The following is a 126,581-nucleotide window of genomic DNA, read 5'->3' on the forward strand; positions in this document are numbered from 1 at the left end:
TTGAGTAGATATACTCTATATTTTGGTAAAGACCATTGGACTATTTTTCATCGTTTGAATTACTGTTTGAACCTTAATAAGTGTTATCCTGTGTTAGAAGGTTATTGTGATGCAAATAGTGTTATAGATAACGATGAGGTTTCCACTAGATAATATGTGTTTCTTTTAAGTGGAGAAACTATATTTCGTAGAAATGAGCAAACTGTCATTGGGATTATTCTACCATACTTATGCATAGAAGTGTATGAATAATTTTTATTTCATGGAATATAGTATGATTGTTGGAGGAATCTAATTCCTTATATTGTGATTCATAAGCTGCCATAGAGATTGTAAAAAATAATGTGCACAGTGGCAAGAGAAGGCATATATGAGACATTAACCTGTAAAACAATTACTAAAAGGTGAAGTTATCTCCTTGGAGCATGTGAGGTCCAAGAGGAACTTACTGGATCCTCTCACCAAAAGCCTAATGAGGAAGATATTTCTTGAGTCTTTTGTATGTGTGGGACTAAAACCCTAAGGTTTGTGATATATTATGAGAATCCATAACCCTTTATTTGGATGGTTTGTATGGACATGATGGATAATATACTTATGTTATGAATGTAATGTGAGAATCAATAGTCTTTTATTTGAGTGGCTTGTATGGACTTAATGGATAATGTATAAAGTTTTCATAGCAAAATTTTGAGTCGTTTATCCGTGATAGGCTTGATGAAAAAATAACGTGATTGTGAAGGTGGGGTTGTCTTCTATGAAATAGTTAAAAGTCTCATTCTAGAGCTTTCACAATGACCCGAAGTTTTATGTGCATGACCATGAAGAGATCGAATCCAGCAGCGGAAGCACGTGAATGCTTGTGCTTTGATTTTGTTTTAGAAATACAACAAAGAAAATGACAAAAGCGTTGTAAAAAAAGAAGAAATAGAGAAACCTACCTTTGAAGGTCGTTCTTCACCGTAGTTCAACGACACCACCAAAAATTCTTACCTGCTATTCTCTTGGCAATGATCGGTTTGTGGGAACCATCTTTTGAAAGTGAGGGAGTTTTCGAGAGAGAGCTTTTTGAGGGAGATTGTTCAACCCCGCCAAAATGCAACATTTTGAATTTTATAGAGAGGGAGAGGACTGGGGAGGAAGCAACCTCCCCACCCACCATCTTCCAACACAAAATGCAAGAAAGTGGATTGTTACTTTAATTAAATTAAAACTATTTTAATTTTAATTTTAATTAATTAATTAATCAATTATAAAACTAATTAATTAATAATAATTAAATATCATATCTTTAATTAAAGCTTTATTTGAATGATATTCAAATGTATATCTCTCTTATAACCTATAGTTTTAATGTGAATCTCATACACATTAAGTTTAACCTATAGTTTTAATATGAATTCAATTCATATTAATCGCTATTTGAATCTTATTCAAATATAACTCTCATAATATATAGTTTAATTATGAATGTCATTCATAATTTACTTTATATTATAATGTATCTATATACATTATATTAATTACATCTTATATAATTAACCTACATTCCCCTAATTTTCAAAAAAAAAAAAAAGGCCCTACACTCCCTTAAATAAGTTGAACAATTCAAATTCTTTAAAAAACAACTCTTGATCCTTGTTTTACCCGTTGTGAGCTAGCGAGGGACCTAATAGACCTACACATTAGAAGCTCTAACGATACTCATTAACCAAAATAACCAACATTTGTTAACTGTGTGTCACTCCAATAAAGACCAACATTTGCACTATTCAGACAATAGAATATTTTGTGTCGATGGATATTGACCATTAACAGTAAGTCAATCATTCATAAGTGTTCGTAACTACAACTGGATCAAATTACTACTTTACTCCTAAGTTACATCTTTCACCTTAAGTACCACTGATCCTCTAATGAACAACCCGGTTATGGTCCAACCAATAACCAGAAGTTCCTCTCGGGCTAGTGAGAGGGTGTGGCCTCTTGTTCAAGTCTCGAAGTCGGCACTAAAGAGAACATTCATCTACTCTCCTAAAGTCGGGGAGGAGTGAATTTCATCTTGTGAAGTTATGTTCCTAGCTCCACACTCAGTGTTGTCCCCAAAATGATAGGAATGTTGAGTCAGCGACTCGGGCCACTCTCACTCATATAAATCAAAGGACGAGCTTTAACAAGCAGGAGTCCATAACTCACTCAAGATTGAGATCGAGTTTCCTGGTCATCCTATTGAAATATTAATCTATTAGCTAATGGTGTTACAGCTAAAGAATAATTATTTCTCAATACAGTCTTATATAAACTCATTGTATAGGATACCCCACTCGCATGTCTCCATAAGAACGACCTGGATCAAGTCGTTTGTAACTATTACAAAGTGAGTCATATCCATAATATTACCAAGATAAGGTACCCAACCTTATCCATATACTATAGACCCTTTAGATTATTACCGGACATTATCCACTTGTATATGATGCTTGAGAAACAAAGATAATTGTGTTTGGTTGTATATATGTCTGAGATTAAGATGCCTGATGTTGGGGGAATTACAAATAACAGAGGTAAATGGAGTAAACATTGATAAACAAACACATAATCAATTAGGTTGAGGTCTGGGTATCTCGCTCTCTTTAAGGAGATTCAAGCCCTCTGCAGTGTATATTTCTTTATCAACCACCGGCTCAGCAGGTATTCTCTGGCCTGTCCCCTCTAGGATACAATAACCCAACTGAAACGTTGTGTAGCTCAAACCACTCTGCAACTAGAGGTTGAGCTCAAAGCTCCACAACAAACAACACTCATCTTTTGGCCAATTGCTCTTAAAAGAGTAAAATGGGAGAAAGTACAGAAAGTAGAGAAGATACAAGATGTACTGTATTGTAAGTAAGTTGTGGAATGAAAATGAGGTTAGAGAGGTATTTATAGGATTTGTACATCTAGTAACTTAAAGAAAAATAAATAAGTTTTTTTAAACCTTTCTTGGAATACGTTTTCTTCTTTAGAAAGCTCAAGTTTAATTTTCTCATTTAAAAGTTAAAACTCCTACAAATAGTAAATATTAAAATGTTGCAACGTTCCTCCACTCGTTTTAATATTTAAAATACTCAAAACCAATTGGCCAAAAGAAAGACAATTATGCATCATAAAGGTGTGACTATGCATTGAACATTTACTAGTGAAATAATAATCTTTACTCAAGCGTTAGTAGTGGTCTCTAACTTGAACTATAACACTAAAGGGTAATTAAAGAGTTACTATCCACACATAATCATCCAAGTGTTAGACATGAGCTTTAATAGTTAGCACTTTAAGGCATTGTGCTAATCTCAGTATTTCGTGAGTGTATTTTGAGGATAGTCCTATATCTACTCACTCTCACACTCATATAGGTAAAATCCTTCAATGGTGCTCCTATAACAATGACACCTCACTCATAAGAGCTACAGACTTTATTAAGAGTTTATTGAAAAACTCAACCCCAAAACGTTACAGGATTAATGCATTCACATCATAAGGATTGATCAAATATATAAATAGTGCATTTTTACGACCACCTTATAATTCGTTTTTCTCGTTGAACCTAGTTCTCAGGATCTCTAATCACTAGGTGGTATCCTTATATATAGCTCATGACAATGATAAGGGATTGAACCCCATCCCCCTCGATGTGTTCCAAACATTTTCTCTAGTCAAGGCCTTTGTCAATAGATCTACAAGATGATCACAAGATTTAATGTAATTTACATTAATAATTCCATTGCTCAAATAAGATCTCACAGTACTGTGTTTTCTTCTTATAGGTCGGGATTTATCGTTATGAAAACGGTTTTTTACTCTACCAATTGTAGTAGTGCTATCACAATTAATTAAAATTGGAGGTATTGGTTTCTCCCACGTTGGAATCTCATATAACAGATCTCTTAGCCAACTTGCTTCCTCACTAGCTGAAGCTAAAGCAATCAGCTCTGCTTCCATAGTACAGTTGGCCATAATTGTTTGTTTTTTTATTTCCAACAAATAGCACCACCTCCCAAGGTAAATACATACCTAGTAGTAGATAGAGAATCACATGACAAAGTATTCTAGTCAGCATAAAAAATCTTTCAACAATAGCAGGATATTTTTTATACAATAAGCCATAATCTTTTGTGCCCAGTAAATATTTCATAATACGTTCGATGGCATGTCAATGCTCTTTACCTAGCTTACTTGTAAATCTGCTAAGAACTCCTACTGCATATGCTATGTCAGGTCTCGTAATCAGTTGCATACCGTAGGCTACCAATCACACTAGCATACTCCTTTTGATTTATTATATCACTTTCACTTTCAATGGGAAACAAGTGAACACTTGAATCAAAAGGAGTGGACACATGTTTACAATCAAAATAATTGTACTTTCTAAGTATTTTCTCAATATAATGTGATTGGTCAAGAAAAAACTCATCAGAGGTTTTAGTTATTTTCATACCCAGAATAAAATTAGCCTCACCAATATCTTTCATGTCAAAATGGCTTCTCAATAAATTTTTTGTTTTCATTTATGACAATAATATTTGACCCAAAAATTAGTAGATCATCAACATAGAGGCTAATAATAACATGTGAATCTTCCCATGATTTGCAATATATGCATTTATTATATTCATTTGGTTTATAACCATTATTTAGCATGCATGAATCAAATTTCTCATGCCACTGCTTTGGGGCTTGTTTTAAGCCATATAGAGATTTAGTAAGCTTACACACTTTGTTCTCATTCCCAGGTTCTATAAAACCTTCAGGTTGGTCCATAAAAATTTATTCTTCTAAATCACAATTTAGAAAAATTGTTTTCACAACCATTTCATGGATGCTCAAATTAAAAATTGAAGCAAATGCTATTAGCAATCTAATAGATGTGATTCTAGTAACCGGGGAAAAGGTATCAAAAAAGTCTATATCTTCTTTTTTTAAAAAAAAAAAAACTTTTGCAACAAGTCTTGCTTTATACTTGCCTATATTACCATCCGGTTTCAGCTTTTTTCTCAGTACTCATTTACACCCTATGGTTTTACAACTGAGTGTCAAATCAAATAATTTCCAAGTTTTATTAGAGATTAGTGACTCCATCTCCTTATTCACAGCCTCTTCCCAGAAAATTGCATCTGGAGATGATAAAGCTTCTTGCAAAAAAATCAGTGTTTCTTGTACATTATAAATATAAAAATCAGGACCAAAATCTTTTACAATTCTATCTCTTTTACTCCTTCTCAATTTAACTGGAGAATTGTTTTCCTTATTATCACTTGGAGTAGAAGATCCAAAATTAGTAGAAGTTTGTCCATGATTTTGACCCCCACTATTTCTTGACTTAAAAGGAAATTTTTCTTCATGAAAAATTGCATCACTGGATTCAAAAATCACATTATTTTCAATATCAAGAAATCTATATAGGCTGTGATATTAACTACATATCCAAGAAAAACAGAAGTGGTTGCTTTATACCCCAATTTAGGTCTTTTTGGATCTGTTAGCCTTACAAAAGCTAAGCATCCCCAAACCCTTAAATATACCAAATTTTGCTTATACCATTTCCACATTAGAAAAATGAGGTTTATTCTTCTTTTTCATATAACTCTTCTTTGGCTTTAAATGACTATTTTTAGAAATTTGACCATTAGGTAAATTATCATTAGTAGAGACTAGATTTACCTCGATGGAATTTTCATTACCTTCTTGAATTAAAACATCTTGCCCTCTTACTTCTTTAGTATCATATTTATTCTGCAAAAATTTGTACTCATCTTTCTCATACTTGTCAGTTTTCTCCTGGTGTTCCATGAACTCTTCAACGCTCATGTTTTCAGTACCAATTTTCTTTGGGTTCTTGTTAGTGAGGACATAAGCCACTGAGAAGATTAAGGTAGAACAACATTTTTCCATTCCATCTCTTAAAGTGTGTTCCCTTAAATCTATAGGATTTGTTAAGATCTCCAACATTCTCATTAGCTTTCTCAATAGTAGACTTCATATCACTTGTTCTTAAATTGATGTTGGAATCTCCTTAAAATTGTTGGGGGAATTTACAAATAACAGAGGTAAATGGAGTGAACATTGAGAAACAAATACGTAATCAATTAAGTTCAGGCGCGGGTATCTCTCTCTCTTTAAGGAGATTCAAGCCCTTTGTGGTCTATATTTCTTTACCAACCACCGGTGCAGTAGGTATTCTCTGGCCCCCTCTAGGATACAACAATCCAACTGAAACGTTGTGTAGCTCAAACCATTCTGCAACTAGAGGTTGAGCTCAAAGCTCCACAACAAAGAACACCCCTCTTTTGGCCAATTGCTCTTAAAAGAGCAAAATGAGAGAAAGTAGAGAAAGTAGAGAAGATACAAGATGTATTGTATTGTAAGTAAGTTGTGAAATGAAAATGAGGTTAGAGAGGTATTTATAGGATTTGTACATCTAGTAACTTAAAGAAAAATAAATAAGTTTTTTTTTTTAAACCTTTCTTGGAATACATTTTCTTCTTTAGAAAGCTCAAGTTTAACTTTCTCATTTCAAAGTTAAAACTCCTACAAATAATAAATATTAAAATGTTACAACACCTCAGATTAAGATGTCTAAAAATAAATTTTATATGTTTATTTTGTGTGATTACTCTAAAAATATGCATTTTATGTGATTGAATAAAAAATTATAAAAAATTAAATTAAATTATTTGCATTCTAAATTTTAAATTAACAATTTAGCTATATTGACAATTTAACAATAATCAATTGAATAATTAATATTAAATGTTATTTAATATATATATATATATTTAACAAAATGATAGATTTTTATAAAACTTTAAAATCAATCAAAATTAACTATTAATAATTAATTTACATTAATTAATTTATCTTTATTGAGTTAAAATAATTATTATTTTAAGCAATTATGTTTTAATTTAAGTTTCACTTGTTATGAAATATATTATAAATAATATATCTAAATTTATGTTGTTGATTTTATTTAACAATTAATTTTAATAATTGTTGATGTCTGGATCATGCTCTCCCGGTTCCTCCCGAAGTTCGCACCAAGCTTGATTATAAAGGACTCGAAGACCTGCAAAACCGAACAAGGCTAAACCGGTGTGAAACTTGTCACACGGGCTCCAATGGCTAAGTTAGCAAGGGGGAGCAGTAGAGTAATTGAATTCAAAGGTGGAATTCAGCTTACCTTAGGGTTAGGTTGCATAGTCTATTTATAGTCGTTTGGAGAGTCCTAGAGCCTTCTAGTGAGCCCTAGATAATCATCGTAAGGCCCAAAGCATCGTGGGCAACAGAAGAGGGAGGATACCAAACTCGACAATGGGTCGAGCTCAGCTCGGCTCGGCTCAACTCGGTTTGGCCGGTCATCTCGTCGATCCTCTTCTATTCCCTTATTTGGTTTGTTTGTGGCTTTCCTTTGTATAACAATAGCTTCAATAGCCTCCACTCTTAAAGTAGAAGGCATAAAGCATGTCAGGGCTTCTATATTGAGAGTATATGTCGTTGTCAGTTGTCATCTTTATAGGCTGGCTATCTTATCCCATATTCTCTTTTGTTGTAGTTGGCTGTAATCAAGTCTCTTAGGCACTGTTATACGATTAGTTTAACCGTGCTAGGTCAAGTGGCCCGCTTCTGGTTTGGCCATGCTGGAGATCATTCATCGTTCTTTCTAGTTTCCGTCGATTGATGTAGATTGATGAGACCTTCTAGACGTGCCCTAGTTGTAGGCCCATCGCACCGTAGGCAACAGAAGATCGGGAAGTCTTGCTCGGCAATGGGTCGAGCCCGGGTTGGCGTCGATCAGGGGTCGACATCGAGCCCTACTTGGCTTGGGTTTGTTTTGCCACTGATTTTGTACCTTGAGCTTGTCGATATTACTTCATAAATTGGAAGTTTTCTCCAATTTTCGTTGGTCCCAATCAAGTCTCCTGAGCCTGGTTTTACCATTCACTTTTGGCTCTGGGATCTAACTTTAGCAGAACTAGCATTGATATTTTTGGATTTCTAACTTGTTTGGCTTTTCGTGTCAAATAGTTTTATATCCTGTATTTTCCTGCTTTAGTTTTGACCATGCTAGCCGTTATTGGCTTTTTGCCTATTTGACTTGCTTCTAGGTTCGTCCCAACTTTGAGAGTCTTAACTGGTCGTAGATATTCACACAATATATGCCCCCTGTTTGAGAAATTTGTTTCAGAATGAACATAAAAACTCAAGTATTGCACCAAATGTCGAAGACTTTTATTAGTAGAAAAATATTCCTGCTGGAGAGTGAATTACAACAAAATAACTTTGTTGACCAAGATAACAGAGTTTCAAAACCATAGAGTGCCTAAATGTGTCGAACTAGTGGTAGTATCTTCTCAGGTGTTGAGCATGTCATGGATGTGGTAAGGCCTTCCCATGTTGGTTTTCCAAGGCGTAAGTGCATGTTCGAACCACTTTAGTAACTTTGTACCGACCTTTCCATGTTTGGTCCGAACGCCCCACTAGTGGAATCTTTGGTATTAGGCATGATCTTTCTTAAAACTAGATCACCTCCTTTAAAGTCTCGTTCTTAACCTTCGAGTTGTAGTATCGAGCTATTCGATTTTTATACCCGGTCGTTCGTAGTCGTGCTGTTTCTCGATGTTCTTCTAACAGGTCGAGGTTGAGCCGCATGGATTCATTGTTGTCAAGTAGACTGAACTGCTTTACCCTTGAGGAGAGAAGACCGATTTCCACGGGCACTACCGCCTCAGAACCAAATGACAGCGAGAACGACGTCTCTCTCGTTGATGTACATGGTGTTGTTCTGTAGGCTCATAATGCATTGGGAATTTCTTCTGCCCATATTCCCGTAAGCTTCCCTAATCTGGTTTTTAGAGTTTTTTTTATGATTTTGTTGACTGCTTCAACTTGCCCATTAGCTTGTGGGTGCGCTGGCGAAGAACAGATATGCTTAATGCCCAGCTCCCTACAAAATTCTCGAAAGGCAGCATTGTCGAACTGCTTCTCATTATCACTGATAATAGTGTAGGGTATTCCGAAGCGACAAATTATGTTTTTCCAGATAAAGTCGGTGATTTTCTTTTCAGTAATTGTAGCTAGGGCTTTGGCTTCGACCCACTTGGTGAAATAGTCTACTGCCACTACCGTAAATTTGGTCTTACCCTTTCCTAGTGGGAGAGGTCCTATGAGGTCTATTCCTCATTGGGCAAAGAGCCAAGGACTCATTATGTTCATTAGAGGCTCTGTCGGTTGCTTAGGCACTATTGCAAACCGTTGGCATTTATCGCATCTTCTGGTGAATTGCCTCGCGTCATTTAACATGGTCGGCCAGTAATACCCTTGTCGAACTATTTTGTGACTTAAGGATCGTGCTTCAGAATGGTTCCCACAAACGCCCTCATGTATCTCTCTCATGACTTAGTCGGCTTCACTAGGCGTTAAGCATTTCAAGAGTGGCAACGAGTAGCCTCTTTTATACAGATTTTCGTCTTTAAGCACATATCTGGCTACTCGTCGTTGTAGTTGTTGAGCCTCTATCTTTTCTTTAGGTAGGATCCCGTCTCTTAAATACTTGATCAAATGGCTCGTCCAGTTTTCTTCTGGTTGCCCTTGTTCATCGATATCCATTACTTCCTGAGCTTCTATGCTCGGCTCAGGCAAAATCTCGACCGACGCAGTTCTTCCCAAGTCGGTTTGCGTCTGCATTGACATTTTGAGTACGAGAAATTTGTCGAATCTCATATTTTGAGAATTGGCCGAGCTGGTCTTTTACTTGAGAAAGGTATTTTACCATTCATGGTTCCCTAGCCTGGAACTCCTCTTTCACCTGACTTACAATCAGTTGCGAATCACTGAGTATCAGTATGTTTCTGACCCCAATGTACCTGGCCACCCTTAATCCTGCTAGTAAAGCCTTATACTCTGCTTCGTTGTTGGATGCATAGAAACTGGATCGCAGTACATATTCGAATCTCACCTTATCTGAAGAGACTAGTAGAAGTCCTGTCCCACGCCCTCTAAAGTTTGAGGACCCATCTACATAGAGTGTTCAGGGCTGCTCTTCTTCAACTAACTGTGAGTCGATGCTACATACTTGAGGCTCTGCAGGTGTTAGTTCTACTATGAAGACTGCTAAGCCTGCCTTTCCATAGCAACTCTTGGATTATAGTGGATATCGTACTTACTAAGCCCCACGGCCCACTTTACCAGTCACCCTGAAGTGTCTGGCCTTTACAAAATCTGTCGCAGGGGAAAATTGGTGAGGACAGTTATTCTGTGGGCTTGGAAATACGAACGTAGCCTCCGAGTCCAGGTGACCAACACCAATGCTAATTTTTCCACCTGTGGGTATCTGAGCTTTGGGTCTACCATCGCTTTACTTGTGTAGTAAACTGGAGATTATCGTCCACCTTCTTCTTTTATCAACGCGGAACTCACTGCAGTGTCGGATACAGCTAAGTACAAGTAGAGTTCATCACCCTCGCGGTTTTGAAAGGAGCGAGACTGCCCCTAGATACTGCTTTAGCTCTTTAAAGGCAGCCTCACACTCTTCTGTCCATTCAAATTGCCCTTTCTTCCTTAGGATTTTGAAGAACAGCAGACACTTGTCAGTTGAGCGGTTACAAAACCTGTTGAGCGCTACTATCCTTCCATTGAGTCCCTGTAGTTGCTTTAGATTTCTAGGTGGATCCATCTCCAAAACAGCTTTGATCTTATTTGGATTGGCTTTGATTCCTCTTTAATGTACCAGGAATCCCATGAACTTGCCTGAGGTTACTCCAAACGTGCATTTAGTAGGATTTAGCTTCATCTTGCACTTCCTTAAAATGTCAAATGCTTCTACCAAATCTTCCTCGGTGTTGTTTGTCTTTCCGACTCTTTACCAGCATGTTGTCCACGTAGACTTCCATATTTTTACCAATTAAACCTGTAAACATTCGATTTACCATCCGCTGGTAGGTTGCGCCTGCATTCTCCAACCTGAACGGCATTACTGTGTAGCAATATAAACCTCGGCTCGTGATAAAAGAGGTCTTCTCCTGATCTGGTAAATGCATCTTGATTTGATTATACCCGAAGTAGGCATCCATAAAACTCAACCTTTCATATCCAGCAGTAGGGTCAACCAATTGATCTATTCAGGGTAAGGGAAAAGAATCCTTTGGACAGGCCTTGTTTAGGTCTGTGAAGTCGATGCACATTCTCCATTTGTCATTTGGCTTCTTCACCAGTACCACATTCGATATCCACTGGGGATAATGCACTCGAATGAAGCCTGCTTTCAGTAGCTCCTCTACCTGTCCAGCCACAATCTCGTTCCTTTCTTGGTTGAATACTCGGCGCTTCTATTCACTGGTTTACAGCTCTCGTCGATGTTGAGTCGGTGTACCATGGCTCCTTTGTCAATTCCTGGCATGTCCTCATGTGACCATGCGAACACGTCAGCATTGCTTCTAAGAAAATTTAAAAGGTTCTTTCTTTCCTCATTCCCCAACCTGGTTCTGATGTTGACTCAACGATCCTTAGCTGTCAGAGGGATAGATTCTACCTCCTCATCCAATTCTCCTCTATTGGGGGTGGTCGGATTTAGTCGATGACCAGGGCTCAGACTTGCTTCCTCCGAGTGGTCAGCAGCCTCGTTCAGGCTCTTCTTTTCAAAACGTTGATGGCCTTCACCAGGGCTCATGTCGATTCGCTCCATTCTACCCGCCTCGGATCTACCTCCACTAGGACTCGCGTCGATTCGCTCCATTCTACCCGCCTCGGATCTGGGCTTCGTCTCAGCCAAGCTTGCTCGGACTGTATCGTCCCCACAGATGGCGCCAATTGTTGATGCGTGGATTATGCTCTCCCGATTCTTCTCAAGGTTCGCACCAAGCTTGATTATCAAGGACTCGAAGACCTGCAAAACCGAACAAGGCTAGACCGGTGTGACACTTGTCACACGGTCTCTGATGCCTAAGTTAGCAAGGGGGAGCATTATTGTGATTGAATTCAATGGTCGAATTCAACTTACCTTAGGGTTAGGTTGCATAGCCTATTTATAGTCGTTTGGAGAGTTCTAGAGCCTTTTAGGTGAGCCCTAGATATTCGTTGTAAGGCCCAATGCATCATGGGCAACAGAAGAGGGAGGATGCCGGACTCGACAATGGGTCGAGCTTGAGTCGGCTCGGCTCGGTTTGGCTGGCCATCTCGTCGATCCTTTTTTGTTCCCTTGGTTGGTTTGTTTGTGGTTTTCCTTTGTATAACAATAATTATCATTTCATGTGTGTAACAAAATTAATCATTTTCATCTTATTAGTTGCATCAATTAATTACATTTTTTATAGAAAATTAAGTAGAAATTTTAATAAATTTATTTATTAGAATAGAATAATTAATTTAGTACGTTATTGGTAAACTTTTAATATTGTTTTATTACTTGTAAATTTAATTTAAGTATTTTAACTAATTTTAGTTAATTAATTTGAATAAAATAAATTAAATAATTACATAAAAAATAATTTATTTAAAAGGAGAGAGATAAGAGTATATCACAAAACTCATGGACAAACGCATGAAACTGTGAGAGGAAAAAAAATTCTTGTCCATGGGAATAAGGGATGCTTGAGAATAAGCTATTTCACGAAAAGTTTTTAAATGTGTAACAAACAATGACTTTACTTGTTCATGCCTATTCCCACCTAGAAAACCTCGACCCTTGGAAGAAGTTGAAATAATAGAAGAAAATTGACACTTTCCTCCAACCATGAGGTTGTGAGTTCGAACCACATCCGACATGTTTTACTAAAAAGAGAGAAAAGAAATTAAAACAAAATGTTTTAAAACAAAATATTAAGGAGAACTTGGATGTAATCAAATGGTGGGACCTATCTCAAAGTTTGTAATCTCATTACAACCCCACATTCATATTATAATTAATGTAACACTTTTACACTTTCTGTCTCATCTATGGATTAGATCCATATAATTTTTAATTAGTTTTTTTTTATACCTTTATAATTTCTTTCTCATTTATACTCCAATATTTTTATTTGATGTGATTTTATTATATAATATGATTAATTAATATTAATTAATATCAATAAATTTTTTAAATAGATATTATTACTTTTAAATATTATAATAATACTTTATATTAAAGTTTGGTTGTTCTAATATTATATTTGATGTAATTTTATTTTAATTATTTATGTATTAGTATTAGATAAATTGTGATAATAAAAATATTTACTATCAATAATATAGAAATAAATTAAATTAAAATTTATTATTATTGTAGTTTAAAAAAGATTAACACAATAATATATTTGTAATTAGTTAAGAGGGAGAAAGGAGTATATTAATAATTGTTATATATCTAATTCTGATTCTGATTTCGACTGTAGATAGTTTTAATAAACGTCAAACGAATTTTGATTAGAGAAAATTTCTAGTAAACAAATAATATTACGATTCCAATTGATTTCGTTACGACTGGGTATAAATAAACGTAGCCTAAGAGAACTCTAAACACACATCTTATTGGGAAATTGACTCAAATGACCTTGAAAAGTTTTTCAAATGCTCAAATGACCCACCCCTCAAAATGTGCCCAACTGACCCACTTTTAGCATTGATGATGTGTCATAAGCAGGTGAAATGACCATAATGCCATTAAATGTAACAGATGATCGTTGTAATAATTCCCGCCTGAGGTAGAAACATTCCCGCCCGAAGTAGCTTCAATGCACCACAAAACCAATTTAATGCACACCAAGTTGTACCTAACCAATGAGTACATGTCATTACTAACCTCAGAGAACATATGTCCTTATTGTGAATATTCTCTCTGCACAATCCTAAAAAATTTGAAAAACTTTGTCAATATTCTCTTTGGAAGTTTCAAGACTTTGGAAGAGGTAGTTATTTATTTTTTATGCTTTCTTTATTTATTTTTTATGCTTTCTCATTTTGCTCAATAATCTTGCTTGATGTCTACATTTTAACATATGTGTTTTTATTTGGTCATCGTTTGGTTTATTTTTGTTACAGTCGGAGTAACAATAACGTTCATTATTTTGTGTTAAACTCATTTGTCAATTCCTCATGCATTGTTCGGTTTAAATTTCAGGCCATTCTCGAGCGAGGTGATATGATTCTCGATCAAGAATCATGTTATTGATGAACCTCGGCCGAGGTACTAAACTCACCTCAGGCGTGGCTGCATATTGAACTCCACCTCAGGCGGGAAAATATATTTCCTGAAGGGATGTGAATCCCAGAGCGGAACGGACCGTTGTTTGTGATATTTGGGAAACAAAATAAAAACCGTTAAGAAGAAAATACAGTGGAAAACCATTACCTTTGAAGAACGTTTCATCAACGATTACCCAACGAACACCACCAAACGACCTTCCTTGCTATCCTTTTGGGTTTTGAGAACACGCTTGTGAGAGCGTTTCTTTGGAACGAGAGGGAGAGTTTGATTGAGAGCGCTTGATCGAGAGAGAAAATGGTAGATCTTTCTTTTGTTCTTCACCTCTGTTTTTGCAGAACTGCAAAAAGAAAAACAAAAGCAGTGACGTGGAGAGTTACCCCACGTCACTTAGCTGTCCACTCCCCTACAATTTTGCAGGGGAGTTAAATATTAATAATAATAATATTATTATATTAATAATATTATTATTATTATATTAAATAATAGTAATAATATTATTATTATTATTTATATTATTTATATATATAAATATATATATATATCAAATAATTAACACTTAATTATTTATCTCATAAATAGAATCATATTCTATAACATTTCTCTCGTATAACCTATAGTTCTAATGTACATCTTATGCACGTTATTTTTAACCTATAGTTTTAATATGAATCTTATTTATATTAATTTTATTTGAATCTCACTCAAATAATTTCTCTCATAATATAAGTTTTAATTTATAATTAACTATATATTATAATGTATCAATATACATATAATTCCTTAAGTAATTTGAACCATTCAAATTCTTCCAAAAACTTCATCCTCGTTTTACCCGTTATGAGCTAGCAAGGAGACCTAATGGACCTACAGATCAGAAGCTCCAACGATGCAAGATTAATCGGTCAAACTCATTGACCGAGTTAATCAAGATTCGTTAACTACGGGTCATTCCACTAAAGACCCGCAGTTGCACTCTTCTCACTGTAGAATGTTTTCGTGTCCATGGATATACGACCATTAATGATGAGTCAATCCTTCACGAGTGCTCATAACTCAAGTTGGGTAAAATTACCGTTTTACCCTTGAGTTACATCTTACTCCTTAAATACCACTACTCCTCTAATGAACAACCCGGTTACGGTTCGACCAATAACCGGAAGTCCCTCTCGGGCCAATAAGAGAGTGGGGCCCCTTGTTCAAGTCCCGGAGTCAGCATTTAAGGGAACACTCATCTACTCCCCTAAAGTCGGGGAGGAATGAATTTCATCTTGTGAAGTTATGTTCCCAGCTCCCCACTCGGTCTCGTCCCCAAAATGGTAGGAATGTTGAGTCGGCAACTTGGGCCACTCTCACCCATACAGATCAAAGGACGAGTGCTCACGGGCAGGAGTCCATAACTCACTCAGAATTGAGAATGAGTTGCCTGGTCATCCTAAGAAATAGCAATCTATTAGTTAACGGTGTTACATCTAAAGATTGCCTATTTCGCGGTCCGGTCTTATACAAACTCATTGTATAGGATACCCCCACTCGCATGTCTCCACACGAACAACCTGGATCGAGTCGTCTGTAACCTTTACAGAGTGGGCTGGATTCATAGTGTTGCCAAGATAAGGTACCCAGCCTTATCCATATACTATAGGCCCTTTAGGTTATTCACGGGACATAATCCACTTGTATATCAGGGTATATCAAACATATACCTTGTATATCAGGGGTATATCAATTATATACCCAATATATCAAATATATACCCAGTACATATACTGTCCCGGTTACACTAAAATAACCTCGGATGTTTAGTTTATTGGATTTTATACAATGCAATGCTATGAATTCAACAACAAATTTATTGAATAAAACTTTATTAAATATACATTTGTTTTTACACAACATACAAACTACGAGTTTAGGGCAACACACCCAACATTTCCCGCCCGAGGTTGAAGTTTATTTTATATATATATATCATAATCTATCTCTAATTGTCTTTCAATTGTGCTTTGTAATGCAGAACAAAATGGTTCACCTTTTTGTGATCTATGGGGGTCAGTGGAGCAGATAGGCACTGTATACGAAGGTGGAGTTATGGGTGGGTTTAATGTTGACGAAGGAATAACATATAGAGACCTTGTAAGTGCAATCTTTAGGATGACTAGAATAAATCCTGACCTTTTCAATATTGTTTTACAATGTATCTACAAATTTGAGTACCAAGTATCAAACTTTTATATATTTGATGATACTAGCCTTGGTTTTTACCTTATGGGCCCTCCACATCCTTTTCAAGTGCCCTTGTATGTCTCTGTTGTTCCAAAGGAAAGACAAGGTAGTGGAAGTAACTCACGTGATGGTACATTATATCCCCAAACCGAAACATTCGCTTCATTTCCATGCCAAGTAGAACAAAATGTTCCTTCTCCTGTCCCACTAAATCACATGCACTGACCTATACATACTGTCAACCCGCCATCTTCTGTAGAATTTATGACTCCATTGACGGACAACATTGTCTCATGCAATTTAGGCGACGATGAACAAGAACACTTCGGTCAGTGGGATGATGTTGGAGGTGATGAGGATCATGAGTATGAGAATGAGGATGAGAATGAGGATGATGGTTACATAGGAACTGAGAATGAGGATGATGATTACATTGAAATTGAGAATGAGGATGATGATGAAGCTGAGGATCCAGTTTGTGGCGGTGATCCATCCTCAAGAACACATGTTGTGGAAGTACAGTCTGTAAGTACGAATGCCCCTTGTGCAACTACTGATGGTCAACATGCATCCTTAGAACAGATGGATCTTTTTCAGGTTTTGTCAAATTTCTCGGGTAGATCTCGGGCTAGGTGAAGCCCAGGGTTGGATCTTTTTAGGTTCTGTCAAATTTCTCGGGCTAGGTGAAGCCCAGGGTTGGATCTTTTTCAGGTTCTGTCAAATTTCTCGGGCAAGGTCGAACCCGAGGTTGGCACATTTTTGTTGATTCTATTATTCTTGGCCGAGTTATACTTGACCCCGGCCCTAAAATTCAATGAGCTATAAAAATAAAGATTAAAATGATTAATATATTGAAAAATAGTTCGTACACTTCATCACCAAACTGCCTTATTAGACCATAGCTAGAAGGCAAATTGTCTCCTAAAGTACGACATATTGTTTTGCCTCAATGTTTCTAAAGAAGTTCATGTTACATCATATTCAAAATACTTAACACAAAAAAAAATGTTGCAGTCTCCGCTACCAAACTGCTGCGGTGCCAACGTAACCCTACGAATTCACCACGGTGTAAAATTACCGTAGTACCCTCATGTTTCATAATCAACATCTCCCTCCACAAATCTTTTTACAAATCTTTATTCCCTCTACAAATTTCTCACAATAATTAATTCCAACCTTAAAAAATCTAACTTTTAAAAAAAATATCTAACTCAAATAGTAAATTAAAAGTTTAATATGGAAAAAATAAAAAAAAACGTACATAATTACATAATTTGTGCGAATTTAATTACAAAAAAGTCAATATTACAAAAATCTCGGGACAATATTGCATTAAATGCTCAAGATTTAATTGATAACAATAGGGCCCAGACGGGAGAAAATGCAAAAAAAAAAAAATCTGGAATTTGGGATCCCGGACCGGGATTGGAGGATCCCGGTCCGGGTTAGAAGGATCCCGGTCTGGGATTGCAGAAACCCGAACGACGCAACCTAAAAAAAGATATCATTTTTGTCAAAAATCCATATTGAAAGTTATGATCAAATGATATTTAAACTAAAAAAAGAAATAAACAAAAAGAGTAGAGCTGTTTTGGGGTGAATGAGCGGCATGATGGAGGCAAGAGAAGTGGACGAAGCAGTGAAGGTGTTAGATTCTTCTCTTCGTCAAATCAAATGGCGTCTCAAATTCCCAGCGAAGCGTCGCCTTGAAATAGGTCAATATCTATTATCCTTCGTCTTCTCAGACTCACTCTTTCATTTCTGTTGTTTTCTAATATCTGCATCGGCTTCATTTTCCCCTTTTGTTTATATGTTTCAATTCTTTGGTACATTTGAAATTTTTGACCCAACATATTGAGGGTTTTGATTATTGCATATTCGAAAGCGTTGCCAGTATAGTTCTTATCATCACCTCCCCCTTGATCATGGCTTGTTTGTTTGGTGGTGCAGATGTCTTAGCTTTGTGTACAGGAAGAAGACCAGTTGTAATGATAGACTATGGCGGAAAGATGCCTGAACTGCAAGAGCGGCTTTGTGCTCTTCTAAAACTGATGCAAAAGGTTTATTACATACTTCTTGCTTGCATACTCTAGTTGATGGATTCTAAATTATGCTAATCAACGTCTTTGCATCCTTAACATTATTTCAATAGACCTTACAATCAATTTCTTTGTTGTATCATTGGGGGAATGAGACTACTGAAGCCTATAAAAATTGTCACTACATCTCTGATATCTAACGTCCCATGAGGGTTGCTTTGTGGTTCAATAGCAACAAAAAATGTAGAGTCTCTATTCTCTTTGAAGAAATTACCTTGGAGATTTTATCTCTATATAAGTGTAATAATAGCGAGGTTGCTACTATATAAAGTTGAGCTACTGCTTCATAACAATTATGAAAACAGGATACATGCACATGAACGCACAAAACAAATTAAAATCCCTATAAATTTCTTGTACTTTTTGTATAAGAACTCAAAGTTTGAGCTATAAATCTAGTTGGAGACTTAGTTTATTTCAAATATGAACTTATTAACTCTAAGTGAAGATTCAAAATTGGGAGGTTCCTTCACCTATTTCATAGCAAAAATGTCTTTCAAATTTATATTTTCATTTTCAGAAATCTTAAATTATGTGGGGGTTTCTTAGTAATTATATTGTACTTATTAGGTGAAAGTAGATGCTGTACTTTTAAATGCTATAAACATAGAAGAAAAGAAACGAATCTCAACCCATTTACTGGAGTAGGGGGCACATTTTCTCTTAGTAAAGTGGAATAATATCCCTTAATTCAAAAATGCAGGACTATTCCTAATTGTTTATGGTGATGATAGGCCTAAGCCTCAATTTTATTAACAAGCCAAGGGAGTTTAGAGAGCTCCCTGCCTCTCCCAAGTGCTCACAGAGAATACAATCACAATTATGTAATTACTCAGATAATCCCTCCCTCCCTATCTCTACTCTTAGATATATCCTCCTTACGTAACTAACCAATATTCCTTATACCTGTGTAATTAACAAGTATTCTCTAGGGCCCACCTATGAGTGCGTAATGCACTTGTTCAAACTGTCTCTCTCTTTCTCACTCGTTCACTTGTTCCTATGAGTGCGTAAGGCTGAATTGACTGTGAACGGCCGGATGGGTCCGCTTTCCACCATAAAATGTCTCTTCCATTTCCAATAGCTGCACCTTCTATTTTTTCAGTGAAGTTTGCCCATCTACTCGTTTCCCTTTCAAAGAGATTTCTTCTGAAACCGAGATTCCAAGTTGAAGCCTCTGCACACCAACAATCCGCAATGGACATACCTTTCTTGGAGGATAACGCAAAAAAATCCGGGAAAGTGGTGGAAAGAGGGGCAGAATCAATCCATGGGTCCTCCCAAAATCTGACTTGGACACCTTAGGAAACTTTGAAGTCTTGGGCTATTATTTTGTATGCCCATTTTTTGTTGGTCTCCTTGTTTGCTTGTTGGTTGGCCCTTTTGTGCTCTTTCATTTTTCTCGAAAGCTCAGTATTCTTGATCAAAATTTTTTGTTAGGGTCTGACATGACTACATTGACCAATAACACATGCGGGGATGGTCATTGAAGATATATGACCATTTTATCATCTTAAATGTCTTGTGCACCATTTTAATACAAAATGTTTTAATAAACCGATGCAGGAATTACATATATTTGAGCATCTTAAGGTAATGGTCATAGAGGATATGATATATCTGATACATGTGCAAGGACTCGCTGAGCACATTCAATCAAGTTTAAATTCCAAAACAGCACTGCTCCTGGTTGATATTGCAAAGGATCCCCCCGAGGTTCACAGTAATATTAATCTTCATCTTTTAAATTCTGAGTGCTACATTTACCCTCTTTGGTGATTACCTTTTTGTCTTATTTGCTCCAAATTATAATAGATCCTGAAAGAAGCCCACTGGGTTTGCAGCTTAAATCAGTTCAAAAGTTGTTCTCATCTTTATTTTCTCTAGATGAAATGGAAAATGATCCATCGCCGTCTATTGGGGGAAACTGCATAACGTGTACCAGATCTTCTTTTCACAAGATTAGTTCTCGGTCTTCTGTCATTGATCTTAGCAACTTTTTGGAACAAACTGAAATCATGCTGCCAACTTTAAATGGGTAAATTCTTTACTTCTTAAGTACCTCTTAATTATTCATTTCTTACATAAGACTCATAAACTACCTAGAGGCATTTTTTAGCTTTGTAGTTGCAATTGGGGTTGGTAGTACTAGAAGAATCTTAGTTTTAGTGGGATGCTTGAGTTCCACAGCCACTTAATGAGTCAAGGACCCATGAATTGGCATTGTTAGCGTAAACTGTTGGATATAGTAGTAATTGAACATGATATTAGTTGATATTGTATAAGGACTTTAATAGTGGAATGAATTGGATAGAGATGGAAAGTTACCCATAAGTAGTGTAGAGATCAAGCACCTTCTGACTAGAGAGACATTAGGAGGTGGAATTAAAATCCTTTAATGAACTTTTCTGGAAAAATCTCTCTTCTCATACAATTCTGTTGCGAAAAGGAAAGAGGAAGATCACAAAATAGTAAAGTTGCTAGCCTCTAATTGGTGTGCCCTTTGGAATGTCAAACTGTTTACTAATTATAGCCCTTTTGTAATTAGTTCTAGTAAGAACAGATTTTTCTTAGCTCTTCGAGTTCGGGGAAATTTTGTTATCTTTTGACTCTACCAATGAAAATTAATTTTCAAATTCAAATATAAATCATGGTAAGAATTTAATGACTATTCAATGTGATTTGTATAGCAGTTTAATTTTATTCTTTTGATAGGTTGAGTTTAATATGTGATTAGTTGATATTTTATTTGGCTCAGATGGCTTCTTGGCTATCCAATTGTGTACCTATTTGACAAGGAGCACATCTCTGAGGCTACTTACAATCTTTCTGCTAAGCCTCTTCACATCTTCAGTTTATCAGTAAGCAGGTACGCCGTTTCCAATTTCTTTCCTATCGTGGAAATAATAATGCTACTAAATGATAATCTTCCTTCATAGCTTCCTTCATAGCTGCATCATTACCATACTTTAAAATCTGAGATATCCGCTTCACATCTGGCATATCTCTTCCATAGAATCAAGAAACTGTTATCCAATTCAGATCTTGTAACAGTCCAAAATGTACGTGTTGTAGCAATAATCCAGTTGGTGACAAGCTTGTCACACTAAATCTAAAAACCCAGTCCATAATTTGCTTAGAAGACTAGATTGTTGGATACTATTTTTGTGCTGTGCTGTTTCTTCACTTCATACACAGAATCTTTTTCCCGCTCTAACATGGCTTGGTTTAATGGAGTTGTGAAAACCTGTTGCTTGCAACCAGATAATGAAAGAATACAATATGCAACTGGAAGATCATCCCATCCCATGATAGCTAGCTTTCTTAGGGTGAGTTTGGTATGATTTTTGGGACGCTGAATAGTGTCTTAACTAATTTTTGAAAGCTCTTGTCAAAATGTTCATATTGTTTAGTCCAATAATCAAATGCGATTTTGAAAACCTAAAAATACCATGCTCTCGGAAGAAGGCTGATTTCATTTATTGTGGAGCCCCGATCCCAGTGGTGTTTTCACAACCAGCTCCCTCATCAAGGACCTATCTTCCCACTTAACGAGCTCCCCTCCTGGACTTTACAAAGCAATTTGGAAGGGTCCCTACCCAAAAAAGGTCAAATTTTCCCTATGGGAATGCAGTCACCAAGCTATAAACTCCTGTGACAAGCTACAAAGGAGACAGCCATACAACTCTATTTCTCCCCATTGGTGCATCCTTTATAAACAGGCTTCAGAAACACAACAGCACCTTTTTATCACTTGTTCATTCGCATTGAGGTTCTGGAATTTTCTGTTAAAAACGTTTGGATGGACTACAGTCCCTCCACTTTTGGAAGCCACTCCCTTGGGCCACCCTTTCAAAAAAGAAAAGGAAGTTCTCTGGAAGCATTTTGTTAGAGCCTTCTTTTGGATTACTTGGAAGGAAAGAAACTACCGACAAAGTCCTCCCTTTAGATCGGCTTTTTGATTCAGTTGTCTTTGTAGTCATTTCTTGGTGCAAATGTTCTCCCTTATTTCTTTACTATAGTCACACTTCCTTAAGCTACAGTTGGAAGTGCTTCATGTAACCTCTTGGGGTCTTTTGTAATTTCATATCATCAATGAAATTGTTTCTTCCACTAAAATGCTCTTGAAAGAAGGCTAATGAAGCGGTGCTCCAGTTGTCAAAACAGTTGTTCTCAAAGGTTATTTCAACCTCTTATAAGTTTGATTCCTACAGGAAAGGTGCGTCCACAAAGGGATCTCAGCTTGAAGAACTGCTGAGGTAATTTTGTAGGTAAATTCTCAAATTGTGACCATTACTGTGTGTGTTGTTAAATAAATTTGCACAACAGTTTCACAGTGCCTTATGAAGTGAGCATGGGAGGGGCAAAGGAGGCTTGGGCAGAGGCTTTTTTGGGAAATATGCAGCGAAAATGGGAGAGATGCAGCCATGTATGGGGTTCGCTGAGGATTAACGTTACTGAATGTGATGCACAGGCCATTGTCCTGTAAATTCTAAATTCTAAATTCTAATCAATTTGTTGCTCACAACGTTTTAATGGGTCAATTTTCTGTAACAACCACCAATTTCAAGTCATATAAAATGAATAATCTATTGTTAAATGCAATATGAAAATTTAATGGTAAAATTAAAATCAATTCTTGTGAAATTTTTATAGGACCAAATTAAAACATTTCAAAATACATAGAGATAATTGTGAAATATAGTGATTGGAATAAGATTTAATTACTTTTTTTCCCCTTTCCCAACTCCTCAAGGTGGATAAAGGAGAGGAAACTCCTCAAGGTGGATAAAGGAGAGGAAACTGGTGTTGGAAAATAGTTTTTGTTTTTATTTCTAACTTTTTAGAATGGGAAAGAAAGACATTTGAGCCGACCTCAGTAGTTCAACCGGTTAAAACACCTATTTCCGATCAAAAGACACTAGAGAAGAATTCTTTTTCCAAAAAATTTAATCCAAAATGTATTCCTCATTGCACTTGATGCTCAATATTCAATCCCTCTTGCTTATTGATTTTTTCCATTTTTTGATTCATTTTCTAGTTTTGTCTACATCTCCTCCCTTTACGTATACTATACGTTTATTTATTTTAAGTTCTTGAAGGGGTGGACAACATGTCGTTTGTCGTTAAAATGTACCATAATCAAGAATTCGAATTACTATGAGTATTTTTATATATACATCTTTAGATTATTTTACAAAGTTATCTTGTATGGATGTCGATCTACTTCACGCTTTTAAAAGATTATACGTCCCATTTATTTTTAAATGAATACCTCTAAATTTTCATGACTTTTCATCAATAATTGTTTGAATCATGACTTTTATAGAACTTCTTTCCCGCTGGCCATAGGGTATGCGAAATTAGACTCAGATTGCACTCAGAGAAAAACAGCACATTAAATTTAATAGACTGAAGCGACAAATCAAATCGAGCTCAGTTCGGCTCAATCTCTTCCTCCATACGATTAGCAAGTTCGAAAAGATTTTTACGTTAAAATTAGTGAATGAATGTAATAGAAGAGCAAAGCAGGAAAGAAAATTGATGCAGCTTCCCAAAATTTCCTGTGTAGATAGTATACTTCCGAAAATATATTGCTATATATATACATAAATCAGCTCATGCTTTCATTGAATCATACATCTAATCGAAGCAGAACAAAAAAAACTAGATTACGGTCTCATGTCATCATCATTTATAATTCTTGGTTATGAAATCCAAATTTAGTCTCAAAAGCTGAACTACTCCCATTATCAGAATCATATAATTTGTCACTTTCAGAATCTGATTCACTTGTAGATAAGTTGGAATCTGCAGAGTCATCTTCAATGTCTGATGATTCGCTATCGGACAAATCGAGATTTCTCCTGTTCATAAGATCAGAAGCTAAGCATAGAGCAGTGGAATCAAAGTTTTCCATTTGACAAACTTGATGTTTCTGTGATTCCTTCAAGTTGTCAGATGGAATGTCCAAGATGGACAGTGGATTCCTATCATTTGGATCACCATAAAGTGCAATATGCCTGTAATATAGCTCCAGTTCCTTCTCAGCGATAGCGATAAATCGCTGTACAGACTCGAGTGATTGCTCATACTTGGATTTTTCTAGCGCCTGCAAGGAAGAAAAAACCATTTGCATGGGTTTATTTATAATCAATTTCCAGCAAACTGAACCCACATAAACACTCGCAGTGGAGTTGCTAATATGAAAATGGAAAATCTGCTCTAACTTTATTGATCATTCATCCACACAGACAGTTTGATAGCAACCAACAAGACTTGAAAATTGTATTGAAAGACTAAAGATAGGAAAATACATAGAAGATGCTTGCAAGTAATTCTAGGAACTCGGACCCTCCCCTTCTAAATGCAGTCAAGACTAAACAATCACAATCTTGCCTAACTTCCCTAATGTCAAGTCCCACCATCTATAACAAATAGCCTCCAACAAACCACAAATAGACTACCTTCTAATTACGATATTACCAGTGCGATCGAGTCCTATCATAGTATTTCTTAGCATGGTCATTCACTATTATACCTACAGAGTCACTATTATTGTTAGTCATATCATGCATAGTACTGATCTATTGCAAGACATCAATCAACACTTCTCTATTTTTTCTTTTGAATATCTGAGAATGTCTGAACCAGCTTACGCACACTTCGATTAATCTCATAGCATAGTAAACCCTACAACATTTGGTACCGAAAAATACATAGAAATTAATTCCTAAGATAGGTGGACATAATGAGGCGTGAACTCATTCCCTCTCAATTTACCCTAGCCCTCTGGACCAATGAACCACCAAGATGATTATTATAAACTTCTCTATTTATATAAATTTTTAAAAAAATTAAAAATAAAGGAATGTTGAACGATGCACTCAAAACATTATAGAAAAAGCAAAAGATGTAAAACTCACACGTTTCTTAGATAATGTATCGATTGGTGACATAACTTCTGGTTGCACGTAGTCCTTTCCTCGATAAAAAATAATCATATCATCACCAATTATCTGTATTGCGATCCCTCCACTCAATCTTGCAATTTCCTGTGCATAATCATGCACTTGGCCGGGTTTACAAGGCTTGCAAATAACTTTAACTGTTTCATGTTTCTTCCAATGCATGTGCATGTTTAGAATCACACCTCCAAAAATTCCTCTTCTTCCAATGGGTACATAATTAGACCTCTTTTGACCCATTTTCTTCATATAAAACCGTTCCTCAGCAGTTAGATTGTTTGGTTTCACCAAAGGGCCCTGAACCATTGGAACTTCATACCGCTTTAATCTCTCAATCAGCAATGCCTCCTTAATCCTGGCCTGCAAGTGAAACACATGAAAACTACCAACATCCATTAACTTGAAAACCATTTTGCTGCAGTTCAGCAGAAGAATGAAAAAATATCAAAATATCCAAATTCATTTCTCTACTTTGAATAGAGGATATAGCAATTTCTTTGGGATTTATCCGTCTAAGCAAGAGACTTTGATGTTATTGATCATTCTTTGATTTAAGGAATCATCCCATCTCAATTGAAAATGAAAAAAAAAAATACTTTTAGCAAGAAATCAAGCTCCGCCCCCGTGTTTTTCTTGAATTGCTTTTTATTTATATGTTTTTTCACATGTGCTCCCACGGAATCTTCTTGAACATATTTTTTCACATCTGCTTCTGGAATCTTCGGTATAAGAATGAAGAAATGCTTCTGAAATCATTCTTTTTCTTTTGAAAATAGCAAATTTTGCCAAGTACATTAGTAATAATACCATAAAATAAGCTAAACATTAACAATATAGACCTAAATAAGATCCTTGGTTCTAATTGCCTCACCTTTTTCAGCTTGTGCTTGATTCTCTCTTCTGCATTTGAAAACTTCTGCTTTTTCTTTCCCTTTACACGTAGTAGACGAGGGTCTTTCTTGTTTGCTGCTCTTCTTTTCTCCTTCTCTCTCTTTCGCTGAACCTTCAACCTTTTCTTAGTTTTCCACTTATACTTTTTCGGAGGATCCACTTCATGTGTTTCAAATTTCGGTTTCCCTTGAGATATGACAAGATCCACAGAACCGTGGCTCGAGTTTCTAAATCCCAAGAAAGGTTTTGAGATGTTGGGCAGAGGAAAGTGTTTGAATTGAGAGAAAACAGTGTCAGGTACTCCAAGAATAGGTCTGCAACAAAATATATGATGGAAACACAATAAAATTCTCAATGTTCAACTAGCAAATACATCAAAAGCTCAGACATGCTATAGTTTCTACACTATTTGTATCTTTGAAAGTCCAACACAAGCCGTTTACTTCCAATCTAAAAATTCTGAGGTTAGATTAAATTTTAAAAGAACCAAAAGGAGGGGAAACAGATCAACGAAGAAATTCACAAGCTTAGATAATCAAAAAACTAAAAGGTGTCGATCGACAAGAAAAATAATTCTTTCTTACTTTCAAAGAATGGATGCACGAGTAGGTAAATAGCAATTACTGGGAAGAACAAAAAATGATATCAAAACAATCAAGGAAACACCTAATCAATCAAGGAAACACTTACCTAAATACAAAAGGAAATAACAATACAATATAATTTAACAAACGGAGGAAAAAATGGCTGTTCAAAAGTAAAACACAAACATATTCTAATAATGAAGATGGAAGGAAAATAGCTGTAAAGTACCACCTGAAAGATGCTTGGTTCAGAGACAAAGATCTCAAAAGCAGGGAAGCCCTACGAAGATTATAAAACAGAGAGTTTGCCATATATCAACAATGTTTCTTATATCATAGCTCGTTGCCATGCCACCATACTTCCATGTGAATATTCTGCAAAGGAAAAGGGAACCAGCAAAGACAAATTTAAGAAACGAACCAAGCATACTCCTGGAAAGAATCTGAAACTCACTCTCACTCTCATCCTTAACTCAAAACAAATCCAATCAAAATCCTTAAACAAGCATTCTTAGCTCAAAATATACAACTTTATCTCCAAAACCTTCAACAAGGGAATAAATCTATTCTACAAATAATGAAACAACTTCATATATTAGTAGATGCAACGTAACTGTAACGTCCCCAAATTTCCAACAACTCAAATAGGAAACGTTATTAAACTCACTTATAAAGTTCAACTCAACACGAGAAAGAACTACTATTTTCACAAGAATCTTTAACAAAAATAATAACTCTTAACTTCAATAAGTCTCAATCCCACGATACAACAACTAAACAAAATTTTAACTCTAAAAAATAACAAAGCAATAACTAGCTAATTTCCAACTTGAAATAAGAATAAACTAACGACTTGCTACTAAAGAAAACTGCAACTATCCTATCTAAAAATAATAATTAGAAAACTAGATAACGCAACTATATGGTCCTTTCAGTTAAGTCTTCTCCACAACATCACCACATTCAAGAGTCACATTATTACCTACAAGGGGAAGGAGGTGAGTACAACCACTCAGTAAGTAGCCTTCACAAGAAGGGTCACGTACAAACATGTTTTTCACACAAAAACCAAACATCACGCTCATAAAAATATCATGCTTTGCATAAAATAAAATATTTTATATATAAGAACTAAACATGCAACCTATATTCCAAGCTCAAGTCTCACATCACAGATCTCACTAGCGTCCTTCCTATTTGTCCAAGGCTTACTCATTTGAGTTGTACCGACCCCTGACCATGTTTACCCATGGCCTCGACATTTTTCTATAACGCTTGACGTTCGACCTTTGGCTATTTATACCCAAGGCCTCATACTGTTATTTTATTATTATTATTATTACTTTTTATAAGAAACTAAAATTTCATTGGGGGGGGGGGGGGATGAGATATCCCCACAACCAAGGAATTATACAAAAAAGCTTCCCAATTGGCAAATATTTGAGAAATACCATAATTACAAAAAAACTTTGTTAGTAGAAGCCCAAGAAGACACAAAAATTATAACATTCTCCCAAAAGACTCTTCTTTCTGACTCTTGGTCCTGGAAACACCTCTTGTTGCGTTCAAACCACAATTTCCAAACCAAAACAACTACCCCAATGGACCAAAGGATGTTTGCTTGTCCTCTGAAGTGAGATCCTTGAAAAAGCTGTAGGAGGAAGTCAGAGGCTGTGTTTGGGAAGCACCAGCTTATATTAAAAATTTTGGACAGATCCGACCAACAAGCTAAGGCAAAGGGGCAATTAAAAAACAAGTGCGAAAGGCCTTCTTCACTGTTCTTGCACAAGACACACCAGCTGGGGGAGAGGCACGCACTAGGCATCACCTTTTGGAGTCTGTCACAAGTTCTTAATCCCTCATGCATCATCAGCCATTAACACAGTTTCACCTTTTTGGGGACCTTCAGATGCCAGTTAAGCCACATTTAACCAGCGTGAGTCTACCCTGGACAGATGCAAAGAATTCCACTTAGTCAATTTTCTTTCCACTTTCTCTTCTATAGGCTGCCAAAATGACTTCTTTGGATTTCCTCCCAACGGCATCCCCAGATAGAGGATAGGCCACTGCCCAACTTCACATCCCCAGCTAATGGCTCTAGAGGCAACTTTACCTTTAGGGATGTTGACACCCGCCACTTGTGACTTGGCCATATTGATCTTGAAGCCTGAAATGACTTCGAAATAGCGTACCATTTCTTCCAAGTTTGAGAGAAGAATGTCATCATCTTTGTAGAATATTAAAGTATGATAAAGTATGATAGTATCATCAGCAAACTGAAGATGATTCACCTGAATATCGTTCAGTCCCACCTTGAAACCTTCAAGACAATCTTCCTAAGCACCTTTGTCTAACATTATGCTTAGCTCATCACCAACAATAACAAACAAGAAAGGGGTACAATAGAGGACAAAGCGATGATGGCTCTCTCTAGCCCTCACACCTCCCGCCCCCTTCCTCCGTCCCCCCTCCCCACCCATGATTCCGACGTCCTCACCCCCCCACCCCCCTCACGCCTCCTCCTCAAAACAACCATGTCCCGGGTTAAGATAGAAAATAAAGTTTTTGGCTGCGACTTCGACCACAAAAAGAAAGGAAGATGGCTGCGAATCACAGAAAAGCATCTTACCAGGTTCTTTGTCCTTTCAGTAGAAGAAATAGTAGGTGTCTGGATCATAGACATGATAGATGATCTCCTTCTTACTCCGAACACTCAGAAATTCTTCCAGAAAACTGACTGCAACGAAGTTTTCATTTGGATCCAAAAAACCTTAAACAAAAAAGGAAGTTTCCTTGAAATCACTAGAGTTCAGATTGGAGGTGGCAAAAGGAACATTGTGGTCTCAGCTGACTCTGCTCACAAGGGCTGGAGAGCTTTCAAGGATCTCCTCCTAGACTTCCTAAACGGCAAGAAAGATAGTCCTCGGCCTGACTTTCACCAAGCTCCTCAACAGCCTAAACAGAGTCGTTCTTTTGTCGAAATCCTAAAGCAGAAAAAAGATAACTCACAGGAGGCAAGATTGTTAACCGCCGCCCCCACAAACCTTCCCAAAGACAGCCCGTCTCCAGCACAAAGACGGGAAGTAAGAGCTCTAATTTGGCGGGATACTCTAGTGCTCACCCGTCGCGATTTCCACGATGATTGGAAAGGATTCGTGGTTTTATACAAGAACAGACTGAAGAAACATTTCTCATAAACCCTTTCCAACTGAACAAAGCCCTCCTTAAATGCCCCACTGAGGAACTAGCAACTTTATTATCCAGTAATAGAGGGTGGGTTACGTTTGGTCCAATCACAGCGAAGTTAGAGAGATGGGACCCGTTGAAACATGGAAAAATAAATGCGATCCAATCCTATGGAGGGTGGATTCACTTTAGAAATATTCCTCTTCATTTATGGAGTCTTACAACCTTTAAAGCCATAGGAGACTGATTTGGAGGCTTCATTGACTATGCAGACCAAAACTCCAGCCTTATTGACTGTGCAGAGGTCGCCATCCAAGTTCAGATTTTGGACGGAGATAGAATCTTTATGGCCCAAGTCGCGACTTTTCAAGATAGCCGTCATCTGATCGGAAAGTCCGCCGATATCCATGGAAGCTTCAACCCAGAGGCAGCAAAACGATTCTACGAGGGAGGCAAAGAGGGACCAGGTCTTTATCCTCTGGATATTTGGCGCTTAGAAGGTGCTTTGCTTTGTCCAACGGTAACTATACACTACCCCTCACCTCTTTTTTGTCATGAGGAACAAAAAGCCCTTCAACTTTGGGAAGGGGGAAATACCTCTTTCGGTGAAAGAAATTGTCAGCCCTCGAGCCACGCGATTCCAACCTTAACGGAAGAGGGGCACACCCTTGGGTTTCGTAAAAAGGAAAAGAAAGCTGACAAAGTGGACAAAAAAGACAATAAAGAAGAAAGAAAAGGGGTCTCTTTTAAGAAGGATAATCAGATTAGACACTTTGACAAGAAAGGAAAGGTGTGTTCCACCTCCGGTAATCCTTCGAATAGCTCTCCTTGGAAACAGAAACAAAAATAGAAGCTAGAATCGGATAAAGATTTTGAAGTGGGATCGGTTTTCTCCTTTTCTAGCTTAGATATCCCCCTCTCCAAGGCAGAGATCGGAAAAAATCCAAAGGAGGACTTCTCCCTTTGCTTTAGAGAAGAAGAGCAAGACCTCGAAGAGATAGTCGTAGAGACAGCTTGCCCTAAGGAAACAAAGTCAAAAAGTCAGATGGTGGTCAGAAAACAGAGCCCTCCCCCTGGTCTCTCACCCCCACCTTTCTCAAAGAAGATGGTAAAAGATTTCAAGAAATGGCAAATGTGTATTCGGCCTATTTCCATGAAAAACTTAATAGGACAATCGGCAAAGAAGAAAAAAACAAGGGAGATTATAAATCTCCTCAAGTCTTGGGAAAACGAATCAGAGGCAGGGGATCAAGAGGAAGAAGAGGAGGTTTTAGAAATAGAGGATCAAGAGGAAGATGTAGAAGATTTAGCGCAGACCGCTTTGGGCACTAATGTGAACTCATGAAGGTTGTCTCATGGAACGTGAGAGGTTTATGAGCATCCTCCAAAAAAACTCTTGTTAAAGACTCTCTCATCAGAGCGGGTCCTGATTTAGTGATCCTACAAGAAACCAAACTGTCATCGATCGATAGGAAAGTCATTAAGGAGATCTGGAGCTCTAGAAGAACGGGGTGGGTTGCCCTAGATGCCGAAGGTTCCGCGGGGCAGTGTTTTCGAGGCGCAAGGCGCACCTCAAGGCGACAAGCCCTTAGATCGCCTTAAGGCGAGAGGCGATAAAAAGGCGACGCCTGAGTGAAGCAAGGCGCACCTTTATTTATATATATATATATATATATATATATAAAATTCCAAAGTTATAAAAGATTAAATAAGATTAAACAGTAAATATATCAAGTAAAATAAAGAAGCGTGTTTTAAAACATTAAAACATTAAAAAAATAATTTAATATTTAAATAAAAGTTCACTTAAATTAACAAATAAAAATTTTAATAATTTAATATTTAAATAAAAGTTCACTTAAATTAACAAATAAAAATTTTAAAAGTTTTTATATCGTAAAACGCAATAGCAATAACCCATTTAAGCTACCATCTGTCTATTAGTCACCATGCATGGCACTAGCACTAGATGTTCTTGAAAATAATACCATGCATGACCCTCATTTAATGCTTCTTGAAAATGTAATTATGGCTTTTGCTTTTCTCCCACTTTTCTTATTTTTCTTCTCTTTGCATCTGAATCTTCTTCTTCCTAATTTTGACACTTCTTTTTCCTTCCACTCTTCTACTTTTCATTCTTCTTTCTTCGACCTTTCATTCTTCTTCCATCCTAATGTTTTTCCTTTTAATTTTGACGATCGACAGAGGCAAATAGTTGCCGGCAAAGATAAAGAAGGTGAACCAAAGACAAAGAAGAAGCTGTCAAGGAGAATTTGGATAATTTTTAGGGTTTTTCATTTGAGGTGAGCTTGTTGTGCGCCTGCCTGCCTTCAACAAGGCGATCGCCTTGCCTCAGGCGAGAGGCGAGCAAAGGCGCGCCAAGGCGAGCGCCCGGTTGAAGGCGCTCGCCTAGGCACGTTGCAAGGCGCACCTGGGCGAAATCGCCTCACCTCTCGCCTGAGGCGAGCGCCCGGGTGCTCCTCGAAATCACTGCCACGGGGGGAATTCTCATTATGTGGAAAGAAGATGTGATCGAGGTACACGACTCTGTGCTAGGCTCTTTTTCTGTCTCTATTTTATTCTCCTTTAACAATCTTGTGCAAGGTTGGATTACGAGAGTATATGGGTCGTCCACCCCACGGGGTAGGAATCTCTTTTGGCAGGAAATTATGGATCTCTCAGGCCTCTGTTCAGGATGCTGGTGCTTAGGAGGTGACTTCAATGTAGTGCGGAATCCGAACGAAAAATCCAGGGGGAAAAAGGTGACTAAGAGTATGAAAGATTTCAATTCATTAATTGCAGAGCTGGGGTTGCTTGATATCCATATCAACAATGCTACCTTCACCTAGTCAGCTTTGAGGGAACAGCTCTCTGCCTCTCGTATTGACAGATTCTTGGTGTCTCAGGGCTGGTTAGATGCCTTCAAGGATGTGGTGCTACAAAGATTGACCCGTACGACTTCAGACCACTTCCCTCTTCAACTTAGTTCTGGTTCCCAGAAGTGGGGTCCCACACCTTTTCGTTTTGAGAATATGTGGCTTTCTCATCCGCAGTTCAAAGCCTCGTTAGAGTCGTGGTGGAAGAATCTGAACCCTACGGGGTGGGCAGGATATGCTTTCATGGAGAAACTTCGGGGACTCAAGACAATTTTAAAGGCTTGGAATGGGGATACCTTTGGAGCTATTGACCAGGAAAAAGCAGATCTACAAGCCAGAATAAACCTCCTTGACCAAGAAGAAGAAAGAGGGTCCTTGTCCCTTGTATCCTTTTCTGAGAGAATTAATCTTAAAGTTTCCCTGCAGGAAATTATCATTAAAGACCAGCGTAGATGGGCGCAAAAATGTAAATTGCAATGGCTTATTGAAGGAGATGAAAATACCAACTTTTTTCATAGGTGGGCCTCTCAAAGGAAATGGAGAAACATCATCTCGGTCTTGGAAGATAATGCAGGCAATCCTCTCACTTCAGAGAAAGAGATCGAGCAGGAAATTGTCAGTTTTTTTGAATCCTTGTATAAAGCAAAAGCCGGCCCCCGGTTTTGTTTTGATGGCATGGAATGGAGTTCTCTTAGTCATCAGGACAGTCTTGACCTGGAAGCTCCCTTTAGTGAAGAGGAAGTGCACAATGCTATCAGGAAACTTGGCACCCTCAAATCTCCGGGCCCTGATGGGATGACAAATGAGTTTTTTAAAAAGTCTTGGAACATTTTGAAGGCCGACTTAATTAGAGTGTTCCAAGACTTTTTTCAAAATGGGATCATCAATCGGAGAACAAATGAAACTTATATATGTCTTATCCCAAAGAAGAGAAGAGCTAACAAAGTTAGGGACTTTCGCCCCATTAGTTTGGTTACTTCTCTTTACAAAATTATAGCAGAGGTTCTGGCCGAAAGACTAAGAAAGTACCTCCCTTCTATTATTAGCGACACCCAAGCAGCGTTTGTTGAGGACAGAAATATCCTAGATGCGATCTTGATTGCCTCCGAAGGGGTTGGTGAGTGGCGAGCTTCCAAGAAAGTGGCTTCATCCTCAAGCTTGATTATGAGAAGGCTTACGATATGGTGGACTGGAATTTTCTGTTGGCTGTTCTAAAGAGGAAAGGCTTCGGTACGAAATGGTGCAGCTGGATCGAAGGGTGTATTGGATCGGTGAATTTCTCTGTTCTGATAAATGGGAGGCCCAGAGGCAAAATCTTTGCCCAGAGAGGGCTTAGACAGGGATGTCCTCTGTCTCCTTTCCTCTTCACCTTGATTGGAGATGCTTTTAGTCGTCTTGTGCACTTTTGCCATGAGAAAAGAATACTGAAGGGTTTTCTGGTGGGGTCTAAACAAGTCCCCCTCACACACCTCCAATATGCGGATGATACTATTATTTTCAGCAAGGGGAGGGTTGAGGATCTTCTAGATTGGTGGGGGATTATATCCCTTTTTGTCTATGCTGTAGGTATGTCTATAAATGTGGACAAAACTTCTCTGATAGGGATAAACATTGAGGAGGGTGATCTCCTCTTAGCTGCAAGAACCATTGGGTGTAAAATTGAAAGCCTTCCGTTCAACTATTTGGGCTTCCCTCTAGGAGGTAACGCAAACTCCATCGGCTTTTGGGAACCAATGTTGGAAAAGTTTAGATGCAAGATATCTAAATGGAAAAACCTCACCCTTTCTAAAGGAGGTCGCCTAACTTTGGCCCAATCGGCCCTTAGGAGTTTACCTCTCTATTATCTTTCTTTATTGAAAGCTCCCAAAACGGTGATTAAGACCATGGAGAAGTATGTTAGGGATTTCTTTTGGGACGGAGGCACTTACCACTCTTGCAGCCATCTAGTGAAATGGGAATGGACCTCTCTTCCTCTTTCCCACGGTGGTTGTAACGCCCCTGGATTTTCACCATTTCCAAACAGGGACCGTTACTAAGACTACCTAAAATTTTCACCTAAACAAGAGAATTACCTTTACAACAATACTAAGCAATAAAGCTACCACGCTTTTCCTGCGCTACTCTAATTTCAACACTCACGAGAGCTTGAGCAAACAGAACAACAACACTAAAGATTTAAGAGAAACTCAAATCCTATACAGATAAACCATTTAATACCGACTTCACATTAACCAAACCCTTCAAGGAAACCTTTACTAACCATAAACCATCCACTAAATGAATATTAACATCTCGAATGGCAATGAAGCAAAAACTAATTCAAGTACGATCAACTTAAACAAATGTATTCATAAATATCCTAAGTAGGTTACAATCCCGTAATTCAAGAAGCTAACAAAATTAATGTTCAAAAATAATAATAATAATAATGAATTGGCAACCTTAAAACATCCTTTAGACAATAAAACTAAACAAAACCAACCACTAACAACTCAACTACAAAATTAAATAGCCATAACTATCCTAACTAAAAGAAATTAATTACACGCAGCATAGCTAATGGTCTTTTCGATCAAGCCTCCTCCTCGAATCGTTTCGGCCCTTGCCATTTATCCCCAAGGCCCGACATTCATCTACGGAGGCTTGGCGTTCGACCTTGCCATTTATCCCCAAGGCTTTGAACTGTGCATCACATTATGTTAGTTCTTCAAGTCTGACTCCTCGAATCGTGCCGGCCCTTGTCATTTATCCCCAAGGCCCGACACTCATCTACGGAAGCTTGGTGTTCGACCTTGCCATTTATCCCCAAAGCCTTGAACTGTGCATCGACCCTTGACATTTATCCCCAAGGTATCGACGACTACTCAACGTATTGGTCCTTGACCGCCACAACATCAAGACCCAATACTAATTCAACAAACTAGAATCAATTCTATATTAATAAAATATTTCTAGCCCCCCCCCCCCCGAAAATGCTCTCTCCTCTCTCACCCTCCCCTCTCCACTACCTAGCTTCCCCCTCTCTGGTGCCCCTTTCCAGTGAGTTTTTCAGGCCATAGCCTTCTGCTTTCCTTGTTTTCCCCCTTAAGTAGTCAACAGCAAGTGGTTCTGAGATTCACACAGTTTATTCAGAATGGAAATTAGCAGTTGTCGTATTGATGATTCATTTTTTTGCATTTGGATTGAAAATGACATTTTTATAATAGAAGATGTGAAAAGAAATGCCTTGATGACATTGCATTCGACGCAATTCTTATGGTTCGAAAAGCATATGAAGGAAGTTACTCAGCAACCGATCTTTGCTTCGTTATTTTTCCAGCTTCGTGATGATTATGGACAATGTCGTATTCAGAAGTTTAGAACTAATGGGAATTGGTTCTTGGAGTGGGTGTTATGGCCCTCCACAGGTGGTCGAAAGAATCTTATCGTCCCTGCTGGTTCGAAGAAGGATGGCTGGAAAGTTTTCTGGAAGATGCTGAAGACTTTCTCGGTCAAAATAACAGAAGCTCAAACGTTAGTGAAGGCCGGTTGCTCTATCCTTGACAAGAACGTTGTTTTAGATGGGAATACGATAGTTCCAACGAATACTATTGAAAAGGACTTGGTAGTACAGAAGAAGCATTCAAGAACCGAAAGGTCCTATGCCGAGGTGGTAGCCGGAAGAGGAGAATTTGCATCTGACAAGTCCCTTGACAGCTTTCGAAGCATTGCAGTAGAACCTGGGAAGCTTAAGACAGTCCATACCCAAGGCTATTGGGTTCAAAAAGAAGCTGAGGTATTAGAATTGGATTGGAATCGCCTAATGGTTGTCTCTAAGGCCTGTTCACATGATGATTGGAAGGCGATCACCAGAGCTTTAAAAGAGAAATACACACTTGACTGTGTGATAAATCCCATCATGGTTGATAAGGGTCTTTTGAAGTTCACAGGTGATAGATTTCTCAAGCCTTGTGAGCTTTCCGGAAAATGGAGGAGGATAGGGAATTTTCATTTAAAATTAGAAAAGTGGAGCCCTTATTTGCATAACAGAAGCGATTACACTCAAGGTTACGGGGGCTGGTTAACCATTAAGGACCTACCTTTGTACTACTGGACCAGTTCAACCTTTGAAGCCATTGGAAGAAAATGTGGTGGGTTGTTGGAAATTTCTTCAAAGACTCTTAATATGTTGAACGCCTTAGATGCTTTTATCAAAGTTAAACCTAATTCTTGTGGTTTTATCCCGGCCACCGTGACTATTGCTGATGAGAAATATGGATCCTTTGATATTAGGATTTTCGGTAGTCGCCTTCCAACACCAATGCCTTCGGCTGAGGCAAGCCTAGATTATGAATCATTAACAAACTCTTTGGACGTTGAACGATTTCGAAGAATTTTGGAAGATGAACAGACAAATTCTCCAAGTTTTGAAGTGGGAGATGAAGGGTCTCAAGAGGTAGAAGCAAACCCAATTATGGAAACAGAAGTTGGATTGGCGGCGACTATTTGCAATTCCGAGGTAAGGGATTTCATTTGTGCAGACGAAAATTCGGCGATATTTATGGAGATTGATAATATTATTATGGATGCAGTGCTGGATTTTCCAAATCAGGAGGTAGAGAATTTGAAACGGCCTATAGAGAATCCTGACAGTCAGTTGGAAAATATTGAGAATTTGGAAAGACCTTCAATTACGACGAATGATATCCTCGAGGATGCAGCCTTTATTGAAGAGAGAGTAATGAACTTTAATGAAGAAAGAGAAAAGACTGAGATGTTGGCCAATGAAATTACGATTTCGGCAGATCTGAATTCCTCTTTTAAAAACAAAACAGATGGAGATTTAGAGAAAAGAGCCAAGGAAACACTTATTTTAAATTCAGTAATCCCGCCGATAGCGCTCTATGACAAATCATCACATAATCGTATCCCACCATTGCCCTTTTCCTATTCAAGGAAAAAATGAAAATCTAGATTGACCAAGGATCTCGGTCTTATTTATTCAAATCAGGAGACTATCTCGATGTTAAATAAGGGGACCAATGAAGAAGAGGAACTTTCTGAACTACCGCCAACTAATTCAAACCCTAAAGATGATCCAAACCCTTGTATTATACAACGGAGTTTGCGGAATTCTTTTAATATGGGAAGTGAGCAGGATCTGGACAAGAAAGAGAAAATTAGTAATTTTCCATACCTAAAATTCGGCTGCATTTATTCAACCAAAAAGCAGCCATCTGAATTAAATATGACTGAATCTTTATTCTCAGATGATGAGGAAGGTCTAAACATTAGCATCAGTAGTCAGGATTCTCCACCTTTTTTGGATATTCACGCAGAATGTGCAACGGATCTTGCTGAATTTTCCTTGAATGGTGAGTTGACTAATCTTTTCGACCCTCCCCTATTTTCTCCAGCTACACAAGACAAGTCAGTTTTTTGTGAGGACCCTCCGAATATTGAGGGTGAAATTCAGATTCCTTCCTTCTTTGACTCGGTTGGAATTGCTCTCTCACCTGTTAGGAAAGATTGATGAAGATACTTTCCTGGAATGTCCGAGGCCTTCGTGATTATAAAAAAAGGCTGAAAGTTAAGAAGATGATATTGAAACTCAATCCGGATGTTGTAATGCTTCAGGAGACAAAGTTACAACAGATTGACAAAGAGACAATTAAATCGTTATGGAGCTCTAAAGATGTAGCGTGGGCCAGCATTGAAGCAGAAGGTTCAGAAGGTCGATCGGGGGGGATTCTTACCCTCTGGGATGAGACTAAAATTCAGATTCGGGAAGTATTAGAGGGCAGCCATTCAGTGTCAATCTCCATCTCATTCTTTAATTTAAAGGAAATTGTTATAACTAACATCTATGGTCCAACTGATTACAAAAGTCGGAAGCATCTGTGGTCAGAATTACGAAATATATCCGGCTTTAGAGACAAATACTGGTGTATGGGGGGAGATTTTAACATCACAAGGTGGGTATCAGACAGGTCTTCAGGAGGTAGAATAACAAAAGGAATGAAGAGATTTAATAGTATAATTGAAGAATTAGAATTGATGGAAATTCCACTTTCTAATGGCAAGTACACTTGGTCGAAAATGGGCAACAATAGTACTCATTCATTACTGGACAGGTTCTTTGTTTCGCAAGATTGGGACACTCTCTTCAGCAACTCTAGTGTAAATAGAGTGGAACGAATAACGTCTGACCATTTTCCTATTGTTCTTGATGCTGGGGGATTTTCATTGGGGCCCCTCTCCCTTCAGGTTCTTTAATTCCTGGCTAGAAGATAAGAATTGTGTTCGAATAATTGAATCCAAGCTCTCAGAAGATGTATCTTATGGCTGGGCAGGGCTTGTAATATCTTCAAAGCTTCGTAACGTAAAATCTTCACTTAAAATTTGGCATGCTCAGAATGAAAAGCAGCGAAAGGAAGCGGAGGATAAAATAGTAGCTGAAATATCCTTATTGGATATTAAGGATGAGAATTTTGGTCTCTCCTTGGATGAAATCGAACGAAGAGGTTCTTTGAAGACAGACTTACTGAATTTGTATGTAAGGGAGGAGCAAAACTTGATACAAAAAAGTAAGGTACATTGGCTGAAGGCAGGGGATGAAAATAGTAATTTTTTTCATAGATTCTTAGCTGCCCGCAAAAGGAAGGCCCGGATTTCTGAGATTAAGGATGGAAATGGTGTATCTCTTGTTAACCAAAGAGAAATTGAGAAGGAAATCTCCAGCTTTTTCGACGCCTTGTACTGTAGTGAAGGAATTTCACGTTTTACTCCAAGAGACATCTCTTGGAGGCCTATCTCTTGTCAAGACAGTAGCTGGTTACAAAGGAATTTTGAGGAAGCTGAGGTTTGGTCTGCTCTAAAAAATTTGGGAAGAAATAAGGCGCCAGGGCCAGACGGATTTACCATTGAATTCTTCATCAAATTTTGGCAGCATTGGAAAGGAGATTTTATGCGACTTTTTGCTGAGTTCTTTCGAAATGGCCAATTGAATGCTTGTGTTAAAGATAATTTCATTTGCCTTATTCCTAAGAAAGATTCAGTGGAAAAGGTAAAGGACTTTAGACCAATAAGTCTTTCAACCTCCACTTATAAAATTATAGCCAAAGTTCTCACCGAGCGCCTCAAGAAGGTGATCCCTAGCACAATTTCTATGAACCAGAGTGCTTTTATTGAAGGAAGACAGATCCTTGATCCGGTGTTAATTGCAAATGAACTTGTAAATTTCTATAAAGTCAAGAAGAAGAGTGGTTGGATGTTAAAACTTGACTTAGAAAAAGCCTTTGATAGAGTGGATTGGGATTTTCTTGGTGCTGTCCTGCAAAAGAAAGGGTTTGGAGAGAAATGGATTAGCTGGATTAATGGTTGCATCAGAGGGACAAAATTTTCAGTTTTCATCAATGGCCGACCGAGAGGAAGAATCTCAGCTTCTAGAGGTTTAAGGCAAGGAGACCCTCTCTCCCCTTTCCTTTTTCTCTTAATCAGTGATGTGCTTAGTAGTTTGTTGGATCGCCTACATGAAAATGGTATTTTTGAAGGTTTTATTGTCGGCAGAAATCATGTTCATGTTTCTCATCTACAGTTTGCAGATGATACTTTGTTGTTTTGTAAGGATGATGATGATATGTTGGAGATTCTTTTCGATACTATTAAGGCATTTGAATGGTTGTCTGGCCTAAAAATAAATTGGGATAAATCATCATTATGTGGAATTAATATTGATACCCAAAAAGTAGCGTTGTTTGCTGCAAAGTGGAATTGTAAAATTGAACATCTGCCCATTATGTACTTGGGGCTTCCTTTAGGTGGAAATCCAAAGCTTGAAGCCTTTTGGTTCCCTATTAAGGACAAGATCCTAAAGAAACTCGATAGATGGAAGCGATATCAATTATCTAGAGGAGGTAGACTGACTTTGTGCCAAGCGGTGTTGGGTAGCATCCCTTTGTATTACTTATCGCTTTTTCAAATGCCTGGACATATCAGCGAGCAATTTGAAAAGTATATCAGAAAATTTTTTTGGGGAGATGGTTCAAATGGGTCTTTAAAGCATTTGGCTCGATGGGATTTAGCTTCTCGCCCTAGTGCAAATGGTGGCTTGGGCATTGGTATGTTATTGAATAAGAACCATGCTCTTCTTGCGAAATGGGGTTGGAGGTTTAGTTTGGAAACTTCTGCGCTATGGCGCCGGGTTGTGGCCAGCATTTATGAAACAGATTGTTTTGATTGGAACACTCTAGAAAAGAAGAATTTGGGGTGTCGTAGCCCTTGGAACAACATTCAAAAACAGTGGAAAAAGGTACAGAAATTCTCTTCATTATCAGTAAAAAATGGCAAACGTACTTTGTTTTGGCATCACTTGTGGTTGGGCGAGTCTTTTTTAAAGGACAAGTTTCCACTTATGTTTCGGGTTTCCTCGAACCCCTACCTTTCGATTCATGAAGCTTGGGATTCAACCACCTCCTCTTGGAGGATTGAAGTTAGAAGGTCGCTAAAAGATGGAGAATTTGCTGAATATATTGAATTATTGGACAATCTGAATTTGGTTTTGTTAAATGATGATGAAGACAAACTTTCTTGGAATCTGAATAAAAATGGGACTTTTCTGTCAGCTCCTTATGTAACTCTAAGGCTCCCTTTGCTACATTAAAACGAGATTTTTGCTCAAAGCTTTGGAATTCTGGTAGCCCCAAGAAGGTTAATGTCCTTACATGGATTCTAATGTTTGGCAAGGTCAATACAGCTGAAATTATGCAGAAAAAGATACCATATATGTTTCTCCAGCCATCTGCTTGTGTTTTTTTGTGTAAACTCAAGCGAAAATCAGCTGCACACTTTCTTTTTCTGCCCATTTGCAGCAACCTGTTGGTCTGCCTTTTTTGGTATCTTCAATCTACCTTGGGTTATGGACAAGTCAGTCTCGAACTTGGTTTTTCAGTTGCTGTTTGGTCTACACATGAATCCTAAAGCTACATTACTTTGGGTCAACGGTCTTAAAGCCCTTATTTATGAAATATGGTTCGAGCGCAATCAAAGGACCTTCGAAGGGTTAAAAAGGCATCCGTTGGAATGTTTTCACATTGTCAAATTCAAAGCTTCTCAATGGTGTGCTCTTTCCAATCTTTTTGTCAATTACTCACCTAGCATGATTGATTCTAATTGGGATGCTTTTAGCTCTCCTTTGTAATTTTATTTATTTTCTTTCAACTTTATGTTTTATCTTTCTCACTCCTTTGGAGTTTGTATCCTTGAACATTTTAGGTTCCTTTTCATTTATCAATGAAAAGTTCGTTTCCTGTTCAAAAAAAAAAAAATTCAACAAACTAGAATCACCGTGCCGACCCCCGACCCTTTGTACCCGGAGCCTCGACACTCATCTCTACCAAGTTGGGGTATCGATCCCTGACCTTTGCACCTGGAGCCTCGATACCCAACTAGTGACGTGCCAGCCTTTTTGGCCCTGTTAGTTCTCCATTTACTTTATTAAATCCCGGAACTCTCACCAGAGACCTACATGCTTTTCAACCATGACCCATATATCCATATACGCACCCAACACTCTAAGAATTTCATAGTAATCAGAACACAATATAACCCATTCACTTCATTAAGGACCAAACTCTCTCCAGAGTCCTACTACATACTTTCTAGGCCATGACCCATGCAGCACTCAACTCACAATAAAACCAGCATGCTTGCAGAACCAAAAACCAGCAGGCTAAAAATGAAATGACATGTCCAACATGCATGCGCAACACAACAGATTTCTCCCATATTATTTCAGTATGCTTTTATGAACACAACCATTTAACGACAAACCCATTCATAATCCATAATGCTCTCAGAAATACCACTAAGCATCAAATCAAACCACGCAAGGCAAATTAGTTATAAACAACCAGAACCAACATGATTTCATTCAAACTACTTATAATCATCAGCCAATATTCACAAAGACACAACCAACTTACATATTAAAAATTAATAAACACTCTGAAAACATCAAACAATTCATACATATTCAATCAACAAACATCCCCCAAGTAAGAACTACTTACCGACAAGTGCCCTAACACGTTACTAAGCTCGCCGAAGGATTCCTTAAACCATAGACAACCAAACTTAAGTTAGAAACTAACTAAAACCACTTTAATTAAGTCAAATCCATTATAAGTGAGTTGTTACCTACTAACTCACACTAAAACCCCTTGGGTTAGGAGTGGGTCGACGTCGAGGGGGTTCAGGCTTGTTGTTCCAATGTCAAAAAGCGATGGGTAATGCCAATTTCGATCCGAATAAGAGTGGGTCAACGTCGAATCAAAGTCGGAGGGGGTGGGTAACTCAAATCAAGCTTCGTTTTGGTGTGGGTAAGCGTCAAACGTTGCTGAAACGAAGGAATCGGCGTGATTCTGGGCTATCGGAATCACCGAACTGCCTTGACGTGTGCTGGCCGTGGGTTGCTACAGCACGCCGGAAAAATAAAAACGCCGCCGGGGAAGCTTCACGCATAGGGGCACCAATTGCTACATAAAACGAAGGGAATACCACGGATCTAGCTCGTGGTTGCCGGATCTGGGAAATTTCCGAGGGTGCGCCACCGTTCGGGATTAAGAGCTGCCGCTGCTGTTCGAGGAGACGCCGCCGCTGCGCGAGATGGCCTGCCGCTGCGCCGGAAGTCGTCGTGTCGTGGGACTGCTCGAAGCCGCCGAAACCAAATTCGCCGCTGCTACTATAGTTCGAAGAAACACCGCCACTCGTGGGTTGCTATTCCACCGTCGGGTCGTCGTCGGCAGCCGCTGCACCTCGCTGGAAAAAGAACTTGTGGCTGCCGAAAATTAACAACAAGAAGAAGGGGGGTGGCGGCTAGAGGGGTGGAAGAGGAGAAAGAGATGAAACCTATGTTTGTTTTCTTTCTTTTTTTTCTTTTCCTTTTTCCCTTATTTGTTTTTAATACTAAAAGCTCAATCCCTTATTCCTAAGGGAGGCCCAACAAAAAAAAACAATGGTCTAAAACAATAAGCCCAATAATTATACTTTAAAAATGAAATAAAACTTACAACAACCCGAAATAAAATAGTTAACTGAACCTATAAAATCCAAGAATTAAAGTTATCAACTTAAGGAAAAATCCAAAGACACTATTTATCTCTTAACATAAACGAGTCAGAGAACGCGGAGCGTTACAGTGGTCTTGGTATAGGATCGTTCCAGCAGAGAAACAACGCTCTTTTACTTAAATGGTTATGGAGGTTTACTCAAGAAGAAGATGCTCTTTGGAGGCGTGTGGTGGAACGTATTTATGGTACCCTTCCTCATGCATGGCTTACCGCCACTCCAAAAGGTGTAGCAAAAGGGCGGCCATGGTTTGCGATTGCGAACAACATAAACCTTTTCCTTAAGTTTCTGTCTTTCAAGGCAAATAATGGGAAGAAAATCAGGTTCTGGAAGGATCATTGGGTTGGAAACTATTCGTTGGAGATGACCTTTCCTGACCTTTACTTACTCTCTGTGAGAAAGGAGGACACGATCCACGATTGTTGGAACACCGAGCAACAAGACTGGGACCTAGGCTTTCGAAGGGGGCTCTTCGACAGAGAAGTCAACAGTTGGCTAGGCATAATCAATCAGCTAGATACGGTCAGATTGGGAGAGTCCATAGATGGGGTGAGATGGAAGATAGATGGTTCAGGTGTGTTCACTACCAAGTCCACCTTTTTCCATCTTTCAAAGCGTTGTAAGATTATCCAACCCCCCTTTGTCAAGAACATTTGGAAGACAAAGGCCCCTAAGAAGATTAAAGTCTTTCTTTGGTCGGTGGCTCACCGTGGTTTAAACACTCAGGACTGCCTTCAAAGGAAGTGCAGTATTTGGAGCATGCTTCCCTCTGCATGCCCCTTGTGCCTTAAGGCTGAAGAGACCATCGATCACTTATTTCTCCACTGCTCACTTGCCAAAAATTGTTGGTCCCTAGTTTTTTGCCATTTCAACATGAGCCTTTGTCTCCCGCAACGAGTAGATGAGTGGCTTCTTCAAGCCCTAGTGGGTAGCGGATTCAAAAATGCCAAAGGAACCTTGTGGAATCTCGTGGTGGCAGCAGTTATGTGGAACCTTTGGCTGGAACGAAACAAAAGACTTTTTGATGACTCTTCTTTAGATTCTCATGTTTTGTGGAGTAATATTCAGCTCACTGCTTCTAGGTGGTGTCATAGTTTTAGTAAATTCTTTTGCAACTACTCCCTTCTTTCGATCCTTCAAATTGGAAGGCGTTCATGTAGTAGTTTTGTGTTGGGGAGGGGTTTCCTCTACCCCTTGCCCTTAGGTTGTTCTCCCTTTCGTGATTATACACTTCTCTCAGTTTCTTATCAAAAAAAAAAAAAACACAAACAAGAAAGGGGCCAACGGATCTCCTTGAAGTAGACCTCTTGAGGCTTTGATGCGACCTTGGGGCCTACCATTTATAATTATGGAGAAGAAGGTGTTCGAAATGAATCCTTTGATTCATGAAATCCACCTCGGCCCGAAACCTTTCCTGTGGAGCATTTCCAAAAAAAAGTCTCAATCAACCATATCATAAGCTTTCTGAAAATCTAGCTTTAAAATCTAGCCTTGCTTCCTCTTGACTTTGTATTCATCTACAAGTTCATTAGCCCAATGCTTCGAAAGGTTGCATCAATCCCTGACCATTTTTATCCAAGGCCTCGATGACTTTGCAGCGTATTGACACTTGACTATTTCTACTCAACGCCTCAATACTTTTATTTTAACAAAATACTATTTCATTAATTCAATGAAATGAAAAGTTAAAATATACAAAAAGGGGAAAATATCCCAAACCAATGGAGCTACAAAGCTTTCCAATTGGTTAATAGAGAAACAAACCTATAGTGATGAAAGATGAGAAATATTTGTATCCTAAGAAGCACGGACATACGGACATACGGGACACGGACACAATAGGACACGGCGATACGTCAATTTCTAAAAAATTAGTACACATACAAGTTGGGGGTACGTTTATCTTTTTTTAATATTTTTTTAGGATATATGTAAATTTAACGAAAAAAATGCTAAATAAACATAAATCAGCATTACCCATTTGATTATTAAATTTATAAAACAAGAAGAAAAAAATAAACAAAGACTAAGTCCTTGTAAAAAAAAAGAAGAAAGGGACAGAAACAAAACGAAGGATTAGGAACTAAAAAAATATTATCATATTGACCTTGGTAGGCAATAAATAAAGTTTAGAATTAAAAAAGCAGTTTAAAAAAATAAGATTTGTTTTTAGTATATGAAAATGAAAACAAAAGGTTAGGTTATTAGAGTTTACCTAAGAAGCAAAAAGGAAAAACAGAGAAGGCGGGCGGCAGCAAGGGCGCGACAGCAAGGGCGGGCTGCGTTAGCGGTGGCAAGGGCGGGCTGCGTTGGCGGTGGCAAGGGCAAGCAGCGGCGGCGTCGGCGTCGGCGTCGGCAACACAGAAGGGGTGCAGCAGCGTCGGCTTCGTGGAGTGGGTTTGTGTGTTTTGATTGTTCGTGGGTAAGTATTAGGTTACTAATCATTTATTTGTTTTTTTTTTAATTACTAATGGGTATTGGGCCTTTTTATTTGGACTCAGAAAATCCACAAATTTGTCCGGCCGTGTCCAGCCTGTGTCCAATTTAAAAATGAAAAATAAAATAATCAGACACGCCAAAATGTGTGTCTGACACGTGTTCGGGCGTATCCGTGTCGGACACGTGTCTGACACAAATACTTCGCCCAAAAATTGTGTCTGTGTTTCCTAGTTTGTACTCATACTTGTCATCTAATACTTGTCATCCAACTAGACTCATAGCATTGACTCTTGACCATTTTTACTCGAGGTCTCGACACTCATCCTATCCAAAACTGACATATCGATCCTCGACCATTTTTACTTAAAATCTTGATACCCAATTAGTGATGTATCGACCATCTATCCCTAATACCCACTCATTCACTTGATAACAGTACAACTCTCACACACAAGTCCTACAACATGTTTTCTAAGTCATGACTCATGCATCAATTGTAACGCCCCAAATTTCAACATCCCAAATGGAGCATGTTACTAAAACATCCCATTCAACTCAATACAATAAAGTGAATAACTACACTTTATTCCATGACCTCAACTAAGCAACTTTACTAAGTTTTATAAATTATCAACTAAACAATTCTTATCAATGAAGTCTAACACTAGTTTAGTTTCACCTTGAAGCAAAACAATGATAGCTAACATCAATAAATTTTAATTCCACAATCTGAACAGATAACCAAAGCTAGAGTTCAAAAGAATAGTAAATTGACAACTTTAAATCATTCTTAAAATAAGAAATTAAACAAAACTAACCTATTAACTAAAATAACAAACTCAACTAAACATAAAACAACTACATCTATCATACTAGAAAATATTAACTGGAACGAAACTACGCTAAGCAGCTAATGGTCTTTTCCCGTCAAGTCTCCTCCTCGCCATCACCATTCCTATGAGTGACCTCGTTACTTGCAAAATCTAGGGGGAAAGGGGAGGGGGACATCGATGACTTTGCAACATATTGGCCTTTGTCCTTTCCTCTCAAGGCCCCAATACTTGCCTTACCTCTAAAACTCATCGCATCGACCCTCGACCATTTATTTGAAGCCTCGACACTCTTCTTTGTCCAAGTTTGGCATATCGATCTCCGACCTTTATACTTGAAGCCTCGATATCCAACTAGTGACGTATGAGCCCTCTGACCCTGATACTCACCAATTTACTTCATAATAGAACAAAACTCTCACCAGAGCCCTACTACATGCTTTCTAAGCCAGACCCGTGCATCAAATGTCTCACAACAATTCAACATGCTATCATAATCACAAAAAATTATAATAATCACAAAACAGTATACCAATATGCTTTTACAATATAGCGAATCCAGAAAAGCTCAGAATGGTTTCATGAATACAACAATTCAATAATATAATTGTCAATATAATCCAGAAAGATATCCAACAGGCATAAGAGATAAAACACACAATTTAAAACATGCAATTCATACATAAGCACACAGTACACATCCCCACAAGTAAGAACTACTTACTAACAAGGGCCCTAACACGGGTACAGTTCGTTTGGGCCTTTCATTGGAGCTTATAGCCGGAGAGGAACAATAGGGTCTTTAATAACAAAGTCCTTCCTTTTGACATATTTTTTGATAGAGTTATTCTTAGGGCCTTTAATAACAATTAACAAAGCTCTTCCTTTTGACATATTTTTTTGATAGAGTTATCTTCTAACTCTTGGTTGGTGTAATGTTTCAACCCCTTGATAGCTACTCTCTAAATGATCTTATTAAAGTTGGAAAGCTTTCTTGTAATTGCCTTTCTGACTTTTTTATATTTCATACCATCAATGAAATTTTTGTTTCTCAACCAAGACCCTAACATACTACTAAACTCGTCGAAAGATTCTCTAAATTAAAGACAACCAAGCTTGAGTTAGAAACTAACTAAAAAATACTTAATTTGTATCAAAACTACTTTTAGATGAGTTGTTACCTACTAACTCACACTAAAACTTCTTAGGTTAGGAGTGCGTCAACGCCGAGAAAGGTTTGGGCTCCCAAATCTGAGTTCGAATAACCTTAGGCTTGTTGGTCCGATGCCGAACAGTGATGGTTTTCGCCGGAACACCGCAGAAGCTCACTAGAATGGACTGAAACCGAGCCGCTGGAAGGCCACCGCCTAGGTCACTGTCGAAACTACTTCGAGCCGTCGACTGTGGGTGTTGGAGGACGCCGGCCGGAACACCACAGATCGACGCCAATCGAGGGAGGAGTGTCGGATTCGTTGCTGTGGCGCTACTGATGGTGAAGTCGCGCCGCCAGTCGCCGGGTTGTGATGAGTCGTGGAATGCTGGAGTGTCGCTGCCGTTTGTGGAGGGCTGCTACTCTCAGAGCGTCGCTGGTCGCCGCTGGTCCAAGGTCGCTGGAGAGATGGCCACTGAGAAGTACAAGGCGCTGCTGGAACAAAGAAGAAAGGGGGAGAGGGACCTAGTCCCTTTTTTTTTTTTGGAAATGGGATGTTTTTTTTTTTTAACTTTTTGATTACGTCTCTGTAAAATGATGACCATTGATCCCCAATTCCTCTCTTTTTTTTTTCCCTCAAATTTTCTCTCCCACAATTATTCTCTAATCTCTTCTTCTCCTCTCTTTCCATTTACATCATCTTACTTTAAAAAAAAATTATTCTTCTTAAAAAATATATATTTTAAAAAATTAAACTGAAGAAAATCGAACTCAGGCATGTTAAGGTAAACCACTAAAACAAATGTAACAAGGCCCAAGGCCCAAAAGGCTCAATATATGTCATGATTCAAATGGTATTGTAATCCAGGTCTCCGGTTGAACAATTTGAGTGAATTAGTAATACAATAATCACTTCAAGAAATTCAAGAATCGTGCACTGCTTTACATGGTATCAGAGCCTATACAGTCAGTCTACAACTCGATAATCACCACAAGTTCTAATGCCCAGGTGATTAATCCAGGTAATAAAATTACAATTGTGAAGCTGGGAGACGGGAATTTGTTACTTTGGAGCTCCGATTCGACAATAACTTCTTCGTTTGAGCTTCGATTTGGGTAATTCAAAAACGGTTGGAATCCTTATTTCGAGCTCTACACTGTAGATACTTCAAAACAATAAAATTGTCAAATAACAAAATTAAGTTTGTTATCATCAAAATATTAATTAATTAATTAATTAAAATTAATTAATTTGAGATTAAGGGCCAAAAAGCCAACAATTATTACTATTGAAGATCACATTCTACACGTCTTATAAGGATTGGGACCCGAATATGAATCTACTATATCTGTCATCACAGCTAAAACAAATTCAGTGTCAATTCAAGAAATTACATCGTTACTTCTGTCCCATGAAAGCATAATGGAAAAAGATTCAACAGTGCAAGCTACGAAAGACTCTACATTACCATCAGTAAATCTCATGAACAATCATCATAATACTGCCTCACAAAATAATGAGAGTCACAGGTCTCACAATTCACAACATTATGATAATAGACAATATGCAGAAAATAACAGAGGACGTGGAAGGAACAACAGAGGAGGAGGAAGACTGGTATCAAAGAAATATGATACAATGTCAGATCTGCCATAAGTTTGGCCATACAGCTGATCGATGCTACTTTCGAGTACCAAATCAGTCTCATTCTGGAAATGGTAATAATAACAGATAGCAGTATTCCAATGGCTATCCTCAACAACAAAACATGGCAGCTGTGCTAATGACTCCTGACCTGAAAAAAGATACCAATTGGTATCCGGATTCAGGTGCGACAAATCATGTCACCAATGACATGAACAATATCTCAAATGGAAAAGAATTCACGGATGGCCAGCAGATTCATACAGCCAACGGGGCAGGTTTGTCTATAACCCATTCAGGCTCTTCTTCCTTTATCACGCATTCTAATCATATCTTCTATCTACATAATCTCCTACACGTTCCGTCTGTGACCAAAAACCTACTTAGTGTTAGCCAATTTGCAAAAAAAACAAAGTTTATTTTGAATTTCACCCAACTTTTTGTCTTGTCAAGGACCAAGCATCTGGTAAAATTCTACTCCAAGGAAATCTTCCCTCCATGAATGTATTCCCAATGTTCACATTAATAAAAAGCACTCGTTTTGTTATGCATATCCTATTGGCAAAAGCCATTGTCTACCTTTTTCTCATTCTCAAACTATATATACTGCACCTCTGCAACTCATAGTCTCGGACTTATGGGGACCAGCCTTTAAAACCTCCCGAAACAATTACAAATACTATATATCCTTCATTGATGCCTTCACCAAATATACTTGGATTTATTTTCTTGAAAATAAGTCTCAAGCCTTTTCAGCCTTTATTCAATTTAAAACCTTGATTGAAAAACGTCTTTAACTCTCACATCTTAACTTTTCAATCTGATGGTGGCGGGGAGTTCCAAACCTTTACCAAATATCTCAAGTCAAATGGAGTTGAACATCGAATCTCTTGCCCACATACTTCCCAACAAAATTGGGATTGCAGAATGCAAACATCGTCATATCGTTGAAGTTGGTCTAACTTTGCTTTCCCAAGCCTCTATGCCTATAGACTTATGGGATGATGGAGTTGAACATCGAATCTCTTGCCCACATACTTCCCAACAAAATGGGATTGCAAAACGCAAGCATCGTCATATCGTTGAAGTTGGTCTAACTTTGCTTTCTCAAGCCTCTATGCCTATAGACTTATGGGATGATGCATTCTCAACGGCAGTTTATCTCATAAATAGACTATCATCACCAACACTTGAATGGAATAGTCCTATGGAGAAACTCCTACATCAAAAACCCTCATACTCTTTCCTCAAAACTTTTGGTTGCTTATGTTTCCCCTGTATTCGACCCTATAACAATTACAAACTTCAACCTCGTTCTATTCCATGTATATTCCTTGGGTACAGTAACGTCCATAAAGGCTACAAATGTCTCTCTCTTAATAGTCATCTCTACATATCACGAAATGTTATCTTTAATGAAACGAAGTTTCCTTTCAAATCATGCCAATCCATTTCCTTAACTTCTCACAAATCCACATCAGTCCAAAATCATCTACCTATACTCTCTCCCTTACCCACTTTACCTACGTCACCTATAACTCATTCTACCTATTCCAATCTACCTCAGGCTCATACTTCTCCATCACCTATCCTATCAAACAATATGTCACCAACTGTACCTAATCCAACACTGTCTCACCCTGCATCTCCTATATCCTCACCACCTAATCAAAACCCACATTCCTCTTTGTTTTCCACACCTTCCACTCTTTCCCCAACACTTAGTCCTGATCCTATTTCCATATGTCCAAACCCAACTACAACTTTCCCTAACCATGCCCCGATGTCTGCACCTAATTCAATATCTAATGCTGGCACATCTGTGAATACTCATACTATGATAACCCGTGCAAAGAATGGAATTTTTAAACCTCGAATCTATCTCACTGACTACAAAGAGGTTGAAACAACTTCTGCTAAAGAAGCTATGAAGCATAGTCATTGGCGCACAGCTATGGAGGAAGAGTATTCAGCATTAACGAAGAATGAAACTTGGGATCTAATACCTCCATCTACGGAGCAAAAAGTGGTTGGGTATAAATGGGTATTCAAGATAAAAAGGAATACAGATGGGTCTATATCAAGGTATAAGGCACGCCTAGTTGTAAAAGGATTCCATCAAACTGCTGACATAGACTATTTTGAAACATTTAACCCTGTGGTTAAACCAATTACAATCAGAGTGTTATTAACTCTAACCCTAGCACATGGATGGACACTAAGACAGATTGACATTAACAATGCGTTCTTGCACGGTCTCCTTAGTGAAACTGTTCTCATGGAACAACCAACGGGCTTTGTTCAACAACATTCGAAACATCATGTCTGCAAACTCCGTAAGGCACTATATGGTCTAAAACAAGCCCCTCGAGCTTGGTTCATATTAGCGAGTAAATGCTTATTTTATTATTTTTTTAGGAAAAATATTTATTATTATAATGCTAAAACAATTTGTCATTTAACAATACCTCATTTATAGTTTCACGTGGTAAGAATTTAATGGAGATTATTGTACCGTAAGGTTCGGTCAAGTTTAAGAATGATGTAATTTAAAAAACAAAAATGATGTAGATTTGAAAGTAATAATAAAATAAATATAATTTAAATTAAAAAATACAAAATTAAATTATACATTCAAATGATTGACGAGTCAAATAAAAATAACATAAAATATAGGAGGTTGTAGCTTTTCTTAGACTTAGATGTGAAAAATTTTATACAATTTTCGCTTCCTTTTTTGCTTTTCTAAATTATAACGAAAAAACACAATGTACTCCGTCCTCCCGGCAAAAAACCCATAAACCTTCCAAAAACCCCTTCCAAAACGTTTCAGAGCTCTCCCAAATTAGCTTATGCTCTCGTTCACACACAGACTCCGGACCTTGTCCTCATCTCCATGCTCCAAATCTCATCTTCTTCGATCCCTCCGGACGGACGCCGGACCGCCCAGGCGCCGGTCGAAGCCGGCGGCATTTGCTGCAAAGAACGCGGACGAGAAGTCAGAGTGGTGGGCAGTTGACGGCGAAATGCACGAAATTGGCGAAAATGTGCCGCCTCGCGAGCGCTTCGTTATACCCAGAGAAAATATCCCCAATCGGCGCCGGAAGCAGCTCAGGGAACAGTTCATGCGCCGGACTCGCCTCGTTCTCAAGGAATCTGTTAGCCTCTTTTCTTCTTATTCTTTTGTTCTTTCTTCCCCTGCCTTTGATTGGACAACTTTTGGATATGACATATGTTATGATTTCCCTTGGGATTAATCTTGATTACTTTTCTCTTGAATTGGGTATGAAGGAGAAACTAGGTTGAGGTTCTTATAACTATTAGTTATTGATTTGATGTTAGAGCACCAACAAGTAAATATTGGAGATTGTTATTAGGATATTACTAGTAGCATAATGCGATTATCGGAGTAGAGTGGCTATACATAGAGAGAGTTAGAGAGATGGAGGATAGGCAAAATTTTGGAAAGCAGTTTTCTCTGGGAGAGTCCAGGGCTTCTCGAAGTGCTTGATGTTGTGTTTTGTAATTTTCATTTCACCCTAAAAATAGGATAAGTTTTATTGACAAAGTCATTTGGTCCTCGGAAAAAGATCTACTAAATTCATCGAGTTGTCCCAAAGAATCAAAGAAAGGTCGATTTCAGTGTTGTTTTCTTACTTCTATTCTCAATGTCGTCAATCCTTGGGTGTTTGAAGGAGCATGAGCCTTGGTGCAAAAAGTACATGGAGCTTTATCAGGAGCTTAGAGAAAACTGGGAGAGGCTGTACTGGGACGAGGGATACTCTAAAAAACTTGCCCAGGAACATGCAAATTATGAGTCTGCTGAAGATGAGGATTTCTCCCCTTATAGGTTGGATTTTTTTGTGATTTCATGTATGTTTGTTTTGTATGGCTGGTGAAATGATCTTCAATTAAAAGCATTGTTCTTCGTGAATTGAATGGTCGTAACCTCTATTCATCTTTCATGATTTAAAATACGGTTCAATTTTCTATTCTTTTAAGTTTGCATCAGAGTATATCTGTAATGTGACCGTAGTATCTTAGTTTCATGGCTTTTTCTCGTGTTTCAGGAATAGGCAATCCAGTGTTGATCAAAGTAAGGTAAATTTTCTTTGTTAATTTTTTTAACATGTTTTATTTCAAAGCTTGTTATATTCTGAGTTTTTGTAGACGAAGCAAGTATTGTAGAAGTTGATTTGCTATTTTAACTCTCAAGAGTCAAGACTTGTCATTTCAAGTATGACTTCTGTAATGCTGTATTTGGTACAATTTTGTTAATCCAGAGAATGCACGAGGATTGTGAGGTGAACTTAATAGAAAATTAATAACCTTGTGAATTTGCTTCCCTTAATGAAGAACAAAAATGCAGTTGCTTATCCTTGATCCTTCATTGTGATATTGATGATTTATAGAGGAGCAATATTTGGTCTAAAAGTAAGACTAGGAAAAACATTAGTCATCTCATGGTTTTATCTTCTTCACTAGTGTTTATTATGTCACACATTGCACAAACTCCGAATATGGGTTTTGCACATGCTTGTGGTTGTATCACTTTGAAGTTACAATGTCGTTCCAGCATTGTCCTTATAGAAAGTCAAATATTTTTCCTCCTTTTCATGCACTTCAAATTAAGTATTTTTTACGAGTTAAATGATTTTGGAAAATGGTTTGATTCTTTTAACTCTCCTCCCCTATCTTTCCCTCTCTCCCCACTCATGGACTCCCTTTTGAGTCCAAGCATGCTTAATGAATTAAGGATTTGATGGTAACTTGGCAACCTTATTTCTGTTAGGGACAACCGGACCTCTCCATGTTTCACAATAGTGTGATATTGTCTGCTTTAATTTGAAATCCTCATTACTCTGTTTTTGGTTCACCCAAAAGGCTTCATACCAATGGAGATTTTGTCTCTCACTTACATATTTATTATCTTCTCCTCCTAACCGATATGGGACTTTGGTCGCATCCCCAATAGTTTCATCAAAAGTTTTTAAGAAATAACAATGTTAGTGAGGAAAGCTTCTTGAAGCTGCAAAAGATCACAATTCACAAATAAAAGAGGTTTCTTTGCTCCTATGGACATTGTTCTATAGAGGTACGAATACAGCATATAGAATTCAAAAGAAACTCCCCCACTTGGCGCTCTCCCCGACAATCTGCAATTTATGTTTGAGGAACTCAGAGAATGTGGACCATCTCTTTATGCACTGTACCTTCGCGTTCACAGCTTGGAATTATGTGGCTTCTATATTAGACTTATCCTTTTGTTTCCCTTAGCATATCGAAGATTTCATTTATGAAGGTTTTGGTGGTAAAGCACTCAAAGGAAAAGCTTTTATCATATGGAATTGTGCCGCTAGGGCGGTCCTTTGGCTTCTTTGGAAAGAAAGGAATAGTCGGATTTTTGAGGACAAAATGGTCTTGATAGATTATTTTTTTGTGAATATCAAGCATACGGCTTCTTGGTGGGCTTCTACACACAAAAAGGCTTTTTGTAATTACAGTTTTTTTTTTATTATGCAAGATTGGAAAGCTGTGATTGTATAGTCCTTTGGGGAGGGTTTTCTCTACCCTCCGCCTTTAGGTTGTTTTGGCCCTTTTTGGGTGTTTTCTCTAATATACCCTTTTTGTCTCTTATAAAAAAAAAGAGGTTTCTTTGCGAAAATCACAGAAGTTTAGAACGATGGAAAGAAGAGCAATATGATAGCTTCATGGAGGGTAGATCTGACATTTCAGGGGTTGGAAAGCTTTCACACTTTTAGTCAATGAGTTCTTGATCCTAGGAAGTAGGAAGGTGGAGTCAGACAAAGGAGAAAAATCTTATTGGAAGCATTTACCATTTAACGAAGTGTCCTCACTCCTAGGAGAAGTAAAGCTCTAGTTCAAATGTCATGCAACTAATACAAACCTTGCAGAGGTGGCTTCTACTGATAAGAATTTTGGTGGTGGCAAGATTATACTTTCTCAATGGATGGATCAAAATCCTAACTATTTTCACCCTGACAAAGGCCTTTAATGCCCAAATCTTAATGAAGCTCAATTAATTAGTTTTAATATGGGGTGGTGGTTTTAATGATTGACAAGATGTTTCTGGTGGTTTTAATGATTGATTTGATCTTTGAAGCTGGAGACATTTTCTGTTTCAGCTGTTGAAAAGTCTTTGAGATGGTTAAGTGTTTGATATTGCTGTTTTGGATTATTTCGCTAGGTATATAGGGGGTTTTTTAAATCTAGTTGTTTGGGTAAAATGGTTCGTTTGGTTGCTTTTGGATCTTTTAGTTGGTTTAGACCATTAGGACCTTGACCTTAGTGTCCCATGCTCATTTCACTGAAATTTGGGACGCGGATACGTGGCTTGCTTTTTTTTTCTTTTTTTTTTTATAAGAAAACCTTTCATTAGAAAGAAAAAGAGCAATACAGCCAAAGGGCAGGGGGATGAGGAGACCCCCTCCCGAAACAACTAAACAAAAGCTCTCAAATCACAAATAATCGGAGAGAGGCTGAAGTTACAAAAGAATCTTCTATGTCTATGGCACCACCAAGGGAGGTGAGTTTTACACTGTCACAAAAAGAGACAAAAGAAGAAGACCTATCATAAAAAATCCTATGATTCCTTTCAAGCCAAATATTTCAAAGTAGAGCTCTAGCTATATACAAGACCACAGAACCTTCCATCTCCCTTTGAGCTGCCACCATTGAAGAGTCTGCCTTTTGAACAATATACCTTTCATAAGGTTTACTTTCATATGTCTTTGGGATTCTATTAGCAACTCTTTTGAGTGAACTTATGATACTTGAGTAGATAGGAGGGATACATGAATGAATAGACACTACATCCAAATGGGAGAGATCCTGAGATCATGCAAGCATGGTTAATAAAGGTTTAAAAGAATCGATATAACTACCTATACCAATAAGGTGCACCTTCCTTTTTGGTTTTTTAATAAAAAAACTCCAAAGTTAAGCGTGTTTGGTTTGAAGCAATCTTGGGTTGGGTGACTTCCTAAGGGATTTTCCTAAGAAACATGTGAGTGAAGACAAATCATGTTAAAAAGGACTCGTGTTGGTTTGTAGGGACAATCTTCACTCTTCCCAACAGCTCAGGTTAAGAAGGTGGCGCAACCTTGTTAAAAGGACTCGTGTTGGGTTGGGTGACTTCCTAGGGATTTTCCTAGAAAGCATGTGAATGAGGACAAAACATCTTAAAAGGACTCATGTTGGTCTGCAAGGACAATCTTCTCTCTTCCAAGAAGCTCAGGTTAAGAAGGTGGTGCAACCAGGTGGAGGGGAATGCCAGGGCCACTAGGTGCCAAATCCAAATTTCAAATTATAGTTCGAATTTTGGGCCTAGAGCATTACAGAACTATTCCTTATGAGTGCATAAACTAGCTTATCATGTTCCATGCTCATAATCCTTCCGACTAATCTATGTTATTGTTGCTTACCCTTTCTCTTTTGTTGCTTGCAATTTCAAATTATGTTTTACAGGAGTTCTGTAATATATCTAGAAAGTAATTTAAAGTTTCAGAAATTTACTTAGAGTTTTTTCTTTAAAATAGTTAATCTGGAATATCAATCTGTTATTCCCAAAACTGTGATGACCTCCCTCCTCTCCCCACCCCAACCCACCTCCGGCCACCCTCAACCCCCCCTCATGACTTTCCTTTCCCACCAATGACCCCTGCAGCACTCCTCTGACCTACATCCCTGCAAGCTCACTCAAGATGTCCCGGCTGAAAATTGAAAACAAGGTCTTCGACTGTGACTTCGACAAGAAGAAACAAGGACGATGGCTTTGAATCACAGAGAAACATCAAAGCAGATTTTTCGTCCTCTCAATAGAAGAAATAGTGGAGTTTGGTTGATAGACATGATCTCCGATCTTCTGCTGACTCCAAATATGCAGAAATTCTTCCGGAATTGCAATGAAGGCTTCATATGGATGCAGAAAACCTCAAACAAATGGGGAAGCTTCTTGGAAATTACCAAGGTGTTCAGTGGAGAAGGGAAGAGAAACCTGGTAGTGCCGGCAGACAGAGAGCACAAAGGGTGGCTGGCTTTTAAGAATTTTCTACTCGACTTTATCAATGGGAAACAAAGCAACATAATGGAGAATAAACCAAAGACGCACCACAAGTTACACCCAAACCGTTCTTTTGCCAAGGTAGTGAAACATAAGAACGTCAATCCACGCCCTGAAAAGAATGAGGAACCCCCTTCCCCCGATAACAAAGTTGAACTCCCCAGCCCAGCCCAGCCCTTAGAACAGAAGTTAGGGCCTTCAACTGGAAGGACACTCTGATCCTCACTTGCCGTGATTTCCATGATGACTGGGGACGTATTCATGAATGTATACAAGAACAAATAGAAGAAACTTTCATTATCAACTCCTTCCGGCCAGACAAAGCCCTCCTTAAATGCCCCTCCGAAGAGATTGCAAATCTGCTGGCCCAAAACAGGGGATGGGTAACCTTTGGTCCTATCACAGCGAAGGTAGAAAGATGGGATCCGTTGAAGTATGGGCGAATAAATGTAGTCCCGTCCTATGGGGGATGGATACGCTTTCGAAACATTCCCCTCCACTTATGGAGCTTAGCCACCTTTAAAGCCATTGGTGATTTTTTTGGGGGTTTCATTGATTACGCTGATTCAAACTCGAGCCTGGTGGATTGTGTAGAAGTGGCAATAAATGTTCAAGGAAATTACTGTGGTTTCATTCCCTCAGAAGTCCAGATCATTGACGAAGATAGGATCTTCATGACACAAGTGTTAACATATCAGAATAGCAATCTCCTGATCGGAAAGGTCGTCGGAATCCATGGAAGTTTCAAACGGGAAAGTGCGAAATGCTTTTACGACGAGAAAGAGGGAACATGGCTTTGTCCGATAGATCGTTGGCGACTTGAAACAGATAACTTATGCCCAACGGTCAAAATATTTTACCCTCCTTTTCTCGTTTGTCAGACAAGACAAAAAGCCCTAGAAGTCCGGAAAGGAGTTAATTACCCGTTTGATGATTTGACCTGCTCCGTGCGCCAGAACATTGTAGGGATGGGACCCACTCACGAGGTTGGACAAAAAAGAAAAACAGGGGAGAAGAAGATGGTGTCCTTTAACAAATCAAATAAGATACGAAATTTTGATAAAAAGGGGAAAGTTTGCTCGACCTCCAAAGAAAACCAAAACAGCCCCTTACGGGCAAAGGGACGACTGAAAGAGAAAGAAAAAGACCACGCGGAGTTGTCAGAGTTCTCTCTCTCCAGCTTCGAGAGCAGCAAATCCTTGGCCGCTTCCCTTCCCAACGTGCAGGACGAGGACTTTCCAGAGGATTATCACCTCTGTTTTAAAGAAGACGACCCAGAGGAAATTACCGTTTTTACAGAACCACATGGAACTAAAGAGTGAGACTTAGTCCCAAACAGGAGTAAGGAAAACAGAGTCGCACCCCGCCACACTCTACCTTTCCCTCATCCTTTCTCTAAGAGGATGGTGAAGGCCCTTAAAGGAGTGGAATATGTGTATAAGGGCCATTTCTACAAAAGGACAATCAGACAAAAAAAAGAAGACGAGGGAAATCATCAGTCTTCTAAAAACTTGGGAAAATGAATCGAGGGAAATCATCAGTCTTCTAAAAACTTGGGAAAATGAATCAAAAGAGGAAGAGGAGCAGGATGATGAAGGTGAAGAAGTAGATTTGAATGATTCGGGCACTGAGGTGGTCCCATGAATATCATCTCCTGGAATGTAAGAGGTTTAGGTGCTTCCTCCAAAAAAGCCTTGGTTAAAGACTCCCTCATTAAAGTGAGTCCTAATGTAGTCATCCTTCAAGAAACTAAGCTCTCAGTAGTTGACAGGAAAACCATAAAGGAAATTTGGAGTTCAAGACGGATAGGTCGGGTTACTCTTGAAGCTGAGGGTAGGAGGCATTCTCATTTTGTGGAAGGAAGATTTTGTTGAGGTACACGATGCTATCCTTGGCTCTTTTTCCATTTCCATCTCTTTTACCTTTAATAATTTAGTTAAAGGGTGGATCTCGGGGGTTTATCGGCCTTCTACCCCCTTTAGAAGAGACCTCTTTTGGCAAGAAATTGCAGATTTGGCGGATCTATGTTCAGATTGCTAGTGCTTGGGTGGAGATTTCAACGTGGTCCGGAACCCAAGCGAGAAATCCAGAGGTGGCAGAGTAACACAAAGTATGAAGGTTTTTAATTCCATAATCGATGATCTAAGGTTGATGGATATTTCCTTGAACAATGCCAGGTTCACTTGGTCAGACAACAGAGAACAGCCTTCTTTCTCTCGTTTGGATAGATTTATGATCACCCAGCTTCCAAGGAAGTTGTCCTTCAGAGGCTCACCAGTACTACCTCAGATCACTTCCCTTTACAGCTTTGTTCAGGTTTTCAAAAGTGGGGTCCCTCCCCCTTTCGCTTTGAGAATATGTGGCTCTCTCACCCGTTTCAAGGTTTATATTGAGGAGTGGTGGAAGAATATGAGTCCCCAGGGCTGGGCAGGCTATGGGTTTATGGAGACACTAAGAGGTCTTAAAACCAAGCTAAAAGCTTGGAATAGGGATACTTTTGGCGCCCTAGAGCAGATGAAAGTCGACCTTCAAGCTAGGGTCAACCACCTAGATAAGGAGGAAGAGAACGGCCCCCTGAGCTCAGCTTTGTTCACTGAACGCTTAGATCTCAAAGCCTCTCTTCTCGAAGCCACTCTCAAAGACCAGAGGAGATGGGCAAAAAAATGTAGGCTGGATTGGCTTAAAGAGGGAGACGAGAATATAAGCTTCTTTCACAGATGGGCATCCCAACGAAAATGCAGAAATGTTATCTCTATCTTAGAGGATAAGCAAGGATTAACCCTCTCTTCGGCAGATGAAATCGAAAAGGAAATTATTAGCTTCTTCAATTCACTGTACAAAGAAAAACCTGGGCCTCGCTTCTGTTTTGAGGGGATGAACTGGAACCCTCTAACTCATGGAGACAGCCAAAGTTTGGAGACTCCTTTCAGTGAAGAAGAAATCCATCAAGCGATTCGGAACTTAGGCACCCTCAAGTCCCCAGGGTCGAATGGCATGACAAATGAATTTTATAAACAATCTTGGAACATCTTGAAATGTGACCTCATCAAAGTGTTCCATGATTTTTTTCAAAATGGGATTACCAATCGACGCACGAATGTGACGTACATTTGCCTAATTCCTAAGAAGAGGGTTGCCAACAAAGTTAGTGACTTTCGCGCAATCAGCTTGGTCACCTCTCTCTATAAAATTATTGCCAAGGTCCTTGCCGAAAGGCTTAGAAAGTCCCTCCCTGCTATTATCCATGACACTTAGGCTGCATTTGTGGAGGGTAGGAACATCTTGGATGCCATTTTGGCAGCCTCAAAAGGTGTAGGCGATTGGAGAGCTAAGAAGAAACAAGGCTTTGTGCTGAAGCTAGACTATGAAAAAGCCTATGACATGGTTGGCTGGAATTTTTTAATTGCTGTCTTAAAGAAGAAAGGGTTCGGTACAAGGTGGTGCAAATGGATTAGAGGCTGTATTACATCGATCAATTTCTCAGTTTTGATAAATGGAAGACCTAGAGGCAAAATTTCAGCCCAAAGAGGCCTATGACAAGGCTGTCCCCTCTCTTCCTTTTTTTTCACTCTTATTGGAGATGCCTTCAGCTGTTTAGTTCACTTTTGCCATGAGAAAAGGATTCTTAAAGGCTTCTCGGTGGGAGAAAAGAATGTAGCTCTAACCCACCTTCAATACGCAGATGATACGATAATCTTCAATCAAGGTAACATCGAAGATATCATGGATTGGTGGGGGCTCATCGCCCCGTTCATCACTGGGGCAGGCCTCTCCATCAACCTTGACAAAACTTCTCTAATTGGGGTCAACGTCGAAGAGTCCACCATTGGATTGGCTGTAGAATAGAGAAGCTTCCTTTTATGTATCTGGGTGTCCCCCTTGGGGGAAAAGCTAAATCTGTTGGGTTTTGGGAGCCAATGGTGGAAAAGTTTAGATGTAAGCTGTCCAAATGGAAAAACTTGAATCTTTCCAAGGGCGGACACCTCACTATGGCACAATCGGTGCTTAATAGCCTGCCAATCTACTACTTTTCCCTTTTGAAAACTCCCCTCACGCACGGAGGCCTTGGCATAGGCTCTTTCGAGCAGCGGAATAATGCCTTGTTGCTCGAATGGCTTTGGTGCTTTACCCAAGAAGAAGGAGTCCTTTGGAGAAGAATTGTGGATAGTATATATGGCACCCAATCTCACGGATGGGTGACCGCTATACCAAAGGGAGCCGTGAAAGGAAGGCCGTGGTTTGACATAGCTCGGAACATCAACCTTTTTCTTAAGTTCGTAACCTTCAAAGCTCGCAACGGGCAGAGAATCAGGTTTTGGAAGGATCACTAGGTGGGGACAGAACTCTAGAGGCAACTTTTCCTAATCTCTACATTATCTCAATGAAGAAAGATGATACAATAGCTAGCTGTTGAAATGCAGAGCATCAAGACTGGGACTTGGGTTTCAGAAGGGGGCTTTTTGACAGAGAATTTGAAAGCTGGTTGGGCCTCACAAACAAGCTAGACACGGTTAGTTTGGGAGATTCAAAAGATGGAGTCATCTGGAATATTGACAAAGGGGGTACTTTCTCAACTAAGGCTACCTTCATTCGCATCAATAAACCTTGTAGAACCCTCCAGCTCCCCCTTTTTAAGACCATTTGGAAATCTAAGATCCCAAAGAAGATAAAAGTTTTTCTTTGGTCGGTAGTTCACAGAAGCTTAAACACTCATGACCGCCTACAGAAGAAATGTCGAACCTGGTCGCTCTCCCGCTCAGCTTGCCCTCTCTACCTCAGTGAGGAAGAAACTCTAGATCACTTATTGCTCCACTGTCCCATAGCCTATAAGTGCTGCACACAAGCTTTTAATCTGTTTAACCTTGATTACTGCCTTCCCAACAAGGTTGATGAATGGCTCTTGCAAGCTCTAAATGGAGGATGCTTCAGTAATGCTAGAGGAACCTTGTGGTTTTTTGTGGTGGCTGCAATCTTGTGGAACACATGGAGGGAAAGAAACAATAGAATTTTTAGAACAAATCCTCAGATTTTCCTTTTTTGTGGAGTAATGTATAGCTTACCATGTCTAGGTGGTGCTACAGTTAACAGCAAATTCTTTTGTAATTACTCCTTAAGCTCTATACTCCGGAGGACTTTTCTGTAATAGCTCTTTTGGGGGGGGGGGGGGCTACCCCTCGCCCTTAGGTTGTCTTCTTTTTTGTGATCAATACTTACATCTCATGTCTCTTATCAAAAAAAGAGATATTACATGTAAGGATAATGTCACCTCCCTAAGCAATCAAAATTGCACTTTTGTCATAGTGTTACAAATGGTGTTATCTCATCGGCTTGACTTTGAAGGAAATGGTCAAATTTCAATTATGCAACTTTGCCATTCTCAAATCCTTCATTTGAAATATCATGCATTGCTTTTGTGTTTTTACATTTATTTACTTCAAATTTCACTAGAAGGGATGGTTTTTTGCGTGCAGGACCAGGGTTTTAGAAGGAACACGCAAGGTGGTAACCGGGAGAAGGTCAGCCAGATTAGAGATAAGTTTGAATACGACAGGGACAGAAGAATGAGAGAAAGAGGTTAGTTTAAATGAATAAATTGTTGTTTTTTCCTTTGCTTTCTGCAATTCATTAATCGCTTGGTTCTTGATTTTACTATCCACCATGATGATATTCATTAGCCCAAGAAAATGGATGTTTGATCAAATTGTGCCTTCAAATGCAATCTGGCTTTCTCATTGCTTGAACAAACTAAATGAAAAATTACAATGAAGATTGAACGAGAGTAATAAATCTGAGCTAATTTATCCTTTTTATGTACTTTAGGTTTGATATTGCTTGATTGGAGCCCTTTTTTAGTTTCGCTCCCCTTTGTTGGGCTGTTTTTTCTGTTCATCCTTGCGTATTCTCTCATTTTTCTCAATAAAAGCTCGACTTTTCCTTAGGAAAAAAAGAATGTTAAGATTACTATAAGGCTAGATGTTGGAACTGTTATTAGGACAGTAAAAGTATGTTAATCAGCAACAATGAATGAGTATTGTGGGAGTTGGTTATAAACAGAATGAGTGAGGGGTGAAGGAAGCAGTTGTTTTGTCTTTAGAAAGAGTTGTCTTAAGTTTCTATAATTACTTGGGTATTTTTCTGTATTTTCTTACTCTAGAAGTTATTTTAATACAATTTTCTATTACAATTTTTTGGTGTCTATCAATATCTCGCTAGTGTAGCAATTCCTCATCCCGTTTACTTTTGTATTGCAAGTTAACTCTTAGGATTATGATTACTTGACTATTATTTAATTTAAGGTTAAATAATGCCCCACCCAGTTGGAGTCTCTTGGTCATACTGGCTTAGAGGTCTCAAGTTTGAATTTACCGGTGAGCTTAACACCAAAAACTCACCAAAAACTCCTGATGTCTCTCGGATCCGAGCTTGGGTGTCTTTGTGTATAGGGGAGCAAAGCTCCGACTCCCGATTTGAAAAAAAGAAAAGAAAAGTGAGTAGATACAATCCTAAATGTTTAGTAGGTCCTGAACTTTCAATTATGTGTCTAGTAAGTCTATTTTTTAAAATCCTGAAATCTATTGGACACAAAACTAAGTTTATGTCTCAATTTTGTGGTTCATGGTCAAGGATTTATTAGATTCGAGAATTACTAAACACCTTTTAAAATCCAGGGACGTATTAGACGCAACATTGAAAGATTAGGAATCGATTAAATACTTTTTAAAATTCAATGACCTATTAGACACAACTTTAAAAATTCAGAGAGTAAACTTATAATTTAACTTTAATTCACGTCGGCTCACTATTTAGTTTTCATCTACCTTTCGCTTTCATTTGGATTTATGAATTCACAAATATTAGTTGAAGTGCAAATACTAACAAATAGTACCGTAACTTTCAGCATTTGCACCCATACGTGGCGATCCCGCTTTTGTATCACAGAATCCAAATTCCCGGATGCAACGAAGAGATGTGGAGCCGCAAAGGTACTTTTCCGAGAGCGACAGTGACTGAAATGGACTAAGATTTATGTGCGTCTTTGTAAAGGCGAGGTTAGGAATGAGCTTACAGTTCATCTTTCCCTCTGCTGCCTGTTGTTACCAGTATCTGCAGCTGATAAGGTGTCTTGTCCATCTCAAGTTTTAAAACAACCAGAGTCGTTTTGGTTGTTTTGATAGATTCAACTCGAGATCCACGGTTGGTTTCGATTTTGTATTGATATGCTCCATAGAATGAACACAAATGAACTGACCTTTTATTACCGTTATATTCAGACGACGTTACCGATTGAGAGCTTGGTGATGGATATATTTAAATGTAGGGTCCATTCTCCCTAGCCTCTCGCAATTTTTGCCTTGTTTTTCAGTCTCCAAAGTAAGACTAACGAATGAGGGATCTTACCTTTAAATCTTAAGCTTTTGTAACAATTGCATCTCATGTGTGAACTTTGCAGTAAAAAGTACTTCAAGGAATTGAAACTACCCCTCATGCATATTCAAACACTGTTTTGGGAGTTTTTTTTGAAAGAACCCGAACCAGTAACAATATATTGAATTATAAAAGATAGAATAACTCAAATAACTCTCGAGTAATTTGAGATACTTGGACCTCTCCCTCTTTATAATCAAACTTCCTAACCCAATTACTAATATATCCTTAATACCTTAATAATATCCTCCATTTATCCCAATACTCACACGTTCAAGTTTTTTCATGTACTTTTAAATTTGTAATAATTTAATCTTTGATCTTTAGTATGTAACTTAGTACTTGTCGGGAAAAATGTTTGAAGGGCCAAATGTGTTTCTAGATGGTAAAGCTTACTATTACATAATGAAAATTGATATTTAATTTTGATGAAAATTAAATACTAAATTGCTATGCATTAAAGTTTATGGACTAAATTATTTGTCCTAATATGAAAGTATAGGGTACAAAAATGTGTTTTTAACCTTGATAAGTTTATGATTTTGGATGGTGGAAACTCTTTTTTCACTTCTTGGTCATGAATTTTTAAATGTTGCCGAAGTGAGCATTGCTCAGCGGTAATTGACATATATCTCCAGCCAAGAGGTTGTGAGATCGATCCCCACACCATGTGTTGTACTAAAATAATAAACGGTTAAGTGTTGCAATTTAACTAAATGTTCAAGCAAAGCTATTTATGTGTATATATTTACCACTTTTAATCTTAATTTTAACATAAATTTAATGGAATGATTGTTTAAAAAGATTTATTTAAAATGTATGAGTTAAAATAAAAATTTTAAAAATGATACACTAATTAAACTTATTCTAAAGCTTTTTAATTTTTATTATTCGACCACGTGTAGTTGGAGATTGGAATCTCTGATCTCTAATAGAGGTATAATCCATTTATATGACTTTATATTGATCGCTTTTTAAAAGTTTAGAAACTAATATAGACAAAATAAATGTAAAGCGAAAAGATTAGTGATTGAAGCTTTTTCATTTTTTAGTAAAACATGTAGGAGAGAGGATTCAAACTCACAATCTTATAGTTGGAGATAAATAGCTAAATTAATCGAGTTAAGCTCAGGTTGACGTGAGTCAATATACTTTAATTGAAGTAATGACTTAGTCCTAAATTGTAATGTATAATGATTCAATCTCTAAATTTTAATATGTAATAATTTAGTTCTATAATTTTAAAAATTTAATAATTTAGTCCCTATCACGTCAAATCTGATTAATGTTTAATGAGACTTCTTAGTCACCTATGTAGATGAATAAACTAATTAGAAACCAAACATGTTATAAACAAGACTAAATAGTTTCATAAAAAAAAAATCAATACATCACATTAATAAAAATTTTCACGGTAGAAACTAATTAAATTATTATAAAATTAAAAGTATAGAGACTAAATTGTTAAGAAAACTAAATTGTTAGCTAATAAAAAATATCATTTATAAAAAAAATGAAATTAAGAAAAAGAATCACACCTCAAATTTATGGTACTAAAAGAATCAACTTGTTAAAAAAAAAAACTAACCATTCATGCCACGGACCAAAGAGATTTAAATTTAAAAGCTACATTAATCTTTTCATTTTTAACTTTATTTTTTTTTTTTGAGATTATGTTTCTTCTCTCACAATTTCTTTTATCGTAATTTCCACTTTTATATATGCTATAATAATGGACTTTCAAATCAATTTTCACAGGCATTATTAAACTTTTAAAAAATTTTAAAGTCTTTTATTTTGAAAACGTTTTTTTTTTTTTAAATAAGAACAAAGAATAATAGTTATAGTAGCGGAATTTTATTAAAAAAAAAAAAAAGTAGTAGGGGTTATAAGCTTGGAGCTGGCTCGCGCCAGAAGCAGCAGTACGGCGGCGATGAAGGCGCACCACTGTCACCGTCACCTCCTAAAACCCAACTCCGCCGCCGCCGCCGCCTTCCCTTCCGCCATTCCGGCCACCGCGCATCGTCACTTCGCCACCAAATACACCGCCAAAATCACTTCCTCCTCTCCCACCGGACGCTCCGTTTCCGCAGAGGTCCGGCCGCCGGCTCCTCTCCCCGTCGACTCTCGCGGCTACACTCTACCCCGCAGAGATCTCATCTGCAGAGCCCTTCAGATACTCCTCAACCGCAAACCATCCGCCATTGACGATCGCTTCTCCGATTTATCCTCCTACTTCCAGTCTCTCTCCGTCTCCCTAACTCCAGCCGAAGCCTCTGAAATCCTTCGATCCTTGAACTGCCCCGACCTCGCTCTGCAATTTTTTCAGCTTTGCCCCTCCATTTGCCCTAAGTTTCGCCACGATGTCTTCACTTACACCCGCTTCCTTCTCATACTCTCCCAATCCTCTTCCCCGAAGCGGTTCGATCACGTTCGGGAGATTCTGTCGCGGATGGATCGAGATCAGATACGCGGTACCATTTCCACTGTTAATATCTTGATTGGGATTTTTGGTAGCAAGGAGGATTTGGAATTATGTTATGGGTTGATTAAGAAATGGGACTTGAGGCTTAATGCTTACACCTATAGGTGTTTGCTTCAAGCTCATGTACGGTCTCATGATTCAGATAAGGCTTTCAATTTGTATATGGAAATGAGGGGTCGAGGGTATAAGCTGGATATCTTTGCCTATAATATGCTATTGGATTCTCTGGCCAAGGATGAACAGGTTTGAATTTGATTCTAAAATGTTAGAAATTATGCTTGGTTCTATTTGAAAAATGGCTGTTCACTGGTTTCTTATGTTCCAAATTCTTTTGTTGTGTTCTATTTAACAGCTTGATCGAGCTTACAAAGTTTTTAAGGATATGAAATTGAAGCATTGTAACCCAGATGAGTATACGTATACTATTATGATTAGAATGACTGGAAAGATGGGTAGAACTGAAGAGTCTTTGGCTCTCTTTCAAGAAATGCTAGCAAAAGGATGTACTCCGAATGCAATTTCATATAATACAATGATCGAGACACTTTGCAAGAGTAGAATGGTTGACAAGGCAATTCTTCTCTTTTCTAATATGGTTAAGAACAATTGTAGGCCAAATGAGTTCACGTATAGTCTCATTTTGAATGTTTTGGTTGCAGAAGGACAGCTTGGTAAATTGGACGAAGTTCTGGAAGTGTCCAATAAGTTTATGAACAAATCAATATATGGATATCTTGTAAGGACTCTAAGCAAACTAGGCCATGCGAGTGAAGCTCATCGTATTTTTTGCAATATGTGGAAATTTCATGATAGAGGCGATAGAGATGCTTACGTTTCCATGTTGGAGAGTTTATGCAGTGCAGGTAAAACTGTAGAAGCAATGGAACTGCTCGATAAGGTTCACGAGAAGGGAGTTAGTTCTGATACTATGATGCATAACACACTGTTATCTACTTTGGGGAAGTTAAAGCAAGTATCTCATCTTCATGATCTTTACGAGAAGATGAAACAAGATGGGCCGTTGCCTGATGTATTCACATATAATATTCTTATATCAAGCCTAGGACGTGTTGGAAAAGTTAAGGAGGCTGTTGAAGTTTTTGAAGAACTTGAGAATAGTAGTTGTAAACCAGATATTATATCTTACAATTCTTTGATCAATTGCCTTGGGAAAAATGGGGATGTTGATGAAGCTCACATGAGGTTTCTAGAGATGCAAGAGAAGGGATTGAATCCTGACGTTGTAACGTACAGCACGCTCATTGAATGTTTCGGGAAAACAGATAAAGTTGAGATGGCTCAGAGTTTGTTTGATAAAATGATGGCTCAAGGATGTTGTCCAAATATTATAACGTACAACATCCTGCTTGACTGTCTTGAGAGAGCTGGGAGAACTGCTGAAACTGTTGATCTGTATGCAAAACTTAAACAGCAGGGATTAACACCCGATTCAATTACATATGCTATACTTGACAGATTACAAAGTGGCTCGACTCGAAAATTTAGAGTCCGAAGGCAAAATCCAATTACTGGCTGGGTTGTTAGTCCTTTAAGGTAATATTGTGCAAGTTTTTAAGGAAAAGAAAAGAAGAAGGATGCTGACAACTCTATCTATTTGTCTGATACGCATCTCTCTTATGTCTAGTTTCTTTTAGTATAAAAGCTTCCAGCGCAGCGCCAATTAAGGGAAAGGTTGTGTCTATCATGACGGTTCATCCAATGATTAGCTCGAGTTAAGTTCAAGCTTTGATTCGTGTTTGCCTAGTTCTTGGGCTAATAAGGGAATGTCCATTGTTGGCCGTGAGTCTCTCTTTGAGAAGACCGACTAGTGCTTCGTCAAGCTTTTGGTGTACCTTCTCCTCTTAGGGGTTTTCTGGCATACTTTTACCAAGTAGTTGTCAGAGACAACGTACAGGAAGTAACATAGTTTCTCAGATATCTAGAAGAAATCCATCATATTTTTTTATTCTTGGGTAAAGAAAAAAATGCCGAAGTTTTTATCTTCAAAATATTCGTTGAGGTTTCTTCAGAGGTTTAAGTGGTCTAGCAAAGAAAATGTAGAAGTTCTTGGGTTGTGCAGCGTGAATATCATTATAGCTTTCAGGAGAATGTAACTGAAGCCTGACTTGAGGAATCCTCCTGGTTTGAACCTGAAATCTTGGAATTGGATCCTTTTGTAATTATGTTTAGGAGGTTTGAACCTGAAATCTTGGAATTGGATCCTTTTGTAATTACGTTTGGGAGGTTTGAACCTCCAACCTCAAGGGAAGGAGTAGACGAGAATCACCGTTGATCTATGTTCATGTTGGCCTTTTCAATTATGTTAAGAAACTGTATTGGAATACATCTTTCTTGAGTCACACAAGTTCTCTTGTAAAGAGAAATTAAAATGGTCTATTTCAGGAGGTTTAATAACTGTCCAGCAGAAGCTTCATCCAATTAAAAGTCAGCTCAATTTTCCACTTGGGCTCGAATAGCCCGATGATTTTCGAAGGTATCTCGAAACATCCTGAGCTCTTACCATCTTGACCAACCTGTATGTAAGCAACGTCACCTGGTTAACTCTGTATGTTTCTCTTTTTCCTGTTTTTGTCAGTTAATCCTCATTGTTTTACATATATGTACACTCCCTATTAGACAAGGCTGTAGTTTTCTTCATTCTAATATTTCTTTCCTCAGAAGATAATTCACAAAGGAAGGCTGTACTCTCAATGTAACTGAAGTGACTGGATTCAAATGTTATGTTAGCTTTATTGAGAAGTATAGTAAAATGAATCTTCCATTTTCATTCAGTTGATAAAACAGCACAAAAATCTGAAATCCCATGTTGGTCAATTAGAGAAGTTCATTGTAGAAGTTTGGGTATGAGCCTAATTTATGGTTCACCCCTTTCCAAGGTGACTGCTATGATAAGCTTCTGAAATCTTTTCAGAGAACAGCGATTATGTTACAGTCTCTGGTTCATGAAATGGTAGATCAGGGATTATTGTGAAGGAGCTGTATAGTTTAGCGTATATAGAGCTTTTCAACAAAAAAGTTGGATGTTCTCTGAAATTCATGTAATAGGTGGGTCTAATAAAGTCTCTAAAGGAATTGCTGAACAAAAACCAGAACCTGTGTGATGAAATGGAGATGGGCAAGTCTCCAAAATGATGGATGCAGAGCTCTCGCTCTCACTCTCAGTGAAGAAGATGTTGAGAAAATTGTGGGTTCCTTCTGTCAAAATGCAAATGAAACATTTAGCGAAGTGTACACAAATGATGAAGGTGAGCCAAATTTGAAGGGTCAAATGACACTCTGTGTGAGTTCAATTTGGGTGTATGGGTGTTTGATGAGAGAAACAATAGTGATGGAGAAAGAAGTGCTTCAACTGTTGAAACTGGAGAGTTCATCCACTCATTTGAATGTGCAAGAACTTCCAACAAAAGTAAATGCTTACCAGAAATAAATAAACTGAGCACAAATTAAACACTTGGTGATATGTTTATAGTTATACTTGGTTTCTGGTCTGAGTTGTGCAAGAGCATGAGATACAAAGAAGGATTTAAATGCCTTGATTGGTCTTTAAATCAAAAGGCCAGTAACTTACTGTACCTAAAATATCTTGATTTGTGCAAGTTTGCTTTATTGCAATAATTGTAATTTATTTCAAATACTTCAATGGGTTGTAAATGTAATACATTTCAAGTTTGCTTTTTCTCTGTCCTTACTTTAATTTAGTCCCCTAGACGGTTCCTCTAGAAATGGGATGGTTTGTCGTGAGTAAATTTAATTTATTTAGATATCTAACACTCTCCTTTATTGCTTAGAAATTTGCACAAGATCCTAGGGTTATTCACTGGTTGGATCGGGTTAAAGGAAATTTTTGGACCAATCCGATTTTTGGGTTGGTTAGACTAGCGAACCGACATAACCGATTTTAATACTCAACCCAACCTAAAATTTTTGGTTGGGTCAAGTTGGGTCATTGGGTTTCATCTTCTTGTGGGTGATGCATGATTTATGTGCTGAGATGAAAGCTTTGGTGGTTCTGAGGCACAGCAGCGACAGGCGACGTCGGTGGCTACATCGGCGTGCTTCTCTAGACGACGACAAATTTTTGCGGTCGACAGTGTGATTCTTTTAACGAGATGAGAGCTTTGGCAGTTACAAATATTGACAGCGACGTCAGCGACTACAATGATGACATGCAACGAACTACGACGAAAGCGATGTCATACGATAAGAGGCGGTGGACTGTGGCGACAGGCAACAAACGGGGACTTCTGAGATTGAGAGAACTTGGAATGAGAGAGGTGAGATTTTGAGAGAAATTTAAAAGGTAAAATTGAAGGAGATAATTCATAGGGATTAGATGAGAGAGGGAAATGTTGAGATTGAAAGAGAGAAAGGTGAAATTGAAGGAGAGAGGTGAGAGAGGGACATGTTGGTTCACTTTTTATTTCTTGATGTATGAAAGATCATAATTAAACAATATTGTCTGAACACAAAAAATATAATATATAATTTAATAAACAACATTATATGTATTGATTGATGTAAATTTCAAGGAAAGTTTTTTATACAACTTAAATTTATTTCTAAAACATCCGTATAAACTATAAATAATATTTAATATTATAAAAATACATCTAATCAATTGGGTGGGACAAAATTCCAACTTGCAGGTCAGGTTATAGGTTTGATAAGTCAATCAAAGGTTTGAAACCATCGTATTGAATTTTATAAAATAAAAATTGAAACTTCAACCCTTCTATTACTTCATGCTTTTAAATAAAACTACCAAATTTTACCTGCATTCTCGCTAATATACTTTACTTTAAAGGTACAAAGATAAAAAAATATATGGAAAAAAATTGTTTAAATAAATGATATAGACAATTTATTAAGTACAACAACATGTAGGTGAGAATTAGAACACGATTTTATAATTGTAGATACATTCTTAACCAATTGAGTTATATTAAGTTGACTTGGTTCTTTTACTTTTGTTTATAAATCATCAATACTTTATGTACCATAGGCATTTGTTACAGGTCAAAAATGTTCAGCAAGTGATGCTCTCCCCACTTCCTCTCCCCGTCGCCGGAGCCTTTCCGGTAGCTTACCCTTGCCTTCCACAGTAGACTACCCTCGCTCTCCTCATGGCTCACCCTCCCCATCCCCGCCCCACCTCCATCACCATCGAAAGAAAGCGTTTTTCCATCAACACTGATCATAGATATCGAGGAAGTAGAGTCCGCATCATAGAAGCCAACAAAGACCGAGCTTTCTACATCTCCCTCCACTAGTCTTCCATAGCTTGGCTTAAGACTGTCTTCTCTACCCTCATATCTTCCCCTCTTAACCAGAAGTTCTTCAAGGAGACACATATAGACGACCAAACCATTTGGGTTGAAAAGTCGAGTAACAGAAAAGGCTATCTTGCAGAGATTGCTAAACTGGACATAAATGGTGGTCTTACCAAACTTCTGATTCCCATCGGTGAAGACAGGAAGGGATGGAAAGCCTTTTCTAGACTCCTTCATGAACCACCCCCACCAACCCAGCCCTTTAATAACACACCTACCACCTCTGCTCAACCCATCTTACCTATTATTAATGGCCCTTTGACCTACCGGGAAGCGATTTTACAAGGCAAACAGAAACAAAACCCCTTACCTTTTCCACCCACATCACAGTACAAGAAAAAGAAACAAAAGCTTTCCATCTGTGATGATTATGAAGAAGCAGACCCTCAACTAGACTCCTCCATCATTGTCATCCGAAGATGCTTCCATGATGACTGGTTCAAGATAAATAGAGCTCTCTAAACGCATATCAATACGCTATGCACCCTCAATCCATTTGCAGCTGATAAGGCCCTCCTTCGTTGTGAGGATAGAGAACAGGCCCTCACTCTTTGTCACTTAAAGGATTGGTATCAAGTGGGAGATACCCAACTCAAATTCTTGGCATGGAATGATCTTGATCCTTCCTCTCCTTCCCCGGTCCCTTCATATGGAGGATGGATAAAAATCTGCAACCTTCCCCTTAATCTCTGAGACAACACGACATTGCGCCATATTGGGGATTCATGTGGAGGTTACATCGAAACTTCAAAAAAAACTTTGTCAAGACTTGATTTGATGGAGGCTACTATAAGAATAAAGACCAATTCGTTTGGCTTTATCCCTGGGGAAGTTTGGATCACCACCCTCTCTTCTCTACATTTGAGGGTACAAATCGACCCTTTCTATAAGGCTGAACAATATTTGAGCTTCTCTGCCGGAATCCATGGAGCCTTACCGGTCGGAATAGCCTCCGTTCAACAATTTGGGACAAACTCAGAGGGGCTGCTGGGACCTTGCCCAAAACTTTCCTTTTTGGAGAAAGGTAACTTTTCAAACCTTGAAAGACCCTCTGAAACATCCCCTCATCGTACCCGCCCTGACACACAGGACTCACAAAGCCCATCAAAATCACCTTTGCGCTGCAACACCTCGAGCTCCGCGACCTTAACTGGCACCCATGCATCCTTTGCCTTCCCTGCCGTTGACAATCAACACCTTTCACCTTCCCAAGGACCTGTCACACCAGTACCTTTGCTTAACACTGATCACGGCTGTACCTCGAAGGACAACCCACGCTCGTACACTCAACCTCTCACCTCTCTCTCTCTACCCCCAGAACCTACCCACTTCCACCCACCCCCCCTAAACCCCATCCCTCACCCCGCCCTCCTCATAGAAGGCCCAAAAATAGCCGTTAATTTCACCGAAAAGGAAACCTACCTTGCAGTGGGCAAAAAACACTCCACAAACCCCCCCCGACCTTCACTCTGACTCTGACCAATGTGTTTCTAGCCCCTACCCCCTCTCCACTGAGCCCCCCTCCCCTGTTTTCTCTTCCCACATTATTGAAGACACTGCTACTCGTCCCTTTGCCACAAACGAAACAGACTCTGCCCCTCACCTGTTTGACCCTACCATACATCCCTTGTCCTACCTACAGGTGGTTGTTCCTTGGCTCAACACCATGGGCATGAGCATTTTTCCTATACCCACAAAGGTCTCCAAGAAAGCAACGACAAATCGGAAAGAATACAAGGGCATTAGAGAACTTGCTGGGCTCTCCTCTTCCGTTAATTACGAGAAGTGTCAATCTAAGCAGGGTGGGCTATCCTCTGTTAGATGATTTTCATCTCTTGGAACGTTCGGGGCCTTGGCTCATGGAATAAACGAGCCTTGATTAAGTCCCTCATCAACAAACACAACCCCACCATTGTCATCCTACAAGAAACTAAGTTGGATATGGTTGATCGTCTCACTATAAAGTCACTGTGGAGCTCCCGCGACATTGGATGGACTTCTCTCGATGCCTCGACCACATCAGGGGGTATCCTGATCATGTGGAACGACCCTTCTTTTCATGTGTCAGATGTCACAATAGGTCTTTACACTCTTACTATCCTTCTCACTTTGTTTGACGGTTCTAAGTTCTGGTTGACAGGAGTATACGGCCCTACAAAAACAGAGGAAAAGCCAACTTTCTGGAGAGAGCTTTCAGACCTCTCTTTCCTCTGCACCGACTCCTGACTTTTGGGAGGTGATTTTAATTCTATCAGATGGACACACGAGAAATCATCATATCGCAGGCCAACCAGGAATATGCACCATTTCAACACTTTTATTGAATCAGCCGGTCTGCAAAATCTCCCCCTTTCTAATGGCTTATACACGTGGTCAGACTACAGGGACCCTCCTACCCTCACTTTGATAGACAGGTTTTTGGCCACTAATGATTTTCTGGTGAAATTTCAGAATGCGACTGTCAAAAGGCTGAGCCGCCCCACATCCGATCACTTCCCTCTTCATCTGTCTTTCGGCATGACAAAATGGGGCCCCACACCCTTCAGATTCGAAAATGCTTGGCTGCAACACCACTTCTTCCCTGCTTTGATCGAATATTGGTGGAAGAACACTCCCCTTAGAGGCTGGCCATGTCATGGTTTCATTATGAAACTGAAAGGGTTAAAGGCAGTGATCAAAATTTGGAGCAAAACAACTTTTGGTAACATAGCACAACAAAAGCATCATCTCACTTCAGAGCTAGCTATTTTGGATGACTTAGAAGAGAAGGAGCTCCTGAACAATGTACAAAGCATCCAGCGGAAATCCATCAAAACACATCTCCTTGAGGTGGCTGCGAAAGAAGAGATTCTTTGGCGTCAAAGGTGCAAAACTAAATGGCTTCATGATGGGGACAACAACACATCTTTCTTCCACCGTATTGTAGCATCGAAGAGAAGAAAGAACACCATCACTGAAATTCTTTCCATGAATGGTATGAGCCTTTTTGAAGAAAATGACATCGAAAAAGAATTTCTCTCTTTTTTTGACAGGTTATACTCTAAAAGTGGGGGACAAAGATTCCTCCCATATCCCCTGGATTGGAGTCCCATCAACCAACAACAAAGCACTGGCCTTGAAACCCCCTTCACTAGAGAAGAAATTTGGAATGCTATCAAAGATTTAGGATCTAACAAATCCCCCGGACCGGACGGCTTTACTGCATAATTCTACAAAAAGTTTTGGAACACCCTCAAAGACGACATTTTGAGAGTGTTCCAAGATTTTTTTAAGAATGAGATTATCAACGCAAGCCTCAACGAGACGTATATATGCCTCATCCCCAAGAAGATTGACACCAGGCAAGTAGGGGACTTTCGCCCTATAAGCCTCATCTCATGCTTATACAAGATCATAGCAAGAGTTCTTTCCGAGAGACTCAAGCGAGTACTGCCATACATTATCACTGATGCCCAATCAGCCTTCGTGGCTGAGAGACAAATCCTTGATGCATCGTTGATTGCTAACGAGCTTATTGAGGATTGTGAAAGGAAGGAAAAAAAGGGAGTTGTCATCAAATTGGATATTGAAAAGGCTTTTGATAGTGTTGATTGGGAATTCCTTGACACTGTGTTAGAGGCTAAAGGGTTTGGACACACGTGGAGGAAGTGGATCCACGGCTGTATCTCCTTTGCAAATTTCTCTATAATTATAAACGGCCGCCCGAGAGGAAAAATCATTGCAACAAGAGGCCTCCGGCAAGGTGATCCTTTATCTCCCTTTCTCGTCATCTTGATTGCTGATGTTTTTAGTCGCCTCATGTCACAAGCAGCCAGCAGAAACCACATAAAGGGTTTTGACCTTAGAGACAATTCTCTGAACATCCATCATCTTCAATTCGCAGACGACACCATACTTTTCTCCACTTTTGAGGACTCCTCCCTCACCAACTTGTTCAACATCAGCCGTTTATTTGAGGAGGCATCCGGGCTCAAAATCAACCACCAAAAATATGAGATTTTGGGAATTAATATGGAGGACAGTGAGCTCTCTACCCTTGCAACTAAATTCAATTGCAAAATGGGAGGTTGGCCTACTCTTTACCTCGGTCTTCCCCTTCACGGAAAGCCCAAAACCCTTCCTTTTTAGGACCCTATGATAGAGAAGGTTAAGAAAAGACTGCATTCATGGAAAAACTCTTTCATCTCCAAAGGAGGTAGACACACGCTCATCCAGGCTACTCTTACAAACCTCCCTACTTACTACCTTTCACTGTTTCCGCTTCCACCTAAATTAGCCAACATTTTAAACAACTTATTTAGAAACTTTCTTTGGAAGGGCACAAAGAACTCATCTGGGATGAACTTGATCAAATGGGACATTGCACAACAACCACTGCTAGAGGGGGGATTGGGTATGCCCAACATGAAACAGAAAAGCAAAGCCCTTCTTGCAAAATGGATCTGGAGATACATCAAAGAAAAGCAGGCTTTGTGGCATAAAGTGATTGTTTCTAAATATGGTTGCTCATCTTGGTCCCATAAGCCAAACACAACATCACTCCGCGTTGGAAAAGGGCTTTGGAAAGGGATCCTCAAAACACAGAAGCTGGTTTTTGATAGACTAAGCTGCAAAATTGGTGACGGGAAGGATACACCCTTTTAGACTGTACCATGGTTGGACAACGAACCGCTCGAACATCACTATCCCCTTCTTTTTGCCTTATCTTTGAAAAAAGAGGCTGCTGTTCGGGATCTCTGGTCAGCAGAAAACAATAGCTGGAATTTACGATTGAGAAGGAACCTAAAGGATGCTGAATTTTCAGAATGGGCAGCCCTCTCACACAAGCTCTCCACTGTCAATCTTTCTACGGAGGCAAACTCTCTAACACGGAAATTAGAAACAAATGACATCTTCTCTACCCTCTCTCTTATTAACGATCTCTCACGGCCTTGCACGAATACCCCACAGCGATTGTACGAGGGCATTTGGAGAGACACTTATCCTAAAAAAGTGAAAATTTTCCTTTGGGAGCTTAGCCATCGTGCTATCAACATCGGTGAAAAGCTTCAAAGGAGAATGCCCTACATGGCTCTCTCTCCCCACTGGTGTGTGATGTGTAAATCAAACAACGAGACCCAACAACACCTCCTTACAAATTGTCACTTTGCAACAAACTTTTGGAACTGCATCCTAAACACTTTTGAGTGGACCATTGCACTACCGAATGATCCTCCCCTCCTTCTCGAAGTTACCCTTACAGGACACCCCTTCAAAAAGGAAAAGGCAATTCTTTGGCAAAACTTCATGAGAGCTTTTCTTTGGAACCTTTGGAGAGAACGAAATCAACATATCTTCACAGACAAAACTCTCCCCTTTGATATCTTTTTTGAAGCTATAGTATTCACAGTCATTACTTGGTGTAAATCCTCCCCTATGTTTCATTACTATAGCTACACTTCCCTCTTAGCAAATTGGAAGTGCTTTATGTAATCCCTCAATTTGAGGCTTTTGTAATTTCATACATCAATGAAATTGTTTCTTACACAAAAAAAAAACCAAAAAAAAATAAATCATCAATACTTTTATAAAAATTGTTTATATCCCATGTGATATTTCAAAAAGATCATTTTTTAACACTTGCAAATCTAAAATTTCATATATATATGTATTTATTTCTAAATTGCCTTTCATTCTATTACATTTATTATTATATTTTAAAAAGTATTTTTTAGGTTTTAAGATTGGTATCTAGAGTTTAAGATTTAAATTTAAGGTTTGGAGGGAGATTCAAACTCAGACATTTTCATCAGAAATAAACATGATAATCAACGATTAAATAATGCTCCGATGCTAATTAATAAAAAAATGAAAAAAGTATGCTCACGTGGGCAGTAAATGTGGCTGAAGTCAACCAAAGATGAAATTATATTTTACAACCCATTTTTTTCAAACTCTAGAGCGAAGTAAATTGGAATCTTCTGAGAAGGATCCCCACCCTGTATGTAACGAACGAACGGTAAATAGTAATGTTTTTGAAGAAAATCTCACATTTCTTCAAAAGACATTTAAATCGAAATCGGAGAAAAAGGGCGGCAGACTTCAAATTTCACTGCTAAATCGATCGAGGCGAAGAATTGCAGGATCCAATCCAGCAGCCAGATGAGTGGGCCGAGGCTCTGCTCTTTGCTCGCCGATTTGGGGTATGAGGGTGCTCACGCATTGGATCCAGACAGTTTCGAATGGCCATTTCAGTACGACGAAGCTCGCTCCATTCTCGATTGGATCTGCTCCAGCCTTCGCCCCTCCAATGTCCTCTCCCCTTCCGAGCTTTCCCAGTTACTTCTCTCTCTCTGTGTGTTTCTATTAATTTGTGAATGTTTTTATGGGATGGGCTTGAATTTTGCTCATCGGTGGATGTCATTTTGTTCTCGTGGTACCCAGGTACGGGCAATTCCTGGAAGAGGGGAAGCTTTTGGAGGTGAATTCTCTGGAAATTTTCAGTATGGTATCGTTTTCCATAGAGAGGGAACTTGTGCGGTTTTAAGTGTTGGTTTGTGTTGAGCAGGGAGAGGATTTGGATTCTGCTTATGATAGCATTTCGGCCTTTTCGTCTAGGCGGGACAACCAGGACGCTCTTTTCGGAGGCGAAGAAGGACTGAGGGATATACGGTACCATTCTGATTAATTAACTCTCTAAGTGTTGCTTCCATTGACCTTTTATTCGAGATTTCAGTTCTTGAAAGATTGAAGTATGCATTCACTATTTTCGTGTGCATTTCACTTCATTTAGATTTAATATTCCGACCGTGGGGCATTTTCTTTGACTCATATTTTCTGCATACTTGGTCCAAGCTTCATGTTAGTTTAAGGAAGTCACATAAAATAAAGATTCGGAGGGTTTTACTGTTTAACCTCTATGTCCTCTTTTCCCTTTTAAGTAATTGGTTTAGTTAAGTAAGACGGTGGATAGTTAAATTTTAGGAAGATAATTAGGTGGATGATTTACCGTTGGTGGTCAAGTTTCAAAGATTTTGTAGGGTGGTGGAACTAAAATTCAGGCTAGTAAGTGATGTTTGGGACTCAAGAACAAATGACTGGAATATTATTACAACAAGAAGTTTGTTGGATGAAGAGGAAAGTCAGTTGCTACTGATTTTAGACTTGCTGAAAAATAGGTATTAATGATCAGGAATGATAAGAGAGTTTGGTTTTTGGAGCCGGATGGAAGATTTTCTGTTAAATTTCTTTACATTAGTTTTATTGATTATAATTGGGTTTTGAACCAAGATTTTTGTTCCACAATATGGAAATGAGGCCGTCCAAAGTAGCATTTTTTAATAATTTTTTTTTTATGTCCAGCTAGTATGGGAAGTATAAATATGGCAAAAAAAAAAAAAATCAGCTTAGATGATCATTTGGGATGGTTAGCCTGTTGCAGTGTTTGTGTTGTGTCATTTGGGAACCAAAGATATGGATTCAGCTGCTCGCTTCTTGCCCTTTCAGCAGAATGATTTGGAATGCGATATTACATATCTTAAGCTTGTCTTGGGTTTTTTGGTTTGGTGACGGGGAACGTGGAGCAAATAGGAAGATTATTTTGCAAAGGAAGAGCTAAATAATTGTGGATGAATGTGGTAAAATCAGCACTGTAGAATATTTTGTTGGAAATAAATAATAAGCTATTCAATGACTAATGATGCTACAAAGAGTTGGGAGGATGTTTTAGAAGTTCCAACAATAAATTGTTCAGGATGGGTCTTGTTAGATAAAGATGTTCATGGCCATCCCTTCCATTAAAATTTTGTCTAGGTGGGAAAATTCTCTGTAAGGATTAAATTGGGCTAAATTGGGAGTGTGTGGTTGTTTTTGGAGGTTTGCGAGGATTCAGGTTTTGGTCTGGAATGGTTGTGTGAACTGTGATTTGTATCAAGAGAGCAATTTGTACTTTTGTATCCCTGGTGCCTACCTTTGGAACTTCAGGTGACTTTTCAATTTATCAATGAAAAGTTTGTTTTTTTATTAAAAATAAAAAAATCATATATGTGGTGGTCTTTGCCATGGTTTTGTACAATTATTCTTGTAGAGTTCATATTGTGTACATTATTAATATTGGCCGTTATGTTTGATTTTTATTGCTAACTCTTATACATTTTACAAACTTGTTTCCAAATATTGCTAGAGAAGCAACTCTCGCATATAAATCCGAAGCACTAGAGTTGCAAAGACAACTAAGACATCTCCAGTCTCAATATGATATGCTTACAAGCCAAGCTTCTACTTTGACCCAGGGGAGGCGGGCACGAGTTGCTGCAACTTCTAGTGTCAATGGGCAACTAACAAGCATAGATGATAGCATCTCCGCTAGGAATCTTGAGGTATATAAATAATGGGGTGAACATTTTAGTAAGGGATTTTTTAGGTATTTCTGAAATGGGCTTTTTTGTCTAGTTACATGAGTATCTAGGTCGGGGAGGAGAAGCAATTGAGGCCGGAAATGCCCCTATTGCTTCTTATTTCCTTGCTCATGGGGACTTTCTTTCAATTTTATTTAGAAGAGTCTTGACTCTTGAATGATAAAAGAGATTGATGGTTTGCTCTTTCTTTTGCTGTGTTTATCCAAGTTTTGTCTTCATCATAGTCTTACGGATAAATGCTTTTGAAAGTTAAAGTTTTGAGGAGAAATTAGAAACTTTCCTCTCTTAGATGATATTGTTCTTCAATTTTTGTCAATTCACAAAGTATTATGCTGCGTAAGTTTGTCATCAACAAATTTTAACATTTATTAATAAAGGACTATATTGCCCCAAAGGGCAGTCCAGTTGACAAGGGCTTGGGGTCTTTTGGTTATATTGACTTAGAGGTTTCAAGTTCTAACATTCTGGTGAGTTTAATACCAAAAACCCTTGCTGTCTCTCGGGTCCGGGCCTTGGGGAGTGCTCTTGGGTACAGGAGAGCAAAGCTCCGACTCCCAGTTTTTAAAAAAGAAAAAAAAATCAATAAAGGATTATATTGAAAAGTGTAAAACTGAAGGACTAAATTGAACTTTTTAAACAATAGAGACTAAATTGAAAAAACTCTCAAACATTAGGAACTAAAACTTATATTGAGCCAAATTGAAAAACAACATAAAATACTATTAAAATGAAATTAGTATTTAACTTTGAAAAGGGTGGGTTCAAAGTTTTGAAAATTTAAGTGCATAGATTCAGTAAATATTGAAACCACTGAATTACAAGAACACTAAATATTAAATTAGAAGAAATGGAAGCTACATATATTTATTATGAAAATTTTATGGTTGCATAAGGTCCTCTTTATGTTGAATAAATGTTAAAATTTGACTTCTCTTGTTAGTGTTTCTTTTCCTTCTTGCATGATTTCATCCTCATCTTGTTATCGCCCTCTTTCTTGAAGTTGAAATCTTGAATAAATGTAAATTTTTATGCTTAGTGGGACCTTGGTCTTTTGTATGACTATTTAGTGTAGGTATTTCATTTGCCTTAATGAAAGTGCTCTTAAAATGATGGCTAATATGGAAGACCAAAAGGGCCAAAGGAGCAAGCTACTTTGAGTTGTAATAGTGTATAACAATAATTTTTGAAAAAAATATATTTTATTTAATGGGTCCTTGTCATGCTTGTGCCCAATTATTTAGATAATTGTGTGTTTGCTGTGTCTGTACCATGTCATATTTGTGTGTGGTGAATTATTTTGTTCAGAGACATGTCATCTAAAAATGTTTTCTTTTTGTTTGTTTTTCTTTTTTGGTAATTTAGATGAATGCAGTTCTAGGAAGGATTGCATCCACAGCCCAAGAGTTGGCTCATTATCATTCAGGCGATGGTATTATTTTTAATTTGTTCTTGTAAAACTTTTAGTGATGAGTTTTATCTACCACTTTAAAATATACTTGATAGCCTAGTTATTTTAAATTAATTTCAGGCTTGTATTTTGATTCTTTTGATTCTTCTATTTAAAATATGTCACTCTGTGTGTGTGATAAGACAGATACTATTGCAATTACCAAGTTCCCTCTCTATAGCCTCACCGTCACTGAGGAGAACATCTCCTCCAATCTTGGTTAGTTGTTTTGGAAATTTAAATGCTTGAAAAGTGTTAATATGGTTGTTGGTTTTGAAAGGGGTTCATGTCCCAGATAAAGTTTGATGAAGCCTTTGTCATGTTTACTTGTAGCTAGATACGATCTATGTAGAACTGTGTTAAAAATGTTTGGCACTTGGTGTCCTTTTCTCAAGGGTTTTGGAATAGATTGCCGTCCAGTTTTAGTCTGCAGTTGGTTTTCCTCCACTATATAAGATTTTAACCTGTAGATGTTGGTGGTCATTGGTTCAAGGAAGAAGCTAACGTGAGAAGGATCATTGCTATTTTGTCAATTTTGTAGAGTCGTTGGAGAGAGAAAAAGAAGTTTTAGAGGAGAGGAGTTTATAGGAGTTATAGGATCTGATGTCTTTTAGAGTCTCCTCTTGGAGTGCTTTGTCTAATTACTGTTATTGTTCTCTTCTTTTCTGGTTAATAAGAGGGATTTCTCTATCTCAGTAGGTTTGGTTAGGATGTTTTATCATCCATTTTTTTCGTATGTCCTTGATTTTGTTGTAAGCGTGTTTCTGAAAAAAATTAGAGAAGCTGCCTAATCTTCTTTAGAAACACAATTGAGGACAGATGGCCTTTAGTCACTTAAACACTACAGCATAAGATTCACTAATGGGAGACAGGAAAATCCACAGTTATCAAGGTTGTCAATCTTTCTATAAAATAAGGACTAAGTAAAAACTTTGACTAATTGAAACCTTGATCTTTGAGAAGGTAGAATATAACTTACATGGTTGAGTCATTTGTTGTATTGTAAGGTGAAGCATGGATTTTTAAAGATCGGTGTTAGAGTATATATATTAATTAGTATATTTTATATTCTTGTATTAATATTAATTTGTCCTTTACCTTCTCCTTATAGGATTAGGTCAACCTTGTATATTTGTCTATATATATAGACTTTAATAATGAGAATAAACCACATTGGATTCTCTCCAACCTTAGTCTCTACGGTCCTTAATTTTTTAGCTAATTCTCAATGTGGTCCTTAATCATTTAAAATTCTCAATTTTACCCTTAGGTCCTTTCAGAAATTCTGAATTCTTTTCCTCCTAAGCTTGAGCATCATGCATGCCTTTTTCATTTGCTTTGTTTAACATTCACTTCCATTCCCTTGTATAATAATCTAAGTTTAATTCACTTTTAAACAGATTCTCTTCCTTCTCTTTTTTCTGTTTGATTCCTACTTGTGCAAGTTATGTATATGGTTGATTGTGCAGAGGATGGCATCTATTTGGCTTACTCCGACTTCCATCCATACCTAGTTGGGGATTCATCTTGCATAAAGGAGCTGAATCAGTGGTTTGCTAAACAACTAGACACGGTATGCAGTTTTGATTTTAAATATGTACTATGAAATTGTGTAATAATGGGATCTTTTGGCTATCAATATTTCACTTATGACAAAATGTGACGATACTGTTTTTTGATTGGAAGGGAGACAAGATATCCTTGAGTCCAAGCCGAGTAATTATAGAAATGCTTTCCTACTAATTTTAATGTAGAGTATTAGTTATCAATGTTTTTTTTTTCTTTTTTTTGAGCAAGAAGTGAACTTTTCATTGATGAATGAAAAGGAACAAAAATTGTTTGAAGATACAAACTCTCGAAAGAGTGAAGAAAACAAAGAAACGAAACAAAGTAAAACAAAAACAAAGCAAAAGCCATAGAAAATAACAATTAAGAGGGGAAAATGAAAGTTCCCCAGTTGGCGTTGATGAGAGGGGGAGAGTAGTTATTAGTTTCCAAATAGATCTGAAAGAGAACACCAGTGAGAAGCTTGAAATTTCGCAATACTGAAACGTTCGGATGCTGAAAGCCTTTGCTCTAAAAAATCCTAAGATTTCGTTCAAACCTATGCTCATATAGAATAGCTGCTTTAGAGGCCAATGGATTGACCTCACTTCAAGCAAGACCAAAATTTTTAGCCTTGAATCTTTTGGCTTCTTTGAATCACGAGAGTCTTATGCCTTCATGAGAGCGCACGGAAGCTTGTAGCCTTTATGCATTGTGAAATGACTAGAATAGTAATATCAAATTTCTATACTACTACTTTTTGCGTGAAGGCTGAAAAAATTATCAAGGACAAAAATTGAAGAATGATTCTATTTGTAATATTTTTTCTTTATATAAATGGAAAATTAGGTTTCCATTGAGAAAAATGAAAGAATACAAAAGGGCATACAAAGCAGCACAACGAAAGGAGACAAACAACCAACTATAGAAATAGAAAAAGGAGTTCTAATTCAAGATGATAAGGCCTAGGGGATAATTACAAATAGAAGCATAAATCTTGAAAGAGTTGAAACCTCTTCCCACGATCCTTAAAATCTTTGAAACTCTATTCTTTATCTCCATCTAAAGGCCTCACTGGACAAAAGCCTCCTTTTGTTTTCTTCTTTTTGTACTTCAATATTATCATCTGATGAGAAATATTTAATTTCATTCATATGATGGAATTACAAAATAATATGCTTGAAATTTTTTATTTTTGTGTTATCAAACTTCAATCTTATAATTTATTTTCATTGTTTTTGTCATGCAATAATGGTTAGGGGCTTTATCGACTAGTTGCTGAGGAGGGGAAGTCTAAATGTTCATGGGTGAGTCTTGATGACATGTCAAATATCCTAGTAAGAGGTATCTTTCTTGTGTGCTCTATTTTACCTCTAATTGTATTAACTTTTCTTTAGTTAATGTAGATATGAATTTGTTGAAGATCGTGACAGTTTTACATCGTTTTCCTTTTCTCTTAATTAAGTGGGACTCCATACAATCCTCGTCTTAAGTGGCCTTTTTGTCCTCTTTTAAATTTGTGTTACAATTTTGCTAATCAAAGCCGGTAACAGCAATTTCTTTTAAAAAATTATACATGCCTGAATTAAACATTTTTCAATTAGAAATGTTTGTCTAGGCCAGGTGGTTCAAGCCTGGGGGTACTTTGGCTTTGTTTTTGGGAGGAATATCTAGAGGATTTGTTTCTAGAAATCTCTATTCATTAAAAAAAGGTTGTGGAAGCACCTTATATTTGGGGTGTCAACTAACTCTAAGTCACTGATAAACTAATACACCACTCAAATTTATTACCAAACTGTAAACTAATATTGCAGCTATTTTAGGCTAATGTATGTTTAGTCCTCTATTTCATTTCTTCAAATTCCCTTCCTCTTAGATTGAACTTGTCATCAAACTCAAGATGTGGTGAATCACAATACCACTCCACTTGCAGAGAACCCTTAGAATTGAAGTTCTAGTTATTCTTATGAAGTAATAAGAATCCTCTTTCTATGCTGTTGATCAGCTTGAATTCACTTTCATAATTTGCATGGTCTTTGTATGAATTCCTTTGTTTTTGTTTTTTTTAACAAGATACGAACTTCTCATTGAAATAATGAAAAGGAACAATAATGTTCAAAGGTACACACTCTTGAAAGAGTGAAAAAGAATAAGAAAAGAAAACATAAACTTAAAGAAATATAATAAAAGCTTTCCAATTAGAACAAATCAAACTAGGGGAATAATTTCTAAATAATTTCGATAAAGAGCACGAATGAGAAGCCTTGAATTTAGCTATATTGAAGCGCACTGTCGTAGACTGCCTCTTTCCTTCACAAACCCTTAGGTTTCTTTCAAACCAAATCTCATAAAGCATTGCCTTAATGGCATTGAGCCAAAGGAGGTTGGCTTTGGAATTCAAAGATGGCCCAAGGAGAAGCCGAAGAACGTTGTCTGCTGTTTTGTTGCCAAAAACCCAAGGTAGATCGAATTCCTCCAAAATTGAATCCCAGCAATGCCGTGCAAAAGGACAAAGGAAAAACATATGTGACAAACTTTCCCCATTAGATTGACATAGAGGGCAGAAGGAAGGCACAAGATAAAATCCGGGCAGCTTCCTTTGGAGTACATCAGCTGTATTTACCTTCCCATTTAAAAGGATCCAAGTGAAGAAACTGACCTTCTTTGGACTCTTAGACTTCCAAATAGCTTTAAATAAATCTGGTGGCATTGAAATGTCTGAAGGAGGCTTGCGGATAGAAGACATAGTAAAACAACCTGAAGGCTCCAAGGTCCAACTTCTGTTGTCTGGTCCAATAATAGGAGAATAAAAATTAAGGAGTGACAGAAGTGAAACATATTCCTCGATCTTGTCGTCTTTTAGGGCCCTGCGAGAAATAATTCTCCAAGATAGTGACTGTGTCCCAAAAATCCGCAACAGACCCTAAAGGAAGCACAGAAAGGCGAAAGATTTTCGGGTATCTGACCATTAAAGGCCGGTCTTCTACCCAAATATGATTCCATAAATGAATCCGAGAACCTATGCCCAATTTGAAAACTACAAACTGACAGTAAGTCTTCCAATGGCTGAGATATATTGATCCATGGGCACCTAAGACAACCATTAGATCTTTCGCCTGTGGACCATCCGAAATCATTTCCCCATATACACTTGCCACAACCTGACGCCAAAGGGCATTACTTTCGCAACCGAAATGCCAACCCCACTTGGCTAATAATGTACTGTTCATCTTTGAGAGGCCCCCAACCCCCAATCCACCATCTTCCATGATTTTAGATGCTGTTTTCCAATTTACCAAATGATTTAAAGCCCCATTCGAGCCGCTATTCCATAGGAAGCCTTTCATTTTTCTCTCAATTTGTGTACAAATCCCAGAAGGAATTTGAAACAAAGAAAGGTAATAGAGGGGATGCTAGATAAGACCGACTTACATAGAGTCAACCGGCCACCTCTAGATAGATTGTACACCTCCGTTGATCAAGCTTCTTCTCTATTTTCTCCATAACTGGGCTCCAAAAGGAAGAAGACCTCGGATTTCCACCCAACGGCAAGCCAATCATTCAGTTCTTTAATGAAAAGTCTTGCAGTTTCTTACCCAAAAAGAAGAGAAAAAGGAAAGAAAAACTCTTGAAAGGGAGAACATCGCTGTAATTTGTATTCTTATATCATCCCTTTCCCTTTCTCATTCATATTGATATTTCCCTCATACATCAGGTTTCTTTTCTGATGAGCTTTCATAAATTTAAATCAATTAATTAAATTTGTGTTTTTATTGGCCAAGGATCTAGTATTGAGGGGAAGGTGAGCGATTTGATTCCTCTGACTTGCTATGCACTTGTGATTGATTTTATTGATTTCTGAAAAAGCTTGGTCCTTTTTATTTTTATTTTTATTTTTTCAAGCAGATCTAGAGACATCCCATCATCAACGTGTATCTGAATTGCAAAGGCTACGCTCAATGTATGTATTACGTATCCTTATAGCCAAGTGCATTGCTTGCTTACTTGAATTGACGCTTTATTCCTTAGCGATTACTTGGGGTTGAAAAGTTATTGGGGCATTAATCTAAAAAATGTAGAGAAATTTTAAGCATGGTCCAACAGTTCTAAACATGGTCACTTCACAAGCGTATGTGCTTTAACATGATCTTAGTATGCTTTCGTAAAAGGATTTTTTTTTAACAAGATTAATGAAAAGGAACAAAAATCTTCAAAGAAGAAAAACCCCAACAGGAGCGAAAAAGAACAAAAAAGAAAAGGGAAATCAGGAATTAATCAAGCGGAATAAAACCCAAAAGAGCAAAAAAATGACATAAAGATAAAAAAAAAACTACGTTAAAAAAGAGCCTCCTAATTGCAAAGAACAAAAAACAAAAGCTTCAAGAATTTTGATCATCAAAATCTTCGGCAAAGACATCTTTAGCTTATGGAAACTAAGCTTTGAATTCCTGAAAAAATTTGGCCCGAAAAACTTCAACTGAGCTTTGCTTTTCTTATGTAGCAACTAAGGTTTGAGAGAACCAGATAAAGATTATTCTCATTACTGAAGTCTATATATATATATATATATATAGACCAATATATAAGGTTGACCTAATCCTAGAAGAGGAAGGTAAAGGACAAATTAATACATATTATTTACAAGAATGTAAAATATACTAATATATACACTCTAACACTCCTCCTCAAGTTGGTGCATATATGTTAATCATGCCCAACTTGTGTGAATATTAAAGGAACGGAATTGTCGGCTTTTTGAAGATACGTTGATTTTGTTCGATTCCTTTTGTGTGAATATTAAACATTTAGCTTCTTGGTGGGCTATACTACACAAGAAAGTTTTTTGTAACTACAATCTTCTTTTGCTTACACAAGATTGGAAAGCGGTGATTGTATAGAGCTTTGGGGAGGGTTAGCTCTACCCTCCGCCTTTTGTTTGTATCCCCTTTAGGGGCCTTCTTGTTTTGAATACACATATTTTGTTTCTTATCAAAAAAAAAAAAAAAATCATGCCCAGCTTGCTAGAGAGATAATCTATCCGTGCTCCAGTCAATGCTTTAGTGAAGATATCTCTTAACTGCTCTCCAGTCTTCACATGTCCTGTAGCCACCAATACTTGCTGTATTTTCTCACGTACATAATGACAATCAACTTCAATGTGTTTGGTTTGTTCATGAAATACTGGATTAGATGCAATATGGAGAGCTGCTTGATTATCACACCAAAGTTTCATTGGAATGGTGACGCCAAATCCCAATTCTATGATATATCCATACTAATTCACACACCGACTATGCAATGGCTCGATATTCTGATTCTGTACTTGAACGTGACACCACATTTTGTTTCTTACTTTTCCAAGAAACTAAATTACCTTCGACAAATACACAATATCCTGAAGTTGATCTCCTATCTTCCTTAGAACCTGTCCAATAAGCATCCGAAAAACATTCAATATTAAGATGACCATGATCTTTATATAACAAACCATCTCCAGGAGCACATTTCAAATAACATATAATATGTTCCATTGCGGCCTAATGGTCAGTCGCAGGAGAACTCATAAACTGGCTCATAATACTGACTGGATAAGCTATGTCAGGCCTAGTAACTGTAAGGTAATTCAGCTTCCCTACTAACCTCCTATACTTCTCAGGATCTTTCAACAACTCTCCTTCCTTTGTAAGTTGTAAATTAGGCATCATTGGAGTACTACGTGGCTTAGCAGCTAATTTTCTTGTTTCAGTTAACAAGTCGAGTACATACTTTCTTTGTGACAGGATCCCCTTCTTGCTCCTTATTACCTCAATTCCTAAGAAGTATTTCAACATTCCCAAATCTTTAGTATGAAATTGACTATGAAGAAAAGACATGAGTGATAGGATGCCTGATGTATTATTACCAATAATCACAATATCATCCACACATACAACTAGTAAGATAATACAAGACTGAGATCATTTATAAAAAACAGAATGATCTGACTTACTCTTCTTCATTCCAAAATTCTCAATCACCTAACTGAATTTTCCAGACTATGCTTGTGGACTTTGTTTCAATCCATATAAGGATTTGGGCACAAAACACAGCCTAACCTCATTCATATAATTCTCTTCCCTCAGAAATAATAATACACAAATGCCTAAGCATGTTATGTAATATGTACTGTTGGCACAGTTTCCACGTCCATACCCTCAACCATGTTCTTACTCTTTCAGTACTTTATATGATAAATGGTTAAGCATCTGAGATAATATCCATTCAGACTGAGGGGGTGCTGATTTCTCTTTCATAGGGTCCTTTTCTACTCATCCATTTCTAATTTAAGGTTCTCAAATATGGTTTCTCTTTAGTTCTTTGGTGCTTCATGTATCGATTTGATTTTCAGCTTTTATTGACTTGTGCTCTTTTGATGATGATTTGGGACATATGTCTTTTCTTTTCAGTTTTGGGACAAGTGAAAGACAATGGGTTGAAGCTCAAGTTGAAAACGCAAAGCAGCAAGCTATTCTAATGGTTCTCAAGTCGCAAGTAACGTCAGATGAAGCCCATATTCATCTTGATCTTCATTCTCTCAGGTACAGTTTCAAAGGGCATATAATTATGCTTTAAGATCATTTAGGTTTGTTTCTAACTTTTTAGTACCAAAAATGGATAGGATGAAGGTAAACATAAAATAAAGGCCAAAATATTTTACAGAAGCAATTTTAAATAATATCATTATTTGGAAAGTTCAAGTTGAAGTTTCGTGCCCCACGCGGCAGCCCAGTTGGCAAGGGCTTGGGATCTCTATATTGGCTTAGAGGTCTCAGGTTTGAACCTTCTGGTGAACTTAATACCAAAAACCTTTGATGTCTCCCAGGTCTGGGCCTTAAGACGGGTGTGGGTGCCTCTGGGTATAGGGGTGCAAAGCTCCGACTCTCAGTTATCAAAAAAAAAAAAAGTTGAAGTTTCGTAAAATAATTTCTTTGGCCTGGGGTTTTCAGAAATTAAAGCTTAGAGCTTGTGGTGGTACTTTTGAAAATTTTATCTATCTTTTTGTTGTATAAAAACTCGTTAGAAGATTGTATATTTTAGGGGTGTAATAATTTCGGTTCGGGTCGGTTTCCGAACAGACCCAAACTCAAGTCGGTTCAACTTGGGTTGTTGTCGGTTCGTGTCGGGTCGAATTCGGTTTTTTTTCCCCTTATTCTTCTTTGTTTTAATGGAGCATGAATTCTTAAGATTTTCTTCCATCCCTAAAATCTCTCTTCAAAATCAAAATGTTCGGTGAAATTTGAAGAAACCCACAAAATTACTGGTTAAAAATAGATTGTGATTTTGATTTAGAAACCCACTTGTATCTATGAAAACAAAGAAAATCCAAAAAATTAGATCTTCTTCTTCAGATCTTCTTTCTATGCAAACCCACAAAAACCTACTTCAAATCTCTCTTCTTCAAATTTTATTTCCATGAAAACCCAAAAAAATTAGATCTTCTTCGTTGGATCTTCTTTCTATGGAAACCCACAAAAACCTACTTCAAACCTTCCTCTTCTCCAAATTTTCTTTCCATGAAAACCCAAAAAATTAGGTCTTCATCTTTGGATCTTCTTTCTATGGAAACCCACGAAAACCTACTTCAAATCTTCCTCTTCTTCAAATTTTCTTTCCATGAAAACCCAAAAAATTAGGTCTTCATCTTTGGATCTTCTTTCTATGGAAACCCACAAAAACCTACTTCAAATCTTCCTCTTCTTTAGATTTTCTTTCCATGAAAACCCAAAAAAAATTAGATCTTCTTCTTCAGATCTTTTTCCTATGGAAACCCACAAAAACCCATTACAGATCTTCATTAAAACCGACCTCCATAAAACCCACTTTGAAATCAGAACCATCTCTTTGCTACTCGCTGCTTCGTCGTTAATCTATTAGCTCGCCGTCGCCATCGTCGCCGCGCATCTCCTTTGTTGCCGCCGGAGATCTTCTCTCATGCCACCATAGTGGATGTTTCTTGCTGACACATTTGGAGAGGGAGGGAGATGTTCTTGCCGACACATTTGGAGCGGGAGGGAGATGTTCTTGCCGACACATTTGGAGAGGGAGGGGGGGGGGGGGGGGAAGAACGGCGCAACTACTCAGGAAATTAGGGTTATGTGAAGGTTACCTTTATTTTATATAGGTCGGTTGGTAGAACCGAATCGAACCGACTAGATTTGTATTTTTTGGATCGGTTCGGTTCGTCGGTTCGATTCAAATACTTACACCCTAGTATATTTTATAAATATCTTTTAATTTGTTCATTTGTCAGGAAATATTCTACACCTTTGCCAATTTGTTAGTTTTTTTTTGCTTATGCTGTAGCATCTCATTTTCGTTTTTCTATATTAATCATAATGTATATTAAAATCACCAAGTGTAATAAAAATGCTAAACTCTTTTCCATGGCATGTTTTTGCTTTCTTTCTTATTATTCACTCCCTTTGGGAGTTTGTATCCTTTTGTATCTTTCATCTATCAATAAAAAGTTTGTATCCTTCCGTTATAGTTGCTTAGGCTGGAATGTACTGTTTTTCCTTTTGCTTTTGTCTTTTTTATCTTCTAGTTTTCTTTGCTCCGTTTAGGAGATTGTTTTGGTTTTTGCTTTTGTCTTTCTATCTTTTAGTTTTCTTCGCTTCCTTTGGGAGTTTGTATGTTTTGAACAATTTGTTCCTTTTCCTTAATCAATGAGAAGTTCGTATCTCGTTAAAAAACAAAGTTTGTATCTTGTTAAAAAAAAAAAGAGCCATGCGAATATTTTATTCACCTTGAACAGATAATATAGATTTAAATTTGAAGATTGAAAGTTAGCTACATTTGTTGGATTAGCTTCTTGATGTTTATTTTCACAGGAGAAAGCATTCTGAACTGGTAGGGGAACTTTCCAATCTCTATGATAAAGAAGAGAAATTATTATCTGAGGTTTGTATGTTCTTTTTTTCTTTGAAAAGAAACAATTTAATTGATGAGATGAAATTAGATACAAAAGGGGGAGCCCATGAGGGGATTACAAAAAAGCTCTCTAATTGGATAGCAATGTAGCGAAACTATAATGATGAAAAAGAGGGGAACATATACACCAAGAGATAATCATATGAACTATTGATTCAAAAGTGTAGTGAGGAGAGTGTTCCTTATCTTGAGGTTTGTATGTAAATTTGCCTCAAGTTCTATTTGCTGTTGCTGTCCTCCTCTGACTAATTTTCTACTTATTTATTGACTTGATCTCATGTCAAGTTGCAGTTTAGATCAAATCCATTCCTTCTGTTGTATTCTAATCTATATTTAGATGGTATCTTTTTCATTGATGATTGCGTAAGGGTTTCTTGGGTCTACCTCATGAAGCGTTACCTTAAATCAGCTTAGTTTGAGAAATAATTTAAATTCATTCAATCTGATAATATTTGAGACTATTTTAGATAAACCATGATTTTTTTTCTTTCATAAATAGGGTATATCATTCATGAGTTCTCATGTACCAATGCACTATCAGTAAAATGGGCTGGGTATGAAGATCATAGGTTTTGTGTTTTTGTTTTTTTAACTAAGGAACATAGGTTTTTACTATTTATTGATTGTGTAATTTTATTCAAAATTTAACTCCCTAAACCATATTGGCAAAAGCAACTTTATCTATGTTCGACCTGAATAACCCTACCCAAGTATTTGACCATAAAAGTTAGAACTGCTACAGAACTCCTCCCAATTTTCTTCCTTGATGTCTGAACTACAACACAACTCTTATAATTGTTTAGCAATTTAGATTTACTGAATGGCTGAGTCTCATATCTTGACTTTTGAATTCAGTCAATGGATGTTCCTGTTCTTTCTGTAGTAAATATCATTTGCAAAAAAGTTATGGTAGAAGTTAGAACATATGATATATGTGGATTGTGTAATTCTAATCTAACTCCTATTATCCCTTAGACTATTCCTGATCTGTGTTGGGAATTGGCTCAATTGCAAGACACGTACATTTTGCAAGGTACTAAATTACAGTGGTTTTCTTGTCCAACTTTGTTAGATTATTATTATTATTATTATTATTATTTTTAACAATGATTCTAATGCAGCTTGACTTTAAAATCAATTAGGTGACTATGATTTGAAGGTCATGCGTCAAGAATACTATATTGATCGGCAGAAAGTGGTAAGTGGCCACCTTGGAGTTTTCAAACATTCCCTCTAAGTCTCTCATTTTGTACTAGCCCTAATCACTGTTATGCCAACTCATTGTGGTTGAAATCTAAGCTTACTCTTAATCTTATTAGTGTACTTGGGAGTTTGCATCTTTGGACAATTTTCTGTTCCTTTTCATTAATCAATGAAAAGTTTGTTTTTTGTTCGAAAAAAAAAAGCTTAGTAATTTCAACCTTCATCAAATTTATACCTTGTAGAAAAAAGCGGACACGATAAATATAGCAAAAATTTTCTTCAAAGAGATAACTAGAACAGTGTACCTACAGTGATTGTTTTTGAATGAGATGTCAAATTCTTGGGACATTTCTAGAGAAATTTGTTGAAGAAATTGATACTTCTCTATGTTTTGGTACAACAAGTCTTTCCCAAAAGGATGGATAAACCGAAGTCATAAAATGAAGTCTGGAATATTTGACCAGATTATGCTTGTGTGGTGATAAAACTAAATTATGAGATGTAACTATTCCCGAACCAGAGTAGAATCTGTTTTATGGTTTGGTTGTCTCATCTTTTGGCTGCTCGAATTAGTGTTTGTCTGTTCATTTGTAGTTCTTAACTTCTCATTCTAAGATTAATATTAACATTTTATAAGATACCAACTCTTTATTATGTCTATCCCTTGCATATCTTTCAAATTTTTCTGGATTGACGATACAATTTCATTTTGCAGTTCATCAGTCATCTGGTCAATCAGCTTGCTAGGCATCAATTCCTGAAAATAGCTTGTCAACTGGAAAAGAAGAACATGCTTGGAGCATATTCATTGCTTAAAGTTATAGAGTCAGAACTTCAAGCGTATTTGTCAGCCACCAAGGGACGAGTGGTATCTGAGCTCATCTTTTGATACGCTTTTTTTTGCAGTAATTGAATAATATCTCTTTTGCTGTAATTGTATCACGCATTTAAAAGTTTATCACTCTTTACATCATTTTTGTTGCAAATAAAATATTTGAGAAGAAATCTGAAATCTGGGTTAACAATTTGTTTTTCCTTGATATCAACTACTAGTTAATCAATGAACTTAACGGTCTGCTTTTTTTAGGGCCATCAACCAAGCTCTATTCTGAAACACGTGCTAGTATTTTCTCACGTGCTGGTATTTTCCCTTTCTAGAATTATTCTTGATTCTGGTTTATTACTTTATGTCATTATAGGGTCGTTGCCTGGCACTGATTCAAGCTGCTTCTGATGTACAAGAACAAGGTGCAGTTGATGATCGCGATAATTTTTTGCATGGCGTCAGAGATCTATTAAGCATACATTCAAGTAAGGATAATCTTTCATTTCAATATCTGGGGTTTTAATTCAATACTAGTCTCAAGCATAAAAAATTGTATCTTTTTGTTTGACTTGGAAAATGTTGTTACTTTTTTTTTAAACAAAAATGTTGTTACCTTTTTTTTTAAATAAAAGAAACAAACTTTTCACGACGTATGAAAAGAATACAAATGCTTGAGGAAACAATCTTCCAAGGGAGAGAAAACAACATGTATATTAAAGAAACAAAAAAGAAACAAAATCACTAGTGAGAAATAGAGATTTTCCAAGAAGAACATATAACACTAGAATAATTCTAAAAAATATTAGAAAGCAAACACCATTAGGAAGTCTTGAACTTAGCTAGCTCAAAGCATGCTAGCCGATCTTTCTTTTTGTCTTCGAAGATCCTTTGGTTTCTCTCCAACCAAATTTTGTATAAAAACTAGAAGCTGGAACAAGAACGAACAGAAAAGGCATCTTCAAAGCTACAATCATGGAATTCCTCTTAGATAAAGTCTTGACCTGAAGCTTGAACAAAGAACTCAATCTTCAGAACCACCAACGAGAATTAACACTGATGCTTGACCATTGAAAACTCAACACACTAGGAAACTGAAAAATTAATTTGTGGTATACAGTTTTTGAGGGAAATTCTAAATGAAAACAACTTATTTATTTATTTGTTTTGAATGAGAAACAACTTTCCATTGATATATGAAAAGGAGAACAAAGTTCAAAGATATGAACTCCCGAAGAAGTGAGAAGAGAGAAAAATACAAGCAGAATAGTGGCTCGACAAGGAGCACTAAAATCAAGATAAGAACAAGAGAGGCCAAAACCATGACGAGAGGGATCACAAAACTTTATGAGTGAGACTTCGGACAACAAAAAACATTTTTTGAACGATTCTTTGTCTGTCTTTTTTGAAATTGTTGATAATTATTATCTTAATCTTATTGTCTTTTGCCAACTTTTTATGGAACGAGCTTCTAGGGACTTCTGGGGTAAGCTGTGCTACACAGCATTGTACCAATCATTTTCCGTTAGAACTTGAGTTCTTAGGGGAGGGGAATAAAAGAAAGAAAGCAATCTTCAATCATGCATTTTTGGCTATTATTTCATGCACATGGAGTGGAAGACTAGATTTTAAAAAAAAAAAATGCAAAAATGTGGCTTTCATTTGTTAGAGGGCTGGCTTTCTAACTTATTGTGGGTCTCTTCCACTGGGGAGTTTTGAAGTTTTTCCCCCCCTTTTTCCCATATTTGCAATATTGGCCATGCTAGCTCTATAATTTATATATTGTTTTGGACTTGGAGTCTTATGCTTTTGTATATTCTTGTATCAGAAGTCCAATATTTCAATTTTTCATAAGTTTTCAGTCATGTTGACATCATATCTGAAATGAAATACAATTATAGAAGTTTGACTCCCTAATCTGGTATTATGATTTCTGATATTGGAGGATTAATTAATTAGACTGGTAAGCATCTGACAAGGACATATGGTAGGAATTAGAATGTTTGTACTACCTTGTTTATCTCATAAAACTTTGACAACCTTTATCTTCTGTAGGTCAAATTTACTTGGACATTGTAACTAATAACTTGCTCTTCTGTAGTTCGAACAAACTTTGCCTTTTTGTAAATTCTCTCTCTTAATCGTAGCTTAATCGCTGAAGATTCGGTTTACTTTGCACGAACAATTTATTGACTTAATATGTTGCTTACACAGATATCCAGGCTGGAGTATCAACTTATGTGTCTGCTCCCGGCATTATTCAACAGATATCTAGTCTTCATTCAGACTTGAGAACCCTACAATCTGATCTTGAAAACTCCCTCCCAGGCGACAGAAATAGATGCATCAATGATCTGTTAGTATCTTATTTCTTTATATCTGTTATACCTTTAGTTTTTTGTGCACTCAATAATATTCAAATGAAGTAATGGAAGTCTAATGATTGACTAGACCAAAGAAATAGCCAGTGTACATGGCTTTAACTATAGGAGAAACTAGTGTTGAATTTTGAGGTCAAGATATTGTGTGGTGCTAGTCTTTATTAGCTGATTTTTCAAATAAGCAACATTTTATTTATTACAATTTATTTTATTAAATTGTATAAAATTTACTGAGTGCTAGACTTGTTGAGGTAGGTCATTATTGTAGATCATGAGTGATTACAGAAGAATTTTGATTTCGGTCATCAACATTAAAAAAATCTGGTTTACGCGTCTGACCAAAATTCTTCTATTATGTTGAATCTAAACTTATCCAGAAAAGAGCTAAAAAAATTTTCGACCATAGTGATAGTAATCTCCAAGAACAATTAGCCAAACTCTAAAGGCCTAGAGTAATCTACAGAGGATGTTTGCCCACTAACCAATCGCTAACAAACAAACTAAAAGCCATTAATAACTAAAACTAACTCAAGTCTCAAACAAACTCAAAATGAAATATGAAATAATTCTTAACCACACTACAATCAACAGCCGGATCTTGGATCCTTAAATTTCGTTAACTTCCTTTTGTGAATAAGAACCTATCTAAAGAGAAGAGATGGAGGCCTCCCTTAAGTTTGACAAGGTAAAGGAAGCATTAAGGAGGGAAGGATCTATGAGATCACGAGAATTAATAAATCTGTTAGAGCTCCTCATATTGGATGTACGTTACTTCCCATTAGATCTTTTAGGAGGGCCCTCGCCACATTACAACTAACCACCAATCTGTTTTTGAGGATCCTTTCAGATCAAGACTATCATTGAGAATCTCATATGGCACGTATATGTTGTTACTAATATCAAGATGTCTCGTACTTTTGAGGAAGAGTATGTTTTGTTGATTACTTGAAGTATAGGTATTCAAAGATTACATGTCAGCTGAAATCTCAATCCAAAAAAATCAATTATGATATAAATCAATGAGTGTTCATCAATGTTATTACGAACTGTTTCAACTAATTAGTTAAGATTTTGTTAAATCAATGCAAGTATATATAACGAAGAATTTATAATGAGCAAGTGGAGAACTGTTTTGAGTAAGCAACCCTTGAATTGCCCTCTAATCTCTACTGTGCTTAACATTATGTTACCAAAGAATATTGAAAAATAACCTTCAGGTCTGTAATTACTCTTTTGGCCTTATTTTGCTTGATTGGAGGCCACTTTTGTTTTAGTTTGGCTCCGTTTTGGGGGTTGGTTTTTTGTATTCCCCTTGTATTTTTTTTTTCAATTTTTCTAAAGCTTGATTTCTTATTAGAAAGTAGGAAAAAAAAAAAAACTTTAGAAGGTCAAAAATCAATTTCGAACAACCTTGTGAATTGGATGTTGGTAAGGCCACCGCGCTGAATCACCTGTTGACGATATTTCATTGTAAGGCTTGTCCTTAAATAACAAAAAAAAAAAAAGAGGAAAGACTTGTCCTTAAAACTGCTTGTTTTGATCTACCAGTCTGCTTCAAATTATGGCTATTTTGTTACATCTGCTACATTCCTGTCCAGTTAATGTTCTCTCTTTTTATTTATTACTTTCGTTAATTGTAGGTGCTCTCTTATTCAAAGTTTGCAGCAATTACTTTTCGCCTCTTCGACAACTGCACAACCAATACTAACACCGCGGGTACAAGTTGTCATCATAATAATTTCCTGCAGGAATTGCTCTTGTGCATATTATTTTTGTCGTCATTTCCCTTCTATTTCTTTATTAGACAATGCAACAATTATAGCAAGCAATTTCCTTCAATCAGAATCAAATTTTATCAAAGAAAAGATAAAACATGGCTAGAGGATCAGGCATTTCATGCAAGAAATTTTATTATCTTATTCCAAATCAGATTTTCTGTAGAGAAATAAATACAAGTAGAAAGACACTGCTTCTGTTTGATCATTAAGTGGTTTAACATATAGAGGTAGGTATCTGAAGGTTTTACTCAAATCACTGACTTATCTATCTGATAATCTATCTATATATGTGTGTATAGGGGGAGGGGCTAAAATTATGTTCCAAGATATCCCTTTTATTTCTTTATAGTTGAAGATTAGAGTTTGTATTATATTGCTTTACTCTTTAATTCTTACCGCAAGCTTTCTGCAAATTGTTTTTAAAAATGGCTTTGTTCATTGCAATTTTCAAGAAGTTTACATGGTGCAACCACCTTGATTTATTTCTCAAAAGGAGAATAAGAATGTTTCACTTCGTTGGTCACAAACAAAAAATATTTCAAGAAGTGATTGTGTAGGATCTCTCATATTACACCATGTAAATTTCTCATTTAAAAGAGATATTTCTATTAAATCCACCTCTTCAATTATTTCATTGAATTACTTCATGTTTTTCTTGTCTTCTTCCTCCATTGAATTTCTCATGCAACCATCTTGTAGCATTTGATTATTGGGCCGAATAACCTTTAATCTTGTATGAAGCTGACTTTTTTCGTTATTCTTGTACGAAAAGTTGTCGGAATCATTAGAGACCCAGATAACATATTTTTCCTTTTTCAGAACATTAAACAAGATGCCCAATACTTTGCATTAAGTCTTAGCAGCCTTCTCAGTTAACCTAACCTACCACATTGCAGCTAATTATGCCTTCACTAGTACATCTAGTTTGTTATATAGCTTTTGTGTTGAAATTGCCTTCCATTCTGTGTGTTTTTATTTTTGCATAATGATCCTTAACTCCTGGAGATTTTATGGTTTTTTAGGCCTTGATGAAAGAGCTGGATGAAATGGAAAAGATAAATGCCAAACTATCTTCTGCAGTTGAAGAGGTTACCTTGGAGCACTGTAAAAAGAATGAGGTAGGTCTTTGTAAAAGCTATTTTATTTTATCTTTTTCCATATTCTGGGTTTTGTTTACCGAAAACTTAATCATGCTGTTTGGTCAAAGTCTACAAAAAGTTTCATTATGTCAATCAGATATGCTTCTTTGCTATATAATTGTATAATATTTATTTGTCATTAAATGCTTTCCTTTTCCCTTGTAGACATTTTAAAAGCTTTGGTTTATCTAGTCTGTATTTGGTACGTGAATTTGTGATTCGTAAAAGTTGTCACTTAGTAGTGAAGAGGTTTTTGTTCCTAAAAAGATCGTAGGTCCAAACCTCATCTTTGTGATGATATTCTCAAATAATTATTTTTAAAAGTTAGTGTCTAGCCTGAGTAGTAGTGAGTTTGAAAGATTGAGTTTATTAGGGGTGAGCAAACACAACCGAAAAACCGAGCCGACCGACAAAAACCGACCGAAAAGAGGTCGGGCGGTGGTCGGTTCTGAATTTTCAGAACTGATTAATCGGTCGGTCGGTTCACAAGGACCATGTAAAAACCGACGGACCGACCGATTTTAATATTAAAATATATATTTTTTTATTTGGTATATAACCAGCCTAGGGCATATTCTTCCATCCCCTTAATTTCTTTTCTTTCTGCGTCGCATCCCTAGAAATCGCTTTCTGCGCCGCATCCTACCCCAAGAATGAAGAGATGAAGAAAAAACTCTCAAATCCTCCCCCAAATCTCAATCCCCAAACTTTTGTGGCTTCACGACTTCTTGCATCAATCCCTCCTCAAATCTCAATCCCTCACCTCCTCTGGCGTTTGTTCATGCCGGTGGTTTGGCTCGTGGCTTGTGCATCAAATCCCCCTCGCTAAATCTCCCTCAAGGTTTGTTGATTTGTTATTTGTCTTTGGAATTTTTGCGTCGTATCTCCCCCACTGCATTATCATTCTTCTTCCTTTTTGATTTTGAGTTTGTTTCGTCGCTCTCTATTCCCCTTTTTCTTCGAATTCTTCTGAGTTTCTTATTCATCTTATAGAAAAAATGAATTAACACAATTAAATAAAAAAGAGAGAAATCAGTTAAAACCGACAAATCGACCGACCGAACCGACCATCCAGTCGGTTGACATAATGAGTATTTAAAAAAAAAGTCGGTTTTCATTTTTTTGAAAACCGAAAAGGTCGGTTCGGCGCCGGTTTGGGCCAAAAACCGACCCCGACCGACTGATTATCCCCCCTAGAGTTTATGTAACTTAAGTTTAAGTAGTCCTTCAAATTAACAAACATATAGCATACGATAAATATCCTTATCAAATATAAGTTCAACTTTCTAAAGTTTTATGCATCCACTTGTGATTCAAATTATCGTCCCACAAGGATTTTTGTTAGTGCGTCTTTTTGGGAAAAGTGTAACGAATAAGCATACGATGTAAATTAAGTATTCCAAACCTTGGTCTTTTATCATACTTTACAACAGTGTAAAAACCAGAAACATATGGTCTGATTTAAAATCTTCTGTTGCATGCAGATTGTAAAACATCATTCTCAGGAGGTTGGGCTACAACGTCGCGTTTTCTACGATTTCTTTTGCAATCCTGAGCGTTTGAGGAGTCAAGTTAGGGAGTTGACTGCTCGAGTCAGAGCGATGCAAGCTTCGTAGTTGACTTTGTTTGTAAATATAATTTTTCTTGTTGCTTTATCATTGTATTTATCTGTTACAATATATCATCTGAGGATGCTTAATTGCAAAAGAAAGGTTTGAGTTTTAATGACACCAATGATCTGATTTGGCAGTGTTGACCACAATGATTCAATGATATAGTTCCACTTTGACAATTGTTAGAGTGCTTGAGATTACTGATTAGTCAGTTACAGGTTACTAAAGGATTATTACATATATACCCTTGATTAGGCTATGTGGCTTGTGTTGAAGGTGAAGGGTTTTTTTGTCCTTGAGAAGAGCTTGAAGATGAAGCCAGAGAATGTTGAATTGAACTATTAAACCAAGTACAAAACCAATAATACTTTTTGACAGCCAAAATTGACATCAAAGAATGTCTTTGGTGTCAATGCTTATCTAAGATCTTGTGCCTTCAAAATTGACATCAAAGAATGTGATTATGTATCAAATGGAATCAATAACATTCAAGCATCAATCTTTAATTTTTATGTGACGGTTACTAAATGTCGCAATCACATGACAGGTGACGGTGAAGTATTGTCATCCACAAATTATCAATAATTGTTTACAATTGTCAGAAAATTGTTATTATCGCCATCTGTCTTTTATGCATGACGGTTAAAAAATGTCACATTTGAATAATTAGTGACAGTGAAACATCATCATCAATAATTTATCAATGATAATTATAATTGTCAAAATGTTTTATAATGACACGATTAAATAGTCAGAAAAAAAAACTGTCAAAGAAAAACTTTTATGGTGAAATATGTCATGACAATTTTAAAATACAGAAATCAAAATGAACCAAAGTTAAGAGTACATGTTTTAAACTTAAATTTTTTAAATTCAAATTTTAAATAGATAATCATCAAAGTTAAGTGACCTAAGCTTATAATTTAACCTATTATTAATTTTCATAAATATTAAAATTTAAAGGGTTTTTTTTTAAAGAATATATCTTTACAAATGTGGGGTAAAGATTCGCACCTTTGACTTACCAGGAAGGCTAATAAATGTTTGAATCATTGAGCTATGTTATGTTAATTATTTTTGCTATTGGACCGAACTGACAATAATAAGTTTTTGTCGTTAACGTATTGTTACTTAAATATATTGATGCAATATATTGATTAAACTAATGTGTAATGAGTTAATGTGACGTGGTACTCGTAAAATAGATCAGTTGGATAAATAAAGACGAACAACCTAGAAATTCAATAGATAGGCATGTAGGATATATGTTAAACCATAATTTTTTACTCGCTCTCCCTTATTTTATCCAGCCTAATTTATTCCCTCCAAATCATCCATCTTGATCCAATGACTCTTGTCAAAGTGAAACCTCAACATTTATCCGACCATTTTAATGACAACACATTATTAGAATCATAGTTGGAAAAATTCAAGTGAACTCAAAGCGCAAAAAAATGGAAAGTTGAAGATTCTAATGGGAAACTTCTAAACTAACACAACCATCTAAATTCAAATGACTAAATATGTAATTTTAACCTAGAAATATATTATATATAATAGTACAAAAAGGGCAGAAAAGAGAAGTAAAAAGGTATGAATTCAATAGTCACACAACATAGGGGCTAAAAAGGGACTGGTAAAAGCACAATATTTGTCATAAACCTTTTACTTGTCTACATTGTATATTGGTTTTAGATATACAATGGAATATTCACAAACACCAAAAGAAAATCCAGACAAAGACCAAAGAGAGGCTATAAAGCATCATCTTCCATATTTTTTCCTAGAAAATTGTGAAGACCATCTCGAATTACAAGCGCTATTACATCCATATTCTCGAACTTTCAACTTGAACGCAATCACCTCCCTAAAGTTATAAAATTGTTGCAGTTAAATCTTTGTAATGCCTAATTGAAGGATGACTCAATAGTTAAAAGCATCTCTACTTCTCTCCTTGGGGTAGTAGGTTCGAATTCTCACCTTTGAATTTGTGATCTAATAATATTCTAAAAAAATGTCCTAGCCACTGCCGTAGTAACTAAATTTGAGAGTATAATTGGGGCAACCTCATAGTTTAGGTGTAGTTTTACCGTTATAATTTGTGGTTTAATTGCAACAATTTTGTACTTAATACGAAATTACCTAACTTTTTCACTGTACATTACGAAAAATGTTGAAAGGGATTGGTTGCTCCATTATATGTATGCTTATTAGAAAAAGTATATATGTTTTTCATTAGAGTTATCATCCATATTTTTTCTTCGTCTATATTATACAAGTTGAGTTACAGTATCTTTGAGATTAAATTCATATCTCGGAGCTATAATCTTTCCTATTAATGATTAGATTAAATTTTATGAAATTGAAAGTTAGAGGTTAAGGAATTTAAAATTGATGGACTATGCTAAATACATGGACAAAAAATTATATTTTTACCCTTTTTGTAGTTCACTTCTAACGTATATATTTAAAATCCCAACCAAGTTTCAGAAATAAATTTCAAAATGTCTTTTTCCAAAAAAAAAAAAAGAAATAATTGACCAATATTTCAAACCTATTTGTAAAAAGATACAAGTTAAATAAGAAAGAACTTAATTATTAATATAACAAAAATTCAATTTTTAAAAAACAAAATCATTTCATACTTTTTAATTTTCTTAGGATTGGATTTATTTATTTATTTATTTTTTTGAGCATTAGCTTTACTTAAATTTCTGAGTGACAAAAGGGGAGAATATACTGTGTGTGTAAGAAAACCTAAAAGGAATAAGAGAAAGTGACAATTGAGAAAAAGGAAACAAACAAATTTAAAGTGAATTGGAATTTCACTTGGAAATTTGCAAAAGGAGAAGAAGCCCCACAGTGCATAACCCTCACAGCAGAGACAAAATAATAATAATAATAATAATAATAATATGTTTGAAAATGGTCCAAATTTCAAACCCAATTCCAATTGCACAATAAAAGTAAGAACCATAGAAATGAAAGAAATATTTCGTAAGTATTGTTCTTTTCATATAGTTTGAATTATTTAGCTCTCACATTTTTCGAATTATTTACGTCTCACATTCTCCTGACATATAAGTAAGAGTAGAAATAATGTAAAACGAGATGAAACCTTTGATTTTCAATTTCATGACAAGATTTTATTGAATTGAAGTTTTGTGGAGAATATTGTTGTCCTGATTATTCATGAAAAGTATTTGAAGAATAATGTAGTAAAACAAGACGAGGATAGCGATATATGTATATGTGTGTGTATATATAGCTACAATTATGGATTTAGATAAAATATTATAAAAATAATACGAACTAAAACGTTAATTGCAAAATGATTATAGTTAACCGATATATAAATTTAATTGTTGATTTACCATATTACCTCATAAAATAAAGGCATACTTATTAAAATTATTTAAGTTAGTCAATGATTTATAAGTTTTAAAAAAATGTTACATTTGTAATTACTTTTTAAAATACTATATTTATAATTACTACTATAAAAATACATATTTACAAATATTTTTTAAAATCAAACTACTCATTCAAATTTTTGGTATATATTTTATCCACTCCATATGGTTTTTTTTGTTAATAGTATTACAAATTAATCATGAGATAATTAAACGTACAGAAAAATTAAATATGTCTCAATCAATGGAGTTAGACTTGAGTTAGCAAGTTTATGGTTTATATAAATTTGATTCTTACCCTTTAAAGTCTTACATATATCCGTCTAATTTTAAGATTTAAAAAAAAGTAGTTTTTTAGGTTTAATTACAAGTTTTATTTCTAAGCTTCCAGTACTATTGTGTCAAATATGTTCTTTAATTGGAAAAGATGTCTAATAAATATTTGAACGGTCAATTATTTAATAATTCTCTAAACTTTAAAAGTATTTAACAGATCACCTGACTTTAAATTTTGTGTCTAATAGATCTGTGAACTCTTTTAAAGTGTCTAATTAAGTTAAGGACCAATTGATACAAAGTTGATAGTTCAGGGATCTATTAAACACAAAATTGAAAGCTTAGATACAATATCGAAAGTTCAGAACCTATTAGGTACACCGTAAAAGTAATTTAAGAACTAAAACTGTAACTTAATCTCTTTTTTTTTCTTTTTAAACATATTTGGTTTGAGTTTAGGAGGGGTTTAATTTTAAGAATGTTTAGAGCAAGAGAAAAAAAAAGAAAGAAAAAGATTGTTATATGAAAAATGTGTAATGATAGCTTGTGAAGAAAGTGAAAGAAAAGAAGAATAGGAAGAAGAGAAGAATACTATAAAAAAGTTGTTATATAGGTTGGTCCCAATTTGAAAGAATTTGGTAGATTCTCCACTTAAACAACAAAAAAGTGTGCATAAACTATTATATTACCCTCTCAAATATAAAATTAATTTTTTTTCTCTTACTTGAATCAAATTTTCCCTTCCTTCTAAACCCTTTTTCTACTCTCACTTTGTCATTTTCAAATTCTTCTCTTGTTGAATACATTTCCTCAATTTCTTTCACAATATAATTTCAATATACATTTTACTCCCCTTTCTTTTGTATTTTATATAGGGAGTTAATGCAAAAATATATATACATATATATGTGTGTATGAACATGAATAATACGTGTTCCTAAATGTTGTTTTTAAAACTATGGTGATGTAATGAGTTAGATTATTTATGTAGCTCGTACTATGATAAAGTATAGGTTGAATTAACCCAAATTTCTATTGACATTATTATATGTCCATGGGTTTGACATTCAAATGAGGGGTGATCGACATTTTAATAGTGTCACAAAAAAAAATTGATAAAATATAAATAATATCAATATAATATCAGCAATATGGACATAGTATTTATTTAACAAGTGTGAAATTAATTTATGTTATGATTTTATATTTTTATAATTTTTTTTTAAAAAAATCCATCGATATCAACATTTTGTCAATATTTATATCAACATTCCCACAAGATTTATGGCTCGACGTTTACAATGACCCCAACATTTAAAACCTTTAGCCCAACTTAATAATCAGTCAAAAAACCTCTCTAATTGTTTTTTTCTTTTGAGTTCAACAATGTGTGGGGTAGAGATTCAAACCTCCAACCTTTTGGTTGAGTAAATTTGTCTCAACCAATTAAACAATACTTAGGTCGTCAATACTCTCTTATTGTTAAGAGGGAAGGAGAAAGATGAAAAGATATTTGATACTAATAAGTACTCAGATCGATATGACAACCTTAAATGAGTGAATAAAGTTTAACTACAAATTAAAAACTTTTAACAACTGTGACCAATTTAAACAAAATCAATACACTAAGCATACAATTCTGACCAAGTATGATAAATAAATTCTATTAATCTCAAAAGACAATTGAGAGTAATTTAAAACAGGCAAATAAAATTTTAAAATTAATTACAAAAAATAAATAGGAGAGAGCGTTAGAGAAATTGACACGTGAATTATTATTTTTTTTTTATAATGGTTTGACACAATCGTCCTACCCCACTAATTCCCAAGCATCTCTTGAGTATTAGATTGAAATTTCTACTCTTACCATAGTAGGGAAGTCAAGCCAGTACGCCACTATTCTCAAGAGTAAAATTGATCATCTCCATAGTGAGGATCACAAACGTTACCAATGTTTAGAAATTTGCTACACACAGTTACAAACTATCAAATAGAATAGATTTATGAATTTAAGCTCATAAAAGATTAAATTCTCACAATAATAAAATCTCTCACAGAGATAAGATGAAAGGAAAATCTTGGAGAGACCAACAATATAAATTTTTGAAATACCGAGGATTGTAAATTGATAAAAAAAAGAAAAGGAAAATGGTCGAGAAAAATGAGATTTAATCGGAGCCGTTGGATCTTAATAATTAAGATGAAAAGTGCAGATTACTTTGAAAAATAATTAAGAATTATATATATACACATAGTTATATTTGTGTTAAAACCGCTAACAACATTTTTTTCAAACAACATTGTCAACACGGTAACATAAAAAAGTAACATTCTTATTTCGATTAAGTTTGTATCGATTCATTTTCATTCTGTTTTCTTATCATTTCGATTTATGGTAAATATGGTAAATATGGGTGGTGCAGTTAAAAAAGAGTCCCTACCATAGAAGTGCCAGAGATTTTTGGAGAGGGGATAAAGAGTAATTGTGGAGAGAGAAAGACAGAGAGAATAATGAGAGAGATAAATTATAAAGAGAATAAATGCATTTGTTTAGTTCAAAGGGGAAGGTAGATCAATTATTGAGAGACATGTGAGAGAGTAATGTTAAGATAGAGAAAAAAAAGGGTAATTTCTTGGGACAGAGATCATGAGAGAGAGAAAGGGGAGAGTAATTTCTTGTGAGAGAGAGAAATGGGAAAGTAATTGTACGAGAGAGAAATCGATAACGTTTATAGTTTAAAACGAGTATACATCGACGATAATTGACACATATCTCCAAGTAAGAGGTTGTGAGTTCAAATTCTCACTCCCACATGTTGTACTAAGAAAGAAAAGTCTAAAACATTTCTAGGATGAACAACCATCTTTGCTAACCACTGTTAAATTTTTGACAAGTAGAAAAAAACTACAAATTCTTATTAATGGTCAACACAAAGCTAGGTGCTAACCGGTAAGCTCCTAAGTATTGTTCTTAATTGGAGCAGTTACTTTGTTTTTTTTTCTTTTTTCATATCCGTGAGTGTCCGGACCAGCTTGCGCGTACCTCGACTAATCTCACGGGACAACCGCCTAATTCTACTACATTTGGTTGTTTAAGTAACTCGTAAGATATTAAATCGTGGCCACTATGGTTTGAATCCATTTCCTCTAAGCTCTTTTCTATTTACATTGGCTCTTATTGCACTTACTTCCTCTATTCACACTATACTTTTTTTATATATAAATAATTATTTAATGATGTTATATCAGATCCTATATCATTCTTAAATATTGTTGAGACGCGGTTAATAATGAATGAGAATAGTATTAATACTCCCGAGCGACGGAGTAGATAATTGGTGAGAGAACAAGACAGAAGAAAAAAAACAAACATGGGACCAACTCCAATCCAAAATGACAAATTAAAGGCAAGCACACAATAAAGTTGGAGGTCTTTTTACTTTTGGACTTACAACATAATACAAATTTAGAATATTCATTAACTCCAATAATATAGGTAGCAACCAATGGGAGAACCTTGTACAAATACTTCTCCTCCAACCAAAACACCTAAATTAAAAAACACACTCCCAAAAAATTAAAAATTAAAGTTGAAAATTACCAAAAAGCCCTTCCCCTCTCTCTATAAAGATTATATTTTATAACCAAACTCCCAAAACATATACACTGTTTGGTCTTTTCCCTCTCTCTCTCTATTTTGATTATAAAAAGAAAATTTACATTAAATTTGTTCCATTGATCTCCTCTCTTTGGTGTTAAATTGGTCTCTTCTTCACACCAAACAAGTTGGTACAAAGCAGCTTGCTATGTAACTCAGCCCTCTCTTCTGCAACAAAAAAAAATATATATATATATATTTTTTATTAAATACATAATACCCATATTTATTTATTTATTTTTAGGTTAAAAATAATATACTTGCTGTCTATTTTTCTTGTTTCAAAGAATATGTATATATATGTTCATAGTATGTTTTTTTTTCAATATTTGGATGTTGTATATGCTACAAAAATAGCGGGTTTTTGTAATAAAATTAGAAATAAGAACCCTAAACAAAAAAACGAATAGATTTGATTCCTAGCTTCATGGTTTTCTATAAAATGTACTACTTTTTTTTAAGAATTATCCAAAAATCAAAGCCAAATTTCAAAATTTTACAAATGGAAAAAAAAAGATAGGAAATCAAAATAAAGGAAAATGAAACCACAAGTTTGGAACTTTTTAGAATACTGTAATCTATAATAAACTTTTTAAAATTTTAATTTTATGTTAAATAGATCCTTAAACTTTTAAAAGTATTTAATAAATTAGAAATCTGTTAGACACAAAATTGAGAAAATTCAACGACGTACAGATACAAACTTCAAAGTTTAAAGTATATATATATATATATATACTTTTTCTTTGGTTAAAATACTATCTCGATCCATATACTTCCAACTCCCGTTCATTTTGATCTTTATAATTTAAAAATTGTCACTTTTAAAAGGTTCAGAGATCAAAATGAATATTTTAAAAGATCAGGGACTAAAATGAATATTTTGAGATTAAAAAGACTAAAATGGAGTAAAGCTAAAATAATATTTTAACCTTTTTTTTAAGAAAGAGATAATTGATTTTTTTTATTTTAGCAATAAAAAAGAAAAAGAAAAAGAAAAGGGAAAAGACCTTTTTGGGCTTGGCAGAGAGAAGGTGAGGTGAGATTTTGTAGAGGTCTTCGTCAACTGGCTTGGGCTTGGGTTTGGTCGTTGCCTTTTGCTGCACTGTTGCAGTTTCAGTCTCTGTATCTGTTTCCTTCTTCCCTTCCCTCACCTGCCTGTGACGCTTCGTCTGCAAATTCATTCATCACCCCCCACCCCTTTTTCATTAGTCAAAATTTCCACATCTACCCCTACTCCAAACCAAATTTACTGCTCCATCATTATTATTTTTTAAAATATCTTTGTTTTTACTTTTCTCTTGATTGTCAAAACATTTAATGGATGGCAAGATTATTAAGAAGTAAAGTATAAAATTAACACCTCATTATTTAAAAAAGAAAAAGAAAGAGAAAAATATTTATTATATATTTGGTTTTGGATATACTTTAATTAATGGTAAAGTAAAGTACTTTAAGGCTTTTTGCGTGAAAGCATGCTTAGCTGAAGCCTTCACACGATGGATGTGGATCCACTCATTAAAGCAACCCCTCCAATTTCCTTTTTCCCTTTCTTTTTTCTTCAATTTTTTCTCCTACGAAACACAACAAAACTGCCCCCCCCCCCACTAAAAATAATAATAATAACAAAGTGTTCGCCTCTCTTTGGTTCATTTTAATTATATTTTTAAAATATCCACTTAGATTCCTATATTTTTATCTTTAATTCATTTTAGTTAACCAAGAAAAAATAATTCTCCAAAACCGAACTAAATATTTGACAACTCATTCTTATTTAAATTTTTTTTTTATGTTTTTTAACATTTAATCATTTCAGTAACTAAAATAAATCAAAATAAAAAACGCACTTCAAACTGGAGAGGCGGGTTATTGTTACCGTGGAGCGAGGGACGACGATCATGGCGGGGGTGACGACGTCGTTGTGATACAAATCGCCGGCGACGTACAAGTCGCGAACCTCGGAGTAGCCATGGGCGGCGCCGGCGTAAGCGGCGGTTGTGGAGGAGTCGAAGCACTGGGTGAAAGGAAGGTGGTCGTTCCAGTCCCAGTTGCCGAAGGAGGGAATGTAGTTTCTGCGGTAGTAGTAATCCTGTGAAACCAAACCCACAGTAAGAAAGATAGACACACACACAGATAATAATAATAATAATAATAATAATAATAATAATAATAATAATAGAGAAAAGAGGAGTTACCTCCATTGAAGGGGAAGGGAGAAGCAAGAATTTGAGAGAGAGATTGAGGAATTGAAGGTAGAAGAAGAAGAAGAGAGGAGGAGGGGGAAGGAATTAAATGGGAGTGGGAAGAACAGTAGGAGGGGGGGACAGAGTGACAGATGAGTAAGGTAAGTGAGGAGAGAGAAAATATGGGGAGGTTTGCTTTTTTGCCCTTTTTGCCTCTTGAATATTGGAGGAGAGTTGATGCCTCTCTCTTCACCTATGTGGCTTTTTGGTTGTTTCATTTTGGGACTAGTGAAAAATAAACAATACTACCACCTATTTTACTCTAACCACCGTTCAATACATATATTTGGTATGATGTTTCTGTTTTGGGTATAGTTCTCACGGTTTCTTCCAAAAGATCTCATGTCTATGAGATAATTGTTCTCTCCTATATATCATGGATCGCCCGATTTCTTAATCAATGTGAAATTTTGTTTTCATACCTTGCAACCCAATGTATATTAAGGTAGTTTATATTTAAACAAAAAAAAAAGTAAAATAGCACATTTAATTAACATCAATATTCAAGTTTTACAAATATAGCATGGACGCCCAGATAATAAAATGTCAAATATATCTTGAAGTTCAAAACTTGTATATCTTTGATGTACTTGCAATATGTATGTCCTAATATACCTTATTGACTTCCTCAAGGGATAGCTTGGGTGAAGTCTTGGGTTCAAGCCACATGGAACACAACTTCCACCAAGCAATGACTCATTGTGTATGTACGAGGCAATGCGCATACCCCACAGGTATCTCCCTAGGTATACGGACATAAAGGCCTAAGGGTCGTCGACTCCTGGAGATATATATATATATATATACACCTTTATGAAATATTACTATTGTGCACGTCTAAAAAGACACGTTAAGGCAAGACCTTTATATATATATATATATATATATATATACCTTTATGAAATATTACTATTGTGCACGTCTAAAAAGACACGTTAAACCAAAACCAAAGGTCTTGCCTTTACACAAATAAAAAGTCGAGATATCACCCCTTAAGATATGACAATCACTTATGAAGAGAGCTGATAATGATTAACCTAGTTTTGACTTATATATTTCTCAAATAGAATGAAAACTTAAATTTAATACCGTGTCTTTTAGATTTTTATGTTCATATTATAATACGGTATCGTCTAGATTTAAAACTTGTATCTACTTCTAATTTTTTAAGTTCAGATTATAATACAATTTCTTTTAGATTTTGAGTGATATGACAATGAGCTCATTTATATATTGTAAAACACTTTGTATTTAACCTTTTGTTTGCCAAATTGTTGATAATATAATGTGTTTCCCCCTTATTGATTAGAACAAAATTAATTCGATAATTTTCGAATTTGATACCACTGTTATATGTTATTGATATACTTCTTATATGATTACCTGAATCTGATATACTTATGATATACCTACTACATGTATGTGCTAATCTACCTCATTGATTTACATTTGATTTACTAATATACCTATGATATAGGTGTGTTAATATACCACTGATGTACTGATATATGTACTGATATATACTTCTGATATGATTATCTAATTTTGATATACCTCTAATATCCCTCCAATATATATGTGCTGATGAAGGATAAAATCATAATTATAAAAATTTCAAAAATAAAAATTCAAAATTTTGTTATAGTTGCAAAATCCAAAAGGTGTCTGACATTTTTGCAAATGTGGATAAACTTTTTACTACCAATTGCAAATTTCCTTGAATATTTGACAACTAAAACAGATAAAGATAAATACAAAAATAAAGGAATTTTTTAAAATATAATGAGCTTTCAATTTTTAAATAGGGATCAGAATTGTAATAAATCCTATTAAGGGAGCCCATTAAGATGTAATTAGCTACTAAACTATTATTAATTACATTGTTGTTAAAATCAATTTTGGCAGTGGTTAGAGTTAGTTAATCTTCACTCTCTACTGTGTATTTCTTCTATAAGAAGAGTATTGTAAATGTAAAAATTAGAATAAGAATTACCCATTGTAATCATTTAACTACTGGTCCATGTCCAATATATTATATTATATTTATTTATTATACTATATATATATAATTGTTTTTTTTTTTAACTATGTGGTACTTCTCATGAAAAAACTTGTTTTTTCAACGATTTTAGTAAAAGATAAATAGATTTATCCATGTACACAAATTTTTTTTCGTTACAAAAAGAAATCTTTCTATTTCAAATGTTGATACTGTTTTTGTTTTCTTTATAATTACTTTTTAATGAATGCTGAATAGTCATGAAATCTTTCGTTTGAATAGATAATTTTACAGCGATGACTTTCTGGTTTTTTGTTTTTTATTTTTTATTTTTGAAAAACATAAGCATTTCCTAATTGTTGTTATTTATTGTTTTTCATTTTTAAAAAACCTTTCCTAAATTATGTATAAGCTCTTGGAACAACCAAATCAAATCATGTTCCTTGTTTTTTGTTTGTTGTTTTCATTTTTTTTTTCAAAATTTACATAAAAGCATTATTTTATTATTTTTTATTTTTAAAATGAATAATAAATATAAGAAGAAAGAACCATGGATTGAAAAAAAGTAAATGAGAAATAAGAAACGGAAACGTTACGGGGTGGAACCTTAATTTTATTCCTAAAATGTAAGGAAAACTTTAAAACTCTATCTCTAGATTACATTAGTTTCAATTTGATAACATGCATAAAACATCTCTGGTATAATCAGACCTAAACTCTAAACTATCTTTGAGCAAGGAAGATTATTTATGCCAATAATATAGATGTCTAATTAAGGTACTTATATTGTGATGTCCGAGTAGAGATGAGGGGTACACGGATGAACCGGTACCACATCCGAATGAGAGGGATCTTGAGATCATGGAAGCATAGTTAAGAAACGTTTAAAAGAATTGATGGTTACTATCTATACTAACAAAATGTACTTTCCTTTTTGGTGGTTCAACGATAAAATCTTCAAAGTTAAGCGTGCTTGGCTTGGTGTAATTTTAGGTCGGGTGATAGGACAAAGAATGCTGAAAGGATATTGGTTTATAGGGATACCTTCAATCTTCTAAGTAACTCAGACAGAGAACATGGGGCAATCATAAGCCTGAGATATTACATACACTTTATCTAAAGATTAGGTTGGATTCCCACTCTTACATTTATTGAACTCAAATAAATAAATAATGAATATAGATCATTATAATTACATACCTTAAAAAAAACGAAATTGTCACATTTTAACCAATTCCAATGAGGTTAGTTTAATAGAAATACTTTTTTCTATTTCAAAAAGTAAATGTTCAAATTAAAAGTACAAAATGTTTCAGGTTGGTATAGCATGGTGGCAAGCGCTGGGACATTTTGATACTGCCTACTGATTTTAAATTTGAGCCCTGTGCTGGTCACTTGTTGCGGGATCCACTTGATAGGATAATGTGAATCCCGGAGCGAAAGCAGTAGAACGTGTTTTTGAATTTCTTTTGAAATTTAAAACATAGAAAAATATAAAATAAGAAAGAATGTTGGATTTTACCTCTGAAAACTCTTCTTCGTATAAACCCAATGAGACAACACCACTTGATCTTCCTTGCTAAGTCTCTCGGTCGCGAATCCGGATTGTGGGATTCAATTGCAAGGGATTGAGAGGGTAAGAGAGTTAGAGATTTTTTTTAGCATTTCTTTAAGTTCAGTTTACTGTTATATTTATAGAGGAAAAATTTTAAAACCATCAGGATAGGTATCTTTCTGTATATAGAATATATTCTCTTAAATTTGTGGCAAATTCCAAGACATTATGATATCTTATTATTTTGAAAAAAAAATTACTAAAATTAAGTAGGTTTCATATGCAATTCAGATTTTGTATCTTGTTTTCAGATTCACAATTCAGTGAATAGCTTCGAAAACTGTTTTTAGATTCAATGATACAAAAAGTAGAAATGATGAGAACAATATTTTTATATTTTTAAGTATTTTCAAATTTTGAATTTGAAACTTTAAAATGCATAACAACATTAAGAAATATTTTTTTTTATAAATATATTATATCATATTATAAACTCATTTCAGGTTTGTTAAAACTAAAAAATATAATATATTATAAAAGAATAATTCTACAAAATTTATAATATATATGTTAATAAATTAATTAATATTAAATATTTAGTTGATAGTTATCACTAGTTTACAAATATACTACTAAACACCTTGAATATTGTTTTAAATTCAGATTCAATTCCCAAATCTACTACCAAACACATATCTAAAAACACAAAAAACAATTCTATTTTAATTGAATCACTTGTTTTCAGATTACCGACCAAACGTATCCTAACATAATCCCAACAAAATGAAAGGCTTTGTATAAGTTTGCCAAAAATTAGAAGGGAAAAATGTAAAAAAAAAATAGAAAGATTGACATTATATATATATTATCGGTTGTTTTACTATGCTAGTCAATTCATTTTTACTTTGATATCAAGTCTATAGACATAAAAATGCAGATGAAACTATCAACAAAAACTTGTTGTGCAGAAGCAAGGATCTGGAACGTTGTGGTATCACCTATTATAAGGTATGAATTCTAGTCCTATACTGATCATAACGATCCCGATTATAGGGATCTACTGTATAAACTACACGATTATGAGAAATTAAAAAAAAAATCAACTATGGACAAAAATTTAATAAGCAGTGGTAGGTTGTTAAAATTAGGAAAGAAAAGAAAAAGAAAAAAAAAAAGAAAAAGGTGAACAGGGGGGAAAAGGGGGAGTTTAAAAAAAAGTGCTTTAGAAACCCCACACGCGTACCCCTCCCTCACCTGGTGCTTCGTGCTGTTCTACGCACAGGAAATTCCCGTCCCGTAGGCCGTAGACTTAATTTAAAATTAAAAAAAATTAAAGAATTAAATTAATGAAATAGTCTGACACGTGCCTGACATGTGCCTCTGCCTCTCTTAGCTCCACAGCTCAACAATACTGATTACTGCCCATACTCTCCCCTGAACATATTTTCACGGGATAATGTCTAATATTACTGAATTTTTACCTGCTCTTTTCTTTCATTAATTCCACACTATTTATTATTTTATTGCCTAAATTATAAAATAAAATTTGCTATTTATTTAAAAAACTAACATCTCCATATTCATGTTTTATAAACGTTTCAAAAATATATTTGAAACAAAAGCTACTTAACATTTCAAGATCGCACATATGACAAACAATAAACGTTATATTTGTTGGGATAATAGAGCCAAAATAGATTATTCATGTTTCTACAACGAAAAAGTTTTTCAAACACTACTACGAATTCCTACAATGCGTAGAATATTTTTTTATATAATAAAGATTATAATATTGTTATCCTATAAAGATTAGGATATTTGGCTTCCTATACATAGAACCCCTTTTATTAAAGCTTTCTTTGTACAAAATCCAAATAAACGAGACCTGAGTGGTTGTAGGCAGTGTATGAAAAACAGTTTGTATCCCGTGGGTTTAGTGAAGATGTTTTTTCAATTGTATAATCCTAGGTAGCCATTGTTAGGGTACTAGAAGCAATATAGTAATTGTATAGTGATATCTTGAGCATGATATCCATTGTAATATTCTTAACTATAGTAGACGCGAACCAGTATAATTCTTGTGGTGTTAAGCTTTGTTATTACTTATCTGCTCTTGGCATGTGGAAGGGGAAAATCAAATTGTTCATATGTTTGAAGAACTTACAGGAAGATCGATTGATCTATATTTTTTTTCATCAATATTCCAATACTACTAGATATTTTCCCACAGTACAACATGTGGCGCAGAGATTTGAACTTACGACCTTTTGGTCGGAGATAGATGCATTAACCAATTGCGCTATGCTCGTGTTGACGTATAAGCGTTCTTCACTTTCCTTTTTTTTTTAATAAAGCATTTTTTTGTTATGTTTGTCTATTTTACATGATCTCTCAAGGTTTCTAACTAGCTTAACTTTTAAGATTGTATCTAATTTGATTCTTGCACACTTAAACGTTTTGAATGAGTACCAAAACTTTCGAATTTGTGTCTACTAGACCTAGTAGGTATTTCTCCTCGACTTTATAAATTTAAGGAAAAAACTTCCCTCATGAATTCCTATGTAGTCCAGTAACATACAGACAAGTGGATCACATAAAAATTATACAAAATTAAAAAATCCACTTGTTTATATATTACTGGATCACGCATGAATTCAGGAGGAGCTTCCTCCAGAATCTTCACGAGGGAAGTTTTGTCCTTAGTTTAATGCTTATGTTGCACATGTTAACTGTATTGTTTAAGTATTATACAACTAGGTTTAGGTAATTTTGGTGGTGCAAAAAGTGTTAGGAGTTACGGAGTTAACAACACCCAATAGAGAACTTGTAGATATAAAATTAAAAGTTTAATTGGCCTGTTAGAATATTTAAAAGTAGGAGTTCTAAATAAACAACTCTAAAAATTCACGACTTATTAAAAACTTTTTAGAGTATATAGACTAAATAAACACAACACTATAAGTTTAAATATGAGAGATAATTTTCCATTCATTTTTTTCTTGTATTTATGGAATTTGAAATTTATGCTATTTTTGTTCTTGAATTTTCAAATGTTCTATTTTAGTCCATGATTTTTTTTTAAAATAATTGTTTAATAATCGTCACAATTTATGCGCCCCCTATTTAAATACCTGCCTTATGTTTGGGGATAAAAATATTGTGGACACGTGGAGGACGCTCATTGGTGCTAATGAATAAAAGAATATTCCAGGTCCACCTCGAACCTACCAAGGAGACCGAATTTGTCCGAAAACGAGGCTAAGTGTAAAAAGCCGTGGTTCGACCTGGACGGGTTCGACCTGCTCAAACCTGACAGGTTCGACATGAGAAAAGACAGATAACCGCCAATCGTGAGTACTGTCAGACCCACCACCTATAAATAGAGTGCCTCATTTCACGCTCAGGTATCGAATCTCACCTCGAATTTAATATCGAATCTCACCTCTTGTGCAGGTTCACTCCACGGTTCAGGTCGTGCCAGAGACCGGGTTCAAGCTAGGTTCGTGAACATCGTTGTGCAATTATTTGCATAAACATTTGGCGCCGTCTGTGGGAAGGGGCAATTTAAGTCATCCCGATCTAAAAATATACATAAAAATGGTCAACCAGCAAACTCAACTAACACAGCAGACCGAAGAGCTCTGGCTGCTGACAATGACCTCCAGAGAGAGGTCGAGGTGGCAGAGGATCAGAATCAGGAGCGTGTAGGGACTGACCAGCTTTGTAGGTCGGCGCACATCACCTCATCTGTTCTGCCACCAGTACATCCTAAACCAACTAAGGCCAACCGCGATCGAGGTGGTGCCTCGAGGAAAAACACTCGATGAGAGACTCCAGCTCCTACTCAGGAGAATTTTGAAGCCCTCCAAAAAGAGATGGAGGCAATGCGCACCCAGATGCGCACAATGGAAGAAATGTACAACAAGATGGTGCAAATTGCTGGTGCCAGGTCTCGATCTGGAGACCAGGTGGTGCATGAAGACGTGCACGAGCAAGGGGATCTCCACTGCGACCCAGTCGACGAGGAGCACCTCGGGGGCGATCTCCGCGATCATCTTAACAGAAAAAGGAACTCGTCTCACCGAGGAGAACGAACTTCGACTTACTGGCACAAGAACTCCAACCAGCAGGCCGAATCCTCTTACAACCCAATAGCTCCCGAAGGAGTGATCACGAGGGAGGAGTTCAACCAGCTCAAGAGCAAATTTGATGCTCAAGTTGAAGCCTTGAAAGTAAGGTGCGAGAAGAAAGAGAGTGCATTTGATGATGGCGACTTGGGAGAATCGCCATTCACCTCGGACATCCTAGAGGCTTCCATCCCTCCAAAGTTCAAAACTCCCACTATGAAATCATATGATGGGTCTAAGGACCCAAAAGACTATGTTGAGGTTTTTGAAGGCCTCATGGATTTTCAAGCGGCAACAGATGCTATCAAATGCCGCGCCTTCCAGATCGCGCTTACCGGCAGCGCGCGCTTGTGGTATAGAAGATTGCCGGCCAGGTCGATCTCGACCTACTCTCAGCTGAGGAAAGAGTTCATCAGTCAATTCTTTTCTCGGCACTATGATAGAAAGACAACGACTCACCTCGCCACTATCAGGCAGAAGGAGGGCAAGACGCTTAAAGAATACATCACAAGGTTCCAGGAGGAGCAGCTGAAGGTCGTGCACTGCTCCGATGATTCGTCCATGTGCTACTTTCTCACCGGCTTGGCCGATGAGACTCCCACCGTAAAGCTTGGAGAGGAAGCTCTAGCCACCTTCGCTGAGGTTTTGCAAATGGAGAAGAAGTTTATCGATGGACAGGAGCTCCTCCGGACCAAGACTGACCGACCAGAAAAGCAGATCGACCAGAAGAAGTCCAGCCAAGACAAGAGGAAGGCTGATTCCAAGTCTAAGGACAAGGGGTCATCCTCCTCTAACAGCCGAACTGATTATTGTAGGTCGGACAACAGTCTCAACCGAAGCCGACCTTACGAACGTTATACTCCAACCACCATCCCCATCTCTGAAATACTTACAAACATTGAAGAGACTGGGATGGAGAAGCTCCTCAAGCGACCGGAGAAGCTCCGAGGAGACCCAGAAAAGCGCAACAAAGATAAATATTGCCGTTTTCATCGTGATCACGGCCATAACACATCGAGTTGCTAGGAACTCAAACGCCAGATTGAAGACCTCATTCAAGATGGCTACTTCAAAAAATTTGTTGGCAAACCGAGGTCCAACTCGGTAGAAAAGAAAGAAGAGAGGAAGCGTTCAAGGACGCCACCTCGCCTAGATGACCGACCTGCGGTCATCAACACCATTTTCGGAGGCCCAAGTGGGGGCCAGTCTGGAAATAAAAGGAAGGAGTTAGCTCGCGAAGCCAGTCGCGAGGTGTGCATCATTAGGGAGCAAAGACCGACCTGCTCCGTTACCTTCGATGATTCCGACCTGGAGGGGGTCCACTTGCCCTATAATGACGCACTGGTGATCGCCCCTCTCATTGATCACGTCCTGGTCCGAAGAGTATTGGTAGATGGTGGCGCATCTGCCAATATTCTGTCCCTTGCCCTGGGATGGACCAGGTCGCAGTTGAAAAAGAGTCCAACACCCTTGGTTGGATTCTCTGAAGAATCAGTCTCCCAGAAGGGTATATTGACTTGCCGGTTACTATAGGGCAAGACAATACACAGGTCACGCAGATGGTCGAGTTCGTCGTGATCGACGGCAGGCCTATTATCCACTCGTTCCGGGCTGTTCCCTCAACGCTTCATCAACTTTTGAAGTACTCAACTCCCAATGGAGTGGGCACGGTCCAAGGAGAGTAGAAGACTTCAAGGGAGTGTTATGCCTCCGCACTCAAAGGGTCAGTGGTGTGCGCCTTCAAAAAACAAGCCGATTGGACCAAGGAGCAAGAGTCAGAGGCCGACCTACCAAGGAAAGGCAAAAGGGAGTTCTCTCCCCCAACAGAGGAGCTCGAGCTTGTTCCTTTGCTTAGCTCTGAAAAACAAGTAAGCATAGGAACCAAGCTGGGGGCCACTGATAGGGAGGAGTTGATCAACTTCCTCAGGTCCAACTCGGACGTTTTTGCATGGTCCCACAAGGACATGCCAGGCATATACCCAAAAATCATGGTGCATCGCCTCAACCTAGACCCATCATTCCGTCCTGTAAAGCAAAAAAGAAGACCTGTAAATAAAGAGAGGAGTGATGTAATTGTTAAGGAAGTAAACAAACTATTAAAGGCTGAATACATAAAAGAAATTTTGTATCCCGAATGGCTCTCTAATGTTGTATTAGTTAAAAAATCCAACGGGAAGTGGAGAATGTGCGTGGACTTCACAAATTTAAACAAGGCATGCCTAAAAGACTACTTCCCACTGCCGAGGATCGACCAACTCGTAGACGCAACAGCCGGGCACGAGCTGCTCACCTTCATGGATGCCTACTCCGGATACAACCAAATCAAAATGCATGTGCCAGATCAAGATCATACCGCATTCATAACGGACCAAGGTCTGTACTGCTACAAGGTTATGCCCTTTGGCCTTAAGAATTCGAGTGCGACCTACCAAAGAATGGTGAACAAGATGTTCGCCAAGCAGATCGACCGGAATATGGAAGTGTATGTGGACGACATGCTTGTCAAGAGTAAGCAGTCAAAATCGCATCTTTCCGATCTGACCGAAGCCTTTGGAGTTCTACGGAAATACCAGATGAAGCTCAATCCAGCCAAGTGTGCCTTCGGAGTTTCCTCTGGTAAGTTCCTTGGCTTTATGGTAAACAACCACGGGATCGAAGCCAACCCAGAGAAAATAAAGGCCGTGCTCAAGATGGAAGCACCCAAAACTCTGAAGCAGCTTCAGTGCCTTAACGAAAGGATTGCAGCTTTGAATAGATTCGTCTCGAGATCAACAGATAAGTGCCTTTCTTTCTTCAAAGTCTTGAGAAAGAAGGGACCATTTGAATGGACGACAGAGTGCGAGCAAGCACTGGAACAATTAAAGACCTATCTCTGCTCGGCACCACTGCTCGCCAAGCCTTGCCGGAAGACAAGCTCCACTTATATATGGCGGTATCCAACCTTGCCGGAAGATAAGCTCCACTTATATCTGGCGGCATCCAATAGTGTCGTCAGCTCAGCCCTAATCAAGCAAGATAGAGTACGCCAAAGTCCAATTTATTACACAAGTAAGGCGATTACCCAGGCCGAGACCAGGTATCCACAAATGGAGAAGATGACCCTCGCTTTGGTCACCTCGACCCGAAGACTTAGGCCGTATTTCCAAGCACACACCATTGTGATGCTTACCAACTTGCCCCTGAAGAACATCTTCCACAAGCCAGAAACATCAGGACGCCTGATGAAGTGGGCAATAGAATTGAGCGAGTACGACATCCAGTTCGAACCCAGAACTGCGTTAAAGGGGCAAGCAGTTGTAGACTTCATTGCGGAGCTCACTCCACCGTCTTTGTCTCCCGAGTCCGACCTCCAGTGGACGATCTACGTTGACGGATCTTCCAACGAGAAAGGGTGTGGAGCTGGAATCCTCTTGCTCGCACCAGGTGGTATGCGGTTCGAGTATGCCCTGCGATTCAATTTCCGGACTTCAAATAATGAGGCCGAGTATGAAGCGCTTCTGGCAGGACTCCGCGTTGCCAAAGGATTGGGGGCCACCCACATTAAGGTCTTCAACGACTCTCAGTTAGTGGTAAATCAAATCAAGGAGGAGTATCAAACAAAAGACTCCCAAATGGAAAAATATTTAAGTAAAGTCAGATCGCACCTTGCTCAGTTCAAAACTTACGAGGTGAATCAAGTTCCAAGATCAGAGAATTCAAATGCAGATGCCTTAGCCAAATTGGCGTCGGCATATGAGACCGATCTAGCGAGATCGGTCCCGGTCGAAATCTTGGATAATCCTTCAATTTTGGAGCCAGACATGATGGATATTGACACACTAACGCACTCATGGATGGATCCAACTGTGGAGTTCATCAAAGGAAATCCACCGCAAGACCCAAAAGAACACAAGAAGATGGCACGAAGAGCAGCTCGGTTCATACTCCGGGATGGAGGATTGTACCGACGTGGATTTTCCCTGCCTCTGCTCAAGTGTGTAACTCCTGAGGAAGGGAATTACATCCTTAGAGAAATTCACGAAGGAGTGTGTGGAAACCACTCTGGAGCCAGATCTTTATCGGCCAAAGTGGTTCGACAAGGGGATTATTGGCCCACCGTCGATCAAAACGTGAAGCAGTTTGTGAAGACTTGCGACAACTGCCAGCGCTTCACAAACATCATCCATCAGCCTCCCGAACTGCTCACCCCCATCTCGGTCCCATGGCCATTCACGCAATGGGGATTGGACATTATAGGTCATTTTCCCCTAGGCAAAGGACAAACCAAGTTCGCCGTTGTCGCTGTCGACTACTTCACCAAGTGGGCCGAGGCCGAGGCGCTCGCCCACATTACAGAGTCTAAGGTCACATCGTTCATATGGACAAACATCGTATGCCGTTTTGGTATATCGAACGCCATTGTGACAGACAATGGAAAACAGTTTGACAACGCAAAGTTCAAAGACTTTTGCAGGAAGTTGAATATAAGTCATCTCAGCTCGTCCCCTGCGCTTCCCAAAGCAAATGGGCAAGTTCAAGCGATAAACAAAATCATAAACGCGCAGACTCAAGTTGAGATTGGACTCCAGAAAGGGAAGATGGGCCGAGGAGGTACCCGAAGTATTGTGGTAATATCGGACTACCCCAAGAGAGTCAATCGGCGAAACTCCATTCTCACTGGCATTTGGCTCTAAAGCAGTTGTCCCAGTCTAGATCGGCATGCCAACAGACAGGGTGGAGCAGTACGAACCAACAAGGAACGAGGAAGAGCTACTCCTTAACCTTGATTTATTAGAAGAAAAAAGGGAAATGGCTCAGCTACGCTTAGCAGAATATCAGAACAGAATGGCCAGACATTACAACGCCCGAGTTCGACCTCGAAGTTTTCAAGTTGAACATTTGGTCTTAAGGAAGATTTAGAGTCATGTGGGCACCCTTGACCCAACCTGGGAGGGACCGTTCGAGGTTAAAGGCATAGTTCGACCTGGAACGTACATGCTGGCCGATTTGGAAGGAAGTGTGCTTCCGCATCCATGGAACGCGGAGCACCTAAAGCGCTATTACCCTTGAAATGTCAAAATGGTCCCGATATAGGACTTGTAAAAATTTTCAAGGGAAGGAAGCTTTAAAACGGAGGAGTTATTTAATTTCATTACTCCGAGTTCGATCAGAAATTAAATGGGGGCCAAGGACTCCCATAGGGCTTAAAACTGACAAGGTAATTGTCGCCAAGGGTAAATCTTGCAAAATTCAACCCTCTAAGCATACGAGTTTGAGGTGTGATGTGAATATTAACTACAAACTTAAAATTCAATCCTGTGAACGTCTAAGTTAAAGGTGCGATGTGGAAAGTTCAAGTTGTTCAATATCATCCTTTGGGCTTCCGAGTTCGAGGAGAAATATTAAAGACCAATAAAGGAAACTCTCAAATTCGAACTTTTAAAATAAATATAAGTGAAAGGTGCGATGTGAAAGAGTCCCTCCCAAACTCAATCCTTTAAGCTTACGAGTTAGAGGTGCGAGATAAAACTGTTTGTAAATAATCGATTCTACAAAAGTAAGTTTAAAAGCTCAGGGGAATAGTAAGAGCTGAACAGAAATGGAGAAATGAAGATTTCATTAATAAAAGGACAGAGCCAAGGTTTATATACCTTGTAGCTCTGTTCAAAGACTTGTACAAATAAAAAATAAAAGTGGAAAAGCATTACAAAAAAGGAAGAAGAAGCATCAGCCACTCTCGAGGTGAGAGGACAACTCACCTTGGGAACCCAGAAGGTTGACCTCCTGGGACCCGCCCTGTTGCGAAAGGACCTCCTCTTGAGTAGTGCCGACCTCGACTTGCTCCTGACTAGGAGCATCTTCCTCTTCCAGATCGGAGTAGTCAGAGTCCAGCTCTCTGACGTACTTCTCCACCAAAGACTAGGGGCCCGGAGTGCTATTAGACCCAGAGGCCCATTTTTCAGCATACTTCTGCTTCAGATCGTTGAGGTCGATCTATAGATGAGGCATGTTGGCAGCAATGCCCTTCATCAAAAATTTAAAGCCTGCGTCGCTGAAGTCCTTGGCAAACCCATCAAAGTCTGGGTGTTGCCTGAATGCTTCTTCCAGGAGAACTCTGTTGCTGAGGTGTTCCTTCTCCACCTTGAGCTCGGCAGTGAGGCGCCTTATTGCAGCATCCTTCTCCTCGAGGACTTGAAGCATGTCGTCCTTCTTCTTCAGGAGCTGGAACTTTTCCTTCTTCAGCCCTTTTGTGATGGCATGGGCAGCTCAGAGGTGGGACTTGTGCCTCTCTTCCTCATTCTTCAGCAGTTGGCCTTGGCTTCCACCTCAACCTTCAGAATATCCACTTCGGAACAAGCTTTCAATAACTCGCCCTTCATCGTGGTGGCAGCTTCTAAGGCAACAGAGGAGTTCTCCTTCTCTCTTGCTGCCAGGACTTCTCTTCCGTCCAGCTCGACCTTCATCATGACTACCGAGTGA

The 126,581-nt window shown here is 37.2% G+C and overlaps 7 protein-coding genes across 17 annotated transcripts; 5 read left to right on the forward strand and 2 right to left on the reverse strand.

Annotated features, from left to right (window-relative positions):
• The first annotated feature begins 17,936 nt into the window (after nt 1-17,936).
• On the forward strand, nt 17,937-23,094 carry LOC111025041 (uncharacterized). 4 transcript variants are annotated; one of them, XM_088118002.1, is made up of 7 exons: nt 17,941-18,153; nt 18,389-18,498; nt 20,104-20,260; nt 20,353-20,575; nt 21,296-21,406; nt 22,752-22,796; nt 22,867-23,094. In XM_088118002.1, exons 1-7 carry the CDS (start codon nt 18,039-18,041, stop codon nt 23,024-23,026), a joined length of 921 nt encoding a protein of 306 aa, XP_087974128.1. In that variant the 5' UTR covers nt 17,941-18,038; the 3' UTR covers nt 23,027-23,094. The 4 variants fall into 4 exon arrangements, with proteins under 4 accessions (XP_087974125.1, XP_087974126.1, XP_087974127.1 ...); XM_088117999.1 differs by lacking the exons at nt 22,752-22,796; nt 22,867-23,094 and adding an exon at nt 22,040-22,701 and having other exon boundaries at nt 17,937-18,153; XM_088118000.1 differs by lacking the exons at nt 22,752-22,796; nt 22,867-23,094 and adding an exon at nt 22,040-22,701 and having other exon boundaries at nt 17,938-18,153; nt 20,104-20,253; nt 20,382-20,575.
• Nucleotides 23,095-24,078: 984 nt separating this feature from the next.
• Nucleotides 24,079-49,213, reverse strand: LOC111023468 (uncharacterized). 5 transcript variants are annotated; one of them, XM_088117995.1, is made up of 5 exons: nt 48,611-49,213; nt 27,213-27,355; nt 26,377-26,710; nt 25,464-25,865; nt 24,079-24,649 (listed from the first exon to the last, which is right to left on the reverse strand). In XM_088117995.1, exons 2-5 carry the CDS (start codon nt 27,290-27,292, stop codon nt 24,233-24,235), a joined length of 1,233 nt encoding a protein of 410 aa, XP_087974121.1. In that variant the 5' UTR covers nt 27,293-27,355; nt 48,611-49,213; the 3' UTR covers nt 24,079-24,232. The 5 variants fall into 5 exon arrangements, with proteins under 5 accessions (XP_087974121.1, XP_087974123.1, XP_087974120.1 ...); XM_088117997.1 differs by having other exon boundaries at nt 48,603-49,213; XM_088117994.1 differs by having other exon boundaries at nt 48,599-49,213.
• LOC148208905 (uncharacterized) lies at nt 43,687-44,939 on the forward strand. Its single transcript, XM_088117063.1, has 3 exons — nt 43,687-43,789; nt 44,201-44,722; nt 44,875-44,939. The coding sequence occupies exons 1-3, from the start codon at nt 43,687-43,689 to the stop codon at nt 44,937-44,939; spliced, it is 690 nt and encodes a 229-aa protein (XP_087973189.1).
• Nucleotides 49,214-52,946: 3,733 nt separating the features above from the next.
• On the forward strand, nt 52,947-65,628 carry LOC111023052 (uncharacterized). The gene is made up of 5 exons (XM_022300387.2): nt 52,947-53,370; nt 53,908-54,062; nt 54,283-54,313; nt 63,767-63,869; nt 65,194-65,628. The coding sequence occupies exons 1-5, from the start codon at nt 53,065-53,067 to the stop codon at nt 65,304-65,306; spliced, it is 708 nt and encodes a 235-aa protein (XP_022156079.1). The 5' UTR covers nt 52,947-53,064; the 3' UTR covers nt 65,307-65,628.
• A 1,933-nt stretch (nt 65,629-67,561) lies between these two features.
• Nucleotides 67,562-71,895, forward strand: ABO5 (ABA Overly-Sensitive 5). The gene is made up of 2 exons (XM_022300395.2): nt 67,562-68,448; nt 68,558-71,895. Exons 1-2 carry the CDS (start codon nt 67,654-67,656, stop codon nt 69,761-69,763), a joined length of 2,001 nt encoding a protein of 666 aa, XP_022156087.2. The 5' UTR covers nt 67,562-67,653; the 3' UTR covers nt 69,764-71,895.
• A 7,630-nt stretch (nt 71,896-79,525) lies between these two features.
• On the forward strand, nt 79,526-103,030 carry AUG3 (HAUS augmin-like complex subunit). 4 transcript variants are annotated; one of them, XM_088117530.1, is made up of 19 exons: nt 79,526-79,873; nt 79,980-80,016; nt 80,104-80,207; nt 81,718-81,913; nt 83,315-83,381; nt 83,547-83,618; nt 84,869-84,972; nt 86,204-86,288; nt 88,848-88,905; nt 91,391-91,522; nt 93,815-93,884; nt 94,890-94,947; nt 95,057-95,112; nt 95,833-95,985; nt 96,317-96,428; nt 98,155-98,296; nt 99,962-100,037; nt 101,122-101,217; nt 102,723-103,030. In XM_088117530.1, the coding sequence occupies exons 1-19, from the start codon at nt 79,698-79,700 to the stop codon at nt 102,852-102,854; spliced, it is 1,926 nt and encodes a 641-aa protein (XP_087973656.1). In that variant the 5' UTR covers nt 79,526-79,697; the 3' UTR covers nt 102,855-103,030. The 4 variants fall into 4 exon arrangements, with proteins under 4 accessions (XP_087973656.1, XP_087973657.1, XP_022156083.1 ...); XM_088117531.1 differs by having other exon boundaries at nt 79,528-79,873; nt 88,851-88,905; XM_022300391.2 differs by lacking the exon at nt 83,547-83,618 and having other exon boundaries at nt 79,530-79,873.
• A 6,920-nt stretch (nt 103,031-109,950) lies between these two features.
• On the reverse strand, nt 109,951-112,553 carry LOC111023056 (pathogenic type III effector avirulence factor Avr AvrRpt-cleavage: cleavage site protein). The gene is made up of 4 exons (XM_022300393.2): nt 112,394-112,553; nt 112,075-112,287; nt 111,209-111,370; nt 109,951-110,366 (listed from the first exon to the last, which is right to left on the reverse strand). Exons 1-4 carry the CDS (start codon nt 112,397-112,399, stop codon nt 110,313-110,315), a joined length of 435 nt encoding a protein of 144 aa, XP_022156085.1. The 5' UTR covers nt 112,400-112,553; the 3' UTR covers nt 109,951-110,312.
• Nucleotides 112,554-126,581: the final 14,028 nt, after the last annotated feature.

This window comes from Momordica charantia, assembly GCF_013281855.1.
Source record: "Momordica charantia cultivar OHB3-1 chromosome 9 unlocalized genomic scaffold, Mcharantia_2.0 BLBB01000009.1, whole genome shotgun sequence".
Taxonomy (NCBI): domain Eukaryota; kingdom Viridiplantae; phylum Streptophyta; class Magnoliopsida; order Cucurbitales; family Cucurbitaceae; genus Momordica; species Momordica charantia.

Excerpts from the sequence above, each read along its gene's own strand:
- LOC111025041 (XM_088117999.1), top strand. The coding sequence starts at position 18,039 with ATGAGCGGCATGATGGAGGCAAGAGAAGTGGACGAAGCAGTGAAGGTG. Across the intron at positions 18,154-18,388 it reads GAAGCGTCGCCTTGAAATAG|ATGTCTTAGCTTTGTGTACA; the intron begins GTCAATATCTAT and ends TTGGTGGTGCAG. Across the intron at positions 20,576-21,295 it reads ATGCTGCCAACTTTAAATGG|ATGGCTTCTTGGCTATCCAA; the intron begins GTAAATTCTTTA and ends TATTTGGCTCAG.
- LOC111023468 (XM_088117995.1), bottom strand. The coding sequence starts at position 27,292 with ATGGCAAACTCTCTGTTTTATAATCTTCGTAGGGCTTCCCTGCTTTTG. Across the intron at positions 26,711-27,212 it reads CTGAACCAAGCATCTTTCAG|ACCTATTCTTGGAGTACCTG; the intron begins GTGGTACTTTAC and ends ATTTTGTTGCAG. Across the intron at positions 25,866-26,376 it reads TCAAGCACAAGCTGAAAAAG|GCCAGGATTAAGGAGGCATT; the intron begins GTGAGGCAATTA and ends TTTCACTTGCAG.
- LOC148208905 (XM_088117063.1), top strand. The coding sequence starts at position 43,687 with ATGGCCTGCCGCTGCGCCGGAAGTCGTCGTGTCGTGGGACTGCTCGAA. Across the intron at positions 43,790-44,200 it reads TCGAAGAAACACCGCCACTC|AGAACGCGGAGCGTTACAGT; the intron begins GTGGGTTGCTAT and ends TAAACGAGTCAG. Across the intron at positions 44,723-44,874 it reads ATGGAAGATAGATGGTTCAG|GACTGCCTTCAAAGGAAGTG; the intron begins GTGTGTTCACTA and ends TTAAACACTCAG.
- LOC111023052 (XM_022300387.2), top strand. The coding sequence starts at position 53,065 with ATGCTCTCGTTCACACACAGACTCCGGACCTTGTCCTCATCTCCATGC. Across the intron at positions 53,371-53,907 it reads GCCTCGTTCTCAAGGAATCT|GAGCATGAGCCTTGGTGCAA; the intron begins GTTAGCCTCTTT and ends GGGTGTTTGAAG. Across the intron at positions 63,870-65,193 it reads CAGAAGAATGAGAGAAAGAG|CATTTGCACCCATACGTGGC; the intron begins GTTAGTTTAAAT and ends CGTAACTTTCAG.
- ABO5 (XM_022300395.2), top strand. The coding sequence starts at position 67,654 with ATGAAGGCGCACCACTGTCACCGTCACCTCCTAAAACCCAACTCCGCC. Across the intron at positions 68,449-68,557 it reads CTCTGGCCAAGGATGAACAG|CTTGATCGAGCTTACAAAGT; the intron begins GTTTGAATTTGA and ends TCTATTTAACAG.
- AUG3 (XM_088117530.1), top strand. The coding sequence starts at position 79,698 with ATGAGTGGGCCGAGGCTCTGCTCTTTGCTCGCCGATTTGGGGTATGAG. Across the intron at positions 91,523-93,814 it reads CTTGATCTTCATTCTCTCAG|GAGAAAGCATTCTGAACTGG; the intron begins GTACAGTTTCAA and ends TTATTTTCACAG. Across the intron at positions 95,113-95,832 it reads ATATTGATCGGCAGAAAGTG|TTCATCAGTCATCTGGTCAA; the intron begins GTAAGTGGCCAC and ends TTCATTTTGCAG.
- LOC111023056 (XM_022300393.2), bottom strand. Across the intron at positions 111,371-112,074 it reads TCGTCGTCCCTCGCTCCACG|ACGAAGCGTCACAGGCAGGT; the intron begins GTAACAATAACC and ends ATGAATTTGCAG. Across the intron at positions 110,367-111,208 it reads TCTCTGCCAAGCCCAAAAAG|AAGAGAGGGCTGAGTTACAT; the intron begins GTCTTTTCCCTT and ends TTTTTGTTGCAG.